The 132,862-nt window shown below is 42.7% G+C and overlaps 1 long non-coding RNA gene, 30 other non-coding genes and 4 pseudogenes across 31 annotated transcripts; 23 read left to right on the top strand and 12 right to left on the bottom strand.

Annotated features, from left to right (window-relative positions):
* The first annotated feature begins 12,711 nt into the window (after positions 1-12,711).
* On the top strand, positions 12,712-12,785 carry trnat-ugu (transfer RNA threonine (anticodon UGU)). Its single transcript has one exon. It is a non-coding gene; the product is annotated as a tRNA-Thr (tRNA).
* Positions 12,786-13,402: 617 nt separating this feature from the next.
* Positions 13,403-13,476, top strand: trnat-ugu (transfer RNA threonine (anticodon UGU)). The gene has a single exon. It is a non-coding gene; the product is annotated as a tRNA-Thr (tRNA).
* Positions 13,477-13,780: 304 nt separating this feature from the next.
* On the top strand, positions 13,781-13,854 carry trnat-ugu (transfer RNA threonine (anticodon UGU)). The gene has a single exon. It is a non-coding gene; the product is annotated as a tRNA-Thr (tRNA).
* A 262-nt stretch (positions 13,855-14,116) lies between these two features.
* On the top strand, positions 14,117-14,190 carry trnat-ugu (transfer RNA threonine (anticodon UGU)). Its single transcript has one exon. It is a non-coding gene; the product is annotated as a tRNA-Thr (tRNA).
* Positions 14,191-24,005: 9,815 nt separating this feature from the next.
* LOC142391915 (uncharacterized) lies at positions 24,006-25,415 on the bottom strand. The gene is made up of 3 exons (XR_012770639.1): positions 25,255-25,415; positions 24,302-24,454; positions 24,006-24,134 (listed from the first exon to the last, which is right to left on the bottom strand). It is a non-coding gene; the product is annotated as an uncharacterized LOC142391915 (long non-coding RNA).
* Positions 25,416-50,092: 24,677 nt separating this feature from the next.
* Positions 50,093-50,165, top strand: trnav-aac (transfer RNA valine (anticodon AAC)). Its single transcript has one exon. It is a non-coding gene; the product is annotated as a tRNA-Val (tRNA).
* Positions 50,166-52,211: 2,046 nt separating this feature from the next.
* trnak-uuu (transfer RNA lysine (anticodon UUU)) lies at positions 52,212-52,284 on the top strand. Its single transcript has one exon. It is a non-coding gene; the product is annotated as a tRNA-Lys (tRNA).
* Positions 52,285-58,643: 6,359 nt separating this feature from the next.
* On the top strand, positions 58,644-58,758 carry LOC142393721 (5S ribosomal RNA; annotated as a pseudogene).
* Positions 58,759-59,060: 302 nt separating this feature from the next.
* LOC142393007 (5S ribosomal RNA) lies at positions 59,061-59,179 on the bottom strand. The gene has a single exon (XR_012771632.1). It is a non-coding gene; the product is annotated as a 5S ribosomal RNA (ribosomal RNA).
* A 349-nt stretch (positions 59,180-59,528) lies between these two features.
* LOC142393705 (5S ribosomal RNA) lies at positions 59,529-59,637 on the top strand (annotated as a pseudogene).
* Positions 59,638-59,932: 295 nt separating this feature from the next.
* On the bottom strand, positions 59,933-60,051 carry LOC142392452 (5S ribosomal RNA). Its single transcript, XR_012771103.1, has one exon. It is a non-coding gene; the product is annotated as a 5S ribosomal RNA (ribosomal RNA).
* A 358-nt stretch (positions 60,052-60,409) lies between these two features.
* Positions 60,410-60,528, top strand: LOC142392579 (5S ribosomal RNA). Its single transcript, XR_012771224.1, has one exon. It is a non-coding gene; the product is annotated as a 5S ribosomal RNA (ribosomal RNA).
* A 298-nt stretch (positions 60,529-60,826) lies between these two features.
* LOC142392036 (5S ribosomal RNA) lies at positions 60,827-60,945 on the bottom strand. The gene has a single exon (XR_012770708.1). It is a non-coding gene; the product is annotated as a 5S ribosomal RNA (ribosomal RNA).
* Positions 60,946-61,299: 354 nt separating this feature from the next.
* On the top strand, positions 61,300-61,418 carry LOC142393516 (5S ribosomal RNA). The gene has a single exon (XR_012772115.1). It is a non-coding gene; the product is annotated as a 5S ribosomal RNA (ribosomal RNA).
* A 298-nt stretch (positions 61,419-61,716) lies between these two features.
* LOC142392035 (5S ribosomal RNA) lies at positions 61,717-61,835 on the bottom strand. The gene has a single exon (XR_012770707.1). It is a non-coding gene; the product is annotated as a 5S ribosomal RNA (ribosomal RNA).
* Positions 61,836-62,582: 747 nt separating this feature from the next.
* On the bottom strand, positions 62,583-62,701 carry LOC142393149 (5S ribosomal RNA). Its single transcript, XR_012771768.1, has one exon. It is a non-coding gene; the product is annotated as a 5S ribosomal RNA (ribosomal RNA).
* A 354-nt stretch (positions 62,702-63,055) lies between these two features.
* On the top strand, positions 63,056-63,174 carry LOC142393065 (5S ribosomal RNA). Its single transcript, XR_012771687.1, has one exon. It is a non-coding gene; the product is annotated as a 5S ribosomal RNA (ribosomal RNA).
* Positions 63,175-63,472: 298 nt separating this feature from the next.
* Positions 63,473-63,591, bottom strand: LOC142393712 (5S ribosomal RNA). Its single transcript, XR_012772158.1, has one exon. It is a non-coding gene; the product is annotated as a 5S ribosomal RNA (ribosomal RNA).
* Positions 63,592-70,543: 6,952 nt separating this feature from the next.
* On the top strand, positions 70,544-70,662 carry LOC142393566 (5S ribosomal RNA; annotated as a pseudogene).
* Positions 70,663-70,963: 301 nt separating this feature from the next.
* Positions 70,964-71,082, bottom strand: LOC142393061 (5S ribosomal RNA). Its single transcript, XR_012771683.1, has one exon. It is a non-coding gene; the product is annotated as a 5S ribosomal RNA (ribosomal RNA).
* Positions 71,083-71,440: 358 nt separating this feature from the next.
* Positions 71,441-71,559, top strand: LOC142393715 (5S ribosomal RNA; annotated as a pseudogene).
* Positions 71,560-71,857: 298 nt separating this feature from the next.
* On the bottom strand, positions 71,858-71,976 carry LOC142392924 (5S ribosomal RNA). Its single transcript, XR_012771553.1, has one exon. It is a non-coding gene; the product is annotated as a 5S ribosomal RNA (ribosomal RNA).
* A 1,423-nt stretch (positions 71,977-73,399) lies between these two features.
* Positions 73,400-73,471, bottom strand: trnaq-uug (transfer RNA glutamine (anticodon UUG)). Its single transcript has one exon. It is a non-coding gene; the product is annotated as a tRNA-Gln (tRNA).
* A 1,367-nt stretch (positions 73,472-74,838) lies between these two features.
* trnav-cac (transfer RNA valine (anticodon CAC)) lies at positions 74,839-74,911 on the bottom strand. Its single transcript has one exon. It is a non-coding gene; the product is annotated as a tRNA-Val (tRNA).
* A 336-nt stretch (positions 74,912-75,247) lies between these two features.
* On the bottom strand, positions 75,248-75,319 carry trnaq-cug (transfer RNA glutamine (anticodon CUG)). The gene has a single exon. It is a non-coding gene; the product is annotated as a tRNA-Gln (tRNA).
* A 5,771-nt stretch (positions 75,320-81,090) lies between these two features.
* On the top strand, positions 81,091-81,164 carry trnat-ugu (transfer RNA threonine (anticodon UGU)). Its single transcript has one exon. It is a non-coding gene; the product is annotated as a tRNA-Thr (tRNA).
* A 600-nt stretch (positions 81,165-81,764) lies between these two features.
* On the top strand, positions 81,765-81,838 carry trnat-agu (transfer RNA threonine (anticodon AGU)). The gene has a single exon. It is a non-coding gene; the product is annotated as a tRNA-Thr (tRNA).
* A 729-nt stretch (positions 81,839-82,567) lies between these two features.
* On the top strand, positions 82,568-82,641 carry trnat-agu (transfer RNA threonine (anticodon AGU)). Its single transcript has one exon. It is a non-coding gene; the product is annotated as a tRNA-Thr (tRNA).
* Positions 82,642-82,862: 221 nt separating this feature from the next.
* On the top strand, positions 82,863-82,936 carry trnat-agu (transfer RNA threonine (anticodon AGU)). The gene has a single exon. It is a non-coding gene; the product is annotated as a tRNA-Thr (tRNA).
* Positions 82,937-83,555: 619 nt separating this feature from the next.
* On the top strand, positions 83,556-83,629 carry trnat-agu (transfer RNA threonine (anticodon AGU)). The gene has a single exon. It is a non-coding gene; the product is annotated as a tRNA-Thr (tRNA).
* A 194-nt stretch (positions 83,630-83,823) lies between these two features.
* On the top strand, positions 83,824-83,905 carry trnas-aga (transfer RNA serine (anticodon AGA)). Its single transcript has one exon. It is a non-coding gene; the product is annotated as a tRNA-Ser (tRNA).
* A 26,453-nt stretch (positions 83,906-110,358) lies between these two features.
* trnak-uuu (transfer RNA lysine (anticodon UUU)) lies at positions 110,359-110,431 on the top strand. The gene has a single exon. It is a non-coding gene; the product is annotated as a tRNA-Lys (tRNA).
* Positions 110,432-112,703: 2,272 nt separating this feature from the next.
* trnat-cgu (transfer RNA threonine (anticodon CGU)) lies at positions 112,704-112,777 on the top strand. The gene has a single exon. It is a non-coding gene; the product is annotated as a tRNA-Thr (tRNA).
* A 4,882-nt stretch (positions 112,778-117,659) lies between these two features.
* Positions 117,660-117,733, top strand: trnat-agu (transfer RNA threonine (anticodon AGU)). Its single transcript has one exon. It is a non-coding gene; the product is annotated as a tRNA-Thr (tRNA).
* A 5,071-nt stretch (positions 117,734-122,804) lies between these two features.
* Positions 122,805-122,885, top strand: trnas-aga (transfer RNA serine (anticodon AGA)). The gene has a single exon. It is a non-coding gene; the product is annotated as a tRNA-Ser (tRNA).
* The last annotated feature ends 9,977 nt before the right edge of the window (positions 122,886-132,862 follow it).

Here is a 132,862-nt window from a genome sequence, read left to right as displayed (position 1 = left end):
TCGGATTGGCCGCAGGGGTCTGAATAGGGCGGAAAGTAGCGAAGATGAAGCGTTGCTAAATGGGAGAGGGGGTGAGAGGAATGAACGTGGCCGGAGTGCCCGTGTGAGAGGCAGCAGGGGGAGGCTAAACAGGGCTGGTAATGGTGACTGGGTCTTTTTGAGAGATGAGGAAGTTTTACAGGAATGGCTAAAACCCTTTGAGGCAATTGGCTATCGTGGTGATAGAGAAATTCAGACTGAATCACAACCTCTCGATTTTCTGTCCCTCTTGGTGTTTACATGTGTTTGCTACTATATGGCACAGCAGTAGTCAAAATGTACAATTCTTAGTTTTATTATACTGTTTTCCTGTCCATTTGTTATGTGGTTAGCATAACAAAGGGACAGGGAATAATCTGTCTAAACATTTTCAACATCCATTCAAAATATCAATCTTGAAAGTTGGCCGCCACTATCTGGTGTCAAAGTATGCAAATTAGATTAGTAAATTATTCCCCACATACACTTAGGGTGATTCTCAATATTGTGCCAACTGTCTATGTGCTGTGCCTTGCCATGAGAGGTTCCACACTCTAAAGAACTACAAACTGTAATCTGGATAGATGGGCACAGATAAGGCCTCTGCTTCTGAAAAATGCCTCCTGTTTATATGAGTTTTGTGGTATAATAATGGTTATAATTTGCAACATTTGGCTTACAATTCACTGTTTGCTTGTCCATTTGATATGTGGATAACATAACAGATGGATGGAGGGGTGGATATGATGAAAAAAGTTCAACACTATCAACAATATCATTTATTTCCTGAGAATTATTGAATTCCAAAATGGCCGCCACCATATGACGTCATAATATGCAAATTAGATAGGAAAATTTACAACCTACATGAAATTCAGGTCATTCCCAATATGTTTCTCATTTACACTTTGTCTCTATCTCTAACCATTTAGAAGCCACAGCCTTTTGAAATTTAGATGTCAAAATCTAGTCTTTTTTAAAAAAAAAAAATGGCGCCTAAAGGGTTAAGGCCTCTCACCAGAAGAGCACCTAAAAAATTTCTGGGGAGTGCGGACATCAATCCCGCCACATTTTGCCTGGAAAGCAAGCCCTTTATAATTTGACAGTTTGTCTTCCATATTTGGGTATATACTGAAGAGATTGTAATAACCCCAACCTTAAATTTGACTTATACTAAGTGCAATTGCTTTTGTTTCGCCCAATTTTAAATCAAACAACCTCAAACATCCCTACATGGTACCAGATTTAGATAATAATGATTCTATTTTTGTGAAAGGAGGATAAATTCATATCCTCTGCAGGCAAGACCATTGTATCTGATGAGGCTCCAATTTTGAGACCAAAATTATACCAGCTGTAGTTTAAGACGGAATTTTTTATGGTCAAACTTACAAGAGAGAGGACGAGGTGGCCGTACCCTCTGCCAACTGGCCGTCAAACAAGTTCTTAACAAAGTCCTAACACATTCCTAACAGTCCTAACAAATTCTTAACAATCCTACTAAATTCCTAACAAATCCTAACAAGTCCTAACAAGTCCTAACATTTGACGTGTTTCGTCATCACGTAAGTCATGTGCAGTGGTGGTCGATGGGAAAAACAAAAACAAGTTTGCCGCCACCGTCTCCCAACTTTTGACTCCCGTTTAATATAGTTTAACCTGACTCTGTCCGTATCTGTGCGTCGTTCTGTTGGTTTAAAATATCCTTTCAAGCATTATTGTCTTATTTTAACGCTCCTTCCTGGCGTTTTTTTTTTTACTATCATTCGGCTAAAATTTTTGTTTTTTGGGATGATGAAGACAGGGAAGCCCGTTGCGTATTGGGCTGGTGTTATGCAGCTGTATGCTCAGGGAAAGTTCAAGTTTTCCACTGGGAAGAGACCTGGAACCAGAAGATGGAGGGCTGTCATTCAGCGGATAGGCGCTTGTCTACTGACGCCTGTCTTCAACCAGAAAGTCCGGACAACCGACATATTTGGAAAAGAAATCCCCTGCAATTGTATGGGGGAAATTTTGGGTAAAAAAAATTAATATAAATATGAACGAATTTATAAATGTATATATAATTAATATAAATATAAAAATGTGATCGAGATATATGTGAGTAAAAATGAACATAAATATGAACGAATTTATAAATGTATATATAATTAATATAAATATAAAAATGTGATCGAGATATATGTGAGTAAAAATGAATATAAATATGAACGAATTTATAAATGTATATATAATTAATATAAATATAAAAATGTGACACACAAATAAATGTATATATATATATATAAATATACATACATTTGTAAATATATTTTCGACATTTTAAAATAAATATGCTTGACTTTGTGTGTGCAGTCTGGCAGTCTGCATTTGTGGATCCATTTTTTGCATTTGTGGATCCATTTTTTGCTCTCGTGTCCATGGCGTAATTTTGACACACTCCTACTGTGCTGCACGATGCACAAACAAATGCATGCCGATTTGAATGTGAAAAGCGGCACAGCCCTCTATTCACGGAGCATCCACCAGATGGCAGTGTGCAAGGCACAGGGCAATGGCAGTGCCTAGCAGTCCAAGACAGAGGCTTTGGACGATCAATATGGAGTCGACAAGTGGAACAACTGGATGGGTATGACTAGTAGTTTAATCATTTAAAACTTTTCCTAAATCCCTTTGGCTAGGCAGAATGAAAGGTGGTTATCATAAGGTGAGTTCAACTTTTTTATTTATTTACAATAGATGGAAAAAAAAGCTATGTTTCACACTGCAATATGTGACTGTTAAAGTTGTGAGTGTTTCACAGATTTTTACCTTTCTGAATATATAAGACACAAAATCTAATTAGAAATTGTTCTAAAATTGATTGTTCTAAAACACTGGAAAGAATTTAATGTTTTATTACAAAAGTTTTTCAAGCTTTAGCAACAAATTCAATGTTGTTTTTCCACAGTCAGGTGAGCAGGCAGGTTCAACAAGGGTTCAATCCGAAATGTCAGGTGCAGGGACAGCGTCAGATTTCCAGGCCAACCAGAGCAGCCAAGGTGTACCTAGGGCCCCAGCAGATCCAGCCGCACAGAGCAGTTCAAATGTAAACCCGGCCATGCACAGGAGCTCAAGTGTAGCCGCAGCTGCAGCAGATCCAGCTGCACAGAGCAGTTCAAATGTAAACCCGGCCATGCACAGGAGCTCAAGTGTAGCCGCAGCTGCAGCAGATCCAGCTGCACAGAGCAGTTCAAATGTAAACCCGGCCATGCACAGGAGCTCAAGTGTAGCCGCAGCTGCAGCAGATCCAGCTGCACAGAGCAGTTCAAATGTAAACCCGACCATGCACAGGAGCTCAAGTGTAGCCGCAGCAGATCCAGCCGCACAGAGCAGTTCAAATGTAAACCCGGCCATGCACAGGAGCTCAAGTGTAGCCGCAGCTGCAGCAGAACCAGCTGCACAGAGCAGTTCAAATATAAACCCGACCATGCACAGGAGCTCAAGTGTAGCCGCAGCTGCAGCAGATCCAGCCGCACAGAGCAGTTCAAATGTAGGCAAAGTTCCAGCTGATCCCACAGCACAGAGGAGCTCAAGTTCAGGAAGCTGTCAACCTCAAAGCATCTCAGTCAGTCAAACCCCAGAGCAGATACAGTGTGCATTATGTAGTGCAAACATCAACATGGAACATTTTAATGAACACTTGTCTGACTTTCATGCAGAACAATGTTGTGAGCAATGTGGGAAAAAGGTCAAGGGTGCAGTTGGGCTGCTTCATCATATTGAAGAAGGTCATGAGCCACCACACCAAACATCAGCATCTCAACCACACCAACTACCAGCATTCAAACCACCACAACATGGGAAACCAGCAACACCACCCCAACAACCACCACTTCAGCCACAGCAGTGCCTTCCACCAGTGCAACGCCTGCCGCCAATTCCTCCAGCTGCTTCTTCTCCTGTTGTCCACCTTAGGCCTCCAGAGGTGAATTGGGTGAGTTTTCTTCTCAAGCAGTTTGTGCGGGTCATCAAGCCGGCAGACCAGGAGTGGATTGCACAGTTCCTTTACCACCCCACAGGCCAGTTTAGACAACGGTTCTCCCAAAACTGGTTTCATCCACCCAGTCCACCAAAGGTAATGACTGCACCTCCAGATCCCCTGGTCTACTTCAGGCAGCGGATGTTTCTGTGGGCACCTATGCGGATGTGGGGTATTTCACTGAAGTGTCAACAGTGCAACACCAAGATGCACCACTCTGGGATCTACACAAAGGTCAGAGAAGTCGTTTACCTGGATTCAAGGTACTATTTGATTGGAGGAGATTATCCACGATGCAGTAAATGCATGATTCCTGTCTGTCCGTGGAGCACCGAGGTTTTAAGCCAATTAGATCCAGCCAACAGAAACAAGTTTCCAGCTACTCTCACCACACAGCTGGCTCTGGACAAAAGGTGCGTAACTTTGCTGAAACCGCGGACTGTTGGAAATAGCTCCAGTTATGTGCAGCAAGCGTTGGAAGAGCTGCACAGTGAGGAGTGGGCAAAGCGCACCATTGAGTATATGTCTGACTGTGAGCGTCACATAAAGAAGAGTGTCTTAGCCAGGAGCCATGAAGTTGCCTACCAGAATCCGCCACGGTTTTGCCCTCTTCCTCTTGCACAGTGGTTTCAGACTGTGCATGCCAATGAAATACTGAGTCACTTGTCTGAGATGAAGGGTGTCATCACCTCAACATACGGCAGGATTTTAAAGCTTGACTCTACCAAAAAGGTAAAGTAAAACACCTAAAAAGCTTACTGGTGGCATTTCTGAGACGCCTACGTGGATGACGAACATCACCAACGAACATGGCCAAGCTCTGAACTTTGTGCTGACCACAGGTGAGGGAGCAGGTTTGGAGGAACTGTGCCAAGGGATTGTCCTGCGCTACCAGAATGCTGGAGAACCAGAGCCAAAGATCCTTTATGTTGACAGAGACTGCTGTAGTGCATCAGGTTTGTGATCTTCAGACTTTGTTGCACTTCATTGTAACATTAGTTTACAGTTCAAAGTTTAAAACATTTTAAACTTTAAATTGAAAACCCAATTTAAAAGAAATGTGTTTTTAACAAGGTATTATAATCTGGCAACAGTTATGTTTTATGTCACAACTTTAATACCACCAGCCCTGAGTCATCATGAAAAAGGAATAAAGAAATACAGTAGAATATATTTTTTATTTTGCTTATTTTTTGTCTAAGCAGGTGCACCTCCAGTGCTTGAGTGGTTTCGGCCGTGGAAGACTACAGTGAGACTGGACATCTTTCACTACATGAGACGATTCACAACCGGTCTCACCACAGAGCATCATCCTCTTTATGGCACATTCTGCTGCAAGTTGTCCTCCTGCATTTTCGAATGGGATCAAGATGATGTCAGCCGCCTTAAAGAAGCCAAGAGCTCAGAGCTGAGGAAAAAGTATCCTGGTCAACCTCCCACAGAAGCACAAGTTTTGGCCAACATTAGCTCCAGTGAGCTTGCTAAACATTGCAGAAGAAGAACCAGAGGAGTAGAAGAAACCCGGAAACTCATTCAGGGATTATTAAAGTCCATGTGGGAACTGACTGACACCACAGGTTTACGCCTAATCAACCCTGAGAGCATGACTCGTGTGTGGCAAGTGCAGCAGAAGCACCTACCATGCATCCAAGACCCACCTGGTGTTGAACTATATACTAAGCTTGGCTCAACACAAAAGGGAGACAAAGAAGTTCAAACCTTCAGATGTGGCAGGGGGTCGTCTTCAGTTGAAAGCTTTCATCGACATCAGTGCTCCTTCATCCCAGGTAAACAGTAAATTGCTATATTTGATGTCATTCATTGCTGTCACACCTTCCAGATTTTTATCTGTACATCTAAAAATGTTAAATCAGCATAATTTCTGAAAAGAAAATGCAAAGAATATTTGTCATTTCATAAATGCAGCTAATCTTTGCCACATTGTTTTTTTTTAAGGATGGAGAAGCAATGCCATGCACACTCAGATGTATATGCTTGAGGGTGGATCCAGATGGAACATGAAAAGAGCCCAAGAAGCTTTAGATGCGAGTCGCAGATCTCACACTAAACTCTACGATGTTCGTCTGATGTCCAACATCAACACCCTGAGCATCAGAGTGCTGGGTCATGCCCTCTCGCCAGAGTTCATTCCCCCAGGCTGTCCAACTGGTATTGGACCTTTATCTCACAAATTCCACAAAAATACTAATTTTCGTACAGCAAATTTGTAAACTTAAAATATGGTTGTTTGTGTACTTTATGATTGACTTTGTAGGTGAGCGGATTGCTGTGGAGTATCTTCTTGCTCAGTCAGACAGGGGAGACCTGTTAGGTCCCCAGCAGGACAGCGAACTGGGAGTTGTTTTGCCAGAGATGCAAGCCGATGTTCAGGAGGAGGACAGTGCTGATGGTACCATCAGTGACGTCACTGACATCGTCTTGGAGAGCCCCTCCAGGGTGCTGCAGTATGAGCAGTTGGAGATATCAGCCCCTAATATTCCTTTTCTCCAGGAAGGGTCATCTCCCATGTCATCTCAGGTAATGTGATCATTTAATTAGAATGATTTGATTTATTTTTAATTACAAATATTCACTTGCATGTATTGTGAATAATTTGTCTCATTAACAGAACCAATAAGCATCACGTGTTGCATGCTTATATATGGGCCTTTCCCCTTGTTCTAATTGACCAGATTTTGATGGTTGGCTGTCATCATGACTGTTAGTGAACAGTTTATGATGATCATTTGAATGATGAAAAAAAAATATTTCAATCTTTTATGTTAGAAAGACCTTGACATCAGGTACCAACATCTGAAATGGATATCATGAATACAGAGAAAAGGGTTTGTTTTTTTTGCAGTCCAAGGATATAAGGAATCTTTGCTGTCTTTTCTGTATGTTTTCAGGAAACTAGTCTCGATGCAAGCCCTGCTTCTCCCACTCGCACTGTTGATCCAGTCAGAGATCTGCTTACTGATGACAACTCCTTTAGTGGACCAAGCAGCAGTTCATCCCAGGTATAGTGAGACCCCTATGGGTCCATTGTGTTTGGTTAGAGTATGAACCACTTTGTTTCGTAGCTGGTTTATGTTATATGGACAATTTGGGGACGTAGTTAGTCTTGTTTTGAAATCAGGCTTTGGCTCAGCTTGATCTACAGGTTCTTTTCCACTTTTATTATTTGGGTTAGTGTTGGTCGGCTTGCTTGCTATTCTCAGCACCTACACCTGCATACTTCATTCATGCACACCACGGACAGCACTTGATGTTACGCTTTGATTTACTTTATTTTTATTGAACAAGATATTTCTCGCTTTTTTCTTTGCTACAAATATGGATTATCCAGTCCGATACCAGTGGTGCATTCACAGAAGATGACTCGTTCAGCAGTCCCAGGAAATTGTTTCAGGTAACATTAAAAATCAGTATTTTTATACATTTAGTGTGTGCATGTGTATCTGTATATAAATTTTCCTTTAAGGAGACCCGGTGGGACTCCAGAGGTTTTCCTGGATGGGAGGCTGTTGACAACTTGGCAGAGTATCTTTTGAACCTCAATCGCACAATAACTGCGCTGTCAACCACAGAGGTAGAAGAAATTATGCAGCTGTATTCTGCTTTACACAACATGGACAAGCAACCCTCCAAATACACCCTAAAAAGTAAGAAGAGCACGTTGCCAGGACCATGGAGAGCTTCTCGGAAACGCAGTGGGTCTGCACCTGGTCAGCAAGCAGCTGGAAGGTAACCCGTCTGATATTTGACACAATGCATAATTTGTTTGCCTACTGACTAGTAAAAGCCAAGTCAAGTTTTGCAATTCCTATTTTTATGTCTTAGCATTTTAAAGTTTTAAGATTAGGAGATTAATACAGTAATAATAATTAATACTATTGCATTTCATGGCTGCTCCATTCAAATTAGTTTAAAGGAACTTGCATTTTTCTGCACTTTTAATGACCTGTTTTTCACACAGACTGTTCATGACCCATGGCCAGGCTGCCCAGAGACCTGACACCAACAGAATCTCTGAGTGCATCCTCAAGCTGTTAAAAGAATACCAACAAGCGAGAAACCGACCAAAAGACTGCAAGGGAAAAGTTCTGCCCATTCCACAGTCAATTGTGCAAACTCACTGTCATGTCAAACAGCTGCTTGAAGACTCCCAGCCCATACAAGACCAGACCAACTTGTTGTTAGTCACCATCAACTACACCACTGTGTGTGCTTGGTAAGATTCCTTTTTTATTTTGACTAGATTTTGCACTTTACACTTCACTTCACTTTGAAAAGTAAACCGTTTCTATTGTACTATTTTTCAGGTTACATGAGCGACAGAAAAGAACAGACCGGGACACTCTACTCCAAGGTGTGCAGCTTCCTCAGAAGGTCTCCGTGGCTGAATCTTTCCTGCCAGAAGCAAGACAGCTTCCCTCCATTCCTGTGGAACATGGACATAAACGCATGGAGTTTCAGGAACCTGAAAACAGAGAAGGCGAGGCACTGATCCGTTCACACGTTGGCGGTAGAACTGGCTCTGCACAGCATTATCCTCCTTATTCTAACACTGTTTCATCATCCACACACTAGTCAGGTCACTTTTTTCAAGCCCCAGCTCCTGACTGCTGTTTGTATGCACAGAGTCAGCAGCCACCATCACCTGCTTGGTCCTACTATGAGCAGAATCAGATGACAAACTCTGCCCACTTCTTCGGGTTTCTGCTACAGTCCATCAGCCCCAGTCTTGCCCCCATTTAGACAAGGACAGTTCCCACCCCTGCCATCTCCTCTGGCTCCATGGTATCAGCCCCATACACCACCACTTCATGGATCAGCTCCAGCAGCTCCAGCAGCTGCAGCTGCAGCAGCATCACCATCAGATCTGCTTTCAGCAAACATGAATCGCTACAGGAGGTGGAGACAGAATAGGGCAGAACAAGAAGAGCAGGATCGCCTGGCAAGAGGGGAACCTCCCAAAAAGCGGCAGTGGAAACCGGACTACCACTATCAATGTTCAGTTTGTGGTCAGGCCAAAAATAAAAGCACTGGCCATACACAGACTAAAGGGAAATGGTATTGTCCAGCCTCTGGACAGACCATTTTGGAATGGAGAGAATCTCTTGCAAAGAAATGATTTTCTTTGTTACAGTTTGTTTGTTTGTTACTCTGTTGTTTTAATGTAAAACTTTTTTGAAGATTATGATTGACACTGTGTTTTGATTTAACACTGGTTTGTACTTGATGTGATCAGTCTGAAGAAAAACGTTTGATCTGGAATATTCTCCCAGTTGTTTTGTTTTAGTCAGCCTTTACACATGTCCAGAAGAAACGACAGATCAGTGTATGCAGCTGTGTAAGACTAAATAAATTTCACTGATCATAATTTGTTTGTGTTGTATCATATAAATTCTGTTGGACCTCAATAGTAATAGTATAAACAGAAAACAACCAAAATAGTCATAATTCTGATTCTCTGCTAAATTTAACATAAATTTAAAATGTAAAAAGTATTAAGTAGAGGATAAATCAGTTTAATTAAAAATTGAAAGATATTACCACAAAGACACTAATGTGGTTGAAACATGTTTAATTGGTGTAGAAGTGTGATAATTATCTATTTTACCTTTCCTCATTTCTCCTTCCTCTTTTGCCCCCTCTGTAAAAGTTCCTTTTTGCCCCATCTTTGGCCGAGAGGTTAAGGCAATGGATTAGAAATCCATTGGGGTCTCCCCACGCAGGTTCGAGTCCTGCCGACAACGATAACATTATTGACCCAGGGTTGCGAAAAGTCAACCAGGAAAGAAGCACAAGTTCCTTAGACCATTTGATGAAATAAAACAAAGGCCAGATGTGTTGTTGATCACATGAACTTCTGCACAGATTGATCTCTGAAGACACGACTCCTTCCTCTGACCCATTTCGAAGACTGACCATTTCTAACAAACAAAAGATAAGCTTTTTCTTGATCGCCATAACTTAGGTCTGTCTCAGGAGTTGAAGTCCTAAATTATTCTAATAATTCTACATTCTAAGTCAAAGGGAACATATTGAATAAATGAAAATGAATATATATATGTACCCAAATCACATTAAATCATTAAATGATGAAATTAAACGATACTGATTTCAACAACAATACAAATTTTAACATTGCCATCACACTTGTCCACTCTTCTCAGTGCATAGGAGCGAAAAACCCACTGGCCGCTACTTTCGTAACTCATGTTCTTATTTTGGGAAAACTCACCTACGGCCCCCCCCCCACTTGGCAACCGACCACTTTACCAAGGTCGCACTCCGAACAGTTGACTAACACAATTGGCAATGGACATATCAGTGATCAGTTCTGATTGATAATACACATAGAATGAATACACCGCCATCAAATGAATTGATCACAGTTTTGTACCAAATACAATACAAAAAAATATGGATTATCATCCAGACCAAAACAAAATTTTGAATAATGCACATTGACCAAATTTCTACCCCTAATCTGGCACCGTATCTCAGGGGATACATACATTTCAAAAGCTGCTAAGTAGCACCACAAACACAGTTGAAACATTTTTTCTTCATCAGAATGTTTAGATAAATGTCCTAATTAATATTAGGAATTTAAATTGTTGTTTGATTGAAAATAAGTATGACTAATATATGATTACTTACCCCCAAGGAAGAAGGTTCTCCACCACTGGCGGCAATTTTGTTTTCTGATCAGGCTGACGAAACGATGAAAGATAGCCTGAACCAAATCATGTGATCTACATGCTAATACCAGACAAGACTTTTGATAAATGTCAACTTAATTAGCAAAAACCTCCCAGCACACCCCTTACAGGATGTTAAAGAGTGTGTATCTCCTGGTGCACGTTGCCTGTTTAAGGGTTTTTAAGGGTGGACGCTTCATGACACTTTCTCCAGTCTGACCCTCACTTGGAACACAATCAGACATACTGGGACATGTGGGAAAGGATCAGAGTGTTCATACAGTACATATCTGAGAACATCCACAGGAAGACACTTTATCATTTACATGTTGATTCTGTCTTTCAAAGGCAGATTCTTACTGGAATCCATGTTATACACTGTATGCTGACACGTAGAAATAATCCCATTCTGCTTGTAAGCAGCTCTTAACAGAAACCAGCATGACTGCACTGTTATTACTGTATTATGTTGATGCATGAAAGCAGCTGAATGATTGTGCTGTAAACACTGAGAACAAGCTGCAGATGTGGCTGTTGTGTTACTTTTGCTTCACGGTCAGTGTAGACAACATACAAAACAGCTTCAAAGATACTTCCAGGTGAGGCTGAAGAAAGCAGCTGTGAGCACCGTAACATACAATAAATACATTATTACTGACCTGGACAATGATGCATTCAGGTTCAGTTACTGCTGTCCCATTTTTAATCACATATATATAAAGGATCTCTGCTTCTGTTTTCATTTACATCTCATACAGCATTCATATAACCCATGTGTGCCACCATTGCCTGGGCTCTATGAACATGTGCTGCATATTATTTACAGTTCAGATCAGAAAGCTGAAACAGAGAGCAAAACAGCACACGTGATGACTGCTGACTGACAACAGAGCACCGCTGCTTCTGACATCACAAGAAGTGATGTCATCACTGATGATGACTTCACAGTTTTGCATGACATCACAGTGGAAACATGACATCAGAGGACATGACATCACTGTAGTTTCTAAAAGCCTGAAAGACAAAGCGCCTGAAAAACAACACGTACTTAAAAAGTCATTTAGACAAACGCTAAAAAACAACAAGCAAAACGAGTCAAAGCAGAATATCCTCTCCTGCACTTCTGTGGGGTGACCATAGTAACAGAGCTACAGGCTAAGCAAATAAAAACACCTGAGTTCAGCCATTTAGCTTTTCAATTCCTCCTTCTGTAGCTCATCAAACATAATCAAGTCAGCCTTTTACAAGAGGCAATATTACTAAAAAACACAGTGTGCACAGTGTTACAACTTTCAACAGATCAACAGATACAAAATAATGAACAATATTTCAGTCCAGGAACTGAACATGTTTTAATCTCACTGTGGCACAGTCAATAAATACTTCTACAAGAGGGAATATTGCTAAATAAAAAATCAAAATCTTAAATTAAGAGTTCCTTATATGGTCTGAGAAGTTATATCATCTTAACTTCCAAATTGCGCGCTATGTGTCACACACGGTCCATTCGCTGATCAGGCGACGCACCCAATGCCTGCGAATAAAACCTCCTCACTTCACTCTTTGGTGGACCTATGCGGCATTGGCTAAAGTAGGTTACGTGGTTGAAAATAGGGAAAATCGTGCCTATGTTATTCTTCCTTGGCACATATCAGTGGTAGCGTAGTCTGAAGGATGTATTTGGGAATTTTTACAATGGCACAACGCATGTTTACAGAGGCACGTGCCCCGGTAAAAAGTGTCTGGTGACGTGCCTCCATTAGATTACCAAAATTATGACTATGCTACATACACCTTACTTCAAAAGTGCACTCCTTCGGGTGAGTAAAATTCAAGCACCTTGTGCAAACCTCTGTGCCAGTGAGGATGCAGAGATATTGGAAATAAATCACAAAAACCACTTCCTGAGGTGGATCCAGTTCCTGCTCTTTATTCTTTCATCAGTTGTATGAACCATGTGGCGCTGTGGCTTAGTTGGCCAAAGTGCCTGTCTTGTAAACAGGAGATCCTGGGTTCAAGTCCCAGCAGTGCCTGTAAGCCTTCAGAGCTAATTATGACTTAGCATATAAAACAGCTTATTATCAGCTTTCTACTAAATCCTTTTCACTGGTCCACTTAATGAAAGTGCGTATAAATAGCACACAGCTTTTAAAGTCTCATTTATGCCTATTTTATACTTTCAGAGTGTAATTTTCCTCGGTTCACATAACACGTCAAATGGTTAGGGTACAGTACGGTGGAGCTTCTCCTCCTGTCACACTACATAACATCAAAATGAACGTACAAACCGTGAAATATTCAGAGTTAGAGTAAAAGCTGAGGGCAGGACGCCATTTCCTTGAAATATGTAGCAGAAAATAAAACGCAAAAGCATAAAAAAGCCTTGTAAAAACACAGTAAATGACTTGGCGTGTAATAAGTACACCGCTTCATGAGATCTGGCTGTAACTGGTGAAAGTGACTTCCTCATGAACAGCAGGATCTGAGTTGAAAACCCAACAATATCTGCAAAATATGATGAAGTTTTGAACCAATTGGAGGCACTTCTACTCATGGCTTAACTATTCTTGAGGTACAGAATCACAAAAAAAAATTCTGAGGTGGATCCAGTTCCTGCTCTTTATTCTTTCATCAGTTTTATGAACCATGTGGCGCTGTGGCTTAGTTGGTCAAAGTGCCTGTCTTGTAAACAGGAGATTCTGGGTTCAAATCCCAGCAGTGCCTTAAGGTGTTATTATGTACGTCAACATGGGGCCATAACTGTTTACAGCAGTGCTTCAGGAGTGCTGGACTTCCAAAACAGTCTGTACTTGGAGGCACTTCATCTCATGGCTTTAACTATTCTTGAGTTACAGAAGATTAAACTGGGACTATATCCAATGTTTTCACATATGGAGATAATGTGAATAACATCAAGCTCTGATTTATGCAGAGATCACATGGATATCAGATATAAATCACAAAAACCACTTCCTGAGGTGGTTCCAGTTCCTGCTCTTTATTCCTTCATCAGTTTTATGAACTATGTGGTGCTGTGGCTTAGTCGGTCAAAGTGCCTGTCTTGTAAACAGGAGATCCTGGGTTCAAATCCCAGCAGTGCCTGTGATCCATCAGAGCAAACTATGACTAATTATGAGAAACCGGTAATTATCAGTGTTCTACTGAATGCTTTGCGTTGTTGGTCTTCATCAAATGATGGACCTTTCAATGAGCATCATGGTTATCATGAGTCTGTTCTTTGGTCAGACTTGATAAAAATGTTTTTTAGAAGTCACAGTTAGTTTTGGGAGAGTCTCTGGAGCTCATTTTCTGAAATTGATCAAGTTCCTGCTCTTTATTCTTTCATCAGTTTTATGAACCATGTGGTGCTGTGGCTTAGTTGGTCAAAGTGCCTGTCTTGTAAACAGGAGATCCTGGGTTCAAATCCCAGCAGTGCTTGTGGGCCTTCAGAGCAAGCTATGACTTAGCATATAAAACAGCTTATTATCAGCTTTCTACTAGATCCTTTTCACTCGTCCACTTAATGAAAGTGCATATAAATAGCACACAACTTTTAAAGTGTCATTTATGCCTATTTTATGCTTTCAGAGTGTCTCTGCCAGCAGCAGCACAGTCCATCACCCAGCAACGGTAAGTGATGATGTAACGTGACGTGATATTAAAAGGTGTAGGCTTTTTTTGTTCATATATTTTTTATTGCTTTCACATAAAAACAAATTACACACCAAACAGAAATGCATAATGTAAAACGTTACTGAAAACGAACAAAACAAAAACAAAACAAAACAAAACAAAAGTTTTCTGATTTATGCTTTGTAATAATAATGTCAATGTCAAGGTAACTAAACAGAGGCCTTTTGTTTTTATATCTCAACAGAAACTGAGACCCATTGACGAGTTTCTTCTTTTCCTGATGTACCTGTCAGTGGGTTTTCCTCCCAGGGATCTTGCAGAGAGGTTCAGCATTCACCGCACTACTGCAAGTGGAATCATCTCCACATGGACTCATTTCCTGTACTGCCTGTTAGGAAGCCAGCGCCTTTGGATTCCTCCAGCGACAGTGAGAGCTCACCTGCCAGTTGAGTTTGCAGCTTTTTCTGACACACAGGCGGTCCTTTATTGTACGGAGATATTTTGTCAGGCGCCATCCTCCCTGCTCCTTCAGAGTGAGGTTTTTTCCACATACAAGTCTCACACTACATTCATGGCCTTGGTTGGCATGGCACCCCACGGTGCTGTCACCTTTGTGCCTGGACTGTATGCAGGCTCTATGAGTGATCCCAGATCTTTAAGCAGTCCGGGATTGTAAAGCTGCTGAAGCCAGGTATGGCCATCATGGTGGACAAAGGGTTTGTTGTGGACAACCTTGCTCCTTGTAAGGTGTACCGGCCGGCCTTTCTCAGCAACAAACAACAAATGAGTCGAGAGGATGTCAGACAGACGCAGTCAATTGCATGGCTGAGAGTGCACGTGGAGAGGTGCATAAGGAGAGTGAAAGAGAACAAACTCTTCGACAAGGAGATACCACTGTCTATATGTGGGAACAATGACCAATTGTTCAGTGTGGCCTGCTTCCTGGTCAATTATCAGAATGGGCCGTTAGTGAAGGCATGGGCAACTCAGCAATGAATTGGGAGCACTTTCAATCAGTTCAATCAGCAGTTCTTTCAGTCAGTTCAAATGACCAGTTCTTTCAGTCAGTTCAAATGATCAGTTCTTTCAGTCAGTTCAAATGATCAGTTCTTTCAGTCAGTTCAAACCATCAGTTCTTCCAATCAGTTATTGTTCATTTTTAGAAATCTATACAAAACCTGAACTGATCTTTATTGTGTGTAAGTGCAAATCTCTACCAGTGTAGAGGTTGTATTGTTCATTGTTGTAATGAGATGTGTGCATCTTTTGAATATGGAATAATAAATTATTAAAGCTGCAGTCGGCAGGTTTTCAAAATTTCGAGTCTAAAGTCGGAAAATTCAAACTGATACAACTTTCAGGTCCCTCCCCCAACCTCTAACAAGCTCCGAATCGCCCCCCAAACCCCTCCCCCTCTGTGGACGAGGTTGTGCACGTGAGTCCACACCAGTGTGAGCGCACACAAGCTGGGGCAGACTCACGCTCAGCAGCATGTGCACAAGCTGTGATTGACAGGTAGGATTCCTCCACCCTAACTTGATTGGTTAAAAACAGCCGGGAGCGCTCGGTTTTTGCAAGCATGATTACAGGCTTCAGAGGGAGCTACAGATTTTGTTATTTTTTCTAAACAGCCTATTTAATATTCTACTTCCAGAATCCCATGACAGTTCAAGCTAATATGACTAAAAAAAGTTGCCGACCGCAGCTTTAATTCAAAAACAGTCTTGGTGTCATTGTCATCGTTACATTAGCTTTGGGTTTTTCCTGACTTGAAATTAAAATGAAAACGCACAGAGATGACATTACTACATGTAGAATTTACTAAGTAAATATTGAACAACACTTATTCAATAATCCAATATCAACAATCCACATAGATTTTTACACTCGGGCACTCATTTCAATCAGTACAAAAGGTATGGTCTCAGGTCAGTTGTAAGCCTTCATTAGTGACCATTATCACTTCAGGTTTTGTATAGATTTGTAAAGATGAACACCACCACAACCAAACAAGACTGTGCTTGTATAGCTGTGTAAACCCGATTGAATCGTTACCTCTAGTTCTGAAAAGTTTGTACTTTTCAGGGTGCTGAAAATCTACAAATCTAAAGTATCTACAGGACAACTGTCCTAAATGTTATCTACACACAGTACATAGTTACTACTATAAATATCAGAGAGAGAGAGAGACAGAGAGAGAGAGAGAGAGATCTATCTATCTAGCTATTACTTCTGGCTACTGCTAGCTAGTTAGCGATAGCACCGGAAGGAGTGGATCACACACTCCAGAGAGAGAGCGGAAGTAGAACGGGAGTAGAGTCTTGCACAGAGCGAATTATTCACAGAGTGAATTGGCTAACAGACGAGCCTGGGACGCAGTGCATGTGAGCAACATGTTTAGTGACAGCAAGTGGACAGTGACAACGGTGAGTTCATACACTAAGAGTGACTTTAGTTTTCTCTTCTGACCATCATGCAGCTATTCATTTAGTCATAGAGAGAAATTAGTTGCATAGTTGAGCATCTAGTGCTAACTAATAGGCTACTAGACGAGCCTGGTGCTCGCGGCGGCTGCGTGGGCCGGAGGACAGAGGGCAGCCGCGGCTGTCCTCCTCTGTTCTCCTGGCCTCCGGCTAACGGAGACTCCGCGGAGCACCAGGCTCGGCCCCGTGGCTCACGCTCCTCGGCGGCTCCGTCTCGAGCCGTCGATGGGCTACCGACGGAGAGGCTCCATTATTGATTCAGGGTTGCTCAAAGTTAACCTGGAAAGAAGCACAAGTTCCTTAGACCATTTGATTAAACAAAACAAAGGCCAGACGTGTCGTTGATCACATGAACTTCTGCACAGACTGATCTCTGAAGACACAGCTCCTTCCTCTGACCCATTTCGAAGACTGACCATTTCTAACAAACAAAAAATAAGCTTTTTCTTGATCGCCATAACTTAGGTCTGTCTCAGGAGTTGAAGTCCTTCATGAAGATGATGAGTTGTAAACGTTGAATGTCAAAGGTGAACACACCTGTAAGTGGATGTTGTGGCCGAGAGGTTAAGGCGATGGATTAGAAATCCATTGGGGTCTCCCCGCGCAGACTCGAGTCCTGCCGACAACGATAAAATTATTGACCCAGGGTTGCTAAAAGTTAACTTAGAAAGAAGCATGCATGGGTTTGAATCCCATTCTCGGATTGTTTGTTAATTCTTATTCCACTTCTTACAAGCAGGCTTTTCAAACAATGACTTTGTTGCAATATTTTTATTTGCCTACACAAAGTATATTTGGGCGATTGAATCTATCATGAAGAATTTTGAGTGTGACCTCAGGCTAATGTGAAAGAGCTGTCTATCTTTCAGTTTGCACCCACCTTTGCTACGTGCAGCTGTTAATCATTTCCTCCATAGAGCACAAGAACAAAGGAAAGACGACTGGGGAATGCAGGCGTCGATCCCGCTTCCTCTCACATGCGAAGCGAGCGCTCTACCATTTGAGCTAATTCCCCTTCGGTTGATGTATTCTTAGAGCTTCCAAATTAATGAACCATTTCTGACCAAACGATCATTTCCTTGATACATCAAAAGGAATAGATCTCACAACTGAAGCTTGTTGGTTTTTCTCAGAGTTTTTCAGAGTGGTTGAATGTATCAAGTGGAGTCTTGCATTCGATCAGTGAGACATGGAAAATCCATAGTGTTTCATGGTTTGGCAGATTCTTTTTTCTTTCCGTTTTAAAACATTAGTTGGTTTGTCTTTATAAGATGATCATTAAGGCCTCTCACCAGAAGAGCACCTAAAAAATTTCTGAGGAGTGTGGACATAAATCCCGCCACATTTTGCCTGGAAAGCAAGCCCTTTATAATTTGACCTAATTTGCCTTCCACATTTGGGTATATACTGAAGAGATTGTAATAATCCCAACCTTAAATTTGACTTATCCTAAGTGCAATTGCTTTTGTTTCGCCCAATTTTAAATCAAATAACCTCAAACATTCCTACATGAAACCACATTTAGATAATAATTATTCTATTTTTGTGACAGGAGGATGTTTTCATACCCTCTGGATACAAGGCCATTGTATCTAATGAGGCTCCAATTTTGAGATCAAAATTATACTTATAATTATATATAATTATATATATATAAATTATGATAGGCTACAAAAAAGTGATCACAGCCAAATATGACAAAAGATTAGGCTAGCCTTTCATTTCTGACAGCTGAACATTGCACATCTACTAACCTTAAAACTAAATAAACGAGAGCAACAACCGTCTTGTTTTTTCTTCTTAAAAGATGTTTTATATTATTTTCATATAATTTGCTGATGGCAATTATAGAATGTGAGTGCTTGTGTTATATTGAAAGCGAGGCTGGGTGTGTCTATGAATATAGACAACAGTGAGATTTTTTTTTAGGTGCTGTACAAGCAAATCATAGCATCTCTGTACAATGACAGAGGACTTTAGGTAACACTTCACAATACTGACTGTGTATTAGAGTGTACATTCCGTTCACTTATTTCCTACTTTGCTCGGACTTCCAGTGTAGCCTAACTCCTGGCCAATTCCCACCTTCTCCAGTCTTACAGCATAACTCGCCGCGACACTTACCATGTAATACGCGAAACTACCCCAACTTTTGCTCTTTGCTCATGGCGGATGTGTATGTATACATGTCAGCGGACAAGCCTCATACTTATTCCAGGGATTTATTATGTTTGTCTTACAGCCTTGTATGATTGGGAATAAGAATATGTTGAGAAATGGACAAAACAATGTGTCCCTGACATAAAATAACAGAGTTCCACTGATTTTTTTTATTCATGTTGTTCCTTCATTTAGCTAATACTACTACTGCTTTGATTACCCACTGAAGCCTCTTCCTGTCTGCCTCAGTGAAAGTCCCAGCGGGCTCTAAATACAAGGTCTTCAGCAGTTTGGTGTCTAGATTGTTCAATCTGGACAATGTGGTGGTCCTCCTCACTGTTGGGCCCATGTCAGGATTGCTGGAGATTACAGTAAAATACACCCTGACATAGCCTACAGTTAAGAGTGAACATGTCAGACCCTATAATGTGACCTTGCATTTTTCTATTTTGGAGCCAAAAATGTTGCAGGTGTGCGAACAGAGTGGAGTACCATTTTAATGGTTTGAATGTGTTAAAACAAATCAACTCATGTCTGTGTGGCATGTGTTTAACTAATAGAACTAGCACTTGAACCCAAACGCAAAACTCAGGAACCAAAGGAGTACCCAGTAAACAAAATAGTACAAACAACTACAAACACTTGATTCAAAACACAATCTCAACAGAACTATAAAACACGCACACACACTGGTAGCAATTCAAACATTCCCTTTCATAACTATAACTAACTTAACTAACTAACTAACAGAATAACCACAAAAAGAAACCATTAACAATTATGAACCAAAAAAGAAAATATTTTCAGTTAACTAATCACGTCATCATGTGATTGACTGTTGCAGAATCAAACGTCTTCAGGCTGCTCTGATTGGCTGTCGCAGGATCGAACGTCTTCAGGCTGCTCTGATTGGCTGTTGCAGAATCAAACGTCTTCAAGCTGCTCTGATTGGCTGTCGCAGGATCAAAGGTCTTCAGGCTGCTATGATTGGCTGTCGCAGGATCAAAGGTCTTCAGGCTGCTCTGATTGGCTGTTGCAGGATCAAACATCTTCAGGCTGCTCTGATTGGCTGTTGCAGGATTAAAGGTCTTGAAGCTGCTCTGATTGGCTGTCGCAGGATCAAAGGTCTTCAGGCTGCTCTTATTGGCTGTCGCAGAATCAAATGTCTTCAGGCTGCTCTGATTGGCTGTCGCAGGATCAAAGGTCTTCAGGCTGCTCTGATTGGCTGTTGCAGGATCAAACATCTTCAGGCTGCTCTGTTTGGCTGTCGCAGGATTAAAGGTCTTCAGGCTGCTCTGATTGGCTGTCGCAGAATCAAAGGTCTTCAGGCTGCCCTTATTGGCTGTTGCAGGATCAAAGGTCTTCAGGCTGCTCTGATTGGCTGTCGCAGGATCAAACATCTTCAGGCTGCTCTGATTGGCTGTTGCAGGATCATTGTTTTCAGGCTGCTCTGATTGGCTGTCGCAGGATCAAACATCTTCAGGCTGCTCTGATTGGCTGTCGCAGGATCAAAAGTCTTCAGGTTGCTCTGATTGGCTGTCGCAGGAGCAAACATCTTCAGGCTGCTCTGATTGGCTGTCGCAGGATCAAACATCTTCAGGCTGCTCTGATTGGCTGTCGCAGGAACAAAGGTCTTCAGGCTGATATGATTGGCTGTCGCAGGATCAAACATCTTCAGGCTGCTCTGATTGGCTGTCGCAGGAACAAAGGTCTTCAGGCTGATATGATTGGCTATCGCAAAAAAAAAAGGTCTTCAGGTTGCTCTGATTGGCTGTCGCAGGAGCAAACATCTTCAGGCTGCTCTGATTGGCTGTCGCAGGATCAAAGGTCTTCGGGCTAATCTGATTGGCTGTCGCAGGATCTAACGTCTTCAGGCTGCTCTGATTGGCTGTTGCAGGATCAAAGGTCTTGAGGCTGATCTGATTGGCTGTTGCAGGATCAAAGATCTTCAGGCTACTCTGATTGGCTGTCGCAGGATCAAAGGTCTTCAGGCTGCTCTGATTGGCTGTCGCAGGATCAAACATCCTCAGACTGCTCTGATTGGCTGTCGCAGGATTAAAGGTCTTCAGGCTGCTCTGATTGGCTGTCACAGAATTAAAGGTCTTCAGGCTGCTCTGATTGGCTGTCGCAGGATCAAAAATCTTCAGGCTGCTCTGATTGGCTGTCGCAGGATCAAAGGTCTTCAGGCTGCTCTGATTGGCTGTCGCAGGATCAAAGGTCTTCAGGCTGCTCTGATTGGCTTTCGCAGGATCAAAAATCTTGAGGCTGCTCTGATTGGCTGTCGCAGGAGCAAAGGTCTTCAGGCTGTTCTGATTGGCTGTCGCAGGATCAAACATCTTCAGGCTGCTCTGATTGGCTGTCGCAGGATCAAAGGTCTTCAGGCTGCTCTGATTGGCTGTCGCAGGATCTAACGTCTTCAGGCTGCTCTGATTGGCTGTCGCAGGATCAAAGGTCTTCAAGCTGATCTGATTGGCTGTCGCAGGATCAAAGGTCTTCAGGCTACTCTGATTGGCTGTCGGGTCCGGGTACCAAAGTATAATCCGTTTTTCTGTCAAAACGAAAAAAGGAAAAAACGGAAATAGCTGTCCTTTTTCCATTTTTCGTTTTAAACCAAAAACGGATTTTTCTGTCTTCCAAAAAAAACGAAAAACCAAAATAAATTAACGGACAAAATTTGGTTTTTGGAAATTACTTTTTTCATTTTTCGTTTCTTACATTCGAACATGACGGCCGGCAGACCGGAAGCGGAAGTAACGCCAAAATAAAAGTAGCGTGCTAATTTAATATCAAACATATTTTGGTAACGCTTTCTTTTACAGTCCCCTAATTACCTAGTATTTACCCAGTAAATACATGGTAACACAAAAGTGTTACTAGGTAATTACCTATGGTAATAAGAAGGTAAGTACAATGAAACTATGGTGTATTTACCTGGTAAGTATATGATAAATTATAGTGTATTATTGGGTTATAAGATGGTAATAAGCAGGTAGCTATGGTCCCCTAATTACTAGCTATTTACCCAGTAAATATATGGTACCAAAAATGTGTTACTAGGTATTAACTACTGTAATAAGAAGGTAAGTGCAATGAAACCATGGCCAAAATACTGGGAATTTACCCAGTAAATTATAAAGCGTTATTGGTAATAACTACTGGTAATAAGTGGGTAAATACAGTGAATCTACGGCTGAAATACTAGGTATTTATCTGTAAATTATATTGTATTTTTGGGAAATTACCACTGTAATGAGAAGTAAGTACAGAGAAAGCATGGCTGAAATGCCAGGTATTTATTAAGTAAATATATAGTTAATTGTTTTGTGTTATTGTGTAATTACCACTGAAATTGTAAGGTAAATAAAAATAAATTATGGATGTATTTCCCTGTTATATGTATGGTAAATTAAAATCCTTCCCTTTGCCAATGAATAAACACAAACTTGTACCATGTAGGTTCAGATATATTACTATGTAATACATGATAATTTACTCGGTAAGTAAACTAAAACTGTACTGTAAAAGAAAGCCGTTTTTGTTTCCATGTAATAACCATGTTCTTACATATATAATTTGTAATAGATAACTCACCTCACTGGCAAATAAACACAAACTTGTACCATGTAGGTTCAGTTATATTACCATGTAATACATGATAATTTATTCGGTAAGTAAACTAAAACTGTACTGTAAAAGAAAGCCGTGTTTGTTTCCATGTAATAACCATGTTCTTACATGTATAATTTGTAATATATAATAGATAACTGACTAGTCAATAAACAGAAACTTGTACCATGTAGGCTCTGATACATTACTATGTCAATTATAATTTAGGTTAGTAAACTGAAACTGGATGCAAAGGTAAGGAAAGTTTAATTTTGGAACTTAAAAATAATAACAATAATAAAAACTCAAAGTGCATTAAGACTGACTGCCGTGGTAATTTTGACCCTACTAATCTGAGGTTAAACATTAACACCATAACATCACTTTAACAAATCAGTGCAAACAACAATATGGCACATATTGGAAGTGTAAACAACAGTATACAACATTGTGGCATACAAGAGATGTGTGGCCGCTCACTTCCTAAATTTATATTTTATGGGAAGCAGCTCAGATTCCTTTTTCATTCTCTTAATTTTTTCCTCAAGACGTTTGTTAGTGTCTATGAAGTTCATGCAGGTTTTTGCAAAGCTGGCAACAGTGTCTCCTTCTGTGAACACCGGCAGTGGTCCAAAGTCCTCACCCTCTGAGACAATCATGATATCTGCAATGACAGCAGACAATGCAATTGTATTTCTGTCCACATCCAGAGATTTGCAGCTGAGATTGAGGCTCCTGGTGCGCCTAAACACTTTCAGGACAGCCCGGTATCTGTGGACAACCTCCTCTGGACTCTGAACTATCAAGACAGATCATAAAATGAAAATACAGATGAACTTTATATCAGCATTACACAAATAAATTGATAAGCCTGATTGTACATAACAGGGCATTCTAGAGTTAGACACTTATAAACCAGAGCCAACTAGTGTCAGCACTACCCTTCACAATAGTGTATGAATCAATATGTACTGATGTACATATCATAACCGGCCCAGCCCTAAATATAGGTTTATGTATGGTAAATATATATGAAATACTAGATTATGTGTGTAGGTTATACATGCCTACTAAAATCAGTCAGCACATGAAGGTGCTACACTGAGACTAGAATGGAATTGTGAGAAACTGCTGTGATGTAAAGATGACAAAGTTCCACAGACTATGTAAGGTCTAGTACAGTTATACATATAGCTTAAATTCCATCTCTCCCTATATTAAATAAGGAGAGAAACAAACAGCACAATTTATTTGTTGATTATCATGGTGTGATCAAGGCGGTATATACATTATATATAAATGTAAACTATATGCACATAACTGTAGGCCATTTTTTTTCCAAATGATGGAAATTACCTCTTTTTCCAAATGTTTTAGACTTCTTCTTGGTCTTGTTCTTCTTCCCCTTCCGCTTCTCCTGTTCAGAAGAGGAGTCCGACTCAGATGATGTGTCAGAAGACGAAGAGTCTGAGAAATCCTTTGCCTTTCTTTTGCGTGGCCCTGACAATAAAAGAAATACAATTCCTAAAATTATTTTTTGATAGAGATTTTATTTATTTTGCACATGAAAAAACACTTATTGTAATATACTTCATGCATTTCCATGATGTGGGGATTTGAAATCAATATATGCAAAATAGAAGGCCACTTATTAAGCCTACAGACACCTTTTGGGGTTGGGTCAGTTTTCTCTCTAAGGAAATCCCGCTCCTCTTTTAGAAGCCGGATCTCTTCTTTTAGGAGCCGGTTCTCCTCCTTTACTAATTTGAATTCCTGCCGGAATTTATCCATGGTTGGAGCCGGGGTTTGAATCTCAACAACTAAAAAGATACAAACAGAAATATATTTCAAATGTAGTGGTCAGTTATAGCCTGTTCTATTTCAATTACTAATAACATACAACAACATATAACAACATAAAATCCTATGGGCTGGCAGAAAGAAGAGTGGGGTGTCATTTTCAGAACACTCAAATCCAAGACTGCCTTTCTGGTGGTATGGAATGTTGTAGAGCTGACCCATTTTGATTAAAAAAAAAACTTAACTGTGATTATGTTAAGTTATAATTATTGCAGCTCTATTACAGACACAGGGTAAGATTTAAATTTATTCACCACTCTTGAACAAACGAACGCCCAAAATGCCAAAATCATGCACTCTTTCATTTTTTTTTGTTGTCATTTTTGATACTTGATATGCTCTCGACCATTTTCCTGGATGTTGGGTTCATTATGATGTGTGAGGATGACGTCTAACCCTAACCCTAACGGCTACTAAGAAAAAGGGTATATGTGTTCATTGGGTGTGTGTGCGTGCGCCATACAGCCAAAATAGAGACAAAACAGAGACATTTACAATGAGATCAAACTGCTTTAGGGTGGACACACACTCCAAACTTCTCTAGCATGAGTATGTTTGTTGCAACTGGCATTTTAACGGTTTAAATCCTGAAAATTATGACAAGAATTTTAATGATGAACTTAATTTGGGAAGATTATTTGATTGATTGATTCATATATTTAAAATTTAATAAATATGGCATACACAGAAATTTGTAATAAGAGTTAACAACTATGAGGGAACTAATTTAAGGACCACCCAGTTGCTAACATTAACTTACCTTCATCAGTAGACTGTACCAACTCATCATCGACTGGATTTTTATTACTCCTTGTTCTTCTAACTCCACGTGGCATGACTCTGGACATTAGAAGTATAAAATATGATAATAAAATTAAACAATACATTAGGTCAAAGCCAAGTCACAGATCAATTGTTAAACTTCACCCGTAGCCTATTTGAGTACATGCAGCTAACCAAGCTGCAACAAAACTAACTTACCGTATTTAAGTTAAAACGTGTTAACAGCCTGCTTTGGCTGCTTTGTGTCGCTAAATTTAGCTAGCTAACGTTAGCTAGCTGTCACTGTGCAAATGTGTTTGCTTCTGGTTCCGAAAAAAACTGTTTGCCGGTGACCACATTGCAAAGCTCAAGGCTTCAAAACGGGAGTCTGCAAATCGATAATAACTTACCTGTTAACTGTAGCTAACTTCAGGTCTTCAGCTGTGTGTTGTTTTCCCTCTCAGAAGTCTCCGGTCTACTTTCGTATCAATTTTGCGCGAGCACCATAAGTCGGATCCAACTTCCGGTTGACACAGAGATCTCCAACCAAATGTAAGTAAAATACATTTCTGTATAACAATGTACGCGTTACAGTACCAATTACATGTGAATATATATAATATAAATGTTCAATAAACGTTACTTTATGAAAGTGACTGATGGAAGATTGGTGCTTAGTCTTAGTTTTTTTCACAAGCAATGCTCTTATTGTGAAGTATTTCCGTTGTTGCAGTCAGTGCGTTGACTTGATTCAGAGACCAAGTGAAAAGCCCGGTAAAATCACCACGAGGTGAAGGCACAAGAAGAGGAGAAGGTTGCGTCAATGTCCATCGCGAGTTTCGAATCTGGTAAAGATTAAGTTGATACATTTTTAAGTCATTATTGTAAAGGCAACGCAATCAGCGGAGTGGGCCCTATTTAATTATAAAAATTTATAATCATGTTTTTTCACAGTATTTTTTCAAGTATTATATTATAAATGCATTTAATGTTACACCCGTTATGTTTTAATTTTTTTTTCAGTAAAATGACGTTGATAATAAAATGTCTACAGAAGACAGCACATGGCGGCAAAAACTTGATAAGATGGCTCCAGAAGAAGAGGCTGTTGGCAAGAAAAAAACGATGTCCTGCCTGCAACAGCAGAATGAAATTTAAAAGAACTGACACAACAAAAGATGGATATAGGTGGTAAGCTCCATGTCTCATTGCAACAGACACTCAGTGTACCATTACATTCCTGTATCTTTAGAATGTCTTAAAATTGATCACTTTTTAAATTAAAATAAGCATTTTGTCATTCAAAATATTGAAATACCAACCAGCTCATAACTGGGATTATTGATATCTAGATCAGTCTGTGTTTTTGTTATATACTCAGTGTTAGTAGGCTATTGAGGGTAATTACTTACATGTAGAATGGTATTTGAGCATGTTTTGTCTGTACAACCTCTTGGCTAGGGTGGTGACTACCACTCACATACTTGAGATGTGCTGTAATCAATGGATATCCAACCAAGGACTCAATATGACAACTGTGCCCAATGTTAATGTGAGGAACAAGTTAAACATGCTTTGCAATGTTATTTGTTATTGATGTATGTACCTTAAAACCACACTAAATACACATTAAATTAATGCAAATATATCTCTGTGCCATTTGTTACAGGACCTGTAGAAAGACAACCCATAAGGGCAGGGGCATCACAAGGTCCATCAGAGAGGGCTCCATATTCTCTCGGTCACACATTCCATTACCAAGTTGGATGACAATCATGCACAGGTTGGGGTCCTTCACCTATATCTGTCTCTCAGTGTGTTTTGGTTACACTTTACACAAATGCTGCCTATTATTGCTGACTTATTAAAACCAGATTAGCTTGTAGCATGTAATTAGAGTCTTCATTATTGTTTTGTGATCACAATCAGGCTGATCAGTTGCTAATACACTTAGAGTTTTTGTCTTAGTTTTTCACAGGGTTTGCGGAAGAGACAAATTGATATGATAGAGGATGGAGTATGTGGGAGCAGCAAGTCACTGACCGGTGTGACAACACTCTTACGAGAAATCTGCACTAAAGCTGTCAGGCGACTGGAGAGAAGACGGGGAATGCGCATTGGAGGAAGGAGAGCTTTTGTTGCAATTGATGAGAGCAAATTCAGACACAAAAGAAAGGCACTGATCATTTTAACAAAATTGTAATTTATGCTTTGAATAGCAGATTACACCTGAATTACCATGGTATAATAAATATCTATTATCAGTCACTGGTATCTACCTTTGGAAGCAGGAAGTTATTGGGTACCGGTTTAAAAAAAGTTATAGTGCATATCTAGAGTTAAGTCACTAACTTTACATATGACATGCTTATTTTTCAGTACGGACGTGGACGACGTGGACACACCTGGCAAAGACGCTCATGGGTCTTTGGCATGCTGGAGGTGAAGGGGTCCGGCCGACGTCCCATCCTGAAATTGGTCAAAAATCGGTCAAGGAGGCGATTACTGCCAATAATACAAAGATATATTAGACCGGGTAGTGAAGTGATAAGTGATTGTTGGTCGGCCTACAATAGATTGTCAAATCAAGGTTACGTTCACTATCAGGTGAATCACAGAAGATATTTTGTCCACCCTGGGACAGGTGCTCATACACAGCACATTGAACGGGCATGGCGGAGTTGCAAAGAGGACATCTACCGATACCGGGGCAACTTGTCAGAGGCAGGCCTAAAGATGAATTTAAGGTTCATCGAGTGGAATCACTGGCTTGGAAAAGAGCACAAGGAGGGCATTCTTGGACGCTTATTTAAAGACATCAGAGCATGTTACAAAGTGTAACAACGCTTTATCAAATGTACATAATATTTCAACGTTTTTTTTCTTTTCCTGTTAAATATGGATTTTAGAAGTGAGCGAGCAGCCGCACCACTGCAATTATATAGTTGTTCTGTGCCAAACGTTTGTTGAGTAGCTCTGTTGTTTGAAATATGGTGGGAGTTTTCTTATTCTGGTTCTACCCTACAATTAAACTTTCCTTACCTTTGCATCCAGTTTCAGTTTACTAACCTAAATTATAATTGACATAGTAATGTATCAGAGCCTACATGGTACAAGTTTCTGTTTATTGACTAGTCAGTTATCTATTATCTATTACAAATTATACATGTAAGAACATGGTTATTACATGGAAACAAACACAGCTTTCTTTTACGGTACAGTTTTAGTTTACTTACTGAGTAAATTATCATGTATTACAGAGTAATATATCTGAACCTACATGGTACAAGTTTGTGTTTATTTGCCAGTGAGGTGAGTTATCTATTACAAATTATACATGTAAGAACATGGTTATTACATGGAAACAAACACGGCTTTCTTTTACAGTACAGTTTTAGTTTACTTACCGAGTAAATTATCATGTATTACAGAGTAATATAACTGAACCTACATGGTACAAGTTTGTGTTTATTTGCCAGTGAGATGAGTTATCTATTACAAATTATATATGTAAGAACATGGTTATTACATGGAAACAAACACGGCTTTCTTTTACAGTACAGTTTTAGTTTACTTACCGAGTAAATTATCATGTATTACAGAGTAATATATCTGAACCTACATGGTACAAGTTTGTGTTTATTCATTGGCAAAGGGAAGGATTTTAATTTACCATACATATAACAGGGAAATACATCCATAATTTATTTTTATTTACCTTACAATTTCAGTGGTAATTACACAATAATACAATTAACTATATATTTACTTAATAAATACCTGGCATTTCAGCCATGCTTTCTCTGTACTTACCTTCTCATTACAGTGGTAATTTCCCAATAATACAATATAATTTACAGATAAATACCTAGTATTTCAGCCATAGATTCACTGTATTTACCAGTAGTTATTACCAATAACGCTTTATAATTTACTGGGTAAATTCCCAGTATTTTGGCCATGGTTTCATTGCACTTACCTTCTTATTAAAGTGGTTAATACCTAGTAACACATTTTTGGTGCCATATATTTACTGGGTAAATAGCTAGTAATTAGGGGACCATAGCTACCTGCTTATTACCATCTTATAACCCAATAATACACTATAATTTATCATATACTTACCAGGTAAATATACCATAGTTTCATTGTACTTACCTTCTTATTACTATAGGTAATTACCTAGTAACACTTTTGTGTTACCATGTATTTACTGGGTAAATACTGGATAATTAGGGGACTGTAAAAGAAAGCGTTACCCCTTTCGGTAACACTTCACAATACTGACTGTGTATTAGAGTGTACATTCCGTTCACTTATTTCCTACTTTGCTCGGACTTCCAGTGTAGCCTAACTCCTGGCCAATTCCCACCTTCTCCAGTCTTACAGCATAACTCGCCGCGACACTTACCATGTAATACGCGAAACTACCCCAACTTTTGCTCTTTGCTCATGGCGGATGTGTATGTATACATGTCAGCGGACAAGCTTCACCCTTATTCCAGGGATATATTATGTTTGTCTTACAGCCTTGTATGATTGGGAATAAGAATATGTTGAGAAATGGACAAAACAAAGTGTCCCTGACATAAAATAACAGAGTTGCACTGATTTTTCTTATTCAGGTTGTTCCTTCATTTAGCTAATACTACTACTGCTTTGATTACCCACTGAAGCCTCTTCCTGTCTGCCTCAGTGCAGGTCCCAGCGGGCTCTCAATACAAGGTCTTCAGCAGTTTGGTGTGTAGATTGTTCAATCTGGACAATGTGGTGGTCCTCCTCACTGTTGGGCCCATGTCAGGATTGCTGGAGATTACAGTAAAATACACCCTGACATAGCCTACAGTTAAGAGTGAACATGTCAGACCCTCTAATGTGACCTTGCATTTTGCTCCTTTGAAACCAAAATGTTGCAGGTGTGCGGACAAAGTGGAGTACCATTTTAAAGGTTTGAATGTGTTACAACAAAACAACTCATGTCTGTGTGGCATGTGTTTAACTAATAGAACTAGCACTTGAACCCAAACGCACAACTCAGGAACCAAAGGAGTACCCAGTAAAAAAAATAGTACAAACAACAAAAAACACTTTTTTCAAAACACATTCTCAACAGAACTATATAACACGCACACACACTGGTAGCAATTCAAACATTCCCTTTCATAACTATAACTAACTTAACTAACTAACTAACAGAATAACCACAAAAAGAAACCATTAACAATTATGAACCAAACAAGAAAATATTTTCAGTTAACTAATCACGTCATCATGTGATTGGCTGTTGCAGAATCAAACGTCTTCAGGCTGCTCTGATTGGCTGTCGCAGGATCAAAGGTCTTCAGGCTACTCTGATTGGCTGTCGGGTCCGGGTACCAAAGTATAATCCGTTTTTCTGTCAAAACGAAAAAATGAAAAAACGGAAATAGCTGTCCTTTTTCCTTTTTTCGTTTTAAACCATAAACAGATTTTTCTGTCTTCCTAAAAAAAACGAAAAACCCAAATCAAATAACAGACAAAATTTGTTTTTTGGAAATTACTTTTTTCATTTTTCGTTTCTTACATTCGAACATAACGGCGGGCAGACCGGAAGCGGAAGTAACGCCAAAATAAAAGTAGCGTGCTAATTTAATATTAAACACATTTTCCGCTTTTTATACACCCATTGTAGGTAGTAGACTGCATTTATTTTAGTTAAGTGAAACTACAACAGCTCGTTGTTTGGAAAAACGTCATAGGCTATATAAATTATGATAGGGTACAAAAAAGTGATCACAGCCAAATATGACAAAAGATTAGGCTAGCCTTTCATTTCTAACAGCTGAACATTGCACATCTACTAACCTTATAACAAAATAAATGAGAGCAACAAATTTGTCCCCTAATTTTTCCAGTCTGGGACATTGGACAAAGAGGTGGTAGACTGTCTCTGACCGAGGGCAGAACGGACAGGAGACATCCAATGGAGGATCGTACATGGGGCCATAGCTACAAACAGGTATCTGGTGCACCTCGATCCTGGCACAGGGGATGGCTGTCCGTTCTGCCCTCGGTCAGAGACAGTCTACCACCTCTTTGTCCAATGTCCCAGACTGGAGGCGCTGTTCAGACAGCTGCAGAGGTGGTTTCAGGGGTTAAGTGAGGGTTTCTCCTCCAGCCTGTTCATCTTTGGGCCACATTATTGTGCAAGGAGGAAGGCTGTACTTCAGTTGATTAAAGGGATAATCCGGAGTAAAATGCACTTTAGATCCATTTACGGGATGTTGGGAGTACATATGTTGAGTTGACATCAAAATCATGTCATTCGGATGTGTTCTGAGAATTTCGATTTGACCGTTTTTAGCCAAAAGGCGTTAGCCTGGAAGTGAGAGAGGCATATCATGTCACCGCTACAAAACACTATTTTTATACCTCTTCTACAGCTCCAAACAACATAACACTTACGTGGTAGTGAGTAGAGGGTCCCTAAAGCCAAACCGAAGTGTCCCGAGGTCTTCATGTGGTCGGATATAGAGTCCCCATGAATTTAATCAAGCCAGTACCTTTCCGGAAATGTTGCTGCTGCAGCTGCTGCTGAAGACCGTGGTGAAGTTGGTTTGATATTGGATATTGGACAGATATTCAAAATAAGGAAATAAGGTGTCTTTTTTTTCAAACCTGCTTTTAAACATGTATAGCACTTTGTGCTACATATTAATGTATGAAAAGTGCTTTATAAATAAAGTTTGATTTGATTTTGACCAGAGGCCCTACAGGTGGGGCGAGAAGCCTGTCTGCGTCTGCGTCTTCTAGAATAGAAAAATACTTTATCCATCCCCCAATGGGGGAAATTTAAATGAGTCAAGTAGCTCAAAAAGAAATGATTAATATTTACAATGATTGTATATCAAAATATTATATATAATACTAGATTCTCCGAAATGTTGGGTATGCATCATGAGGTTACTACTCATATTCAAACTACCCAAGACGCAACGTAACGTGACGTCGCTGATCGGTCTCACTTAGCATGTAGCAGTAGCATCAACAGATCCCTGATCAGGGTTTTGTGAGTCCGGGACTGCAGAGCTGTAGCTTCAGCTTCAGACATTCAGGCAGGTTTTCTCTGCAAAGATTCCCTTTCTTTCCTTCAGCTGCTTTGATGTTTTAAATCATCAGGCTTTTTCTCTTAACGATTCCCTGTTATATTTTGGTGGGATAGCAGCACACCCACTATGCGCTTGGTCATCACAAAGAGTGACGCGACACTTGTGCTGACATAGGAAGTGTGCTTATGGAAGATGAGCCAGATGCAGACAGATGTTTTCTACCTGTGGACACGTAATCAGAACCAGAATTTATTGCCAAGTAGGTTTGCACTTACAAGGAATCTGACTTGGTGTCGTTGGTGCAGACGATATAGATATATATACAGAATCTATCTATCCATCTATCTATCTATCTATCTATCTATCTATCTATCTATCTATCTATCTATCTATCTATCTATCTATCTATCTATCTATCTATCTATCTATCTATCTATCTATCTATCTATCTAGATCTATATAAAAGGTTGGACCTCCCAAAACCTGCTCTCCAGTCATCGACCCACACAAACCCCTGATCAAGGATCTGTTGATGCTACTGCTACATGCTAAGTCATGGACAGAAACTGCGACATTTTTCATTAAAACTGACCAACATGAATAACGGATTCATTCTCTGGAAAATCAATAACGGAGTGAAATAATGTTTTCAGTTCCACAATTGTGTGATGACAACAGCACAGAAATCTTATGACATCACAAAAGCAATATTCACAAGATGGAATGTCATAGATGACATCACAGCGATGTCATCAGTGACATCAATGTGATGTTATCATAGATGACATCACCGTGATGTTATCATAGATGACATCACCGTGATGTTATCAAAGATGACATCACAGCGATGTTATCATAGATGACATCACCGCGATGTTATCATAGTTGACATCACAAAATGATATCTCCAGAGTTTATAAATAGAACCCCCTCCTCAAGATGTATACTAGCTTGCCTGCTTGCTTGCCTGCTTGTTCGCCCGCTTAGTTGTAGCTTGCTCGCACGCTTGAGCTCGCCCGCTTGCTCGCCCGCTTGTTCGCCCACTTGCTCGCCCGCATGGTCGCCCGCTTGAGCTCGCCCGCTTGGTTGCCCGCTTGTTCGCCAGCTTAGTTGTAGCTTGCTCGCACGCTTGAGCTCGCCCGCTTGCTCGCCCGCTTGCTCGCCCGCTTGCTCGCCCGCTTGCTCGCCCGCTTGCTCGCCCGCATGGTCGCCCGCTTGAGCTCGCCCGCTTGGTTGCCCGCTTGCTCGCCCGCTTGTTCGCCTGCTTGAGCTCGCACGCTTTGCCGCTTGTTCGCCCGCTTGCTCGCTCGCTCGCTCACTACTTGTTAGTAATTTGTCCTAACAAGTAGACGTTACGTGATCGAGATTCATGCTGCACAATCTTTCCAACAGTCATGGTATCTCTTTTGTTAGTAACAGTTAGTAAGATGGCGCCAGTGTGTGAGGCGCTCTGTCAGCCGTTCCGACTTTTGTGTGTTTTTATACTGTTTGTACTATGTGTTGCACATCATGTTGACTGCCTGACGGTGTATAGTCGCCAAACGTTGCTTGAACTGAGAATTTCTGCCAAAGATGGGCGCAATTCAGATCGCGATGGCCATCAAAATCTGCCTCCTTTCCATTCCATTAAAAAGCAGGCAGCATAAAGTTAAACCAGAGCCCTGGTTGAATGAAACAACTCGCACTGCGAGACAGGTGTGTCGCAGAGCTGAGCGCAAGTGGAATAAGGATAAACTGGAAGTGTCTCTGCAAATATTGGGTGACTGTTAGCGTCGATATCAGTCCTCTGTGAAAGAGGCCAAAAGAAAATATTTCTCTGATCTTATTGCTTCAAATTCCCACAAACCTCTTGTGTTTTTTAAAGTTTTAAATTCTGAGTTTTCTGAGTGTTTTATTTGACATTTTGTACTGGATGTTCGTTGATACTACTCCGCCACCGCTAAGAAAATAGTGCGAGCGTGAACGAGCTGCCAAATAAAACACGACAGAAGCAACTTTTCGCAACGAAATTTGATTTGGATTACCAGTGCACACCAGTAACCACTCCGGTGAGTTGATTATTTTGAAAACGGACGTTTATGGCAAACAGTCAAGACAGCCCCTCAGGCATCGCCAACATTACAGGCACGACTACAGGAGAAGACAAACTCAGAAATGGACATGAAGAAACCATTGAAGGACCGAAAGGATCCTTCTGCTGAAGGACTTGCAGATACTTCTGACCAAAAGGATCCTTTTCTCTCTATCTCCTCAGCATTAAAGTTGGGAACCTGCGCACCCTGCTAGGTTTAAAGGCATCAAAGTGGACAGAGTTTTTTGGCATGGGACCTTCCCCTGAAGGCTGTTGGCGGTCCCTGTACAAACCTCCTGTTGACAAACGGACAGGAGACATCCAGTGGAGGATCGTACATGGGGCCATAGCTACAAACAGGTATCTGGTGCACCTCGATCCTGGCACAGGGGATGGCTGTCCGTTCTGCCCTCGGTCAGAGACAGTCTACCACCTCTTTGTCCAATGTCCCAGACTGGAGGCGCTGTTCAGACAGCTGCAGAGGTGGTTTCAGGGGTTAAGTGAGGGTTTCTCCTCCAGCCTGTTCATCTTTGGGCCACATTATTGTGCAAGGAGGAAGGCTGTACTTCAGTTGATTAAAGGGATAATCCGGAGTAAAATGCACTTTAGATCCATTTACGGGATGTTGGGAGTACATATGTTGAGTTGACATCAAAATCATGTCATTCGGATGTGTTCTGAGAATTTCGATTTGACCGTTTTTAGCCAAAAGTCGTTAGCCTGGAAGTGAGAGAGGCATATCATAGCCGCTTTCGGACTGTAGAAACCTTTGGCAGTTCTAATAACCTTTTAATCCGCGGGGCCGTTTTCTCCCGTGTTCGGACATACAGGAACTCGGGGCTTTCTCCCTTAGTTCCTATAACTATTTAGCTCCTTCTCCGAGGTCGGGTCTTTTCATAGTTCTATAGAACTAATATAAGGGAGGTGTTTGGTGGTTGGTAGCTACGCCCCATGTAATTCTATCACGGCTGAAATGTTTCCTCATAGACACAGACACAACCAGCAGGTGTTTAATGAGTTAAACTTACACTGGTCTCATTTGTCTGCAGCGCTCTGCTCTCCTTTCTTCCTTCATGAAATAAAAAAGTATCTCCTGAGTCCTGACTCTCTCTGTGAGCTCTTCAAGCCTCGATATTAGACGCCTGATGTGATTGTCCATGATTAATATCACCATCATGCAGACCATAAACACGGTGGCCTCCCCGCTCTCCATATTAGCTTCTTGGTGGTGTTTTTTCTACTCTCCTTACTTTTACCGTTTTGTTTTGTGTTTGAATGTAGCGCTAACGGCTAACGGCTAACACGTCACTGAAGCAGACGGCTGCGTGCGGCGCATCAGTCCCTATCAGGTCCCGACCCATGTGCGAATGCAGACTGAAACAGTTCCGCCGGGGAAGGATAGTTATCAGAACGAAATTCGAGGAGGGTAGTTCTGATAACTACTTTCTTAGAACTGTCTGTCCGAAAGCGGCTCATGTCACCGCTACAAAACGCTATTTTTATACCTCTTCTACAGCTCCAAACAACATTACAGGCTGCTCTGATTGGCTGTCGCAGGATCAAACATCTTCAGGCTGCTCTGATTGGCTGTCGCAGGATTAAAGGTCTTCAGGCTGCTCTGATTGGCTGTCGCAGGATCAAAGGTCTTCAGGCTGCTCTGATTGGCTGTCGCAGGATCTAACATCTTCAGGCTGCTCTGATTGGCTGTCGCAGGATTAAAGGTCTTCAGGCTGCTCTGATTGGCTGTCGCAGGATCAAAGGTCTTCAGGCTGCTCTGATTGGCTGTCGCAGGATCAAAGGTCTTCAGGCTGCTCTGATTGGCTGTCGCAGGATCAAAGGTCTTCAGGCTACTCTGATTGGCTGTCGCAGGATCAAAGTTCTTCAGGCTACTCTGATTGGCTGTCGGGTAGTGATGCTCCGATCGATCGGCTGCCGATCATGATCGGCCGATAATGCCCAAAAATAGCCTGATCGGCGATCGGAAAAATATGCCGATCAAAAAGCCGATCACGTGACGTAATTACAAGCTTTTTTTTTTTTTTTTTTTTTTGACGTAAATTACTAGCAACCACTTTCTAATGTGGTACGGGACGTGTGTACAGAACCGAACAGGCAAAACCTCTACAGTGCTTCTCGACAACATGACCTCTCCTGTCTGGAATTTCTTCAAAGTGTGTCAGAAAGATGTGAAACTTACTGCGGTCACGCCATCTGCGCTTCGGAGAGGAACGGTCGCGCTAGCTACACTTGAAAGTGCCCGTTTACATCGCTTCATACGGTAAAGCGTGTGAGCGGATTTATGGTGCATTCAAGTGCACCCCGTAAACTCAGTAATCTATATCGAAGTTGATTTTCATTTGTTGGAATACATACACCTGTCATTACTTGGTTGTTTTTTTACTACATTCTTTTTAATGATTAAAACAAAATGATAGAACAAAATTATTGAAGCATATTCAGAATCAAACTCATTTCTGCATAGTCAGATTTGAAAACTTCCTTAAAACCAAATCAAAATGTTCTCTGCCGACTCCACCAGATTCTTGTTCTACATGTCCCCAGCTACCTCTGTGGTGATTTTCAAGTTATTTCACTGCATCATTGTTTAATAATCTGATGCTGAAATCATACCCAGTGGATGATGTATATGGGCAGATTAAAATAATAATAGAAAGTAAAAAAAACAATTGTTTTCTGCAAACTCCACCAGATTCATGTTCTACATGTCCCCAGCTACCTCTGGCAGTTTAATTTCTATAAATGGTGCACTCTCTGCTAGATGAAAGGCATGGAAATGTCCGATTCCTTCCATGATCGGCAGTGATCGGCAATCGGCAGATCATGATTTTGGTGATCGGTGATCGGTGATCGGTCCAAAAAATGCTGATCGGAGCATCACTACTGTCGGGTCCGGGTACCAAAGTATAATCCGTTTTTCTGTCAAAACGAAAAAATGAAAAAACGGAAATAGCTGTCCTTTTTCCTTTTTTCGTTTTAAACCAAAAACGGATTTTTCTGTCTTCCTAAAAAAACGAAAAACCAAAATCAAATAACGGACAAAATTTGTTTTTTGGAAATAACTTTTTTCATTTTTCGTTTCTTACATTCGAACATGACGGCGGGCAGACCGGAAGCGGAAGTAACGCCAAAATAAAAGTAACGTGCTTATTTAATATCAAACGTATTTCCGCTTTTTATACACCCATTGTAGGTAGTAGACTGCATTTATTTTAGTTAACCCTCTGGGCGCCACAGGCGACTTTCGTCGACAAGATGCCGCACTGGATAAAACGGTGTTTTTTTTTCAAATAGGGTGTCAAACTCCGTTTCTATTCCCATCCACTAGAGGGAGAACATGTTGTAGTTCGGTTTACACCCATAATTACGTCATGCTTCTATACAAAACTGAGGAGATACGGTGGGTTGAATCAGAGCGACGAGTTTCACTGTTCAGGAGCCAGTTAGCATCTTTTCACATAGCCAGTTTCGTATCATTAGCGCCTGTACATTTGGATTTGCGTCTGATGTCGGGCAAAAAACTCACCTGTAATGATGTTTTGGGACTTCTTTTCGCCGATCCCGATTCGGAAGGCGAATATAATCCTTTTGATGACGGTGATTCATTTAGTGATGATGATGACGACGCCCGGCCTTGCGGCAGTGCAGCCGGAGAAAGTGCGGCGAAAGTACACCAAGCACAACAAACCACTTTTTGCCATGTTTCCCATACAGTAGATAGTGGTGTATCCGATGTCAGTGGGGGTGGCGATGTTTCACGGGGTCGGGGCATTAGTGTGGAAGGTGTAGTTGAAGGTAATGAGCCTGGGGCAGCTGTTGAAGTCCAGTCATTTTACCGCGCTAGCCACCTAGCTCCCCGGTCTTCTGACTATGATAGCCATGTTGCTATCTTTACTTCAGGTCGCGTTCCTCTCCGTAATGTTGGAGACACACATGTTGTGGAGTCTTTGCCTGTGACTGATGGTGTTATTAGACGGGGGAGAAGTGTGCAGAGGAGAGGAAATGGGCAGCGTAGTAGACACAGGGTGGGGATGGAAAATGACGGCAGCCCGAGCCCCTCAGCCCGGCGTGCTGGAGGCAGAGGTGGGCGCGGTGCTGCCCGCAGCAGGAGCCGTGTGTCACGGGGGAGAGGAGCCGCGCGTAATGCGCTGCCAGTACCTGTACAAGACATGAATGCTGGCTTTGCGTACGTGACGAATAACAATGATGCGTATCAAAATTGGATCTCCCCATTCGAGCAGCAAATTGGCTATACAGGAGATAAAGACCTTACAAATTCAGATTCGGCCCTAGATTTTCTTTCTCTATTCCTCAATGATGAGTTTTGGAATCTGCTAGTGACCGAAACAAACAGGTATGCCCAGCAGTTTCTCGCCTCCCACCAACTCAAGCCTCACTCCCGATTCCACAAATGGAGTGACGTCACCGTCAGTGAAATGAAGGCCTTCATTTCCCTGCACTTGAGTATGGGTTTAGTGGAAAAGTCTGAAGTGGAGGACTATTGGGCAGAATTTTGGCCAACTGCAACACCAGGCTTTGGCAAGGTTATGTCTCGAAACAGATTTGAGATAATTATGTCCTTCCTCCACTTTGTGAACAATGAACACTACATTGGCAGGGGGCAGCCAGGGCATGACAGATTATTCAAAATTCGGCCAGTGATAAATTTGATTGTCCCCCAGTATTCAAAAGTTTATGGTCCATCAAAACATCTGTCCCTTGACGAAATGACCATCGCGTTCAAGGGCAGATCCATTCTAAAAATGTACAATCCGAACAAGCCTGACAAATATGGCTATAAGGTCTTTGTTGTCAGCGAGGCCAAGTCTGCTTACGTCCTTGAGTGGTCCATGTACACTGGACAAAGCAGGCCAGATGAAAGTGTACATGGTGCCACTCACCTAATAGTCTGTGACCTCATGACCCCCTACACAGGGAAAGGGCATGAGGTTTACATGGACAGCTATTATTCGTTGCCAGCTATAGCTGAGGAGCTGGCAAGTAAGGACATCGGAGTCTGCGGCACTGTCAGCAGCAAAAGAAAGGGCATGCCCAAGGGCCTTACGAAGGAGCATTTACCCTTGAAGAAGGGAGATGAGCCTGTCTTCATGCGGAAGGGGAACCTTTTGGCCTGTGCTTGGCATGACACCAAGCGGCTAACAATGTTGTCAACACTCCACAGCGTTGGCGGCATTAGGAAGCGTATAAGGACTAAGGACAGTGCCACTGGGTTTAGGGACATCTTTAGGCCTGTGTGTGTCGATGAGTACAATTCTTACATGGGGGGTGTCGACACCGCAGACCAAAGAATGAAAACTTACCTCTTTCCACATAGGTCAACAAAGTGGTACATGAGGATCTTCAATGCCCTCCTCAGTAGCTCCATGGTAAATGCGCACATCGTTTACACCCGCACCACTGCTGCTCCCCACAAGCCCCTGAAAGTGTTCATTCAGGATGTCATCACTGGCCTAATGGATGGCTACAGCAAGAAAGAGACCAACAAAGGTCGAAAGTCATCCTCACTGGGAGACTTGCCAGGCAGACTCACAGAGCGCCACTTCATCCACAGGGCAGATGATAAACCTGACTGTGTTGTGTGTTCTGATCGGACCCGCCCTAAAGGCCGCCGTCAGACACATTTCATGTGTAGGCAGTGTGGAGTGGGTCTGTGTGGAGTGCCTTGCTTTGAAAGGTACCACACCATCAAGGCTTACAAAAAGTGTCATCTCGATGAGTAGGAAGTCATTACAAATAGGCCTACATGACTTGTTGTTCCCAGTCACTCATAAGTAATTACTTGTTGTTTTGCCATTTCCCCTGGGCATTTTTCTTACTGTACAATAGGCTATAAAACAAAAAAACAAAAAACAAAAAACAAAAAAACCTTAGAAAAAAATACTAACTTTGTCTGTCATCTTGTCTCGTCTACTCGCTCATGATCTGTGCCTTGCCGTGGCGAGTGAGCTTTCAAACTAAACAGGTTATTTTTGTTTGTGTGTCATACAAGTAATATAGGGCTATATTTGCTCCACATGGAATCTGAGTGCCTACATAATAAATTGAAAATCTCTTTAGCAAAAGAACAGCCAAAGCTACCTACATACATTCATGCACATAGCATAAATATATTCGGTTTGTTTCTGCCATTTATTGCTAATAATTATGAAATAATGATTATTATTTAGATAAATTTACACAATATGTTTGCTTTTTACTATTTACCTGACTATTCAGTATTGTGCTTTATAACATGCACAAAGTGAGGGCCATTTTGGAAGTGGAAACTAATACATTTTACCATTCAAATATGTGTAATTTTGTGAAAATGCTATAATCCAAAATGGCTGCCACGCTATGATGTCATAATATGCAAATTAGATGGGTAAATCTTATCTCCACATGAACTTGAGATCATACTAAACATTTCTCTAATTTACAGAAAGTCTCTATCTATTATCATTTTTAAGTTATGGCCTTTTGAAATTAAGATGTCAAATCGGAACATTTCAGAGGAAAACCTATGGCGCCCAGAGAGATAAGTGGAACTACAACAGCTGGTTGGTTGGGAGAACATAATAGGCTATATAAATTATGATAGGCTACAAAAAAGTGATCACAGCCAAATATGACAAAAGATTAGGCTAGCCTTTCATTTCTGACAGCTGAATATTGCACATCTTCTAACCTTAAAGCTAAATAAACGAGAGCAACAACCGTCTTTTTATTTCTTCTTAAAAGATGTTTTATATTATTTTCATATAATTTGCTGATGGCAATTATAGAATGTGAGTGCTTGTGTTATATTGAAAGCGAGGCTGGGTGTGTCTATGAATATAGACAACAGTGAGGTTTTTTTTTTAGGTGCTGTACAAGCAAATCATAGAGTTTCTGTACAATGACAGAGGACTTTAGGTAACACTTCACAATACTGACTGTGTATTAGAGTGTACATTCCGTTCACTTATTTCCTACTTTGCTCGGACTTCCAGTGTAGCCTAACTCCTGGCCAATTCCCACCTTCTCCAGTCTTACAGCATAACTCGCCGCGACACTTACCATGTAATACGCGAAACTCCCCCCAACTTTTGCTCTTTGCTCATGGCAGTTGTGTATGTATACATGTCAGCGGACAAGCTTCACCCTTATTCCAGGCATTTATTATGTTTGTCTTACAGCCTTGTATGATTGGGAATAAGAATATGTTGAGAAATGGACAAAACAAAGTGTCCCTGACATAAAATAACAGAGTTCCACTGATTTTTCTTATTCATGTTGTTCCTTTATTTAGCTAATACTACTACTGCTTTGATTACCCACTGAAGCCTCTTCCTGTCTGCCTCAGTGCAGGTCCCAGCGGGCTCTCAATACAAGGTCTTCAGCAGTTTGGTGTCTAGATTGTTCAATCTGGACAATGTGTTGGTCATCCTCACTGTTGGGCCCATGTCAGGATTGCTGGAGATTACAGTAAAATACACCCTGACGAGTGAACATGTCAGACCCTGTTATGTGACCTTGCATTTTGCTCCTTTGGAGCCAAAATGTTGCAGGTGTGCGGACAAAGTGGAGTACCATTTTAATGGTTTGAATGTGTTAAAACAAAACAACTCATGTCTGTGTGGCATGTGTTTAACTAATAGAACTAGCACTTGAACCCAAACGCACAACTCAGGAACCAAAGGAGTACCCAGTAAACAAAATAGTACAAACAACAACAAACACTTTATACAAAATACATTCTAAACAGAACTATATAACACGCACACACACTGGTAGCAATTCAAACATTCCCTTTCATAACTATAACTAACTTAACTAACTAACTAACAGAATAACCACAAAAAGAAACCATTAACAATTATGAACCAAAAAAGAAAATATTTTCAGTTTACTAATCACGTCATCATGTGATTGGCTGTTTCAGAATCAAACGTCTTCAGGGTGCTCTGATTGGCTGTCGCAGGATCAGACATCTTCCGACTGCTGTTATTGGCTGTCGCAGAATCAAACGTCTTCAGGCTGCTCTGATTGGCTGTCGCAGGATCAAACATCTTCCGACTGCTCTGATTGGCTGTCGCAGAATCAAACGTCTTCAGGCTGCTCTGATTGGCTGTCGCAGGATCAAACATCTTCCGACTGCTCTGATTGGCTGTCGCAGGATCAAAGGTCTTCAGGCTGCTCTGATTTAGCCTGGCGACGCCATCCTATGTACTTCCGCCCAAATATTTTGGCTCCGCACATAGTCTGGCCAAATCCCCCTACCTCGGTTCTCTCAGTGTTTTGCCAATCAGCAAACAGTTGCGAGTGGTGACGCAGAACTCACGCGCGGAGTCCATTGTAGTCCATATAATTGTAGTTCAACCGCAGCGGAAATAAACATGGCGACGGAAGAACGCTATAAGCTATCCATGAAGTTGTCTCAACTCTGGAGAGCATTACACAATTAAAACGAGAGCAAGAGGAATGCCTCTTCAATATTGTTAGTGGCAAGGATGTCGTAGCTCTCCTTCCAACTGGCTTTGGGAAAAGTTTGATTTCTCAAATGGTACCGGTATAATGAAAGCGGATGTGGGAAGCGTGATTCGCGAGCTAGAGACTCGTGAGAGTAAGCATGAACCTCGGCGCATAACCAACGTCATTTCTAAACATTATGATTGGTTAAGGGAACTCTGTTACTCCAATGAATTTAAGTTGCTGGGTAAGGTCCCGCCCTCCATGGAAACGGATTCCTCTTGGGTTTTCCCAGACTGTTTGACAAAGTCAACAGTCGGCTTTCGCCCAGGCTAGCTCTGATTGGCTGTCGCAGGATCAAAGGTCTTCAGGCTGCTCGGTCCGTGTATCATCCGATCATTCAACTATTCCATTGAATCTGGCAAACGAAAAACTAAATAACGACTCCATATTTTGTTTTCCCGTTTTTCTGTATGACCAAAAAAAGGGAATTGGTGTTTGTTCTCCCTTTTCCCAACACAAAACAGAACATTTAATAAACAGGGAAACTAAAACGAAATAATAAATCTAATTTACGTTCTTGGGTTATTGGTTTCCCGGTCATCCGCTCCACTCAGTGCAATCTGGCTGGCTGGTGCAATGAAGTGTCAGCTCATCAATCATAACTCGCTTGAATACAAAACTGATTTTCACGGGGGTTTTGTTTCTGCAAAATTCATATATGTAGGCATGATACGAGACACATGATTCAGCGTATTTTAATATTCATAGTAGGCTTAACATTAATATAATATCCTGGTAACATATGTGATGTAAAATAGGTTATTTTGCTAAAGACATACGATATATAAAATATAATACATACGATAACGTGGAGGTGCGTCGCTTACTTAAAAAAATCCGGGTTAGTCATTTTGAATTTTAGCCGAATGAATAAATAGGCAGCAGGTCTGTGGGCTGTCTGTGGTAGTAGCACGAGGATGACGTCAGTAACACCCACTTTACGACATAAAATCTAAATTACAACTTCCTACTTCTTCCTCATATCTTTGTCTTTGGGAAACCTTCAAAATATAAACGTGAGATTCGACAAAGTCAACACAAAAACATTTTAAAAAGGAGGTCAAGCTTATGTTCTTCCTTCTTCTGCCTTCACATTTCTTAAGAGGGTTAGGGTCAACAAACTGTTGATAATAAACCAAAGCTGCTGAAAGTGTTAGTAAGCTTGTTTGCAAACTATTCTACAGTCAGATGTTGTGTTGTCTGTATTTTTAAGTAAGTGGGGTGGGTGTGAGACATGAGAGGTATCTTACTCTTGTTAGGATAAAAGAATTACATGTGAACAATTCAGCCTGTGTCAGCTGTAAAATTTGCTGGTCAATGTTATACCACCAATATTTGCATTATTTCTACAATAGCATTCTTGTGTCAGTTGTAATCTAAGCCTGTGTTATGGAATTTATGATATATAAAGTCTCCGTTGGCCTAATAGCCGGGTGAACACCGGCTATAACCATAGCTTAGCTTAATGTTTGCTGGCTACGATTTCGCTGGCGGACATAAGTACAGTACAATAATATTTTATTCACAAAATACAACCAATAATAATGTTGAATCTTACTTGTGAAATGTAATCCCCCGACCCTGTTCGCAATCGTCTGCCGATTTGCACAGGAATACGCCGCACAGTGCTCTGGCATGTTGAATACTTTATGGGTGTCTATGGGTAGGATGGCCGCTCCAAGAATGCTGTTTTTTGCAAGCAGTCTCCGGACACTGCTCTTAGAGCATCCCCGCTGGACACCCATTTCTTGCCATTTCTGTGAGATATCATGATGTGTCTCTCCATTCATGAACATATCATTGATTATATGGATGTATGGCTGGAGTGAGGCCATTATAACGTGCTCTGGACCATACCGTGGAACTTTCTGTAGCTTCCACTTTTGGTGCGAGGACCGGTCTGTTTCATCTTTCCCCATGGTAACTGTCGCTGAGGATCATGGGAACGCTAATACAGCCTTCATGCACGTATGCGCAGAATGTGCGCACGCAACCAGAGAATGTCTAAGACACCGCGGGAAATGGGGAAACCAATAACCCAACAAGGCAGGAGCGCCTGGTCTTGTTGGCCAAGTTTTTCCCCCAAAAGTGTATTTTATTTCCTACATGATGTTTTTCTAACTTTAACCCAGTACTTTTAATGTTTTACACCTTTCGACCAAGTAGTTCTGGAAAAAAGATCAAAATAAGGAGGAAATGAATGAAGGAAACAACAGGTAAACTTGAACAGCAGTTCAAAGACTGGTCTTAACATTTACCACATTTCACTGACAGGCTGGTTCTGACCTGGTTATAGCTCCCCATCTTCCGTGGGTGTTCTGATGTGGAGTGAAGTCCTGGAATGTGCAACACTTTAGTGGATTCTCTGCTCATCTCTTTGTAATTCTGGCCCACTGAGTTGGAGCTCATATATATTGCATTCTGATGGACACTTGTTGCTTGCTTATATGACCCTGAATGGTTCTTTGGTGTTTGTGTGATTTGTAAATATTAAAGTGTGTATAAAAACTGGTTTGCAGGACTTGCAGTATTTAGTGTGTAATAGGCCCTGATCTACATTTCATGGGTTCCTCCAACTCCAGTTTCTGACTGATTGTTTTGCATTAAAGGGGAAGTTTTTTTTTCTTTAAACCTGGACCTTATTTCTGGCATAGAATACGTTCATCTACTCACCGATAACAGTTTGGTGAAAGTCGGCATCCTTCGGAAGAGTATTAGATATCCATATAACGGGAGAGAACGGGGCATAGACAATACAATACAATCAATCAATCAAACTTTATTTATATAGCCCTTTACAATAGCCAACTGGTACTCAAAGTACTTTACAACAGGATAAAAACAACAATACATAAAACAAAACATGAAACACCATTCAGAAATGGTAAAAGTGCTAAAAGTGCTGCAGGGCATTAAAAGCCTTCCACAAGTGCAATAAAATGAATTGAATAATCTTTGTGTAAAATTACTATAATTAAAAAAGAGCGGATAGAATGGATGCATTGTGGCCCTAATCAGAGTTCGAACGCCAGTCTAAAAAGGTGGGTCTTAAGCTTCGATTTAAAAAAGGCCGAGATCAGTGATGGTGCGGATGCCAGGGGGCAGTTTGTTCCACAGTCTATGGCAAAGGAACGATCACCCCACTGTTTAGATCTCGACCTTGGGATCTCTAAAAGAAGCCTCTTTATTTCACTATGGTCACGCCATCTGCGCTTCGGAGAGGCACAGTCTCGCTATCTACACTTTAAAATCGAATCAGAGACGGACAAAGTTCCTACTGGCTCCTGAAGCCGGTGTAGCGGAAGTGGTTCTGGAGGCAGCAGCGACACTTGTAATGTTCACAGCTTCTGTTTGACACCTCAGAGTTTATAAAACTCATACAACACTATCAGAACACATGGTCACCATAGGAACCTTTATAAGTTCAGGCTTTCTAAAGTAACGGGACACACACACATCAGTCCAATCCAGATGTTTTTCTCATCTTTTCATAGTTTCCTGTTTTGCCTTCATAACTCAGATGGAATCAGTCAGTGAAAAACACAGCAGGCTGTGAGAGAAAGTAAAGGTGTTCACCAGACCAACCAAGGCTTAACCTGAGGGATGTATCACTGAAATTACTGAGCACATCATCAGACAGGAGAAGAAGAAGCCCATTTTCACTGATATCAGCATCAGACAGCAGATCTGGAGGTGCTTTTCTCTCTACAGCTGGCCTTCACTCCTCTGTGTCTTCTCTCCAACCATCTTTGTCCCAACCATTGCATCTGTGGTGTTCAGCACATCTGCAGCATCAGGCCCGCTGGCTCCGTTCTGCTCGTCTTCTGCAGACGAAGCTTTTTCATGGCAGGAAACCATCCAGTGAGTCAGGATTCTGCAGGAACCACTGGAAGACTTTCACTTCCTCCTTTAGTTGAACGCTTCATCAAACTGACACCATGCAGTTCCTCTATTCGCCATCAGAGGGAGACACATCTCCATAAATGCAGAGTCCCGCTCAGTATTACTGACAGTACTTCACAGCCACTGAGAGGACACATTTAAATCAGTAACATACAAAGAAATGATTTCTATATTTGAGCCAGGCTTCCACCTCCATATAAGACACACACTGTGTCCTCATACAACAAGCAGCTCTCCTGTCTGAGCTTCACATCTTTACAGTTAGCATCAGCACACACAGCATGTTGATGAAGATTCTCACTCATCCAGGTCATGGTAATCCTAAGAGCTCACATCCTCTGGCCTAAAAGGCCTCTAGCAAAGAGCCAGATAAGACCAGAGCCACCCACTCTCCAGATTAAGTGCCTTATGAGCTGCTGAAGTTCTTCAGGTAAATAAGTTTATATTAGTTTCTCTTTTGGTCAGAGGCTCTGGTGCTCTGGAGTTACACCAAGTGTTTCTGAATGTTAGCTGCAACACCTTTAAAACCTGTTTTATCTCCATGCAAACAACAGATAATCCTAACTGTCCTGTAGTTCGTAATGTGTCAGATCTCCATTTATTCCATCTCTTTCGCTGCAGTTTTAAAACTTCATTACATTTGTTTTGTTGTTGAACCACCAAACCAGCTCAGAAGACACAGTATTTAATGGCTATCAGGTTGAGTGGAGGATGTAAATGAACAAGTGGTTCACTTCAAGGCAAGTAAGGACATTCATCTTGAAAATCAACAGATATCAGCTTGCTGCACTTTTGCATGAAAGGATAACAAATCCAAGCCTGCAATTGTTATTAAGTTTTAAACAAGAGGCACAAGACTGAAGCGTTGGAACAGACAATTATAGCAGATAATAAAACACGTGTGATCTGTGGTGATTTCAACATGGACCTCTTAAAGGTACATACTCCTAAACAAACTTGTGATTTCTTGGCTGCGTTATACGGTAGAGGCTTGTATCCACTGATCACAAAGCCGAGCAGAGCAGCCACAGATAGTGCAACATTAACTGACAACATTTTTACACATTCCTTGGACACTGGTATAAATAGTGGTTTGGTAATAAGTGATGTAAGTGATCATTCAGCTGTATTTGCAACATTTAATGATCAGCTACAGAGGAAGAAAACAGAAAAGCATAGATATGAAAGGGTAAGGACTGTTAAAGCAATTAATGCTTCAGAAATGAGCTTTAAAACAAGAGTGGAATGAGTTTCACACAGATGAAGTAAACACTGCAGACAATTCATTCTTCAACTGTTATTTATCTCTCTATGATAAACACTGTCCAACAGGTTTATGTTCACATAAGCATAGTTATGCTGAGAAACCTCGGATAACAAAGGCATTAAAAAATGCATGTAAGAAGAAAAATAAACTTTATGGAGACTTCATCAAAACTAGAACAGAGGTTGCTGAAAAACGCTGAGATGTACAAAAACAGGCTGACCAACATGTTGAGGCAAGCAAAGAAGCAACATTATGATAAAATGTTACAAATAAATCAAAATAATATGAAGCGCACATGGAACATCCTAAATAATGTAATGGTGAACAAGCCTTATCACCAGATCAACCTAAGTGTTTCATAAAGGACAATAAGGTGTTTGGCAATCTGACTGAAGCGGCTGATGAATGTAACTCAGTACAGCGGCTCGTGAATCCTCTGGTGCACGTTGAGCATCGTCATGCTCTTGAATTCCTTCCCGCAGTCGTCACATTTCATGAGGTCCCTCATTTCCACGAGGTTCTCCTGGTGCTCCTTCAGGGCGGACGCGTACTGGAAGTGTTTGCCGCAGTTTGAGCACCACACGGGTATCTTCAGCGACGACCCCTGTTGGTGGTCGGTGCCGCTCACTTCTGCTCTTGACTCTTTTCTCCAAAAGAAACGGGAGCTCTTCTTCTGGCAAATGGCGTAAATCTGGTGTCTTTTCAGCCGTGCATGTGTTTAAAATGCTTGTTGCAGTGGATGCAGTGATAGGGCCGATCGTCCGTGTGGCACTGTGTGTGTCTGTTCAGTGTTCTGACACAATCAAATGCTTTAGAGCAAACGGGGCACACTTTGAGGGCTTTCTTTGCCACGTTTTGAACAGGTGCAGATGGGCTCTCCTCAGACGTCCCAGGAGGTGTTTCTAAATGAGCTTCCTTTGTGTCGCTGTCACAGTTCTGAGCGTCAGCGCCTGCCAGAATCTGCTCCAGTCTTGCTCTGCAGTGTGTCCTTAAAACATTTGAGGAAGCTGGACAAGTGGAGGACAAAAGAAGAAGTGTCAGACCTAAAAAACTATCTGCAGAAGATGAACAATATCTGAAAGTGATGTCCTTAAGAAAGAGGAAAAAATCCAGCAAAGACCTGACACAGGAGCTGAGAGATGCATCTGGACCTTCAGCTGATCCATCGGCTGTTGGCCCGAGCCTCATCAGAGATGGGCTCCATGGAAGGGTGGCTGTCAGGAAGCCGTTCTTAAGGAAAGGAAACAGTAAGCGTTGTTTCTAAGTGCTTGTTAAAATGATTATTTAAGATAGTAATTAAGTGTTTTTTAGGCGATGTGAAAACCGTTTGCTGTGACTTTCAAATCTGCTTCAAAAACTGGACGTGTTTCTTCAGATAAACTCCTGACCAGCTGTGAAAAAGCAGTGAAAATGTCTGGCCTATAGAAACTTTGTGATGTCATACAAGATCAGAGATGACATGGATTGTGATGTCACTACAGTGATGACATCACAGCTTTGTGAAGGCTTCTGTTCTGTCTCTTCTGGTCTGTGGTTCCAACCACAGATTCTGGATGGAAGTGAAGTCCGGATTCCAGAATGTTGATTTGTGTTCTCTGTTAATCTCTGGACGACTTCAGCTGATTACTTCCTGTCACTGTCACGTTGGAAGGTCCACTTCTGCCAGTTTTTCAGCAGCCAGTATCATGTTTTCCACCAGCAGTGTTTTCCATGACAGAATAATGTCAGTTTGTTTAAAATGTTGCCAAAATAAACTATTACAATTACAACAAATGTCATCTCAGGGCACTTCAGTAATAAAGTCCAATTCAGGCCAATTGGAGTTCAAATCCAATTCATTCAATTCAGAATGAATCCAATTCATTCATACAGAGCAAATCTGAGAATACAAGCTGGAAGAGTATCTCTTTCCGCTTGCAACAAAATTTACCTCATTGTTTGTCTTTCGGAACACTAGTGAATAGGCATGGCTTCAGTTTCCGTAGTGTAGTGGTTATCACGTTCGCCTAACACGCGAAAGGTCCTCAGTTCGACACTGGGCGGGAACATTACTTGCTGTTCCTTTATTTATTTCATCCTTGTGTGAAGATGTATGACTGCACGTTAATGATAGCAACATCAACATATTCATAATTATGGATAGGAGGGGAGCCTCATCTGCTATTCTTGACATGTAAAGTCAATTTTTTCAGGTTTTAAAAAGATTTTCTGATGCTATGGTGTGAAACGGACTTTGGCTAATACCTAGCTGCTGAGCGAAGATGGCAACCTTCCGTCAAGGAATCGAACCCTGTTCCTCCGCTTGACAGGCGGATTCTAACCTTTGACCATTGAAGAAGATACAGAATGTGTTGCTTGACTCTCGTGCCAATTCTGAGAATACAAGCTGTAAGAGTATCACTGAAAAATTGACAAAAAATCACGTTGCTAAAATCCTTCCATTGTCAAGCATTTGCATGACTGAGAGCGTAAATTAACTGTGGAAGGGGTTCCATGGTGTAAAGGTCAGCACTCTGGACTCTGAATCCAGTGATCCAAGTTCAAATCTCGGTGGAACCTTCAGGTGTGTGCTGTCATGGTTGTGTTCTGGAAAGAAGATGAGTTGAGTAAAAAGCTCTGTAAAACAGAGCACATGGTCAATTAGCTTTTTAAAAATCTTTATTTTAAAGAAAACGATCAAAACAAGAGTTTTTCTGGAAGAGATTTAAATAAGTTCTGAATATGCATAGAAGAGAGGTTACATTTGAGTCTATTTTCTTTGTACAAAACTTAAAACAAAAACCTGAAGTCTGCACACTGAGGAAAACTGGTTTTGAGGATATTTATGAAATTTCCTCCTAATAACCAACTTGGGTCGGTGTCCCCAGTGGAACATTTTATGTGTAGTCTGCAGGTTTCATGTTTTCAGCTAGAGATGTGTGCTTTTTGTTCTGTATGTTACATATTTTTATCTTGATCAGGACATTCAGAACACTTGCATGCACAGGTAAGTCCAGCTTCAGTTCCAGGTGTACTCGTCCATTTAACTGGACCACCATGTTGTCCCAGCGTACATGCACGAGATAGACTGTGTAGGAAACCTTCATGCCATTCTGCTGCCTCTAACTTTCTCTGTGGGACATCACGCTGCATGTAAGTGCAGCTGAAATCGCTGCCAACATGTTGTCTTTAAGTCACCTGAAGGGGGATTTTCTCACATGAGGCTGCGGTTACAAAATCAGGATTTTATTAGAGCAGAGCGACAGTCTGGACATGCTTTAAGTGACCACGAGTTGACCCGTAGTCTTAATGGGCTGATTTTCAGTTTAGCCGTCTGACCAAAGAAACAGAAAAATATGTGGATGAGAGCAGCTTTATTGGGAATTTGGCTGGAAATATACACTCATTCTTTCCTGTTTTTACTAAAAGATGCAGAAATATTAAACTCTGTAACATGTGTTTAGTGCACCAACCCATGCCCACTCAGTTAGCATACATACAGTTATAGGAATAGTTTACTGAATGTCCCATCTTGTATACAGCCTCAGTGTTGCATTTCCAGTCCAGTCTGCTGTCCAGGTGAACCCTCAGGTATCTCAACCACCTCTTCACCGAGGATGGAGACGCTGTTCAGCTGACTGCTGCTCCTCCTAACATCCACAATCATCTCTTTTGTTTGTATCCAGATGAGGCGATAGTTTATTTTCCTATAGATGTGATAGTTTCATGTAGATGTGCTGAGGTGTGACAGGGAAGCTGTTGGTACATGGAGGATGTGAGGTCTGTAGCAGGAGGCAGCAGCATGCTGAGTTTGTCTGAACTCTTCCATCTGTCTGATCCCACATTATCCCAAAGCCTGTGAGCTTTTCCATTCCTGACCACACATCCCTCACACTGTTCTGCTGCAGATAGTTTCCCACCGACTTGCTCTCTTCCTTTTTTCTTCACACTCCTCCTTAACTCCCTGTTTCCCTCCATGAAGGCCTTCTTCTTTATGCTCAGTGGCTGCAACACAAGTTCACATCAACCAGGCGTTTGTTCAGAAAACAGCGTCACAGCTTTGGACTCAGGAAGTGTTTCAGATGTCAGCTGTCACTCAGACACACTCTCGTAGGGCCTGGATAGCTCAGTTGGTAGAGCATCAGACTTTTAATCTGAGGGTCCAGGGTTCAAGTCCCTGTTCAGGTGTAGAAATGTAATTTACCACTTAACCTGTACTTCCCTCTATGCCTGCACTCTGTTTCTACACTGTCACTGACAGAGCCTGGCTGATGCTTTGCTGTTAGCTGCATCGTTATATCTTCATTTGTAAGTTATATAAACTATACAATGGGCCTCATGCAAGAACTTTTTCGTATTTTTATTCTAAATTTCTCTCACTTTTTTCGTAAGAAGGTCTCGTACGAACACGCCACGTCAGATTCAACAAACGCTCTTAACTTCGGAAAAAGTGTGGAAACGACCTGCGTAAATGATGAATCACACCTGTGCGTATCTTAAGTTCACGTGCACGAGGATAGTAGATTTGCATACTGCACGCCCTAAATGAAACCATATAAGGCTGTGCTTCCTCGCTGCTGTGCCAGGAAGTGTTGAGTCATGAGAATACGGGCTCTGAGATTAAAGTTCTGCTTTCAGAGATCCGAAAAGGAAAATCTGTAATTTTTAGCAGTGTCAGCAGTGGAATTACGGGACCTGCTAAAGTGAAGAAATGGGAAGCAATTACGAGTGCTGTTAATACCATGTCACCGAAATAAAAAAATAAATGGTTTGATATGAAAATGGCTTAATAAAAACGTCTCACCATAGCCAGGCGATCGATGACTGCATAAAGCCGTGAAATCAGTTGTTGCCTCATCATGATGGCTCTTTGATGGGGTGGTCCATGAGGGTCTTCTGGCACAACACCTTCTGGTCTGTTCAGGTAGTGGGAGACCCTCGTTCATGGCAATATTGCGCAAATCTGGCATGCCTTATCTGGGCTATTTTGCCCCCCACTGTATCGAGTCACACCCACCTGGCCTTCAGCAGTGCGCACGGGTGTTTTGATGCCTATTTGTGTCTCGTGCTCCAATTATGATTGGCAGTCCAGCCACGGCATGAAAGTCCCTCTTAATTTGTACTTGTTGGACAGCGGTGTATGGGAATGTGATGTAGGCCTACCATGGGTGATAAACTGATGAGAGCTTTGATGACCAAGGGGAGCGCACGCCTCACAGAGGACTGGGACACACCCCATCTGTCTCCAATCTCCTTCTGAAAGGTTCCAGTGGCCAAAAATCCAAGGGTGGTGAGGACCTGTACGTGTGGTGGAATTGGGTTTGATCGGCGTGTTTCTCTCTGGAGTCGTGGAATTAAGCTGAATATTTGCAGCAGCACAGTCCTTGGCAATCTAAATCGCGATCTCAGCCATTCGTCTGTCTCCACACGCTCAAGTCAGCCGCTGGTTAGCTTCCCGTTATATACAGATTCAAATTAACCTTCGATTAGTGCATATTTTAAGTAAAACAGAATAATGTCAGCATCATTGTTGGGTATAATGTATATATTTATTTATGTTTTCTTCAAAGTAATTAAATATACAATCCATTAGTCAAGCAAAAGTGATTTGAATAACAGCGGACTATTTTACGAAACTCTTACGACAGCTCTGGATCACTCGTAAATTCTGTTCGTACCTGAAAGAAAACGTAAAATACGAAAAGATTGGTGAATGCGCAAATTCTCTTAAATCACTCGTACGGACGATTTAAGAACAAATCTGTGCGTACGAACGCTTCTTGCATGAGGCCCAATGTTTCTATAGAAACTATAGAAATCAACTTAAATACACCAGCTGCAGAGTGTTGATCACATTCACTGAAACTACAACAGGTTAAGAGCATTTATCATGAATAGTTCTGCTTTATATCAGGGCTTCTTTTCACTTAGATTTCACTATTTGGACAATCTGTAATGAATGAACACCCAGAACAGAACACAAGACATTACAGAGATAAATCAACGCTGGTGCAGTTTAACCCTCTGGAGTCTAAGGCCTTTTCAGAGACTTTGAGGCAGTTGTCACCACCTTGACATTTTCAAGTATTTCAACTAACTGTAAACATCTATGCAAAAGTGACACATATGGTTATTTTGCGATTGAATATGCGGGTTTTTTAATGATTTTATGCCGTGAAATTGCGAGAAGTTGCGGAAACTTGTGAATTATGCAAAAAGTTGTGAATTATGCAAAGTTGCAAAATATGCTGCTACTGAATGAAAAAGAGCTCCTATGATAAAAAAAAGCATACTGGAACCAAGTTACTTCACAGAAGGTTTTTTTATTTTAACAACTTGAGCAGTTTCACAATACATACACACGCGCGCGCACACACACACACACACACACACACACACACACACACACACACACACACACTTCTCGGTCTCATTCTGTTTAATTTATTCTTTATTTGGCCAATTTCAAGCTTGTACGCTACTCACCTCGTTTCTGGTAGCCCTCGCAAGGGTTTTGGAGGTTGATGCCTAGGTGAACGTCAGCTGTCTGGCTTTATTTTTCCACAGCTGCAGAAAGCATTTTCAAATATTTCGCGCTGGTAAAGTGGCACGTCACTGACGATTTTCTTTTATGCTCCAACACAGTTGCACGGGGTGCAGAATAGTTTCCCCCCGCTTTCGTGCAAGACATCGGGGTTCTGGTTTGCCCGGTCTTTGACAGTAATGTGCGTCGGTAGGTGAGATGGATTAGCTTTTTTAATTTTTCTCTGGTTAATTTTCTCTTCACGCTACGGTGCTGTTTTTTTTTTTTTTTAATTAAATATAAAACAGACAAGTACAGAAACAAAGACAGATACAATATGCTACGGTGCTGTTTTCCTTGTGTGTGTCGGTGGCAATGACGTCGCAAGCCGCGAGTCGGATATAAATTACATCACCAGTTAATTTGGTTCATTTAGACATTTTTTTTCTCTTCCCAACTTTATGCAGAAAAGTGCGGAGATTGTGAAATCAAGCGAGTCCTGCATATTTCGCATATTTTGCACGGAAAATGTGATTGTTGTGGTGAATATGCGGCTTTTTTGAAAAATATTGACCCCCGCATAATCAGCGGTATTTTGCTGATTTTGCAATAAAATCAGCAATCGCAAAATCGCGTTTTTCTGGAGGGCCTAGTGAATGTAATACAAACAAGTTTTATTTAAATTGAGGGGAAACACAACTGTACAAAAAAAACAAGTTTTAGAGGTCTTCAAACAGTGCAAGAAAACACACTATAAATATTTCTAGCCAAGACTTTTGAAGGTTGAACCTTGTAAACAAAAGTGTTGGCTGCATAAAAGTAAAAAGTGCAGTCAGAAATGTTTTTTTGTTTTCACACAAACTGTAAAAAAGTAATTGTAACTCCAGGCATTGTCCCTGTTAGTTGAATACTAATTAGATGGGTGTGTAACACCCCTGATTCCCCCCACCCCCCTGTCACTCTCCATGTGATAATTGTCTGTCACTGGCAGGACATTGCTAGCCTGGGCGAAAGCCGACTGTTGACTTTGTCAAACAGTCTGGGAAAACCCAAGAGGAATCCGTTTCCATGGAGGGCGGGACCTTACCCAGCAACTTAAATTCATTGGAGTAACGGAGTTCCCTTAACCAATCATAATGTTTAGAAATGACGTTGGTTATGCGCCGAGGTTCACGTCACTGACGATTTTCTTTTGTTTGTTCCACATAAGGAGCAGTATTCTTTAGTATTTCAGCTTTAGACTGACAACATTTGCTGCTCAGTTTTCCTCTGAGCCACAGAGATGCTCAGCTTTCATTGTGTCCAATAACTGCAGCTTCTAAAGTGGATTTCATAGCACTGCTGCATCTCTGACAGTTATCAGATCATTTGGATGGAAACACATACATCACAACCCTCTGAATCTGCTTTCAGTCCCACCTGAACAGTCTCTCATAGTTTCAGACACAAAATGTGTCTTTTAGTTTGAATCTCAGCTGATATCTCCAACAACTGTAGAGGGACTCATATCATTTCACCAGCTGGTGTGATAAACTTACAGAAACACCTCAGAAGCAGCACCGGGGATCTTTTGGGAGAAAAGGGGATTCTCTGCATGCTGATAGAGCTGGTAATAAATGAGTTTCTAACTCTCGTTTCAGGTCACTTGCCCTTCCTCGTGTGTCTCGGTCTGATTGTCGGATGAATGTTTCCACCTGTCCCCTGTTAACCCAGTGTATAAGAGTCTGCGCCCCCCCTTGTCTTGTGCCAGTGGGTCGTATTCGTCAGTATCTACGTGCGTTCACTCCGGCCTTCCCAAGTCTGGTCACAGCCTTGTTCCAAGCAACCTTCGTGGTTTGTTCTGTTTCTCTGAGAGAGTTTTTGGTTTTGGTCATTTTTATATCACAGATTGGTTAAACCATAGTTTATGTTTCATGGCTCTTTTGTTTCATCCGAGTGGAGTGATTCTTTGTTTTCTTAAATATTTTTCATAGCCTAGTGCCTCTGCTTTGCAGGACTGTTTTTTCAGTTGATTACTAACCATAGTCTTCTCAGTCTTTCCTCTGTAGTGGGAGGGATTTTGCGTTACTTATAACTTTTGATAGTCTTTTTGTTTTTCCTCCTTATAGTGGAGCGAGTATTATTTTGATCATTTTTATAGCTATACTTCTTCCATTTTTGGAAGAAGTATATTTAGATAATTCCATAGCCTGTATTTTCTTCTCTCTCAGAGAATTGATCCTCTGCTTTTCAATAAAGCTTGTTATTGGAAAACCTTCTCCCTGCATCTGCGTCCTGAGTTCCTGGGCCTGACAACACTTTCCATAAAGCTTATTGCGGACAGACGCTTTTAAAGTATCTATCTGTTGAGTTGTAAATACATTTGATGATAGTTATCCCATATATACTCTGTTTTCTTATAAGAGTTTTGAGCAAAGTTATGCCTTGCTTATTTGTGTGAAGGTGGTAAATTCCACTGTTAGGAATGTGGTCTGGTCCGGCCTGAAACTGAATCCCCCTTCCCTTCTTTTGAGAGCTTTTTGTACACACCCATTTCTGAATAAAATGGAGGAGGCGTGATGGAGAAGCTTCAGAGTGGTTAGGAGATTGTAAGAAGCTGTCTCCTCACTAGCTCTCCTCAGGAGTAAAAATCCTTGACGTCTCTCTCTCTATCTTTATGAATTTCTAGGTATTTGAACCTGACACTATCCATAGATTATGACATTAAAAACCGAACAAGTTTAACAATACTGTACATCCATGTAGGCCTATTTATTAAACATTAATGTAGCTGTAACCTGTAATGAATCATTCATAATACACAAACAACGGTATGCACTAGCCTATCAACTGACTAAGAACGTACACTCATGCCACTTTCATGAGACAACTAAAGGAAAAAAAAGAATAATGACAGAAATAACAAACCATATTCATAATAGGATTTTGAACTTAAATGGGAAAATATAAGTTTGATCCAGCTTAAATAGGTAGCCCATATGGGCAGTATTGGTCGGTTAGAGAAGTTGTTTATTTGATTTTATATCTAATATTGCAGAATATCAAAGCCTGTGGAAGAGAGAAGTGTTTGAGGCCCTGGACCTGGTGCGCTCAGAGGTGGAGCGGCGTTTTGATCAGGAGGGACTCCGCGGAGCTGCAGGGCGAGAGCAGGCAGTTCAGGGGAAACGAGTGGATGTTGGTTCCCGGAACTGACCCCCTTTCCACGAGAGCGGCTAAGCCTTGAGCTGGACATACTGAGGGATGTGTGTAGGGGTCCATCCTGCAAACCTTGCAGCACCAACCCCGCTCCATGCTGTCAGAGGTGGAGAAGCTCATTAGGCTTTCTCTGGCCCCGCCCATATCTGTGGCGGCATCCGAGCGCTCTTTCTCAGCCTGAAAACCTGGCTGCGCAACACCGTGACGCAGGAGAGACTTAAGCCTGGTTTATAGTCGGTAACGCAAGACGCAACGCAAGACGCAAGACGCAACGCAAGCCCTTGCGCGGTTGCGTGTGTCACCTCAATTTTCTAAACTTTACGCAAGACGCAAGCGCAAGCCACTGGCTGTGTTCGAAACAGCCTACTACTTGAAAACGGCATACTCATCGATCTGACAGTATGCAGAGCGTTTACACACAGTGCACTTCACTCCTGCCCGAGCCGAAATCAGCCGGCCTGAAAAGCTGATTTCCCTTAAGCTATAAACTCTGTAAATATATAACTTTAGCAACATTTGAAACATTTTCAGGCGAGAAAGTAGTCGTTTAGACCCCCAAAGTGTTGAAAATCTGACAAAATACCGGCTATTTACAAGAAGAAGAAGCATGAATCCACTCGAAGAGGTCCTGGCGGTGAATTTCCTTTCATCATAGTAGGCTTGTCATTGAAAAAACCCGCTACTCCACCTACTGTCCTGGCGGTGAATCGCCACGCAGCACACACAACCGCCGACAAAGCAAAATGAAGTATAAACGTCTCGAGCCATTAACATACGCGCAAGATGCAAGCGCAAGGGCAGTTAAAAGAAGTATAACTCAGCCTTTAAGACTGCCCTGAACACTGCCCTGAACACGCCCGATCTCGTCCGATCTCGGAAGCCAAGCAGGGTCGGGCCTGGTTAGTACTTGGATGGGAGACCGCTTGGGAATACCAGGTGCTGTAAGCTTTTTTCTCTTCTCTCTGAGGCCTGCATGTAACATCTGACCATCACCGTGTGCCACACAGACACCAGGAAGTTAACCAGCTTGGGCTGCTGCTGATTGGTTGGCAGACACCTCTGTTTCTGTTTGGCTCTCAGTCTCCATGTTGCTGATCCTGGATCTGCTGAGATGTCCCAGGCCATTGTTGGCTTTGATCCTCATACATTTAACTTTGTCCTGAGAAAGGACAAGTTCCAAAAAGTCAAACAGGGACTAGTTTTGCATTTGACGTAGCCAAACTGCATGCGCCTGGAGAAGCCAAAAGGCTTACAGCACCTGGTATTCCCAGGCGGTCTCCCATCCAAGTACTAACCAGGCCCAACTCTGCTTGCCTTCTGAGATCGGACGAGATCAGGCGTGTTCAGGGTGGTGTGGCCGTAAGCCAGCAAAGGAATCCCAAACCAGCTTTTTATAGATTCTGAAACTATTGTATTCCGACTTCTAAAATAGAACTATACTGTTTCGAGAAGACGCAGTTTATGAGCATGTCGTGGGATTGAGCTTCCCTGGTTTCTCTATATGACAACGGACACAAAACTACACACAGGGAACAGAGTAGCTTGACAGACACTAAGTTATCTGAGAGTCCCATTTTCAGCTGCAGAGAACAATCACATCAGGGAAGTCAATGTGCAGGCTCAACAGCAGCCTCACAAGCCAACTCTCTGGTAAAAATAGGGGAAACGTATGGTTCCAGCACCTATATAACATATATTTGTCACAGGGACTGTGGCTTACGGCCACACCGCCCTGAACACGCCCGATCTCGGAAGCCAAGAAGAGTCGGGCCTGGTTAGTACTTGGATGGGAGACCGCCTGGGAATACCAGGTGCTGTAAGCCTTTTGGCTTCTCCAGGCGCATGCAGTTTGGCTACGTCAAATGCAAAAGTCCCTGTTTGACTTTTTGGAACTTGTCCTTTCTCAGGACAAAGTTAAATGTATGAGGATCAAAGCCAACAATGGCCTGGGACATCTCAGCAGATCCAGGATCAGCAACATGGAGACTGAGAGCCAAACAGAAACAGAGGTGTCTGCCAACCAATCAGCAGCAGCCCAAGCTGGTTAACTTCCTGGTGTCTGTGTGGCACAGGGTGATGGTCAGATGTTACATGCAGGCCGCAGAGAGAAGAGAAAAAAGCTTACAGCACCTGGTATTCCCAAGCGGTCTCCCATCCAAGTACTAACCAGGCCCGACCCTGCTTGGCTTCCGAGATCTGACGAGATCGGGCATGTTCAGGGCGGTGTGGCCGTAAGCCACAATCCCTGTGACAAATATATGTTATATAGGTGCTGGAACCATACGTTTCCCCTATTTTTACCAGAGAGCTGGCTTGAGAGGCTGCTGTTGAGCCTGCACGTTGACTTCCCTGATGTGATTGTTCTCTGCAGCTGAAAATGGGACTCTCAGATAACTTAGTGTCTGTCAAGCTCCTCTGTTCCCTGTGTGTAGTTTTGTGTCCGTTGTCATATAGAGAAACCAGGGAAGCTCAATCCCACGACATGCTCATAAACTGCGTCTTCTCTAAACAGTATAGTTCTATTTTAGAAGTTGGAATACAATAACAGATTCTGTTTCAGAATCTATAAAAAGCTGGTTTGGGATTCCATTGCTGGCTTACAGCCACACCACTCTGAACACGCCTGATCTCGTCAGATCTCAGAAGCCAAGCAGAGTCGGACCTGGTTAGTACTTGGATGGGAGACCGCCTGGGAATACCAGGTGCTGTAAGCCTTTTGGCTTCTCCAGGCGCATGCAGTTTGGCTACGTCAAATGCAAAAGTAGTCCCTGTTTGACTTTTTGGAACTTGTCCTTTCTCAGGACAAAGTTAAATGTATGAGGATCAAAGCCAACAATGGCCTGGGACATCTCAGCAGATCCAGGATCAGCAACATGGAGACTGAGAGCCAAACAGAAACAGAGGTGTCTGCCAACCAATCAGCAGCAGCCCAAGCTGGTTAACTTCCTGGTGTCTGTGTGGCACACGGTGATGGTCAGATGTTACATGCAGGCCGCAGAGAGAAGAGAAAAAAGCTTACAGCACCTGGTATTCCCAAGCGGTCTCCCATCCAAGTACTAACCAGGCCCGACCCTGCTTGGCTTCCGAGATCGGACGAGATCGGGCGTGTTCAGGGCGGTGTGGCCGTAAGCCACAATCCCTGTGACAAATATATGTTATATAGGTGCTGGAACCATACGTTTCCCCTATTTTTACCAGAGAGCTGGCTTGAGAGGCTGCTGTTGAGCCTGCACGTTGACTTCCCTGATGTGATTGTTCTCTGCAGCTGAAAATGGGACTCTCAGATAACTGTCTGTCAAGCTCCTCTGTTCCCTGTGTGTAGTTTTGTGTCCGTTGTCATATAGAGAAACCAGGGAAGCTCAATCCCACGACATGCTCATAAACTGCGTCTTCTCTAAACAGTATAGTTCTATTTTAGAAGTCGGAATACAATAACAGATTCTGTTTCAGAATCTATAAAAAGCTGGTTTGGGATTCCATTGCTGTCTTACGGCCACACCACCCTGAACACGCCTGATCTCGTCAGATCTCAGAAGCCAAGCAGAGTCGGGCCTGGTTAGTACTTGGATGGGAGACGGCCTGGGAATACCAGGTGCTGTAAGCCTTTTGGCTTCTCCAGGCGCATGCAGTTTGGCTACGTCAAATGCAAAAGTAGTCCCTGTTTGACTTTTTGGAACTTGTCCTTTCTCAGGACAAAGTTAAATGTATGAGGATCAAAGCCAACAATGGCCTGGGACATCTCAGCAGATCCAGGATCAGCAACATGGAGACTGAGAGCCAAACAGAAACAGAGGTGTCTGCCAACCAATCAGCAGCAGCCCAAGCTGGTTAACTTCCTGGTGTCTGTGTGGCACAGGGTGATGGTCAGATGTTACATGCAGGCCGCAGAGAGAAGAGAAAAAAGCTTACAGCACCTGGTATTCCCAAGCGGTCTCCCATCCAAGTACTAACCAGGCCCGACCCTGCTTGGCTTCCGAGATCGGACGAGATCGGGCGTGTTCAGGGCGGTGTGGCCGTAAGCCACAATCCCTGTGACAAATATATGTTATATAGGTGCTGGAACCATACGTTTCCCCTATTTTTACCAGAGAGCTGGCTTGAGAGGCTGCTGTTGAGCCTGCACGTTGACTTCCCTGATGTGAGTGTTCTCTGCAGCTGAAAATGGGACTCTCAGATAACTGTCTATCAAGCTCCTCTGTTCCCTGTGTGTAGTTTTGTGTCCGTTGTCATATAGAGAAACCAGGGAAGCTCAATCCCACGACATGCTCATAAACTGCGTCTTCTCTAAACGGTATAGTTCTATTTTAGAAGTCGGAATACAATAACAGATTCTGTTTCAGAATCTATAAAAAGCTGGTTTGGGATTCCATTGCTGGCTTACTGCCACACCACCCTGAACACGCCTAGCAGAGTCGGGCCTGGTAGGTACTTGGATGGGAGACCGCCTGGGAATACCAGGTGCTGTAAGCCTTTTGGCTTCTCCAGGCGCATGCAGTTTGGCTACGTCAAATGCAAAAGTAGTCCCTGTTTGACTTTTTGGAACTTGTCCTTTCTCAGGACAAAGTTAAATGTATGAGGATCAAAGCCAACAATGGCCTGGGACATCTCAGCAGATCCAGGATCAGCAACATGGAGACTGAGAGCCAAACAGAAACAGAGGTGTCTGCCAACCAATCAGCAGCAGCCCAAGCTGGTTAACTTCCTGGTGTCTGTGTGGCACACGGTGATGGTCAGATGTTACATGCAGGCCGCAGAGAGAAGAGAAAAAAGCTTACAGCACCTGGTATTCCCAAGCGGTCTCCCATCCAAGTACTAACCAGGCCCGACCCTGCTTGGCTTCCGAGATCGGACGAGATCGGGCGTGTTCAGGGCGTTGTGGCCGTAAGCCACAGTCCCTGTGACAAATATATGTTATATAGGTGCTGGAACCATACGTTTCCCCTATTTTTACCAGAGAGCTGGCTTGAGAGGCTGCTGTTGAGCCTGCACGTTGACTTCCCTGATGTGATTGTTCTCTGCAGCTGAAAATGGGACTCTCAGATAACTGTCTGTCAAGCTCCTCTGTTCCCTGTGTGTAGTTTTGTGTCCGTTGTCATATAGAGAAACCAGGGAAGCTCAATCCCACGACATGCTCATAAACTGCGTCTTCTCTAAACAGTATAGTTCTATTTTAGAAGTCGGAATACAATAACAGATTCTGTTTCAGAATCTATAAAAAGCTGGTTTGGGATTCCATTGCTGGCTTATGGCCACACCACCCTGAACACGCCTGATCTCGTCAGATCTCAGAAGCCAAGCAGAGTCGGGCCTGGTTAGTACTTGGATGGGAGACCGCCTGGGAATACCAGGTGCTGTAAGCCTTTTGGCTTCTCCAGGCGCATGCAGTTTGGCTACGTCAAATGCAAAAGTAGTCCCTGTTTGACTTTTTGGAACTTGTCCTTTCTCAGGACAAAGTTAAATGTATGAGGATCAAAGCCAACAATGGCCGGGGACATCTCAGCAGATCCAGGATCAGCAACATGGAGACTGAGAGCCAAACAGAAACAGAGGTGTCTGCCAACCAATCAGCAGCAGCCCAAGCTGGTTAACTTCCTGGTGTCTGTGTGGCACACGGTGATGGTCAGATGTTACATGCAGGCCGCAGAGAGAAGAGAAAAAGGCTTACAGCACCTGGTATTCCCAAGCGGTCTCCCATCCAAGTACTAACCAGGCCCGACCCTGCTTGGCTTCCGAGATCGGACGAGATCGGGCGTGTTCAGGGCGGTGTGGCCGTAAGCCACAGTCCCTGTGACAAATATATGTTATATAGGTGCTGGAACCATACGTTTCCCCTATTTTTACCAGAGAGCTGGCTTGAGAGGCTGCTGTTGATCCTGCACGTTGACTTCCCTGATGTGATTGTTCTCTGCAGCTGAAAATGGGACTCTCAGATAACTGTCTGTCAAGCTCCTCTGTTCCCTGTGTGTAGTTTTGTGTCCGTTGTCATATAGAGAAACCAGGGAAGCTCAATCCCACGACATGCTCATAAACTGCATCTTCTCTAAACGGTATAGTTCTATTTTAGAAGTCGGAATACAATAACAGATTCTGTTTCAGAATCTATAAAAAGCTGGTTTGGGATTCCATTGCTGGCTTACTGCCACACCACCCTGAACACGCCTAGCAGAGTCGGGCCTGGTTAGTACTTGGATGGGAGACCGCCTGGGAATACCAGGTGCTGTAAGCCTTTTGGCTTCTCCAGGCGCATGCAGTTTGGCTACGTCAAATGCAAAAGTAGTCCCTGTTTGACTTTTTGGAACTTGTCCTTTCTCAGGACAAAGTTAAATGTATGAGGATCAAAGCCAACAATGGCCTGGGACATCTCAGCAGATCCAGGATCAGCAACATGGAGACTGAGAGCCAAACAGAAACAGAGGTGTCTGCCAACCAATCAGCAGCAGCCCAAGCTGGTTAACTTCCTGGTGTCTGTGTGGCACACGGTGATGGTCAGATGTTACATGCAGGCCGCAGAGAGAAGAGAAAAAAGCTTACAGCACCTGGTATTCCCAAGCGGTCTCCCATCCAAGTACTAACCAGGCCCGACCCTGCTTGGCTTCCGAGATCGGACGAGATCGGGCGTGTTTTTTTTTTTTTTCTCTTTTATTATCAAAAAGTACAAATTTCACCATACATCAAATCACATATTTACATGTATACTCATTTGAACCTTATATACACATATATTATTTACAATACAGTCAAAGCAAAAACACAAATTTGTGAGGCTATCATTGGGTCTTCTCCCTCTCTTCCATCCCACAGACCTTCTCACCAAACCATATAAATGGAACCAAAAGACAGAAATCCATTATGACAAAACAAAAAATTAGTGAGACAGCCCGTGGTTCTTCACTTCCCTCTCGCCCACAGGCCCCCTCACCAAACCATAGAAATAAAATAAAAAATAAAAATATAACTTTTAACAGAAACACCGACTTGACAAAACTAGACAAGTGAGACAGCCTGTACGGTCACCTCCTTCTCCTCTCGCCCACAGGCCCCCTCACCAAACCATTGAAATAAATAAAAACATTAAAAGCCACCCTTGCTCTACCCAAAGTCCAACTTCACACCCCCATCCCCAATCTGTATGAAAGTGCTCCCCTCCACAAAACCCTCGGTGAACTCTTCCACCCCTAAGTGTGTTAAAACCCTGTGCACGTCCCTTTTCGTGATGCTTTTAAAAATACTCCACACCTCCACTTTCTTTCTTTCATAATGTGCTATGTCCCTCCTCATTTTAACCGCGTACCTGGCGTGACTTAAAACATAATTTATCAAATTTACATTCTTCCCTTCCATCCTTCCCTCACTCCAAACAACCACACCTCTCTCCAGCCCGTTTCCCCCCACACTTCTTTATCCCAACATCTATTTATGAATTTTCTCATTTTCTTAAAATACTCTACCAGTTCCCCACATTCAACAAACTCATGCATACACGTTTCCACCCCCACACTGCACACATCACATTCTTTCTTTACATTCACATCAAATCTACTTATTAATAAATTATTAAAAATCCTGTTGTGCCTCAACATAAAATCAAAGTTCTCGCATTCAGGGGTGTTAAATTTAACCCTTAGGTTTTTCCATATTCCTTTTTCATCCATGTCCTCCATCACCCTCTCCCACACTTTCTCCGCTGCCGGTCTCTTTATTTCTTTCCTTCTCAGACTCCTGTATATCACCCTTGCTTTCATACTCATTACATTCATCCTCCCCTCCCCTTCCCCCACATACATTCCCATTTCTCCAGCTTCATTTTCATTTTCCCCCACCTCACCCTCAATCATTCTCACCCATTCACTCGGCATTCCCTCCCTTATTTTCCCCATTACCCCTTCTGCCGTTCTCAGCGCCATCTCATCCCCCCTTTCTCTCACCTCGTCCACCATCACCTGTGCCCTCATAAATCCTGGTACATATTCATACACTATATCCCTCACTTTCCTGATCCCTGCCCTCCACATCAGCCTATTATATATTGTGCTCCCCCCACACGTGATTTTTGGGTTTAAAAACACTGGCTGCTCCCATACCTGCCTCACATTCTTACATTCATACTCCACATTTTTCACAAACTTCCCCCACGCTTCCAGCACCTCCTTATGAAACTCAGACACTCCGCTTAACATACCTTCCTTCAAATCCATGTACACCGCACTCCCACCACATCCACCACATTCATCTATTGCCCTCCCTAGAAACACCTTCCACACTTGATCTTTTTTATTTTTTAAATATCTTACCATCATTTTCACTCTCATAGCTTTCTTTTTCCTTTCTAAATTTATTAGTTTTAACCCACCATCCTCATACTCATTCTCCAACACCTCCCTAGCTATCCTAACTCCTTTCCCATCCCATAAAAACTCATTCACCATTCTCTCCATCTCCTTCAACACTCTCTCAGGCACATCCAACACATTCATCACATAACCAATCTTACTCACTATTAACGCATTCACCACCACCACCTTCCCCCTCAGTGTAAGCCCTCTCTTCTTCCAAAACTCCAGTGTTTTTTTGATGCTATTCATTAGCCCTTCATACTGCATATCTCTCCCTTCTCTGGCCTCTATCCCTAAGTTTACACCTAACACTTTAAAATAATCCTTCTTCTCCTTCAACCCTAGTTCTGTTTGCCCTGCTCTAACTGCCCCTATATACATGACCTCTGACTTTTCCTTGTTCAATTTCGCCCCTGATGCCCTATCATACAGCTCTACACTCTCTAAGACCTCAGCTACGCTCTCCCTGTCCCTAACCGTAACTGTCGTGTCATCTGCATACTGATAAACTAAACTTCTGTGCCCCCCTGGCAACTCTATGCTTCTGATCCTGTCGTTTTTCTCCAGCATCGCCGCTAAAGGCTCTGCAGATAACGAATACAGCAGAGCCGATAGCGGACACCCTTGCCTTACTGACCTCTCTAATCTAAACGTGTCTGTGATTATCCCATTTATTTTAACACAACTAACTGCCCTATCATATAACCTCTTAATCCATCCCACTAACCTCTCCCCAAACCCTACCTTTTCTAACACCCTGTACAAGTATGTGTGGTCTACTCTGTCAAATGCTTTGTTCAGATCTAAGCTAACCACTAACCCTCCTGTTCCTCCCTTCATGTAATCTATCGTGTCCCTGATGCTACTTATTGTGTCTGCTATGTCCATACCTGGTATGCTGTAAGCCTGTGTGCTTCCCACCACCGTCCCTATTACTCTTTTGATCCTGTTTGCTAGCACCCGTGCTAATATTTTATAATCTCCATTTAACATGCTCAGTGGTCTGTAGTTTTCTAATCTGTCCCTATCCCCTTTCTTGTGTATTATACTAACTAATCCTGTCATCATACTAACTGGCATCTCTCCCTTTTCTTCTATCCATTTAAATAGTTTATCTAACACAGGCACTAATTCCTCTCTGAACTCTCTGTAGAATTCCCCTGTCAACCCATCTAACCCTGGACTCTTATTCCTCCCTAACCCCCCTATTGCTTTCTCTATTTCTCCCGTCCCTATCTCACCCTCACACATGTCCCTGCCCTCCTCTGTTAGCCTAGCCCTCACCTTATCTATTACCTGCCCTATACTCTCCTCATCTACCTCTTCTTTCCTAAATAAATCCCTATAAAACTCTTCTACTCTATCCGCTATCCCTACAAAATCTTTTATCTTCTCTCCCTTCTTCCCTTCTACCTGTTCTAAGAAATTCCTCTTCTGCTTTGTCTTCTCTAACCCTAAAAAAACCCCTGTGCACTTCTCTCCCTCAATGGCGTATCTGGCCCTGCTTCTAACTATCGCTCCCATACACTTCTTCTGCTCTATCCCTTTCAGCTCCTCCTTAATTCCTATATACCTCCCTAAATCATATCCTGCTTCCCTATCTGCTCTCTCTGCTTCTCTGTCTAATTCTCGCTTTAACCTCTGTTCTCTTTCCTTCTCTTTCCTGCTCCTGTTTCTACTATAAGCTATGCTCAGATCCTTTATCTCCTCTTTAAAGCTTTCCCACCACCTCCCAATGTCATCCTCATACATGTTTTCATTTATTCTCCTTGCAATACATTCTCTCACTTTCTCCTTATACTTTCTTTCTTTCAGCAACTCACCATTCAAACACCACACTCCCCCCCCCTCCTCTCTATGCCTTGTCCTAAACTAAACCCTACCATCATGTGGTCGCTCAGTGCAGTTACCCTATATTCTATCTTACCTATCTTATTCTCTATGTCCCTCGTACTGAGCACTAAATCTATCCGGCTCTGCTTTAACACCCCTCTCACCACTTGCCTCCTTGTGAACTCCCTCTTCTCTGGATTCCTCTCCCTCCATACATCTATCAATCCGTTCACTCTCATTACCTCTTTCAGCACACCTCTTGTAGAGTCGCTCTTAAAGCACACACTCGCAGATGCATCCAGTCTCCCACACCATACGTTAAAGTCTCCCACCACCATGCAGTTCTCCCCACACATTCCTCCTATTCCCTCAAAAAAGACCTTTCTCTCCTTCTCCTCATTTGGTGCATACACATTTATTAGTCTGTATTCTTTCCCCACATAATCAAACGTGATCCCTATCACTCGCCCCTCCCCATCATCCACACACTTCTTTATACTGCCGACTACTCCCCTCTTCACTAGAATAGCCACCCCTCTGGACTTTGCCCCCCTATTGTTCACATACATTTCTCCCATCCATTCCTTCTTAACTTCTCTCATGCACTCCTCATCCCAATGTGTCTCTTGCACACACATAATATCCCCGTCACACACCTGCCAAGCGTGTTGCCTTCTGTTGTTGTCACGCAGCCCATTTACATTGAAAGATGTAATTTTTAACATAAATAGTAGTATATACAAAATTATCTTTCTCTTCATTTTACACTCTTTTTCACCTTCCCAATCCTTTTCACTTCCCGTTTCCCCAGAGGCCTTTTTCTGGTTGCAATCACCTCCTCCATGTTATCCCCACTGCTGTCTGTATCTTCTCCCATTGCCCATTCACATTCCTGCCCTGCCCGCAAGTCCTCCCTTGACCCCCCTACCCCCCCTCCCCGCTGCCTCCTCAGTCCTCTGCTTGCTCCACTCGTCTGCCGTCTTCTTGTCTCCACCATGGCTCTCCTCTGCTCTCCTCTGTCCTCTCCTTGCTCGCTGCCGTTGTGGCCATCTCTCTCCTTCTCCCCTCTCATCTGCGTTGGTGTCTCCTCCACCACCGTCAGGTCCTCCTCCTCTCCGTCTCGCTCGCCTCCCTCCTCCATCTGCTCCACCTCTCCGTCAACGAGCTCCAGTTTCTCTCCTTCACATCCGCTCTGCTCCTCCTCTCCACCAGCGAGCTCCAAGCTCATTGCTCCACCTCCGTTCTGCTCCTCCTCTCCACCAACAATCTCCTGGCTCGCTCCTCCACCTCCGCTCTGCTCCTCCTGTTCTCCGTTTTGCTGCTCTTTTCCTCTCCCATCATTGCACTCTCGTGCGTAATGCCCCTGTTTTGCGCACTTATGGCACTTAAATTCAGGACATTCTCTTAGAATGTGTCCCGGCTGAATGCAAAGCCGGCACACTTTTACTTGTCTGTCATGAATTACACGAAAGTATTCTCCCCCCTCCAGGGTTTCAAACTTGGTCGAATACGGCAGCGATTGCACTTTGTCTTTTAATTGAACTTTGCAAAATCGCGTGCCGTCAGAAGTTGCCTTCACCCCCCAAGTTGCTATTTTTTGGCATATTTCCACGTCAGTAATGTACGGGGGCAAGTTAAGGAAGGATACAACCAGTTCATTGCTTCGAACTTCCTTTGCCATTACCCGCACTCCCTTTAATAGAAAGCCGTCCATGAGGCGCGCCTTGCCTTTCCCGTCCTGCATGGTGATCTCAAACGTACTCTTTGCCTTCATTCTGCAGGCAAGAACTATTCCACAGCTTTCTTTTATGCCTCTAAGCAACTCCATTAGTGTCACTTTGTCTGGCCCTGCCAGCTCCACAATCACGGTCAGCTCCTTTCTGAAGCCACCATCTTTCACATTTTCCCTTTCATTCTTCATATTCTCTTCATTCAAACTCGTACTTCTACTTTCTCCATTCCAAATTTCTGCGTTCACTTCTCCATTCTTTCTCACTTTCTCTACTCCAGTTTCATTTTCTCCTTTATTCATACTTTCATTTACTCTCCTTATCTCGCTTTCTTTCCCACCATCATTCACTCGCCTGTCATCCATCAGCCGTTCTCCATTGTTCAGTATCGTTGTCATTTTCCGTTCCATTGTTTCGTTTGCCATGTTATCCGTCCGGTTACAAAAACACACGAAACGAGGACGTTCCCCCGAACAGGGAAGCTGCTGGGGGAATAAAACAAAACACACAACTATACAAACAAATCTAACTCACACACGATCAGTCAAAACACTCACCAAACACTGAGAAGATGCAGTTTATGAGCATGTTGTGGGATTGAGCTTCTCTGGTTTCTCTATATGACAACGGACACAAAACTACACGCAGGGAACAGAGGCTTTTGACAGACACTAAGTTATCTGAGAGTCCCATTTTCAGCTGCAGAGAACAATCACATCAGGGAAGTCAACGTGCAGGCTCAACAGCAGCCTCTCAAGCCAACTCTCTGGTAAAAATAGGGGAAACGTATGGTTCCAGCACCTATATAACATATATTTGTCACAGGGACTGTGGCTTACGGCCACACTGCCCTGAACACGCCCGATCTCGTCCGATCTCGGAAGCCAAGCATGGCCGGGCCTGGTTAATACTTGGATGGGAGACCGCTTGGGGATACCAGGTGCTGTAAGCTTTTTTCTCTTCTCTCTGCGGCCTGCATGTAACATCTGACCATCACCGTGTGCCACACAGACACCAGGAAGTTAACCAGCTTGGGCTGCTGCTGATTGGTTGGCAGACACCTCTGTTTCTGTTTGGCTCTCAGTCTCCATGTTGCTGATCCTGGATCTGCTGAGATGTCCCAGCAGGCCATTGTTGGCTTTGATCCTCATACATTTAACTTTGTCCTGAGAAAGGACAAGTTTCAAAAAGTCAAACAGGGACTGCTTTTGTATTTGACGTAGCCAAACTGCATGCGCCTGGAGAAGCCAAAAGGCTTACAGCACCTGGTATTCCCAGGCAGTCTCCTATCCAAGTACTAACCAGGCCCGACTCTGCTTGGCTTCTGAGATCGGACGAGATCAGGCGTGTTCAGGGTGGTGTGGCCGTAAGCCAGCAAAGGAATCACAAACCAGCTTTTTATAGATTCTGAAACAGACTCTGTTATTGTATTCTGACTTCTAAAATAGAACTATACTGTTGAGAGAAGACGCAGTTTATGAGCATGTTGTGGGATTGAGCTTCTCTGGTTTCTCTAAATGACAACGGACACAAAACTACACGCAGGGAACAGAGGCTTTTGACAGACACTAAGTTATCTGAGAGTCCCATTTTCAGCTGCAGAGAACAATCACATCAGGGAAGTCAATGTGCAGGCTCAACAGCAGCCTCTCAAGCCAGCTCTCTGGTAAAAATAGGGGAAACGTATGGTTCCAGCACCTATATAACATATATTTTTGACAGGGACTGTGGCTTACGGCCACACTGCCCTAAACACGCCCGAGCTCGTCCGATATTGGAAGCCAAGCAGTGTCGGGCCTGGTTAGTACTTGGATGGGAGACTGCTTGGGAATACCAGGTGCTGTAAGCATTTTTCTCTTCTCTCTGCGGCCTGCATGTAACATCTGACCATCACCGTGTGCCACACAGACACCAGGAAGTTAACCAGCTTGGGCTGCTGCTGATTGGTTGGCAGACACCTCTGTTTCTGTTTGGCTCTCAGTCTCCATGTTGCTGATCCTGGATCTGCTGAGATGTCCCAGGCCATTGTTGGCTTTGATCCTCATACATTTAACTTTGTCCTGAGAAAGGACAAGTTCCAAAAAGTCAAACAGGGACTGCTTTTGCATTTGACGTAGCCAAACTGCATGCGCCTGGAGAAGCCAAAAGGCTTACAGCACCTGGTATTCCCAGGCGGTCTCCCATCCAAGTACTAACCAGGCCCGACTCTGCTTGGCTTCTGAGATCTGACGAGATCAGGCGTGTTCAGGGTGGTGTGGCCGTAAGCCAGCAATGGAATCACAAACCAGCTTTTTATAGATTCTGAAACAGAATCTGTTATTGTATTCCGACTTGTAAAATAGAACTATACTGTTTAGAGAAGACGCAGTTTATGAGCATGTCGTGGGATTGAGCTTCCCTGGTTTCTCTATATGACAACGGACACAAAACTACACACAGGGAACAGAGGCTTTTGACAGACACTAAGTTATCTGAGAGTCCCATTTTCAGCTGCAGAGAACAATCACATCAGGGAAGTCAACGTGCAGGCTCAACAGCAGCCTCTCAAGCCAGCTCTCTGGTAAAAATAGGGGAAACGTATGGTTCCAGCACCTATATAACATATATTTGTCACAGGGACTGTGGCTTACTGCCACACCGCCCTGAACACCCCCGATCTCGTCCGATCTCGGAAGCCAAGCAGGGTCGGGCCTGGTTAGTACTTGTATCTCTGTAATGTCTTGTGTTCTGTTCTGGGTGTTCATTCATTACAGATTGTCCAAATAGTGAAATCTAAGTGAAAAGAAGCCCTGATATAAAGCAGAACTATTCATGATAAATGCTCTTAAACTGTTGTAGTTTCAGTGAATGTGATCAACACTCTGCAGCTGGTGTATTTAAGGTGATTTCTATAGTATCTATAGAATTATTCTATAGTTTATATAACTTACAAATGAGGATATAACAATGCAGCTAACAGCAAAGCGACATAGAATCGAAAGCATCAGCCAGGCTCTGTCAGAAGTGACAGTGTAGAAACAGAGTGCAGGCATAGAGGGAAGTACAGGTTAAGTGGTACATTACATTTCCACACCTGAACAGGGACTTGAACCCTGGACCCTCAGATTAAAAGTCCCACAGAGAAAGTTAGAGGCAGCAGAATGTCATGAAGGTTTCCTACACAGTCTATCCCGTGCATGTACGCTGGGACAACATGGTGGTCCAGTTAAATGGACGAGTACACCTGGAACTGAAGCTGGACTTACCTGTGCATGCAAGCGTTCTGAATGTCCTGATCAAGATAAAAATATGTAACATACAGAACAAAAAGCATCCATCTCCAGCTGAAAACATGAAACCTGCAGACTACACATAAAATGTTCCACTGGGGACACCGACCCAAGTTGGTTATTAGGAGGAAATTTCATAAATATCCTCAAAACCAGTTTTCCTCAGTGTGCAGACTTCAGGTTTTTGTTTTAAGTTTTAAACAAAGAAAATAGACTCAAATGTAACCTCTCTTCAATGCATGTTCAGAACTTATTTAAATCTCTTCCAGAAAAACTCTTGTTTTGATCGTTTTCTTTAAAATAAAGATTTTTAAAAAGCAAATTGACCATGTGCTCTGTTTTACATAAAACATCAGTTATAGAGGTACTTTACTCAACTCATCTTCTTTTCAGAATGCAACCATGGCAACACACACCTGAAGGTTCCACTGAGATTTGAACTCGGATCACTGGATTCAAAGTCCAGAGTGCTGACCTTTACACCATGGAACCCCTTCCACAGTCAATTTACGCTCTCAGTCATGCAAATGCTTGACAATGAAAAAGTTTTAGCAAAGTGTTTTTTTGTCAATTTTTCAGTGATACTCTTACAGCTTGTATTCCCAGAATTGGCACGACAGTCAAGCAACACATTCTGTATCTTCTTCAATGGTCAAAGGTTAGAATCCGCCTGTCAAGTGGAGGAACAGGGTTCGATTCCTTGATGGAAGGTTGCCATTTTTGCTCAGCAGCTAGGGATTCGCCAAAGTCCGTTTCAAACCATAGCATGAGAAAATCTTTTGAAAACCTGCAAAAATTGACTTTACATGTCAAGAATAGCGTATGAGGCTCCCCTCCTATCCATAATTATGAATATGTTGATGTTGCTATCATTAACGTTTAGTCATACATCTTCACACAAGGATGAAATAAATAATGGAGGAGCAAGTAATGTTTCCGCCCAGTTTCGAACTGAGGACCTTTCCCGTGTTAGGCGAATGTGATAACCACTACACTACGGAAACTGAAGCCATGCCTATTCACTAGTGTTCCGGAAGCCAAAGAACGAGGTAAGTTTTCCCAAATTTTGTTGCTCGCGGAAAGAGTTTGTGGAGTCGCAACAAATTGAGTCAGAAGTGGGATTGTAATACACTCCTCTGGGAGAGCATGGATAAATAGAAGCATCGTAAATGAATATGCAAGAAGAAACCAAAAAAGATTCAACTAGCAACACAGAGGTGTGACGTCACATACCACAGATCCTCTCAGCTGGAATTGATCAATTGTGCAATCTGGTGTCATTTCACAACTGACTAGCCTACTCAACTCATCTTCTTTCCAGAACACAACCATGACAGCACACACCTGAAGGTTCCACCGAGATCTGAACTCGGATTAATGGATTCAAAGTCCAGAGTGCTGCCCTTTACACCATGGAACCCCTTCCACAGTCAGTTTACGCTCTCAGTCATGCAAATGCTTGACCATGGAAGGGTTTTAGCAAAGTGTTATTTTTTTGTCAATTTTTCAGTGATACTCTTACAGCTTGTATTCTCAGAATTGGCACGACAGTCAAGCAACACATTCTGTTTCTTTGCTGGTCAAAGGTTAGAATCCGCCTGTCAAGTGGAGGAACAGGGTTCGATTCCTTGACCGAAGGTTGCCATTTTCGCTCAGCAGCGAGGGATTCTCCAAAGTCCGTTTCACACCATAGCATCAGAAAATCTTTTGAAAACTTGCAAAAATTGACTTTACATGTCAAGAATAGCAGATGAGGCTCCCCTCCTATCCATAATTATGAATATGTTGATGTTGCTATCATTAACGTGCAGTCATACATCTTCACACAAGGATGAAATAAATAATGGAGGAGCAAGTAATGTTTCCGCCCAGTTTCGAACTGAGGACCTTTCACGCGTGAGGCGAACGTGATAACCACTACACTACGGAAACTGAAGCCATACCTGTTCACTAGTGTTCCGGAAGCCAAAGAATGAGGTAAGTTTTCCCAAATTTTGTTGCTAGCGGAAAGAGATTGTGGAGTTGCAACAAATTGAGTCAGAAGTGGGATTGTAACACACTCCTCTGGGAGAGCATGGATAAATAGAAGCATCGTAAATGAATATGCAAGAAGAAACCAAAAAAGATCCAACTATCAACACAGAGGTGTGACGTCACATACCACAGACCCTCTCAGCTGGAATCGTGCACTCTGGTGTCCTTTCACAACTGACTAGCCTACTCAACTCATCTACTTTCCAGAACACAACCATGACAGCACACACCTGGAGGTTCCACCGAGATTTGAACTCGGATCACTGGATTCAGAGTCCAGAGTGCTGACCTTTACACCATGGAACCCCTTCCACAGTCAATTTACGCTCTCAATGCAAATGCTTGACAATTCGCTGGTCAAAGGTTAGAATCCGCCTGTCAAGCGGAGGAACAGGATTCGATTCCTTGATGGAAGGTTGCCATGTGATTGCTGCTGCTTGTGCTTTTTTGTTTGTGTGTTTGTTCTCTGCTTGTCTGCTTACAGGTGCTCCTGGTGCCTCTAAGGCTGGATTCCTCACAAAAGCCTTGGATTGTCTTCAGTTTTGTTTTTAAAGGTGTAGCAGCTGGTTGTCTGATTTTTCATTGTTTTCTATGTTTGTCTCTTCATATTTCTGTTCCTTTTTTTCCCTTCTTCACTCTCCCTCTCTCTCTGTCCCCCGGTCCGGTTCGGCACTATCACACTATCACATCATGTTAAGTATTGTAACAAAAATAAATAAATAAATAAGGAGTTGATGGACATCAAGGGGAGCTTTACATTCATAAAGCTTCCCTTGGTATAGCAAATGTGTTTAGCATAAACGGTATTCAGATTACAATTCTGCTGCCATAATGCTGGACAGGACAAGGAAAAAAAAAAAAAAAAAAGAAGTGAGTGTTCATCAAACACAGCTCCAAAGCAGTCCCCAGGTCAGAGCCAGCCTTCTTTAGCAGTTTGCTCAGTTTCTTTGAGCCGCTGGCTCTGATGCTGCTGCCACAGCAGATGGTGCTGAAGAAAGATGGCACTCTGCACCACAGACTTATAAGAGATATGCAACAGGTAACCTCCCAGGTGTTCCTCAGCCACCTCTTCTCCTGGGATGGAGACGCTGTTTGGCTTATTGGTGCTCCTCCTAAAATCAGCAGCTGAGGTGATTATTCCCACACCAGGCCACACAGTGGCTGCCCACCTCCCTGCCTCTTGTCCTTCCTTCCCTGGTTACCTGTCAGATTTTATTACTCATTTTAAAAGCTTTGAATAGTTGGATGGTTGCCTCTGTCTATGATCTGTGAACTCCTTACTCCCCTGATTGCTGCTCACACGGCCCACTGTTTAATATAACTGAGCTGTTCATTAGATGGAAATGAATCCCTGCATACTCCTAAAAATCACTTTATTTTGAGGCTTTTTCTTCTAATTAAAACCCCACTTTCATAATTACTCGGGACTCTTTGTAAAATGCAAATAAAACCAGAAAGATATGATCTTAGAACTATTAAAAAGTTCTATCTAATTAGAAATAGTGCAAGTTCGGTGCCATCTGTTGGTTTCCTTAGCGACGAAATAGTTTTTGAATTGCTCTGTATGAATGAATTGGATTCATTCTGAATTGAATGAATTGAATTATAATTACAATGAATTTAACTGCAATTGGCCTGAATTGGACTTTATTACTGAAGTGCCCTGAGATGACATTTGTTGTAATTGTAATAGTTTATTTTGGCAACATTTTAAACAAACTGACATTATTCTGTCTTGGAAAACACTGCTGGTGGAAAACATGATACTGGCTGCTGAAAAACTGGCAGAAGTGGACCTTCCAACGTGACCGTGACAGGAAGTAATCAGCTGAAGTCGTCCAGAGATTAACAGAGAACACAAATCAACATTCTGGAATCCGGACTTCACTTCCATCCAGAATCTGTGGTTGGAACCACAGACCAGAAGAGACAGAACAGAAGCCTTCACAAAGCTGTGATGTCATCACTGTAGTGACATCACAATCGATGTCATCTCTGATCTTGTTTGACATCACAAAGTTTATACAGGCCAGACATTTTCACTGCTTTTTCACAGCTGGTCAGGAGTTTATCTGAAGAAACACGTCCAGTTTTTGAAGCAGATTTGAAAGTCACAGCAAACGGTTTTCACATCGCCTAAAAAACACTTAATTACTATCTTAAATAGTCATTTTAACAAGCACTTAGAAACAACGCTTACTTACTATATTAAAAAGTCATTTTGATTTTAAGTACTCATAAACAACAAGCAAAATGAGTCAAACCAAGAAACCATCTCCTCCACTTCAGTGTGTGACATGGCAGACGACGATTTGCCCGAGGGTTTCTACACGTGTCCCATTACTTTTGGCAGTAAGGAAAGTTATGAGGAACCCAGCAACTGTTGGAAAAAGAACAATCCCAGGTCTCTGCTGCAGCTGGGACTCCTCACTCAGAGGATGTCCAGCTCCTGCAGGATCATCTCCAGGCCTCCGTAGTTCCTCCAGTCAAGTGGAAGTTTCCAGTTTCACAAACCGAGGGGATTCCCTCTAACGCCTCTGCTGCCGACCGAGATCATGGATCAGAGAAATGACAGAACTCTTACCGACAGAAGAATGACAAGATCAGCTATTTATAGCATGGGATGGATATTCTGAGGACAAAGCTGCTGAAGAAACATTTCTTTCTGACAGGAGAAAAAGACAGAAGAGTGGCAGCAGAGAGCGGCTGCTCCATGACTGAGGAAAAACTAAAGAAGGTGCAAAACTGTTTGACGTGTGAGCGTCATCTCCGTCAAAAGTGTGAGCAGGAGCTCAAGCAGTGCAACCGAGTCACTGCAGGATTGTGTGAAACTCTGAAAGCAGCAGAAAGTGAATATCAGTCAGTTCTGAAAGAGGCAGAGAGCTGGAAAGAGCAACTGAAAGAAAAGACTGCCGCCGATATTAATCTGGCCTCCAAACTAACAGCACAGGAGGAGGCAACAAAGACACAAGAAAAGAAGGTGGCAGATCTCATGAAGGCTTTATTTCTATCCGTCATCACGGAGCCAGAAGAGAACAAAGTGCTGTCAGTGTTCAGCTCTCAGACAGTTCACCTTCAGCTCCACTGACACACTGATGCTGGGAATTCATTTTTATCAGTGCTGCAGTCTGTCCTTCACTCACATGGTGGGAACCTGAGATTTCCTCTGACTCCCAAACACAACTACATTGCTGTCACTGTGCTGCTTATTGGGCTGTGAATGTTGTCAGAGCAGCTTTTCAGCAACAAGCTGCAGATGTGGCTGTTGTGCTGCTTCTGATTCACAGTCAGTGTGGACAATATGGAAAGTAGAGCTGAGGAGGAGCAGCTGAAGCTTCTGCTTCTTCCATCATTACTTAGAGAGATGACACTGGAATGGCACTGAGATGCTTTGGTATTCAGAGCTTTTATTGATTCTAAACAGGCAGGATTATTTAATGTTATCACTCATCTCTTAAGGCCCTAAGAAAAATATTTTCACATTCAAAATATATATATATTCAATATTTGGGATTTTATGAGTTGTTTTTCCCAGGTTACTTTTCCCTATTAAGGTATAAATGGAGCCAAAATGAAGATAAATGATACATTGTTATATTTCTTGGTCATTTACATTACACAGAGCACTTTTAAGTTGATTTTATTATTTGTTATGAGATTACTAATCCAGTTTAGTAATCTCGGAAACAGAACATCTCAAGATTAACATATTGAACTTTTTGTGCACTGAAGATTACATAAAAACAAAACAACACAGCAATTTCATTGACTCAGAGTCAGAAGAACTTTCAGGGATCTCCTCTATCACTCTCATTCCTGTGCTTCTCTTTCTTTCCCATAAAAGGAGCCAGCCGAGATGCCCTGCTTGAAAATAAATAGATTTTTTAAAGTAACATATAGTTACACTGTTGTAATGGGCACAGCTGTGCATGATAATATCTGGTACTGCAGTAATCATTAACATGCCTTCCAGTTTGAAACAAAATTTTGAATAATGCACATTGACCAAATTTCTACGCCTAATCTGGCAACGTATCTCAGGGGATACATACATTTCAAAAGCTGCTCAGTAGCACCACAAACACAGTGGAAACATTTTTTCTTCATCAGAATGTTTAGACAAATGTCCTAATTAATATTAGGAATTTAAATTGTTGTTTGATTGAAAATAAGTATGACTAATATATGATTACTTACCCCCAAGGAAGCAGGTTCTCCACCACTGGCGGCAATTTTGTTTTCTGATCAGGCTGACGAAACGATGAAAGATAGCCTGAACCAAATCATGTGATCTAGATGCTAATACCAGACAAGACTTTTGATAAGTGCCAACTTGATAAGCGAAAACCTCCCAGCACACCCCTTACAGGATGTTAAAGAGTGTGTATCTCCTGGTGCACGTTGCCTGTTTCAGGGTTTTTAAGGGTGGCAGCTTCATGACACTTTCTCCAGTCTGACCCTCACTTGGAACACAATCAGACATACTGGGACATGTGGGGAAGGATCACAGTGTTCATACTGTACATATCTGAGAACATCCACAGGAAGACACTTTATCATTTACATGCTGATTCTCTCTTTCAAAGTCAGATTCTTACTGGAATCCATGTTATACACTGTATGCTGACACGTAGAAATAATCCCATTCTGCTTGTAAGCAGCTCTTAACAGAAACCAGCATGACTACACTGTTATTACTGTATTATGTTGATGCATGAAAGCAGCTGAATGATTGTGCTGTAAACACTGAGAACAAGCTGCAGATGTGGCTGTTGTGTTACTTTTGCTTCACAGTCAGTGTAGACAACATACAAAACAGCTTCAAAGATACTTCCAGGACTCCTGCTTCTGTTTTCATTTACATCTCATACAGCATTCATATAACCCATGTGTGCCACCATTGCCTGGGCTCTATGAACATGTGTTGCATATTATTTACAGTTCAGATCAGAAAGCTGAAAAAGAGAGCAAAACAGCACACGTGATGACTGCTGACTGAGAACAGAGCACCACTGCTTCTGAAATCACAAGAAGTGATGTCATCACTGATTATGACTTCACAGTTTTGCATGACATCACAGTGGAAACATGACATCAGAGGACATGACATCACTGTAGTTTCTAAAAGCCTGAAAGACAAAGCGCCTGAAAAACAACACGTACTTAAAAAGTCATTTAGACAAACGCTAAAAAACAACAAGCAAAACGAGTCAAAGCAGAATATCCTCTCCTGCACTTCTGTGGGGTGACATAGTAACAGAGCTACAGGCTACCTAAGCAAATAAAAACACCTGAGTTCAGCCATTTAGCTTCAATTCCTCCTTCTGTAGCTCATCAAACATAATCAAGTCAGCCAAGAGGCAATATTACTAAAAAACACAGTATGCACAGTGTTGCAACTTTCAACAGATCACCAGATACAAAATAATGAACAATATTTCAGTCCAGGAACTGAACATGTTTTAATCTCACTGTGGCACAGTCAATAAAAACTTCTACAAGAGGGAATATTGCTAAATAAAAAATAAAAAACTTAAATTAAGAGTTCCTTATATGGTCTGAGAAGTTATATTATCTTAACTTCCAAATTGCGCGCTATGTGTCACACACGGTCCATTCACTGAACAGGCGACGCACCCAATGCCTGCGAATACAACCTCCTCACTTCACTCTTTGGTAGACCTATGCAGCATTGGCTAAAGTAGGTTACGTGGTTGAAATGGGGAAAATCGTGCCTATGTTATTCTTCCTTGGCACATATCAGTCATGGCGTAGTCTGAAGGATGTATTTGGGAATTTTTACAGGGGCACAACGCATGTTTACAGAGGCACGTGCCCCGGTAAAAAGTGTCTGGTGACGTGCCTGCATTAGATTACCAAAATTATGACTATGCTACATACAGCTTACTTCAAAAGTACACTCCTTCAGGTCAGTAAAATTCTTGCACCTTGTGCAAACCTCTGTGCCAGTGAGGATGCAGAGATCACATGAATTTCGGAATAAAACCGCATAAACCACTTCCTGAGGTGAATCCAGTTCCTGCTCTTTATTCTTTCATCAGTTTTATGAACCATGTGGTGCTGTGGCTTAGTTGGTCAAAGTGCCTGTCTTGTAAACAGGAGATCCTGGGTTCAAATCCCAGCAGTGCCTGTGGGCCATCAGAGCTAGCTATGACTTAGCATATAAAACAGCTTAGTATCAGCTTTCTACTAAATCCTTTTCACTGGTCCACTTAATGAAAGTGCGTATAAATAGCACACAGCTTCTAAAGTCTCATTTATGCCTTTATTTTCCTCCGTTCACATAACATGTCAAATGGTTAGGGTACAGTTCGGTGGAGGTTTTCCTCCTGTCACACTACATAACATCAAAATGAACGTACAAACCGTGAAATAGTCAGAGTTAGAGTAAAAGCTGAGGGCAGGATGTTATTTCCTTGAAATATATAGCAGAAAATAATACGCAAAAGCATAAAAAAGCCTTGTAAAAACACAGTAAATGACTTGGCGTGTAATAAGTACACCGCTTCATGAGATCTGGCTGTAACTGGTGAAAGTGACTTCCTCATGAACAGCAGGGTCTGAGTTGAAAACCCAACAGTATCTGCAAAATATGATGAAGTTTTGAAACAATTGGAGGCACTTCTACTCATGGCTTTAACTATTCTTGAGGTACAGAATCACAAAAACCACTTCCTGAGGTGGATCCAGTTCCTGCTCTTTATTCTTTCATCAGTTGTATGAACCATGTGGCGCTGTGGCTTAGTTGGTCAAAGTGCCTGTCTAGTAAACAGGAGATCCTGGGTTCAAATCCCAGCAGTGCCTTAAGGTGTTATTATGTACATCAACATGGTGCCATAACTGTTTACAGCAGTGCTTCAGGAGTGCTGGACTTCCAAAGCAGTCTGTACTTGGAGGCACTTCATCTCATCGCTTTAACTATTCTTGAGTTACAGAAGATTGAACTGAGACTTAAAGCGATACAATGTAACTTCTCAAAAAGCCCATTATGGAGCTCCCCCTACAGGCTTGGAGGTAATGTACGGTTACACTGTCGTAAATACAACACCCTTTCACTTTCACGTTTCACGTTTGTTGACGAACCGGCGAGGAGTCAGAAGGTGCAAGCTATGTCGACCGAGAAGGTAAGAGTAATCAAATGTACCTGGGAGCGTGAGAGGGGTCTATTTGTTTTTGCGGTATGTGTGCCAGAAAGCAAGTGGAAGTACTTCCGCTCAGCTCCCGGGCCGGTCCAGCAAAGTTACATAGCGCAGTTTTTCCAACTCAGACCCCCGAAGGGCATAGGAGACAGGCCAATCGTAATATTAAAACTCATTCTAGCCGCACAATTTTTTTTAAGCTGTTATTTTAAGGCAGAAATGTTACATAGTATTGCTTTAATCCAATGTTTTCACATATAGAGATAATTTGAATAACATCAAGCCCTGACTTATGCAGAGATCACATGAATATTGGAAATAAATCACAAAGAACACTTCCTGAGGTGGATCCAGTTCCTGCTCTTTATTCTTTCATCAGTTTTATGAATCATGTGGTGCTGTGGCTTAGTTGGCCAAAGTGCCTGTCTAGTAAACAGGAGATCCTGGGTTCAAATCCCAGCAGTGCCTGAATCTGTTGTTATCAGTGTTCTACTGAATGCTTTGCATTTTTGGTCTTCATCAAATGATGGACCTTTAAATGAGCATCATGGTTATTATGAGTTCTTTGGTCAGAATGATAAAAATGTTTTTAGAAGTCACAGTTAGTTTTGGGAGAGTCTCTGGAGCTCATTTCCTGAAATTTATCCAGTTCCTGCTCTTTATTCTTTCATCAGTTTTATGTACCATGTGGCGCTGTGGCTTAGTTGGTCAAAGTGCCTGTCTAGTAAAAAGGAGATCCTGGGTTCAAATCCCAGCAGTGCCTTTAGGCCTTCAGAGCAAGCTATGACTTAGCATATAAAACAGCTTAGTATCAGCTTTCAACAAAATTGTTTTCACTGGTCCACTTATTGAAAGTGCGTATAAATAGCACACAGCTTTTAAAGTCTCATTTATGCCTATTTTATACTTTCAGAGTGTAATTTTCCTCCGTTCACATAACACGTCAATTGGTTAGGGTACAGTACGGTGGAGCTTCTCCTCCTGTCACACTACATAACATCAAAATGAATGTACAAACCGTGAAATAGTCAGAGTTAGAGTAAAAGCTGAGGGCAGGACGTCATTTCCTTGAAATATGTAGCGGAAAATAATATGCAAAAGCATAAAAAAGCCTTGTAAAAACACAGTAAATGACTTGGCGTGTAATAAGTACACCGCTTCATGAGATCTGGCTGTAACTGGTGAAAGTGACTTCCTCATGAACAGCAGGATCTGAGTTGAAAACCCAACAATATCTGCAAAATATGATGAAGTTTTGAACCAATTGGAGGCACTTCTACTCATGGCTTTAACTATTCTTGAGGTACAGAATCACAAAAAACATTTTCTGAGGTGGATTGAGTTCCTGCTCTTTATTCTTTCATCAGTTTTATGAATCATGTGGCGCTGTGGCTTAGTTGGTCAAAGTGCCTGTCTAGTAAACAGGAGATCCTGGGTTCAAATCCTAGCAGTGCCTTAAGGTGTTATTATGTACGCCAACATGGTGCCATAACTGTGTACAGCAGTGCTTCGTGCTGGACTTCCAAAGCAGTCTGTACTTGGTGGCACTTCATATCATGGCTTTAGTTATTCTTGAGGTACAGAAGATTGAACTGGGACTTAATCCAATGTTTTCACATATAGAGATAATTTGAATAACATCAAGCTCTCGTTGTCGTGGCCGAGCGGTTAAGGCGATGGATTAGAAATCCATTGGGGTTTCCCCGCGTAGGTTCAAATCCTGCCGACAACGATAACATTATTGACTCAGGGTTGCTAAAAGTTAACCTGGAAAGAAGCACAAGTTCCTTGGACCATTTGATTAAACAAAGGGCAGACGTGTCGTTGATCACATGAACTTCTGCACAGATTGATCTCTGAAGACACAACTCCTTCCTCTGACCCATTTTGAAGACTGACCATTTCCAACAAACAAACAAAAAAGCTTTTTCTTGATCGCCATAACTTAGGTCTGTCTCAGGAGTTAAAGTCCTTCATGAAGATGATGAGTTGTAACCATTGAATGTTAAGGGTGAACACACGTGTATGTGGTTGTCGTGGCCGAGAGGTTAAGGCGATGGATTTGAAATCCATTTGGGTCTCCTCTTCAGGCCCCTTCCACTCGCCCAGTGGTTTGAGACTGTCCACTCCAACGACATCCTCAGCCATGTGGATGAGATGAAGGGGGTCATCACATCCACCTATGGGAGAATTCTCAAAATGGATTTGACCAAGAAGGTATGGGTTTCAACAGTAAAAAAGTATATAAAATAGAACATGTATAATTACAGGAAATTGGTTTACTTCTTAGTGCTTGTATTGTGTTTTACAGATCACCAAGAAGCTGGCTGGCGAGATCGGGGACAGTGCTGCTTGGATGACCAACATTGGAAATGAGTTTGGCCAGGTGTTAAACTCTCTGTTGACAACGGGTAAAGGTGCAGGGTTGGAGGATCTGTGCCAGGGCATCGTCACTCGGTACCAGAACGCTGGCCAAGCTGAGCCTGAAGTTATTTACGTTGACCGGGACTGTTGCAACCAGTCAGGTGGGTGAAAATTGCTTGTTCTCTCTCTCTCTCTCTCTCTCTCTCTCTCTCTCTCTCTCTCACACACACACACACACACACACACACTGTTACAACCATTTGCAGTAAATGTATTTAAATAATACAAATGTCACTTTGGGGAGAAGTGGTACAGGCAAATGGGAGTTTACTTGGTGTAACCACACACAGATGTTGTGGTCTATGTTATTATGAATGGTTGTTTTTCACAGGTGTGTCTTCTGTGACAAAGCTGTTTCACCCGTGGAAGTCTGCAGTGCGGCTGGACAGCTTCCACTTCATGAGGCACTTTAGCTGCAGCCTCACTACAGAGCACCACCCTCTCTATGGCCGGCCTCACTACAGAGCACCACCCTCTCTATGGCCGGCCTCACTACAGAGCACCACCCTCTCTATGGCACCTTTTGTGCCAAGATTTCCTCCTGTGTCTTTGAATGGGACCAAGAGGATGTGCAACGCCTGAAGCAGGCCAAGAGAGGGGAGTGGAGGAACAGCCACAGCGGACACCCACCAACTGAAGAACAGCTCCTTGCATCCATCAGCCCAGAGGAACTGAAGAGGCACTGCAGGAGGAGGACACGTGGAGTGGAGGAGATGCGGCGTATGATTTTCGGGCTCCTGGAATCAGTGTGGGACCTGACCGACACCACAGGGCTGCGTCTGGTGAACCATGACAGCATGCCCCACGTCTGGGAGAAGCAGCACCCTGCAGGTGTATCACTGTACACAAAGGTGGGGACACTCAAGAAGGGCGGCAAGGAGTTGGACGTCCTGAGGTGTGGTAGGGGGTCCTCCTCCCTGGAGAGTTTCCACCGGCACCAGTGTGCATTCGTCCCAGGTACAATCACATCTAGGCATACTTACTGTATTGTATGTCTTTTTTAAATATGACAGAGAATGTGTTGTTCAATTATCCAAAATAACACAATTAACACTGTTGGGTATTCATATGTATTCACTTAGTATTTTGTTTCTTAGGCTGCAATGCTGTGCATATGCAGATGTATATGCTGGAGGGGGCATCGAGGTGGAACATGGGCCGGGCCAAGGGAGCAGTAGACGTGGAGGGGGCTTCAACCCTCAGAAGCTTTGACGTTCGCTTGATGTCCCACCTGAACAACCTCAGCCAGCGCGTCCATGGTTGTGCTCTGGTGCCAGAGTTCACTCCACCCGGGAAACCTAAGAGTAAGAGATCACAACAAACTAAGCAACACTGATTGACCAGAGCATTCCATCCCCTCCTCCTCTCTTCCTTAGGCTACCCCCTACTCAGAGGACATGCATTTCTGCTGTGTGATGATTGTGCTACTCATGTTGGAGATGGATGTGTATGCATGTCCTTTCTTCAAATTTGTGTTTATACTGGTTACAGGCGAGCGCATAGGAGTGGAATATTTATTGGCCCAGACCAACAGAGGTGACCTCCTGGCTCCATCGCAGGTCCCTGAAGTCCCCTCGCAGATGCCTGAGGAGGAGGATGAGCCGGATGACACCATCAGCACGCCTGACATTGTCGGCCAGTCAGCTGGGATAGGGGCTGGTGATCCTCCGAGTGCTGTGATGGGTGACGCTGAACCCGGACCCCTCGTCACAGAGGTCAATAACACTTTCTGCAACACCTTACTCTAAAACACAATATTTAACTGAAGTAAATGTGGTTACATTTTAATAAGATAAATGAATGTAAAATCAGCATGGCTCACATATTAGAAACAAGAGTGTACATTTATTTGCTTGGTTATTCTTTTTCTCACTTATCACTTTTCAGACCAGTCAATGTGACTCGAGGTGTTGCAGGATGGGAGGCAGTTGATGCCCTAGCATCCTACCTACTAGGCTTGAATCGCACCATCACAGCCTTGTCAGCCAAGGAGGAGGAGGAAATAGTCCACCGCTACACAGCTCTCCATCCCATGGACAAGGTACAAAATAGTAATTATTTTGTACACCAGAATTAAACATACATTCCATGGGCTGGATGAAGAATATGGATGTCTCTTTCACCATTTAGCTACACCCAGAAGGGAAGAAAGCACGGGCATCAGGAGGACCGTGGAGAGCACCGAGGAAGCCGAGTGGCTCTGCTCCTGGACAGCAGGCTGCAGAGAGGTGCTTTCTATCATTTTGGTTCAATGCAAATCATTGATTAAGAGACAGCACATGTTATTAAGTGTAAATTACTTTATTGCAATCTCTACTGACATTGTCACTTGGTTCTTTGCTGCTTTACAACCTTGTTCACAGTCCAGATCATATCATACTTCTCTCCAACAAAATATACATGACTCACGGCCAAGCAGCCCAGGACCTCGAAGTCCACAGGGTCAGTGAGTGTGTCTGCCTCAGACTGGCCAAGGAGTTCGAGCAGTCACGCAACAGGCCCAAGGACATGAACGGAAAACCCTGCCCATGCCTCAGTGGACTGTGAGTGTGTACAGCCACATTAGACAGCTGCTGGAGGACAGCAGGGTTGTCCTGGTCCAGACGACGCTGGCTCTGGTGCCGGTGAACAACACCACGGTCTCTGCATGGTATATGTTATTTCATTTACCTTCCCCATACAGCTAAGGCATATATACTGTATATAAATGTATATCAATATTTAACCTCAAGAAAAACCAAGAAAACCCTCCACCTGCATGCTTGTTGGAAAATATGTAATACGCTGTATGTAATAACCTGGGGGATGATAGGCTTACACATATAAAATAATGAATGTTTGTCTTGTAGGCTGCTTAGGAGGGACAAGAGGAAGGACAGGAACATGCTGCTGAAAGGTACTGTTCTCCCTCAACAGCTGCACCTGGCCAAGGAGCCTCTCCCTCCAATCAGCACTCTCCCGGCTGCCCCTGTGCAACATGCACATGAACAGATGACCTTTGAGGAGCCAGAAAACCGCGAGGGCGAAGCTTTCCCCCGCCAGCGCATTCAAACAAGCCTGCAGTCATCTCTCCGCCACCTCCACCTCCTCAGTCCCCTCCACAATTTGGGCCAGCTCCGTTCCAGCGAGCTCCCTTTTCATATGCTCCCCCATTTCCCCACTTTCCATCTACACATGCTCCTCCTTTTTCTCAGGCTCCTCAACCACAAGCTCCTCCAGAGCGCCTTCCAGGTGCCCAGCCAAGGCAACCTGCCTGGAGGCTGACAAAGCTAACCAGGAGGATGAGGAGCGAATGGCAAGGGGGGAACAGCCACGGAAGAGGCTGAAAAAGGAGACATACCACTACACCTGCAAAGTGTGTGGCCAGGACAAAAACAAACAGACTGGACACACCCAGCTAAAGGGGCGGTGGTACAGTCCAGAGTCAGGACAGACCCTGGATGGCTGGAGGAAGAGTGGAGGCCTATAAGCCGCTTTCGGACAGAGTAGTTATAGGAACGCAGTTATCAGAACTGCCCTACTCGAATTTCGTTCTGATAACTGTCCCTCTGTTTCAGTCTGCATTCGCACATGAGTCGGGACCTGATAGGGACTGATGCGCCGCGCGCAGCCCTCTGCTTCAGTGACGTGTTAGCCGTTAGCCGTTTACCGCTACATTCAAACACAAAACAAAACGGTAAAAGTAAGGAGAGTAGAAAAAACACCACCAAGAAGCTAATATGGAGAGCGGGGAGGCCACCGTGTTTATGGTCTGCATGATGGTGATATTAATCATGGACAATCACATCAGGCGTCTAATATCGAGGCTGGAAGAGCTCACAGAGAGAGGCAGGAGACGATACTTTTTCATTTCATGAAGGAAGAAAGGAGAGCAGAGCACTGCAGACAAATGAGACCAGTGTAAGTTTAACTTATTAAACACCCGCTGGTTGTGTCTGTGTCTATGAGGAAACATTTCAGCCGTGATAGAATTACATGGGGCGTAGCTACCGACCACCACACACCTCCGTTAGATTCGTTCTATAGAACCATGAAAAGACCCGACCTCGGAGAAGGAACTAAATAGTTATAGGAACTGAGGGAGATAGCCCCGAGTTCCTGTATGTCCGAACACGGGAGAAAACGGCCCCGCGGATTAAAAGGTTATTAGAACTGCCAAAGGTTCCTACAGTCCGAAAGCGGCTAATGTCTCCATTACTTGGCTCTCTCTGGTGTTTGTCTGTCTGTCTCTGGGTTGTTCCGGTCCGTCTCTCTGTCTGTTGGCGTGGATATATGACAGGGCCAGAGCTGAGGTGCACAGTGTGGGAGCTGCTGCGTGTGTGTGTGTGTGTGAGTGTGTGAGTGTGTGAGTGAGTGAGTGAGTGAGTGTGTGTGTGTGTGTGTGTGTGCGTGAGGGTGCCAAAAGTTCTGTTCTGTTCGGTTATGTTTCAGTGAGACAGGAGGGACGGGCATGTACATACTTAATGCACTCCTGACCTCCTGAACGATATGTATATAGTGTATGTTAAATTAAAGTTAATAATTTTTGCCAAGAACAGCCTTCATGTTTTTATTTAATTTCCTCTTGAAGCGAGTGTCGTCCACTGAATGTGATTGTGAAAACCAAAGCCAGAATCATTTACATTTATTCACAAAACACAACACTCTTTGCTGCTCAATTTGGAATTAGTTTTATTTATTTGTGCTGCACAGATGTAGTCTATCAAATAATTGAGATTACAATAAAGAAGGAGGGGAAACATGATGTGGGAGTGATTTACATTTACAGTTATAGATTGTTAATACTGTTTTAACTTTAAATGTAGCATATGGCAATTTGAGTTAATTATTTGAATATTGTATCATATTCATTTCATCATATTAAATGCATTTCATGTGCGTAATTGCATAATAACAGGGTTATTACTTTGGTGATTTGTATGGAAAAAGAGTTCCTGTGTTAAAAATGACTACGTTACCCAAAATACATTGCGAGACGAGAGAGCAAGCTGAAGCCCCTTTCACACTGCGAACCGCTACCTTGGCGGGTCCAAATTGCACCTTCGACCCGCGTCGAGCAATGTGAACGCTTGGCGTGTCAGGGTGACCCGTGTCGCCTGAAGCCGAGTTCAGGGGGCGTTGCCTAGTGGCAGAGCGTCACACGAAACACATAAAATGCTGGGCGTGTACAATGACGTAGGCACAAGCCATGCGCCGGAGGTAGGGTTCAATACACCTTGAGGACTCGTTTTTGCAATTGTATATGCAGTTCATGGAGATGTTATTTTACGGGGTGTGGATGGTTACAACGTGGGATGCCGCCGAAGAACATATGCGGAGAATACAAGAGCACTATAGTCCCCGAAATGTGGCGGTAAATAACGTCCTCTGCTCGGGGGCTGAGGAGCTCGCGGACCTCCTTGTCTCCCCAGTTGGCCATATCAAAAAATGTCTCGAACTTGATGTAGGCTAAAACAGAGTAAAACTTGTCCTCACCTGTCGCTGTTGTTCTGAATCAGCTGTCCATTCTGCCTTTTAAACTCCTCACGCCATGCCCACGTCCGACCCGCGTCGATTGTGTTCACACCAAACTCGGCTCGGCAAAAAGACTAGGGTCCGACGCGGGTCGAAAGGCGAGTCGAGTTGACGCGGCAGCCCGGGTCGGCAGTGTGAACGCAACAGCGAACACGCTAAATTCGCGGATTAAACGCGGGTTATTCCTCAGTGTGAAAGGGGCTTGCAAGTGAAATTGCCACAGCACTGGTTCGTATCCCACAAGAGACATGACAATTAAAGTGATGATAAACCTTGCAAACAAGTGCAGAACTGTGTGTAAACAATGTTGAGAAGATAGAAGAGTAGATAAAAAATATATAGTTTTTTTTCTTTCTCTCTCTTTCCCCCCTTTTTTCTTTCCCCTCGCCATGTAGTCCCTTTTGCCCCATTTTTGGCCAAGAGGTTAAGGCGATGGACTGCTAATCCATTGTGCTTTGCACGCATGGGTTCCAATCCCATTCTCGTCGGCTTTGCATGTCAAGTTGTGTGCTGTGTTAGATTCGGTTCTTTTGATTGGAAGCTCAAGAACGGACCGGAGTAATTCAAGTGAAAATGAAGTCTTTATTGATGGCAACAAGTTAAGTATTTCAGCGCTGGTCTCGGTACGACAGAACTCTCGCAGGAATCCGTCAGACAGAGCCTCGATTTCCAGTTTATCATTTGCATTTATAGCCTCATAGGTTGGACTCAGGTGCGTCACTAGGTTTTAAGGACAGGGGGGGCTAAGCCCCCAGGAGATGCACAGGATGTGAGCGAACGTTTAATTTCACAAACAGCTAACAACATCTTTAGTACAGTACAACAACAAACACAGGAAGTACTGTATGTTTACAGCATTAACAACAACAAAAAGAAAAAACCCGCATAGTTACAGTGCCGTATTTAACCAATGCTTCTTATTCATGTATTATACAAAACTATGCAAAAAAAGCACTGTGTTCTCACTAAGTACACCATTTTAAAATAACATGGCTACAATTGGCAGTTACTTGGTGGGTGGAAGCATCAAAGAATGTCGTCTGTTTTTAAGGGTGGCAAAGGCGTCTATCACTCTATTGTGATTTAGGTGCTGAAGTGCCTCTTTTTCAATCGACATGACTGCAAGACTGTGAAGTATTTTCTGACCCATTGTTTGGCGTAGCCAGGAGTGCAGCCGGCGCAGTACACTAAAGGACCTTTCACACGAGCAGCTGCTTACAGGCACTGTTAAAGCAACTTGGATGGTTGCCTTCAGAGAGGGAAACATGTCTGAATAAAGGAGGTTGTGCACAGTCAACATATCTTTGGATGAACATCCAGCTTCTGTTTTCCGGGCAAGAAAGTTTCTGGCCACCAGAACCTCCTCTGTTTTCAGGTCAATGCTGAAGTGTTTTGCAAGCTCATTCAAGTGTGATTCACTCAAGAAGTTCTCAGATTTCGGACTGCATGCCTGGATGCCTTTTAGTGGCCCTGCATCTACACTGCAAAATCTTTGCTCAAGCTCGCCAACCATCCTTTCCACACACGGGAAAAGTAACTCTCTTTTCAATGTGTCTGAGCTGTTCAATTCATTGCGTGCACCTGCAGTTGTCTCCAGCATAAAATCACCCATTTTCCTCTGTTTATGCCTTGTCCTGGCACCTTCTTCAGGGATACTGAGTGTGTGGCATAGGGCTTTGGTTCTGTCATAAAGCTCTGTGGCAAATGCATCTGTGCGTTTTCCCTTAAGTGTGTCACACACTGCTTGTTTGCAGATCAAAGCTTCTGCCAGGTCTAAAGTCTCTTTCTGAAGGAGCTTGTGGAGTCCTTCGGTTACAGACAGAAGGGCCTGAAACATCAGTATTCCATAGACTGCTGAGAACTTATAGAGCTTTGCTCTGAGACCAACAGCCATGGGGGATCTAATAGCAGAAAGGCACTCCAAAATGGCAGACATTGTGTCAAGAACTGCACTGATTGACGGCAACTGACAAGCCCAGCGAGCGTTTGAAAGTTGGACAAGCTCAACTGTTCTCAATCCAAGCCTTGTCTGAGCCTCCATGAACTTATGATGAATCACTAGGGAGGTGCTGAAAAAGAGTAAACACACTCCAACAAGCTGAAAAGCTCCACAGTCTCTGGGATGACCTTGCAAGTATGGCACAACATCAGGTTGAGTTCGTGAGCGTAACAATGCACATAGATAGCTTCAGGGGGGAGCCTTCTAAAATGTGCTTGTACACCTCCAGTGGTCCCACTCATGACAGCTGCACCATCATAAGTTTGTGCTACACACTTAAGCTCTGCAAGACCACTTTTTTGAATCTGCTGCTGCAGCTCCTTTGCAATGGACTGGGCATCAAATTACTTCATCTCCGCGAGCGCTACGAAACGTTCCTTCACTGCCCCATCTGACACATACCTGACGCAAACAGCTAACTGCTCTGATTTGACATCTCTTGCTTCATCTGCCATGATGGCATAGATTTTGGACCTTGTCATTTCAGATACAATGACACTCGTGACTTCCTGGGCACAACAGTCAATCATCTCATTCTGGGAGGTTGCTGAGGTATACTGAGCATTTGATGGGGGGTTATGTTTTTGCAGAAAAGGATCAAATTCCTTCAAAAGCTCCATGCACGCAAGAAAATTCCCTCTGTTTGTGCTGTCTTTTCCTTCATCATGGCCACGAAAAGGGAGTCCCTGTCTCCCTAACATAGAAGTGACTGCAACAATTCGCCTGAGATATTCTCTTCTCTCTTCTATCTCACTCACATTTGCTGATGCTATCATCTGTGCAACATTTCCCTATTTTCTAGTTGCCTGATAGCTCTTCCATGCAACAACACTGTCTTTATGTGTTTGTGCAACCTCATGTTTGCCAAAGATGACTAAAGCTTTCTTCCAGTTCTTGCAACCACTACTGACCAAACTATCATGTTTGATGTTTTTGCCAAACACTTTACATGGGAAGCAGAAAGCTGTACAGTGGAAACCGCTTATAGTGATCACGTTGGTCCAGAGCCAATTTGAACACTATAAGCGGTTGATTACTAAAACCGAATTTGTATTACAGTACAGGTATTTCACTTATTTTTTTAAGCAGAATATCATCTAAATGCCATTTGTATCGTTTTTCAATGAGAAAAATGAAATGAAACGGATACCTTCAGCATTTACTGAATTTTATTACTGTATCATGCAAGTTTAATTACAGTACTGCGCAGTGCGCAGACATACTGTAGGCTAACTCAAATACAGTACGTAACTTATTCTCTGCTGTGCCGCCGGTGCTTTTTTTTTCTTACAAGTCAGAAAATAAAGTTTGAATTCAATCCGCCTTTCAGCACCCCTGATCCTCGGATCTATGCTCCTCCGTGCCGGTGCTCTGTCGATTTGTGCTACAGTAGCTACTTGGCGTGAAAACGAAACTTAGAAAATCGGCTTGGCGCATGCGCAAAACCACAAAGTAGCAATTCTCGACAAGTAGGAGAAATCGTATGAACACCGGCCTCCCATCTTACAAGAACCAGCCTGGAGCTTCCAGTGGTCACACGCGCATTCAATCCGCTCTCCAGCACCCATCCTCGGACACATGCTCCTCCATGACTTCCTTTTTCCAGCCATGATTCGCGCGCTTGCTGCCCGGTGTCAACTCGTTACGTTAGCTAGCGAGGCAGAAGCAGACGTCCAGAAAGGAATCAAGGGAGTAAAAAAAAAATAGCTACACGTAGTTTTAAAATTATTTTTGCACATGTTTACATTCATAAAATGGCCAAAAATGAACATTATAAGCGGATTTCTTGATCACTATAAACGAATTATTTAAACAGCATTTGTATAGAAATGATTCTGTCCCAAGCCTTTTGATCCATATAAGCGGTTGATCACTATATCCGTGACCACTATAAGCGGTTTCCACTGTATTGTGATTGACTGAATATTCTAACCAGTTGTGCTTTTCAAACCATGCTGCTAGGTGTATTATCCTGGTTTGCATTTCCGGTGCGAGAGAACTACAAACATCTTCTCTTTCCGGGTTCGGTGGCGGAGTAATATCAACGAACATCCAGTCTTCAATACAACATTTACATTTACAAAATGTCAAATAAAACACGACAGAAGCAACATTTCGCAACAAAATTTGATATGGATTACCAGTGCACACCAGTAACCACTCCGGTGAGTTTTGAAAACGGACGTTTATGGTGCTTTTACGGACCTTTTAGGACATGCACCATGCTTGCCATTCTGAAGCAGGTTGAGATGAATCAAAATTAGGCAAATACTGGAGACAGCAGTAAAATTAAAAAAAAAGGTGAGGGGGGTTCTAAAACATTGCAGACGACTCATAAATGAGGCTTAATGTTGAAAATACCGCAGTTCTCCTTCAATTACATGGGACTTTCTGTTGTTAGCTGGGGGGCTGGATACGGTGGCCGACACGTGCAAACGCGCTGCAAACGGCGAAACAAATCCAACAGTAAAACGCTGCAAGAGAAAAATGCGGCAATCACAAAAACGACCGGAGCACACGCACTGCAAACATCAAAACACATGCAAGAGAGAAACGCGGTGCAAACATCAAAACACATGCAAGAAAGAAACGCGGTGCAAACATCAAAACACATGCAAGAGAGAGACGCGCTGCAAACATCAAAACACATGCAAGAGAGAGACGCGCTGCAAACATCAAAACACATGCAAGAGAGAAACGCGCTGCAAACATCAAAACACATGCAAGAGAGAAACGCTGCAAACATCAAAACACATACAAGAGAGAAACGCGGTGCAAACATCAAAACACATGCAAGAGAGAAACGCGGTGCAAACATCAAAACACATGCAAGAGAGAAACCCGGTGCAAACATCAAAACACATGCAAGAGAGAGACGCTGCAAACTTCAAAACACATGCAAGAGAGAAACGCGCTGCAAACATCAAAACACATGCAAGAGAGAGACGCTGCAAACTTCAAAACACAACGGAAGTTCGCCAGGCCACTAGGCGGTCTCGACCTGTGGGATAGGGGATCGACTATGGGAGCTCTACCATATTAATGAAAGAGAAGAAAGTCAAAAGGTACGTTGTCATTTATGTCTTTTTTAAACACTTGGCCGTAATCTTTTACATTATTATAGCGACATAACTCTGCTGCTCTTCTATGGCATAGAAGGGGCGCTGAAGCCCCCCTAAAATAGGCCTAATGACGCCACTGCTGCCACTCTTCTGTCTTTTTCTCCTGTCAGAAAGAAATGTTTCTTCAGCAGCTTTGTCCTCAGAATATCCATCCCATGGTATAAATAGCTGATCTTGTCATTCTTCTGTCGGTAAGAGTTCTGTCATTTCTCTGATCCATAATCTCGGTCGGCAGCAGAGGCGTTAGAGGGAATCCGCTCGGTTTGTGAAACTGGAAACTTCCACTTGACTGGAGGAACTACGGAGGCCTGGAGATGATCCTGCAGGAGCTGGACATCCTCTGAGTGAGGAGTCCCAGTTGCAGCAGAGACCTGGGATTGTTCTTTTTCCAACAGTTGGTGGGTTCCTCATAACTTTCCTTACTGCCAAAAGTAATGGGACACGTGTAGAAACCCTCGGGCAAATCGTCGTCTGCCATGTCACACCACTGAAGTGGAGGAGATGATTTCTTGGTTTGACTCATTTTGCTTGTTGTTTATGAGTACTTCAAATCACATTTTTTTAAGATAGTAAGTAAGCATTGTTTCTAAGTGCTTGTTAAAATGACTATTTAAGATAGTAATTAAGTGTTTTTTAGGCGATGTGAAAACCGTTTGCTGTGACTTTCAAATATGCTTCAAAAACTGGACGTGTTTCTTCAGATAAACTCCTGACCAGCTGTGAAAAAGCAGTGAAAATGTCTGGCCTGTAGAAACTTTGTGATGTCAAACAAGATCAGAGATGACATCGATTGTGATGTCACCACAGTGATGACATCACAACTTTGTGAAGGCTTCTGTTCTGTCTCTTCTGGTCTGTGGTTCCAACCACAGATTCTGGATGGAAGTGAAGTCCGGATTCCAGAATGTTGATTTGTGTTCTCTGTTAATCTCTGGACGACTTCAGCTGATTACTTCCTGTCACTGTCACGTTGGAAGGTCCACTTCTGCCAGTTTTTCAGCAGCCAGTATCATGTTTTCCACCAGCAGTGTTTCCCAAGACAGAATAATGTCAGTTTGTTTAAAATGTTGCCAAAATAAACTATTACAATTACAACAAATGTCATCTCAGGGCACTTCAGTAATAAAGTCCAATTCAGGCCAATTGGAGTTCAATTCTTTTTAATTATAATCCAATTAATTCCATTCAGAATGAATCCAATTCATTCATACAGAGCAATTCAAAAACTATTTCCTCGCTAAGGAAACCAACAGATGGCACCGAACTTGCACTATTTCTAATTAGATAGAACTTTTTAATAGTTCCAAGATCATATCTTTCTGGTTTTATTTGCATTTTACAAAGAGTCCCGAGTAATTATGAAAGTGGGGTTTTAATTAGAAGAAAAAGCCTGAAAATAAAGTGATTTTTAGGAGTATGCAGGGATTCATTTCCATCTAATGAACAGGTCAGTTATATTAAACAGTGGGCCGTGTGAGCAGCAATCAGGGGAGTAAGGAGTTCACAGATCATAGACAGAGGCAACCGTCCAACTATTCAAAGCTTTTAAAATGAGTAATAAAATCTGACAGGTAACCAGGGAAGGAAGTCCTTTAATCCTGGAAATATTCTCCAGGTGATAGTCGGCTGACTTCCTAACTGAGCTGATCTGGCTGCTGAAGTTCAGCTCTGAGTCCATAATAACACCCAGATTCCTGCTTGGTTTGTGCTTTTTAACATCACAGCCTGAAGCTGGGCTCAGATTTTTAACAGCTGACAATGACCTCTGTTTTATCTTTGTTTAGCTGCAGGAAGTTCTGGATCATCCGGTTGGTTATTTGTTGGAGGCTCTTTGCTGGGCCAGTTATTCCTCTGTGCCAGCAGCTGAGCACCAGTTCTGCCAAAACTAACAGGAAACATCATCCTGCACCGCTGGATTATCAACAAGTAATACTGACCAAGTCAGGAGATTAAAAAGGATGCAGAGGACAGTCAACCATCTCCTAAACACGGGACTTGTGTTTGACACCAGTCTTTGAACTGCTGTGAGACCGTTGTTTCCTTCATTCGTTTTTCACCTTTTTTTCCAAAACTACTTGGTCGAAAGGTGTAAAACATTAAAAGTACTGGGTTAAAGTTAGAAAAGCATCATGTTTAGGAAATAAAATACACTTTTGGGGGAAAAACTTGGCCAATAAGACCAGGAGCTCCTGACCTGTCTCATACATTTCAGTAAGACCTCGGGAAATTGTACGAAAAAGGGCAAAACATGTCTCCTTTAAAGGACCAATAAGAGCTACATCTCAGACTCTACAGGCCTCAGTTAACTTGTTAAATGTGTCAGTGGGTCGGTGTGAAAACTCAACATCGAGGATGTTATTTCCAGCTTCTACGTTTAACTGAAATAGAAAATCTGAGAATTACGACAATTTGGGTAGAGCTATATTACGACAGTAAAATATTTGGCAGTGACTAAGTGCCTTTAGCACAGACAGGAGGGTGGAGGCGAGAGGAGACAATGAGGCTGATACCAGAGCAACCAGATGAGCCTCCAGCGTCCACCTGTCCTGATAGTCCCTCACAAGCAGCTGTCTGTTGTTAGCACGTTAAGCTTTGATTGGTCTGGGCTGGTCTGTGGCATTATTTATAAACCTTCACCCTTGCTGTTTCCTCTCATAGCTTGTTTTCACCATGACAGCTGCTGGGTTCCTCCTGAGGTATAAGCACAAGCTGCCTTTTACAGTTTTTGTTTGATTTGAAACATTAGTTAATATTGCATTCTTACTCTTTGTTGTACATGATTTCAGGGTTTCCCTCTTTGCCTTGTTGACTGCTGCTACATGGGGTTTTCCCACTAAAGGTGTGCTATCATCTGTTGTGGTAAAACATTACATGCTTGCTTGAATCAGCTTCTGCTAAACTTGTTCTCATGCACCCAGGTTCAAAATCAACAGGCCAGAGCAGCAGCGGCACAAGAGCTGCAGGTAATTTTGGCTCTTACCAGGGAGCAGCCGCTGGCCGCCCGGTGACCGTGCCCTACACTGCTTCCAGTGACGTTTATATGGCGACACCTGTGCAAGCCTCTGGTCTAAGTCAAGCTGTTCTTCAGGCAGACCCAAGATTCAGCGGCTATGGCTCACTTGTGCCAACGCAACTGGTTGTCCAAGCTCCCGGTTTTGTCCAAGCTCCTGGCCTTGTCCAAGGTGCTCTTCAGGCAGACCCAAGATTCAGCAGCTCTGGCTCCGTTGTGCCCGTGCAAATGGCTGTGCAAGCTTCTGGTGTCCCACAGGCTGTTCAGACGGGTCCAGCATTGAGCAGCTCTGGCCTGCCTGCAACAGGATACTCTACTGTCACTTATGTGCCTGTTGACGTAGGATCTGACGCTGGCGCTCTGCAACCTGGAGCTGCCCAATCTGGACCACAAGGTAAATCTTCTGCTTGGAGTGTAGATGGCCCAAAATATGTTTGGAAGCCTAAAGGTGTCCGTGTGTTTTCATGTAGCCACTAGCAAATCTTGCTGAGCTCTATTATGAAGCAGAAACCTGCTGTGTTTGGATTTTTTTTTTTTTTTTTTTTTTTTTTTTCCCCAGAACATGTGTATTAAAACACAAAATGATGCTCAGGTGTGTAATAATGGCTCCCTTCTGCTTGTAGGAAAGGCCCTTCACTTTAAGCAGCCTTACTGGGGCACCAAAGGGAACCCGAGCATTACACCTGTGCTTATTCAGGCCACATTTCTAAATAGCCGGGTATTTAGAGAAACAAATATGTTTTCAATAATAACATCGTTTTCAAAAAACTTGTCATTTACATCGACCTGCATAAATACGCCGTCAAGCGCCATAATAACTATGCCAAACCTATTGGCGGCAGTGTAGGGAAAGGAATAAAGCCATGCAAGCCAATCACAATTCTCAGAATCGAGGACTTTCTTCATGTGAAGGAGGAGATGACGCGAGCAAATATCACAACAAAACTGAAGGCAATAAGAGGGAAATATAGACAGTCAGTGCATACTGGACGCAGGAGCGTCCACGGATCCTGATCAGTAGCCAAACAAACTGTAAACATAAGGCGTTCGCATGACGTTAAGCAATTTCTGGCGCATAATGTGACGTTTAAGAACCTAAAACGCCGTTTCTCCCAGTTGACACGGCAACACATAACCGGCGTTATCAGAAATCTCCACTTTGGCCGGAGGTTTTAGAAATAATCGTTTTCTGTGATTTTAAAAAACGGGGTTTTGGTGTAAATGAGAGGCCAAACCGCAGGAAAATATCTGCGTCTTCCTATCGTGTAAACGGGGCCTCAGTCTGCTCAAAATCTTTGTAGAAGAGGGGGGTGGAGCTTTTAACTTTACATCCGAAGAAACTGCGATGTTGAGACTCTATGCTTTCAGAACTTCTGCTGTGAAAAGGACTAACTGTGAAATGTCTCCACACAGAAACCCAGTGGGCTATTGCTCCCTCAGTCTTTGAGGATGCGTCAGCCCAAGCCCTCAGCCTCACTGACGTTCTCCCTGCAGCCCCTCTGTCACCACCTGGCCCTGTCCTCCAGTCAGGGGAGACCTCCAGTGTCACCAAGGAAGCTGAACTCGGGAATTACCAGCAGCAGACCGAGGAGTTCGGCTACCCGGATGACCGCCAAGGGTCTGGACCGGGATCCGCAACCGTACTGGTGCCACGCTTTGGTGTGGGTGGATCTCCTAACTTTGACTACAGGCTTTTGTATGGCTTGTACCCCTCTGGAACCTACAGCACCTTCAGCCAGCAGCATGAGAAGGGCAAAGACTACTTTCAGGACGTCCACTACTTGAAGGAGCATATTACTGACAGCCATGGTTCTGGGCAGCAGAAAAAGTTCTTCCCAAGTGCCCGCTAGAGCTGAACATGATGTGCAGAGGGTATGTTGAGTGGTACCTGCAAATGTCTTTATCTCAATGCTTGAACTAATCTGGTTCTGTTTCAGATTGGAAAGCTGAATCCCAACGGCACAAGATTCTTTTTAGTCTTTGAATAAAATCTTGTCAAATGATCTCGCTTCAGAATGATTAAGGGAAACAATGGCCTGTGTACACCATCTGGGTTCAAGGCAAATGGCAGGCATCACCTGGCATATTTGACTCGGACGTTCTGCTTTTGGTTTCAAACATGGCTTCTCAAAGCTCTGCATCTTGAGAGGAATTGCTATGGAAGTGTTAAATAGTTGCGCAATTGACTAGCGATCAGCTACAGCATCCTTTACAGCCATTTCTCTACACCTGTACATGGCAGCCAGACACAACCCCTTCTAGAGATTGCTGAGTGCACGGTAGCAAACCTGAAGGCTTGCCAAACCAACGTTGTGCTTGAAATGCTTGGCTGGATACTCCTTAAATATTCTTCTACAGTTAAGCCACGGCCAGTGCTGTCTTCAGCAGTCTTGTCATATGGTGACCTTGTCTGGGTTTTTCCCCCAAACCCTGCAGACGGAATGCTAAAGTAATGGCTAGACAGTGGATAATGAACATTATTTCTATTTTTGTCTCTGGGTATACTAGGGCTGTCAAATGATTGAATATTCCTTCTAAAACGATGTATACAGACCTCTGTATTAGCACATGTCAATGACACGCATGTTGCCAGGCAACGGCAGCTTTACATCAATAACGGTGTGACAGTTTTCAAAAGTATTTCATAAACAAAACCACAACAAAATTCTGGGGTGCCAGTCAGGTATCCCTCCTGACAAATGGGATCATTTAATTGCAATACTTTTCCTTATTATACGGCCACATAATGAGCAAACACACAAAGGTGTCGACCTTTAATTGGTTAAATGACAAACAAAAAAAATAAAATGAACAATCAAGTCCTTAGAGAGGAAAAAAAAACTTTACGTGTCTCCTAAGGAGGTACAGGCTCTTGCACAACTCTCTTCCGCTCCACAGCAAGAGCTGCAGAACAACAACAAAAAAAACCATCAGGCTACATAAGCCACACACCTTCATATATATATAAATAAACATTACAGTGCAGAATTCAGATGATAGGTATGGAAATACGAGATGGTTCCTCCATTTCTGTGCTGGATGAACATCATTTTCAAAATAAATACAGAGCGTAATAAATATCACATATGAAAGTTGAAAGATGTCGCCATATTCAACGGACCTACCGGAGTTTCAGTGGTGAGGGATTGAACAGCCTCAGCGCTGTGCCAAAAATAAGAGTTTTTATCTGGAATGTCCGCTTGTATAAAATAAAAAAAAGAAAACAATGAGAGAAACGAAAACTGGGCAACATAGCTCCAGAACTGGGCGGGTTGTCACAACGGGACAAACCGACTTCACTACTTGTATAGGTAGTTTATTCAAGTTTAAACATTTAACAATTTGTTTCATGTTATGCCGAGTCTATTTGGGTGAACATTTTCAAGAATTAACCATGTTGCTGGTGGTCGAATGATAAGCTAACTGTAGCTTGTATGCAACTTTGTCTCAAGGCTCAAATTTTTCCATCAACTGACCAAAATCTGAAGTACTTCCAGGCGGGGCTTTATATATTTTTGGGGGTTAAAATCACTTTCTTTGCATCAATAACAAATAAATCTTCATGTGAATCAACTTTCAGCAGTGATGCTTTACCAGACAGTGCGACTCCTGTGACCTGTCCCTGACCCCGTCATGCAGTGTGCCGACTCAAGGCAGACGGCGGCTGCGCAGATGTTTTTCCACATTCGAATATTCATTTTCACCTTTGTCTTTTTTTTTTTTTAAAAACCTATTCAAATTTAGAATATTCTTTGACAACCCTACCCAGTACCACTCTACTATTGTGCTTTAATAGGCAACTTGTTGCCTTTCCACTCTGTAATGGCAGGTTCTGCAGTTGTGCCAGAACATGCCTATTGATGTTGCATCCTCTGAATTTACAACTTCTAAATGGGAAGTCAAATTTCCTAGTTGGTATCCTGGTTTATCAAGTGCTTGTACAGTTGGAAGTGTACATGGTTTACTGAGTAAACGTGAAATCTTTCATTTGCTATTCTGCTCTAACTCACTGAGCAAAGTATTGGTAGAACTAATGGTGCTCTCCCAGTACCCAGCTCCTCATCTAGCTTTCAAATTTCTAGCCAGCAGTTTGTGCTCATAAATGGTCCAGGAATGATGTTGGAGAAACTTTAAGCGAGAGGATGTGTTGCTGATGCATTTAAGAAAAATAAATTTGGTTTGAGGACTGGTTTGTCCATGAAAATATAAAAACTATCTTTTGAATTTTAAGCCTCCATAGATTCCTCAATTGGCCTGTTGGCCTTGTTTTAATGTGCTCTTTTCATGTCTTGTACACGGTTTGTTTTTATTGATGAGTAAATATTTTACTGTTTTCTGCAAGTGCTTTTATTAGTGTGGTCATTTTACAATCCTTGTATTTTGTTTCATTCCATGTTTGTTCTTTTTAATTGCTATATCAAACATTGAGTTACATTTTGCTTGAAAAATGCTCTAAAGTCATAAGCCCTGCAAATCCCTGAGATGCTCAGACAAAGTCTTAAAGGGGACATTATGTTAAAATAACTTGTTTTTCCCGCCTGTGCTTTTAGAGCATGATTTGGCTGTATGAAGTCTTCAGAGCTTTATGTGAGAAGAATCTTAAATTTTATTCTGAATTTAACAGGGAGCCAATCAAGCTAAGTGTCAAGTGTGACGGTGGTTTAAGCGGGCTGCGTTGCCAGGTTTAACAAAGCCCCCTTTAGGAAACACCATTAAGCCTTAATAAAAATGCTTAATACTGTGGAGTATTCCCTGTATGTTATTTGAAAAAAAAATTGTTACCATATTGTTATAAGCTACTATGCGAGTGTGAGCCACCAATTAAAGCTTGAGGAGCCGCATTATGAGTATCTCTGCTTTAGCCTATCCCTGCTGCCAATTGAAAGAGTCAGGGTACACCCTGGACAGCTCTCCAGTCCACTCTGCAAAAGGTCTAATAATTTCCACACTTCCATTCACTGAGACTCTGCTAGAACTGTTTGGAGACCTTTTCTAGAGGGCCGTATCGGAGAGCCTACTGTGGGCGAGTACTTTGTAAGTTTGATTGTGCCAACTATTGCTAGTTTAATAGCAAGTGAGCTGAATCGAAGGAGTTGAAAAATATTTTGCAAATTGATCATGTAGCTTTGCACTCGAGGGAATTTGAAAAGGCATCTTCCACATGTGGTAGAATCAGGAAAACAAAAGCAGAGGAGATATTTAAGTCTTGTGTAGGATGAAAACCAACATGGGAAGATGTGATGCCATGTTAAGGACCGAGTCTGTATGAAGCACAGTGGCCGCACACACAGAAGGCAAGTTGATTTAGACGGATATGGCTCTGATGAGGCACACAGAAGACACCAAGTGGTGCCAAGCAGAGGAGGGGCAAGGCTACGTAGCATAGGCTAATGAGTCACATGCAATTAAAGCTTGGAAAAGGCCATCGAGTGCAGATTTAACTGTAACACCTTCATGGTGCAAGGTCAAGCAGGGCCACTGTACTGAGCTTCAAGTTATTTTGGTCTGGGTTTGTGTAATGCAATTCAACCATGAGGGGAAGGAAACATTTAGTGGTGGAATTTAAAGCAGCAGTATTCAGTTTGCCCTTCAAAAGCAGAGTCAGCCTCAGTGGGTGTGGTGAAGACTCAAAGCTATGAAGTGAAAACAAACCTCGAGTTAAAGTATTCAGTACACAGACCTCATTTTATTGGTCAAGTTTATTTTGCCAGAGTTCAGCCACATGTTGGAATCTCCATGGAAGTATCCATGAGAGTCACCTGCAGAAAACAGAAGGGGTCAGTATTGATACAGGAGTCTCAATACTTCAGACACTAGTCCAGCTTTACCTTAGTACAACTTCTGCCCTTTAGACCCAGTCTTGGCATCAGCGTGGTCAAAAGCATCCTGGGAGTATTTGGCGTACGAACTGGAGTCGCGGGCTCGTTGGTAGCCATTGCTGGACTGGACGATGTGGGATGAAGGGTATACAGTGCGCATCTCAGATGTGTCCTTAGGGACCTGGTCGGAGGTCCAGGCAGACTGTGGGAAAGAACTGTCGATCTTCAAGTTCATTAGGGCAGCAAGGAAACGAGCAAAGTCTGCGTCCTGCGCAGTAAAGCCAGCATTAGACCCAGAGGAGCCGCTGCCGTAGCCAGAGCCAGAGGAGCCGCTGCCGTAGCCAGACCCAGAGGAGCCGCTGCCGTAGCCAGACCCAGAGGAGCCGCTGCCGTAGCCAGAGCCAGAGGAGCCGCTGCCGTAGCCAGACCCAGAGGAGACGCTGCCGTAGCCAGACCCAGAGGAGACGCTGCCGTAGCCAGACCCAGAGGAGACGCTGCCGTAGCCAGACCCAGAGGAGACGCTGCCGTAGCCAGACCCAGAGGAGACGCTGCCGTAGCCAGACCCAGAGGAGCCGCTGCCGTACCCAGAGGAGCCGCTGCCGGAGCCAGACGTGCTACTACCAGAGCCAGAGGATCCACTGTTTTGACCTGAGCCCAGAAATTAGTTGAAGCAAAGTATGACAGCATGGTTAGTCATGCTGTCAGTAGCCTCTGTATCACTGCCAATATGTTTAGTAACAATAAACAAAGCTAAAGGACTATTTGAATTTCAAGTGGGTCATTAAACCTGAAGTCTAATATATTGTAAGATTTGGTGCTGCATGATTAATATAGTTGCAGACCCTCTTCCCTCTCATTCCTACCAACATCATGGGTTGAGCATGTCCAGACTACACAACTTCCCATGTTGGCTGCCTTTATATAAACTGCACCTAAATGTTGATATACTTGCTTTTCTGGGGGGGATAACAAGTTCCAATGCTGAAGAGCAGGACACAAAGCCAGGAAATCCTGTTTGGATTTCAAAAGAAAAGAAAGAAACTTTAGTATATGGGAGAACAAAAACCTAAACCATTAAACATGAAGACTCACCTGAAGAAAACCTTAAACAACATGTTGAACAAGACAAAACAGAAGCAACACAACTCAGATAAAACTGGTCAAAAACATTCAATTCAGCTCTGAAAATGAACACTTCTGACATTTAAAAAGGTTTGTTGCAACATGTGAGGAATGAACATGGGATGTTTTACAGAAGGTGAATTACGCTTGGTCAGATACGGTTTTAAACATCTGGACCAAAGTCCTGCAGATCACTGTGGGCCCCTAATCTCTGGCTGGGGAGTGTGAGGGGAGTGAGAGAGATTTGGTCTGAAGGACTCCAGGTTATAACCTCGGTTCTAATACGTCACAAAGTCGTCACAGTCATGAAATTGGGGTCCAACACATCACTTGTCCACTTCACTAGTGGGAGCTGCTAGTTGGGTTTCAAAGGGGAAAAAAGTGAGCTCAGCGTGACATAAGACTGGAGTCTTAGTAAGTTAACCTGCTGAGTTCTGGAAATAACTCTAACATAATGTTGACTCCTTGGCAGGAATAAGGAGCTCTGCAGCTCTCTCATCCAGAGGATCTAGAAGCATGGATGTGTTTGGAACATAGCAGAGGGTGTATTCTTACTAAAGTCACGCTAACTGCCTTCTGCGCACTCTGAGATGTTTAAAACTCAGATTAATATCTGAGCTGAGATGTAGAAACGTGAGACAACATGATGCAGAGCTGCTCTTTTATTAAGTGATATGGAGGAGATCTTAGATTTATTTCAGATGAACTTGATTAAACAGGACATAGCGGAGGTTAAATGTTTAAAGCACCTTGTGCCTTCATTTTGTTCATATCTGTTTCTCAAATTTGTCTTGATGATTTCTGTGGATTTCCATCATCCCTCCTGAAAACTTGTTGCCTTGTGAGAACAACCAAAGACTCCCACAGACTCCCTGTGACACAGCAAACTTCCAACATGGGAAATGTGACATTTGAGCACTTTATAGTCTGTAGGCGACTGTTTTCTGTTCTTTGTACTGTGGAGGCTTTACCAGCCATCAGTGAGGTGGAACTGTACTGAAAATACTCTGAAGTTAAAGCTACATTTTTAACTCATTTAAAAGGGAAAATGTGTCTGTTTGAATAATGATCTTTTTTAATATGGGTCTAAGTTTCTGAGAAAGTCTTTTTTTACTGTAAAATGTTGACTGTCACACCTGAACTTCATATTTATTTATGAAAATGAGAATATTTATATCCCCAGGTTGTTTTAATTCTGAAAACTAACATTTGTTACAGTAGTTCACATCATCTGTCCTCATAATTACCTTGAGAAAATCCAACAAAGACCAGACTTTATCATGTTCATATTTAAACTGCAACCTGCAGGTTAACAATGTGAGTGACTTAAAGTGTGGAAACAAGTCCACAGAAGTTTCTTTTAATTATATGTCCACTATGTGCAAGTAGTCCCCACAGGCAGTGTCCTTGCTGTAGGGACGACCAGGTAAGACATCTGATTCTCACATATAGATGGAACATTTGATGTTGCATTATGCCCAGTATTAATCACACATGTTTGTTCATGTTCCAGACAGGATAGTGAATGCTTTTGTGCACAGTCCACTGTGTGGTTGTACAGCTCACGACTTAACTGAATATATTCCAACACCTGGCTCGCCTTCTTGCATCCAAATGTAGAACAAAATAGATGCTTGCCCAAACTTACTTCCAGGTAGTGAGTAGTTGAGCCCATAAATTGTTCCCAAGCCCCCTCACTAAAAGTAGCTGCCACATCTTTTGATTTGTGTAGCACAAGCTTCATTACAAGTATTCAAAGGACAAGACCGTTGCAACCACAGAAGATAGTTATGAAGCCATCCTCAGCCATGGACTTGCAGAAACTACTGTCCAGGTTTCACATGGCCCCAGCATCTGATGGGTCTGCCCTTACCCAGAGCTGTAGGGTGAGGATTGCTACAGAGTGGAAAGGTTTCCCCCTCAGCACAATATGCAGCAGTGGAATCTTCTGATAGAGCTCAAGGCCACACATTTACCCACTGCTGTCAGAGCTGCAGTTGGCTTTTCAGCCATTTTTAGTTGGGAATGCATTCCAAGCTGAAGCCATCAAGACCTTCATAAGCTCACCTTTGATCAGATACTGTCCTTGAGTTAATGCCAACACCTTATTTATAGGATTAAGTCATGTCAACCTATCAGGCCCTCAACTATCCCCTCCAACCCACAACTGGATGACCCAGAGACGGCTAGGAGCCATTTGATGGAGCAACAAGGTATTCAAGTTAAAGCCATTTATCCAAGCGGCAGCAGCGATGCCTCTAGAATATGCAGATCTGCAAGACAAAGAAAGTCAGTCACCTAGCAGCAGCTACAGAGAGCACACATGCAGAGGAAAATGAGCCTCACCAGAAAGATCCTCAGAAGCCGCTCTGAACTGGAACCTTGTGCTGAGATGTTTTGCCGTGGTCTGGCTCAGATTCTGTTGGGCTGTAGCGGAACTGGCTGAACAGCACACGCTTCTTGTTGTAGCGGGACCGAGATTTGTAAGCGTAGACTTGATCCTCGTCGGTCACAGGAGTGAAGACTGGCTCGTCCTCGCCGCTGGTGTCAGATGAAAGGCTCCAGCTCCCATCTTCAAACTGGTAATTGCTGCCAGGAGCTCCAGACTGACCTCCCTGAGCACCATGCTGCTGTGCTGCAGAACCACTGGTTCCAGCTGCTTTCTGATACATTGGCTTAGATAGAGCTTGTCCATAAACTGAATACATGGGTGAGGAAACGGAGAATTAAGATCAGCCTTCCATTTACGCCCCGGGTCAATTTAAACTGCTTTTAGTTGCTGAGCTTTGATTGGGATCAGCTTACCGCTTTGTGCAGGAATGCAGGTGATGCTTCCAATCAGCACACAAGAAATCCACAAAACCCTGCAGAAAAAGGGACATCTCATATGAAGTTCTGAGTACATTTAGAGACCAGTGGGGTCCAACCACCACCTCCCCTTAACATGCCCAGTCCTGTTGAGCTTAACTGCATATTCATAGTGTAATGCTGCGACCAAATGAGGTTCTGCTTGCCTCAGACATTTAAGGCAGCAGAGGTTCAGTGCCACCACTTAGAAGCACTGGGATAGACTAGAAGTTACTCACCTCATTCTGCTGCAATATAATTAAAGCTTGCCTGGGACCTGCTCCTGCCAAACTGCACTAACACAAAGTTCAGAGCCCTGTGACACTAACCTGAAGCTGCAGGAGCTGCTTTCATATGATCCTCAGTGCAGAGGGAACTGATTGCTCAGCGGTAACAGCTGCTGCTGAAAGGTGCAAGGCTGCAGTTAACTGGCAACAATGCACTAACATATGGAGCATCTCAGTGTTATGGCAATAAATAGATAATAATCAGGAACTCTTGTGAGTATTATGTATTTTATTTACATGTATAAATATTAAATTATAAAAATAAATGATCAAATATTCTGATCTGCTGATATACGTGATAATAATAACAATAACAATGGAAGCTGCTCTCAATCCGCGAAATCTCTCTCATAGTTCATTATTAGTCGGCTAATTGATGAATAAACATCCTGCTGCTGAATAAGTGTTTAAAAGATAAATAAATCAGAAGGAAACCTGCAGAAGAAAGTCTTCTAGCAGCTGTCTCTCTGTGTTTATTGGCATACAGCACGGTTAGTGAGATCCAGATCCATGTGGGCACTCAGGACGGATTTAAATAGCGACTCTGAATGGACGGTAAACCCGCACTGAAGGCCCAGTGAGCCAAAGCACGGCCGCCACTGAAAAATATATTTGAAACCTGTCAATATGTTAACTTTGCGTGTTTACCTCTATAACTGATGTTATATGTAAACAGAGCACATGGTCAATTAGCTTTTTAAAAATCTTTATTTTAAAGAAAACGATAAAAACAAGAGTTTTTCTGGAAGAGATTTAAATAAGTTCTGAATATGCATTGAAGAGAGGTTACATTTGATTCACCCCAGTGGAACATTTTATGTGTAGTCTGCAGGTTTCATGTTTTCAGCTGGAGATGGATGCTTTTTGTTCTGTATGTTACATATTTTTATCTTGATCAGGACATTCAGAACACTTGCATGCACAGGTAAGTCCAGCTTCAGTTCCAGGTGTACTCGTCCATTTAACTGGACCACCATGTTGTCCCAGCGTACATGCACGGGATAGACTGTGTAGGAAACCTTCATGACATTCTGCTTTCTCTAACTTTCTCTGTGGGACATCACGCTGCATGTAAGTGCAGCTGAAATCGCTGCCAACATGTTGTCTTTAAGTCACCTGAAGGGTGATTTTCTCACATGAGGCTGCGGTTACAAAATCAGGATTTTATTAGAGCAGAGCGACAGTCTGGACATGCTTTAAGTGACCACGAGTTGACACGTAGTCTTAATGGGCTGATTTTCAGTTTAGCCGTCTGACAAAAGAAACAGAAAAATATGTGGATGAGAGCAGCTTTATTGGGAATTTGGCTGGAAATGTACACTCATTCTTTCCTGTTTTTACTAAAAGATGCAGAAATATTAAACTCTGTAACATGTGTTTAGTGCACCAACCCATGCCAACTCAGTTAGCATACATACAGTTATAGGAATAGTTTACTGAATGTCCCATCTTGTAGACAGCCTCAGTGTTGCATTTCCAGTCCAGTCTGCTGTCCAGGTGAACCCTCAGGTATCTGTAATCCTCAACCACCTCTTCACCGAGGATGGAGACGCTGTTCAGCTGCCTGCTGCTCCTCCTAAAATCCACAATCATCTCTTTTGTTTGTATTCAGATGAGGCGATAGTTTATTTTCCTATAGATGTGATAGTTTCATGTAGATGTGCTGAGGTGTGACAGGGAAGCTGTTGGTACATGGAGGATGTGAGGTCTGTAGCAGGAGGCAGCAGCATGCTGAGTTTGTCTGAACTCTTCCATCTGTCTGATCCCACATTATCCCAAAGCCTGTGAGCTTTTCCATTCCTGACCACACATCCCTCACACTGTTCTGCTGCAGATAGTTTCCCACCGACTTGCTCTCTTCCTTTTTTCTTCACACTCCTCCTTAACTCCCTGTTTCCCTCCATGAAGGCCTTCTTCTTTATGCTCAGTGGCTGCAACACAAGTTCACATCAACCAGGCGTTTGTTCAGAAAACAGCGTCACAGCTTTGGACTCAGGAAGTGTTTCAGATGTCAGCTGTCACTCAGACACACTTTCATAGGGCCTGGATAGCTCAGTTGGTAGAGCATCAGACTTTTAATCTGAGGGTCCAGGGTTCAAGTCCCTGTTCAGGTGTAGAAATGTAATTTACCACTTAACCTGTACTTCCCTCTATGCTGCACTCTGTTTCTACACTGTCACCTCTGACAGAGCCTGGCTGATGCTTTTCCTTCTATGTAGCTTATTGTTAGCTTTGCTGTGAGCTGCATCGTTATGTCCTCATTTGTAAGTTATATAAACTATAGAATATTTCTAAAGAAACTATAGAAATCACCTTAAATACACCAGCTGCAGAGTGTTGATCACATTCACTGAAACTACAACAGGTTAAGAGCATTTATCATGAATAGTTCTGCTTTATATCAGGGCTTCTTTTCACTTAGATTTCACTATTTGGACAATCGGTAATGAATGAACACCCAGAACAGAACACAAGACATTACAGAGATAAATCAACGTTGGTGCAGTTTAAACAACAAGGGCATTGTTTGCTTCATTTAAGTGGCAATAAAACAAAGCACTTCATCAGAAAAATCAGTGTCAGAAATATATTTTGTAAAGGCCTCAAGAGACATAGATGTTGGAGGAAGTTGCGTAAACTGTGATGATGTCACAAGTTCAGTCGCAGTGGTGCTTCCGTCCCACTCCCTCTGTGGGCAGCACTCAGAGGGAGTTTACAGATTCAGGAAGCCTTCCCGCTCCCTCTGTGGGCAGCACTCAGAGGGAGTTTACAGATTCAGGAAGCCGTCCCGCTCCCTCTGTGGGCAGCACTCAGAGGGAGTTTACAGATTCAGGAAGCTGTCCCGCTCCCTCTGTGGGCAGCACTCAGAGGGAGTTTACAGATTCAGGAAGCTGTCCCGCTCCCTCTGCGGGCAGCACTCAGAGGGAGTTTACAGATTCAGGAAGCTGTCCCGCTCCCTCTGCGGGCAGCACTCAGAGGGAGTTTACAGATTCAGGAAGCTGTCCCCTCCCTCTGTGGGCAGCACTCAGAGGGAGGGGACTCCCTCTGAGGCCTCTGCTGCTAACACCAGTTATGGCTCAGAGAACTTTAAGGGGAATTTCTGCTTCCAGAGCAAAAGTAAAGTTTCAAGTAAAGGTTTAATTCCAGCAATCTGAAAACTCTGTGGTGGCCTGATCAAATCTAATATGGAGCTGTGGATTCAGGGGAAAACCTGCTTGAACAATTTGGTGAGAATGGGTCTAAAATACAAGTTGATGGTTCAGAAGAGTTTATTTTTGTTGTCGGCTCAGAGAGCTGGACTGGACAGAAACAGTCTAAATACAGATCAGGTTTCTACACATACTTCTGCAGCTGTCACCGAGCACTGATGTTGAAGATGATGGTCCTGTGGTGACCAGTTGTGGGTCAGACTAAATACAGAGCACCTTGAACTAATACACATCATCCCTTTCTTCAGTAAAGCATAAAGAATGTGCTTTTATAAAGTCCTCTAAAAGTGGTCTAAAGATTTAAAACACACCTCATTCCTTTAGGTTTTGCCAGGAAAATGGGAAAAAAAGGGAGCAATTTATTGTAACACATGCAAGCATGAATGGAAATACAGCAGAGAAGACAATATATTTGTATAATTCCAACAAGGTTTAACAGAGCTACAGGCTATCTAAGCAAATAAAAACACCTGAGTTCAGCCATTTAGCTTTTCAATTCCTCCTTCTGTAGCTCATCAAACATAATCAAGTCAGCCTTTTACAAGAGGCAATATTACTAAAAAACACAGTATGCACAGTGTTACAACTTTCAACAGATCAACAGATACAAAATAATGAACAATATTTCAGTCCAGGAACTGAACATGTTTTAATCTCACTGTGGCACAGTCAATAAATACTTCTACAAGAGGGAATATTGCTAAATAAAAAGTCAAAATCTTAAATTAAGAGTTCCTTATATGGTCTGATAAGTTATTCCCCTGATTGAGAAGCCTTTTAAACTAGCCTACCCACATTTTACCCATTTATAATGCCTAATGTAGTTTAGTAAATAGGCTATAATAGGCAGAATAGGATATTGTCTCGCGTTTTTCATGTGCCATGGAACCAGACACTGTTTATTTGGTGTAAGAAATTAGAGTGGCCTACAGGTAGGGGTGGGCGTCGACACAACAGAAAACAAATCTCTCACCTCCCTCCACTTCATGCTCAGTTCTCCTTGCTGCTTCTGATTCTGTAAGAATCCAATGTTTTCACATATGGAGATAATTTGAATAACATCAAGCCCTGATTTATGCAGAGATCACATGAATATTGGAAATAAATCACAAAAACCACTTCCTGAGGTGGATCCAGTTCCTGCTCTTTATTCTTTCATCAGTTTTATGAACCATGAGGTGCTGTGGCTTAGTTGGTCAAAGTGCCTGCCTCGTAAACAGGAGATCCTGGTTTCAAATCCCAGCAGTGCCTGTGGGCCTTCAGAGCAAGCTATGACTTAGCATATAAAACAACTTATTATCAGCTTTCTACTAAAACCTTTTCACTGGTTTACTTAATAAAAGTGCGTATAAATAGCACACAGCTTTTAAAGTCTCATTTATGCCTTTTTTATACTTTCAGAGTGTAATTTTCCTCCGTTCAGATAACAAGTCAAATGGTTAGGGTACAGTACGGTGGAGGTTCTCCTCCTGTCACACTACATAACATCAAAATGAACGTACAAACCGTGAAATAGTCAGAGTTAGAGTAAAAGCTGAGGGCAGGACGTCATTTCCTTGAAATATGTAGCAGAAAATAAAACGCAAAAGCATAAAAAAGCCTTGTAAAAACACAGTAAATGACTTGGCGTGTAATAAGTACACCGCTTCATGAGATCTGGCTGTAACTGGTGAAAGTGACTTCCTCATGAACAGCAGGGTCTGAGTTGAAAACCCAAAAATATCTGCAAAATATGATGCAGTTTTGAATCAATTGGAGGCACTTCTACTCATGACTTTAACTATTCTTGAGGTACAGAATCACTAAAAACATTTTCTGAAATGGATCCACTTCCTGCTCTGTTGGTCAAAGTGCCTGTCTAATAAACAGGAGATCCTGGGTTCAAATCCCAGCAGTGCCTGTGGTCCTTAGCATACAAGGGACATATTATGCAAAACTGAGTTTTTGCAGGTCTTTGTGTTAATATTTGGGCCTCTACTGTTCCTTTAAACACTCCAAGCATGGAAAAACCCATCCATCCATTTTCTGTAGGTCATTAGAAAGACTTTGGTGTCAAGAAAAAAATGCTGCTGTGAGCCATTTGGATGGCTCCCTTATTGTGACGTCACAATAAGGGAATTTGCATATACCTGTCGAGTACCCACCCACTCCCCATCCTCTACATTAGTTGAAGATCTTGTATCGAGCATCGAGCATAGGAGCGCAATGGCTACGAAAGGAAAATTACACATGAAGTGTTGTGTTGTTGGCTGCACCTGTGGTGCGTTTCTGGAGACCCAGGTGTCCAGCAGCAGCAGCTGTCTCTGCCGGTGATACCTCCCGGTGGTTTTCACAGCCACGAACAGGTCAGCCTGTGTGAGCTGCTCCACCGGCCCGAGGGGGGAGCGCTCCTCCGCACCGGGCCGCTCACCGCTCTCCTCTCCCGGGCCAGCCGCCTGAAATAAGTTGAGAAAACATCCGTGCCCCCTGCAGCCGGCAGCTCCTTCTGGTGTCCGCCAGCGAGGACGTCTCCCGGCCACCAGCAGACAGGTGAATGCGGCGACAGCAGCGCGAGGTCCCGCTGTTGAGAAAATATGTGGAAGCCTGCCGGGGGACCGAGGCTCGCCTTCAGCTCAGCGGGACCTCGCGCTCAGTGTTCGAATTATCCACCGGGCTTCGGGGGGGTCGGACTATTTGCGGATAAATTGATGACGTCACCCCCCCCCCCCCCCCCCCCCCCCCCAAAAAAAAAAAAAAAAAACTGCGAGTGCTACCTTTTTTCTTTAAGTGGTAATATACTGCACAAAATAAGATGCAAAAACTTTGAACACAACAAACCCATAGGATATGTAACATGATATGCAAACACAACGTTATCATTTGCAAACTCTCTGCTAAAGTGCTAGAGCCTTAGGCTATAATATAGCCGCTATATCATATGAATCAAGTGACCACGTTCGCGGGATCAAAGCACTCGTCTCCGTAAAAATGTTGCCAGATTGGGCTGTTTTGGAATACCGTCTGTGGGTAAAAATGGGCATTGGGCGAGTTTTTCTGTAGCTTTATGGTCATAGAAATAAATAGAATTCAGTTTAGACTGGTTTAGTTCAGATTTAGTGGCTCCAGGCAGGTTTTGAGCATGTTTGGAAATCATCTGGCAACCCTGCAAAATCCGCTGCACAGTGGTGAATTTAGCTCAACTCTGCACACAGCACTGTCAAGTTCAACCACCTAGCCAAAGTTAAATGTCACACAGGTTGCTGCAACAGAAATGTTTCCACTTTCCAGTTAGCAACTGCACAACCAACACATGCAGAATAATACATAAATATTAAACCTAGCAACGACCCAACTTCAAACAGCTGTATGGCTTACCAGAAGCCCACTAGCAAACTAGCAACTAGCCTACATTATGTAGTGCCCATGAGACGCAATCAAGAAACGTCAAACAGCAAAGTGAACCCAATGACACATACAGAATCAAGCTGTAAATTATCAGACTACAACTGCCAAATTCAACATAGCTTGTAATGTCCGCTGGAAACAGTGTGCGCTTTTCTTGAGATTGAAAAGTGCTATCAGACAGCCCCATGGTGCTAGTCATGGTATACTGCTAGCTGCTATATGAAATGGCTTCAAACACAGTCAAAATTATAATTAATCCTATATTTGTCAAGGCGGACATAAGTAAAGGAATCCCATTTTCCCTACCTCTTTGTGGGCATGCTATCCTTTTTGCCTCCTTGCTAGACACAGCTATCCTTGCTTCTTGCTTGGTGGAGTCACTGTCACACACTGTCCATTTGCCTTCTTCTCACTTAGTTAAATGCTATTATTCCAATTGTGCTTTAAACACATGACAAGCCTTGTACTTTATTTTCTGACATCAAGTATGTTGGTTGGTGTATTCTGGATTAGAGCAGTCCGCCTCTGTCTTTGAACTGAGACTACTTGTGCATGTTGACTCGATGGAAATCTGATGTAGGCTATCTTTTTTTCTCATGAGAGAAAGGGAAGGGCGGTCACCTGTCTTGAGTGTTTGTAAGTTCAGTGCTTTAAAGTTGAAATAATATTAGTTTCATTTGTTAGTTTCATTTAACAAATCACGGGAAACCTCCACATTGACACCTTAAATCCACGCGCTCGCATCTCAAACATCTTTTTAACGGGCAACAACACCCTGCATCTCAGTGCTGCCGATGTTGGACTATGCGCGAGCTGCCTGCGAACATGCGAAACGTCCGCTGGTGGTACAGTCCATCGAAGGGGTGTTCCAAAACGCATTTTATTTGGTTATTCATAGTACACGTTGAAAAATACTAAGTAACAAGACATTTTCAACACCTTATTTTAATAATAGATAATTTTTTCAGTACCCCCCAAAAGTGTAATTTAGTCCCATTTGGGGGGTATCAAGTCTCAATCGGGGGGTTCAGACCCCCCCGGTACCCCCCGTAATTCGAACACTGCTCGCGCTGCTGCCGCCGCGGTCACCTGTCTGCTGGCGGCCGGGAGGCTGTCCTCACTGGCGGACACCAGAAGGAGCTGCCGGCTGCAGGGGGCGCGGATGTTTTCTCAACTTATTTCAGGCGGCTGGCCCGGCGCGGAGGAGCGCTCCCTGTTCGTGGCTGTGAAAAGCACCGGGAGATATCACCGGCAGAGACTGGAGCTGCTGCTGGACACCTGGGTCTCCAGAAACGCACCACAGGTGAGTCAGGCTGGAGACTGCAGAAGCTCTGCACTGAAAACAATTGAACCCTTAATTCATAGATAGATAGATAGATAGATAGATAGATAGATAGATACTTTATTGATCCCGAAGGAAATTAAAGCATCCAGTAGCAAGACATAATAAAGCAATACAAATGTTTATACAATTATAAACAATCTAAGAATTTAAAAAAACAGTTTAAAAATACACTCTCAGAAAATAAAGTACAGAATTGTACATTTAGGGGTATGATGGCTTGTCACTGGGGCAGTACCCTCTGAAGGATAGTTTTGTACCCTTATACTGAAGTAGCCTAACACAGACTGTCTTTTGTACCCCAGCATGTAGAAAAAAAGGTACATATATCTACCTTTTACCACTTGAGTACATATATGTACCTTTTGGACCCTCAAAAAAGGTACATATATGTACCTTTTACTACTTGAATACATATATGTACCTTTTGGACCCTCAAAACAAAAGGGTAAACAGTACACGCAGCCGGAGGCTACTCATGAGCGGGGCGGGGCGTGGCCAGCAACAGCTTATTAGCATAAAAGTGACAGAGCCCTGAGACTGAAAATGGCAAGAATAGAGCTGGTGAAATCTCTTTATGTGAGAGTGATTTTGTGCAAAGAACTTCATGAACATGTTTTGTATAGACCATAGACAAATTCTAATTTGTTTAAAGAGGTAAAATATGTCTCCTTTAATTCTTAATTCTTGAGGTACAGAAGATTGAATTGGGACTTAATCCAATATTTTCATATATGGAGATAATTTGAATAACATCATGCCCTGATTTATGCAGAGATCACATGAATATTGGAAATAAATCACAAAAACCACTTCCTGAGGTGGATCCAGTTTCTACTAAATTCTTTTCACTGGTTCACTTAATTTAAGTGCGTAGATAGAGACTTTAAAAGCACACAGCTTTTAAAGTCTCATTTATGCCTATTTTATGCTTTCAGAGTGTAATTTTCCTCCGTTCAGATAACAAGTCAAATGGTTAGGGTACAGTACGGTGGAGGTTCTCCTCCTGTCACACTGCATAACATCAAAATGAACTTACAAACCATGAAATAGTCAGAGTTAGAGTAAAAGCTGAGGGCAGGACGTCATATCCTTGAAATATGTAGCAGAAAATAATACGCAAAAGCATAAAAAAGCCTTGTAAAAACACAGTAAATGACTTGGCGCGTAATAAGTACACCGCTTCATGAGATCTGGCTGTAACTGGTGAAAGTGACTTCCTCATGAACACCAGGGTCTGAGTTGAAAACCCAACAATATCTGCAAAATATGATGAAGTTTTGAACCAATTAGAGGCACTTCTACTCATGGCTTTAACTATTCTTGAGGTACAGAATCACAAAAACCACTTCCTGAGGTGGATCCAGTTCCTGCTGTTTATTCTTTCATCAGTTTTATGAACCATGTGGCGCTGTGGCTTAGTTGGTCAAAGTGCCTGTCTAGTAAACAGGAGATCCTGGGTTCAAATCCCAGCAGTGCCTTAAGATGTTATTATGTACATCATCATGGTGCCATAACTGTTTCCAGCAGTGCTTCAGGAGTGCTGGACTTCCAAAACAGTCTGTACTTGGAGGCACTTCATATCATGGCTTTAATCAGTGCTTCACAAAGTGTGGGGCCTAGCTGTTCAGCTAGTCCTTCAATGGCATCATGAGTGTATTAATAAAACGCTGTTGGTTATAAAAAAGATAATTGATCCAGTCCACATTTTTGTTACTCTAATAATAATAGTAGGCCATAAGAAAATGGACTCAAAACCAGCAGCTATCTGATTTCTGGCTTTGTATTCGTCAGGGACACCTCTGGGGACTCCAATTGCACCTACATAGACACGATCATCAAAACTGCCAGGAATAGAGCGTTTGCGTACTGAGCGGGTGGCTTGAGGAGCAAAAGGGTCAACAGCAATACGGACATTATACACCAACATCACATGGACACACCTACCAGTCCAATTGGCAGGCAAACTGGAATGTAGCTTACTGTGACGGCCACACAGCCAAAACATGTCAGGGACAGGGCGAGTGGAATGCAAAGTGTCATTAAAAATCCAATGAGACATGGAGGGAGAATCAAATAGGCAATAAGTAAAAATACAATGAAAAGCTACTGAATTCTGAGTACTACTCCTTCCCCATGTGACAGGGACGGTAACATTACACATGTCAGGGGGGACACTGCCCAGGGCATGTCTGTTGAATTCATTTGCAGGTTCAGGTTGGGATTCATAGCAAACTATATAAGTATTTATATAGTTTGCTATAGTATTAAAATGTGGCGGTGGTGGAATAATGCGACTGGTGAGTGGCGGACATTCAGTACTCCAAGGATAATGGTCTCCCTTACTATGATATTTGCCATCCACGCCCTTAAAATAACTTCCTCTCATCAGCCAACAATGTGTCAAACACAGGTGATAAGTACAATTCATACCACGGAATGGAGACATCATCTCAGGGGCAACTTCAGGCAGGTACAGCGTCACATTACGACTGCCATTAGAGCAGATGGCATAGGCAGTACAAGTTAAAGGATCAACTTCCCCAGGCACTCCTGTAAAAGCAACAGGCTGTGCGTCTTTCATACAAACCACACAAGAAGCATCGGTGACAGATTTAACAGAATAATTCGCCAATTGATACCAAACGTTGCATGTCACCCATTGTTCTTGTAAAACATTTCTGGACTTGCCACCAGGAGAGGCATCTTTAAGCAGGCTGATTTCAACGTGTCTGCCGGGGGACTGAGGAGGTTGAAGAAGGGATCCGTACCGGTTTACTTTTCTTGGAATGGGTACGAACTACCTGCGCCCAGACCAAGTGTCTGGGAACGGCGTCCGCGGGCCGAGAGTCCTGCCCCAGAGTCAGACTCGGACTCGGAGATGGAGACCGAAATGGCTCCAGATCACGATTACTGTGTAGTCCCTCAAACCGGAGCGAGGGCGAGTAATTTAGCCGACGAGAACGAAGCTCTACGTCGTCAGGTTAGGGAGTTACAGCAGCAATTAAAAGTCCTCAAACATCGTCAGCATTTTGGCATCGAGCGTCTGTCTGCATCAGATGATGACGTGCGGTTTTATACCAGGTTTGCGTCCTACAGGAGTTTCATGGCATTCTGGACATTAATCGAACCTGCCGTGACCCACAAGATGGTGCGCATAACTAGCGCCAAGACAGCCTCTGCCAGCAGCAGCACAGTCCATCACCCAGCATCGGTAGGTGATGGCGTAACGTGACGTGATATTAAAAGGTGTGGGCCTTTTTTGTTAATATATTTTTTATTGCTTTCACATAAAAAAAAAACATACACACCAAACAGCAATGCATGATGTAAAACGTTACTGAAAACAAACAAACAAACAAAACAACAACACACAAAAACAAAACAAATCAAAAGTTTTCTGATTTATGCTTTGTAATAATAATGTCAATGTCAAGGTAACTAAACAGAGGCCTTTTGTTTTTATATCTCAACAGAAACTGAGACCCACTGACGAGTTTCTTCTTTTCCTGATGTACCTGTCAGTGGGTTTTCCTCCCAGGGATCTTGCAGAGGTTCAGCATTCACCGCACCGCTGCAAGTCGAATCATCTCCACATGGACTCATTTCCTGTACTGCCTGTTAGGAAGCCAGCGCCTTTGGATTCCTCCAGCGACAGTGAGAGCTCACCTGCCAGTTGAGTTTGCAGCTTTTTCTGACACACAGGCGGTCCTTTATTGTACGGAGATATTTTGTCAGGCGCCATCCTCTGCTCCTTCAGAGTGAGGTTTTTTCCACATACAAATCTCACACTACATTCAAGGCCTTGATTGGCATGGCACCCCACGGTGCTGTCACCTTTGTGTCCGGACTGTATGCAGGCTCTATGAGTGGCTGCCAGCCATTTTCAGTGCAGAGAGACCCATACTGCCAAGTGTTTTACAGTATTTTGACTGATTTTCCAAGACCCAAAGAAAAGTGTGTCTTATGACTATGTACACACCGAAATTACCAAACGAAAGAGTAGACTCTCTTCTTTCATCAGGAAAAAAAGTTTGTTTCTACCATTTTCAGTCCTTTAGTAATAAACAGTAGAACATAGGTTAGTTTCACGAAAAAAACAGCTGTTAGACGAAAAAAAACGGAAAAACAAGCTTTTTTTTATGCAAAGTGGCACTGCTGCCACCTTGCGGGTAATTTTGCCAGTATATTCTCTGTTTAGTGTTTACAAGCCTAAGATTTAGTGACAAACTCCGCCAGATTGTCCCTCAGCCCGCTCCGTTAAAAAACGCAATTGACGTCTATAGACGTCTTTGGCAGTCAACGTTTTTTTTTTTAAATTGACGTCTATAGACATCAATGGCAGCCAATGAGTTAAGCAGTCCGGGATTGTAAAGCTGCTGAAGCCAGGTATGGCCATCATGGTGGACAAAGGGTTTGTTGTGGACAACCTTGCTCCTTGTAAGGTGTACCGGCCGGCCTTTCTCAGCAACAAACAACAAATGAGTCGAGAGGATGTCAGACAGACGCAGTCAATTGCATGGCTGAGAGTGCACGTGGAGAGGTGCATAAGGAGAGTGAAAGAGAACAAACTCTTCGACAAGGAGATACCACTGTCTATATGTGGGAACAATGACCAATTGTTCAGTGTGGCCTGCTTCCTGGTCAATTATCAGAATGGGCCGTTAGTGAAGGCATGGGCAACTCAGCAATGAATTGGGAGCACTTTCAGTCAGTTCAATCAGCAGTTCTTTCAGTCAGTTCAAATGATCAGTTCTTTCAGTCAGTTCAAATGATCAGTTCTTTCAGTCAGTTCAAACTATCAGTTCTTTCGATCTTGTTCATTTTTAGAAATCTATACAAAACCTGAACTGATCTTTATTGTTTGTTTGTGCAAATCTCTACCAGTGTAGAGGTTGTATTGTTCATTGTTGTAATGAGATGTGTGCATCTTTTGAATATGGAATAATAAATTATTAAAGCTGCAGTCGGCAGGTTTTCAAAATTCCTAGTCTAAAGTCGGAAAACTGATAAAACTTTCAGGTCCCTCCCCCAACCTCTAACAAGCTCCGAATCGCCCCCCAATCATTTTGCAAGCATGATTACAGGCTTCAGAGGGAGCTACAGATTTCATTATTTTTTCTAAACAGCCTATTTAATATTCTACTTCCAGAATCCCATGACAGTTCAAGCTAATATGACTTAAATAAAAGTTGCCGACCGCAGCTTTAATTCAAAAACAGTCTTGGTGTCATAGTCCTCGTTACATTAGCTTTGGGTTTTTCCTGACTTGAAATTAAAATGAAAACGCACAGAGATGACACTACAACATGTAGAATTTACTAAGTAAATATTGAACAACACTTATTCAATAATCCAATATCAACAATCCACATAGATTTTTACACTCGGGCTCTCATTTCAATCAGTACAAAAGGTATGGTCTCAGGTCAGTTGTAAGCCTTCATTAGTGACCATTATCACTTCAGGTTTTGTATAGATTTGTAAAGATGAACACCACCACAACCAATCAAGACTGTGCTTGTATAGCTGTGTAAACCTGATTGAATCGTTACCTCTAGTTGTGAAAAGTTTGCACTTTTCAGGGTGCTGAAAATCTACAAATCTAAAGCATCTGCAGGACAACTGTCCTAAATGTTATCTACACACAGTACATAGTTACTACTATAAATATCAGAGAGAGAGAGAGAGACAGAGAGAGACAGAGAGAGAGAGAGAGAGAGAGAGAGAGAGAGAGAGAGAGATCTAGCTATACGTGTCTGGCTACTGCTAGCTAGTTAGCGATAGCACCGGAAGGAGTGGATCACACACTCGAGAGAGAGCGGAAGTAGAACGGGAGTAGAGTCTTGCACAGAGCGAATTATTCACAGAGCGAATTGGCTAACAGACGAGCCTGGGACGCAGTGCACGTGAGCAACATGTTTAGTGACAGCAAGTGGACAGTGACAACGGTGAGTTCATACACTAAGAGTGACTTTAGTTTTCTCTTCTGACCATCATGCAGCTATTCATTTAGTCATAGAGAGAAGTTAGTTGCATAGTTGAGCATCTAGTGCTAACTAATAGGCTACTAGACGAGCCTGGTGCTCGCGGCGGCTGCGTGGGCCGGAGGACAGAGGGCAGCCGCGGCTGTCCTCCTCTGTTCTCCTGGCCTCCGGCTCACAGAGACTCCGCGGAGCACCAGGCTCGGCCCCGTGGCTCACGCTCCTCGGCGACTCCGTCACGAGCCGTCGATGGGCTACCGACGGAGAGGCTCCATTATTGATTCAGGGTTGCTCAAAGTTAACCTGGAAAGAAGCACAAGTTCCTTTGAACATTTGAATAAACAAAACAAAGGCCAGACGTGTTGTTGATCACATTAATTATTGCACAGACTGATCTCTGAAGACACAACTCCTTCCTCTAACCCATTTTGAAAGATTGACCATTTCTAACAAACAAAAAAGCTTTTTCTTGATCGCCATAACTTAGGTCTGTCTCAGGAGTTGAAGTCCTTCATGAAGATGAGGAGTTGTAAACGTTGAATGTCAAAGGTGAACACACCTGTTTGTGGTTGTCGTGGCCGAGAGGTTAAGGCGATGGATTAGAAATCCATTGGGGTCTCCCGCGCAGGTTCGAGTCCTGCCGACGATGATAACATTATTGACTCAGGGTTGCTAAAAGTTAACTTAGAAAGAAGCATGCATGGGTTCGAATCCCATTCTCGTCAAGTTGTGTGGTGTGTTGTTTGTTAATTCTGATTCCACTTCTTACAAGCAGGCTTTTCAAACAATGCTTTTGTCGCAATATTTTTATTTGCTTGCACTAGGTTCATTTGGGCGATTGAATCTATCATGAAGAATTTTGAGTGTGACTTCAGGCTAATGTGAAAGAGCTGTCTTTCTTTCAGTTTGCACCCACCTTTGCCACATCCAGCTGTTAATCATTTCCTCCACAGAGGACAAAGGAAAGACAACTGGAGAATGCGGGCGTCAATCCCGCTACCTCTCACATGCTAAGCGAGCGCTCTACCATTTGAGCTAATTCCCCTTCGGTTGATGTATTCTTAGAGCTTCCAAATTAACGAACCATTTCTGACCAAACGATCCATTCTTGATATATCAAAAGGACTAGATCTCACAACTGAAGCTTGTTGGTTTTTCTCAGTGTTTTTCAGAGTGGTTGAATGTATCAAGTAGAGTCTTGCGTTCGATCAGTGAGACATGGAAAATCCGTAGTGTTTCATGGTTTGGCAGATTCTTTTTTCTTTCCGATTTTAAACAAATTTGAATTTGCACATAAGTTGGTTTGCCTTTATAAGATGACCATTAAGGCCTCTCACCAGAAGAGCACCTGAAAGATTTCTGAGGAGTGTGGACATCAATCCCGCCACATTTTGCCTGGAAAGCAAGCCCTTTATGATTTGACATAGTTTGTCTTCCACATTTGGGTATATTCTGAAGAGATTGTAATAACCCCAACCTTAAATTTGACTTATCTTAAGTGCAATTGCTTTTGTTACGCCCAATTTTAAATCAAGCAACCTCAAACATCCCTACATGAAACCACATTTAGATAAAAATGATTCTATTTTTGTGAAAGGAGGATGAATTCATATGCTCTGCAAGACCATTGTATCTAATGAGGCTTCAATTTTGAGATCAAAATTATACCAGCTGTAGTTTAAGATGGAAATTTTTATGGTCAAACTTATAAGAGAGAGGACGAGGTGGCCGAGCGGTTAAGGCGATGGCCTGCATAATTTATAAATATATAAATTATGATTGGCTACAAAAAAGTGATCCCAGCCAAATATGACAAAAGATTAGGCTAGCCTTTCATTTCTGACAGCTGAACATTGCACATCTACTAACCTTAAAACTAAATAAACGAGAGCAACAACCGTCTTTTTTTTTCTACTTAAAAGATGTTTTATATTATTTTCATATAATTTGCTGATGGCAATTATAGAATGTGAGTGCTTGTGTTATATTGAAAGCGAGGCTGGGTGTGTCTATGAATATAGACAACAGTGAGGGTTTTTTTTAGGTGCTGTACAAGCAAATCATAGCGTCTCTGTACAATGACCTTTAGGTAATACTTCACAATACTGACTGTGTATTAGAATGTACATTGCGTTCACTTATTTCCTACTTTGCCCGGACTTCCAATGTAGCCTAACTCCTGGCCAATTCCCACCTTCTCCAGTCTTACAGCATAACTCGCCGCGACACTTACCATGTAATACGCGAAACTACCCCAACTTTTTGCTCATGGCGGTTGTGTATGTATACATGTCAGCGGACAAGCTTCACCCTTATTCCAGGGATTTATTATGTTTGTCTTACAGCCTTGTATGATTGGGAATAAGAATATGTTGAGAAATGGACAAAACAAAGTGTCCCTGACATAAAATAACAGAGTTGCACTGATTTTTCTTATTCATGTTGTTCCTTCGTTTAGCTAATACTACTACTGCTTTGATTACCCACTGAAGCCTCTTCCTGTCTGCCTCAGTGCAGGTCCCAGCGGGCTCTCAATACAAGGTGCTCAGCAGTTTGGTGTCTAGATTGTTCAATCTGGACAATGTGGTGGTCCTCCTCACTGTTGGGCCCATGTCAGGATTGCTGGAGATTACAGTAAAATACACCCTGACATAGCCTACAGTTAGGAGTGAACATGTCAGACCCTGTAATGTGACCTTGCATTTTGCTCCTTTGGAGCCAAAATGTTGCAGGTGTGCGGACAAAGTGGAGTACCATTTTAATGGTTTGAATGTGTTAAAACAAAACAACTCATGCCTGTGTGGCATGTGTTTAACTAATAGAACTAGCACTTGAACCCAAACGCACAACTCAGGAACCAAAGGAGTACCCAGTAAACAACATAGTACAAACAACAACAAACACTTTATTCAAAACACAATCTCAACAGAACTATATAACACGCGCACACACTGGTAGCAATTCAAACATTCCCTTTCATAACTATAACTAACTTAATTAAATAACTAACTAAAAGGATAACCACAAAAAGAAACCATTAACAATTATGAACCAAAAAAGAAAATATTTTCAGTTAACTAATCACGTCATCATGTGATTGGCTGTTGCAGAATCAAAGGTCTTCAGGCTGCTCTGATTGACTGTCGCAGGATCGAACGTCTTCAGGCTTTTCTGATTGGCTGTCGCAGGATCAAAGGTCTTCAGGCTGCTCTGATTGGCTGTCGCAGGATCAAACATCTTCAGGCTGCTCTGATTGGCTGTCGCAGGATCAAACATCTTCAGGCTGCTCTGATTGGCTGTCGCAGGATCAAACATCTTCAGGTTGCTCTGACTGGCTGTCGCAGGATCAAAGGTCTTCAGGCTGCTCTGATTGGCTGTCGCAGGATCAAACATCTTCAGGCTGCTCTGATTGGCTGTCGCAGGATCAAAGGTCTTCAGGCTGCTCTGATTGGCTGTCGCAGGATCAAAGGTCTTCAGGCTGCTCTGATTGGCTGTCGCAGGATCTAACGTCTTCAGACTGCTCTGATTGGCTGTCTCAGGATCAAAGGTCTTCAGGCTACTCTGATTGGCTGTCGCAGGTTCAAAGGTCTGCAGGCTACTCTGATTGGCTGTCGGGTTCGGGTACCAAAGTATAATCCGTTTTTCTGTCAAAACGAAAAAATGAAAAAACGGAAATAGCTGTCCTTTTTCCTTTTTTCGTTTTAAACCACAAACGGATTTTTCTGTCTTCCTAAAAAAAACGAAAAACCAAAATCAAATAATGGACAAAATTTTTTTTTGGAAATGACTTTTTTCATTTTTCGTTTCACATTCGAACATGACGGCGGGCAGACCGGAAGTTGAAGTAACGCCAAAATAAAAGTAGCGTGCTAATTTAATATCAAACATATTTTCCGCTTTTTATACACCCATTGCAGGTGTAGCGTTACCGGGGCAATTATATATATCAAATATAAGGATTTATCTTAAACCTCGAAATTAGGGCACCACCTCGCTGATGTTTAAACTTGCTTTAAGTTACAGTCCAGGGAGGACGACTGTTAGAATCTTACGATCCTGGTATGTTAAATTAATCTTTCAATTAATATTCAGTCTCATATCTCGCTACTTTCGTGAAGTTCTCGTTTGGTTGGACAGACATTACGTAAAGAAAGCATACGACACAATCTGTGATTATAACATATATATAGATATATGAACTGTTTATTACAATGATATGATCTTAGACATGAACCTTTGAACAAACAGGAGATGCATGGAATATGGGTGATTATATAAAACACTTAGTGAATATAAAATAAAATATGGGAATGGAGAGATACTTGATTTATTCAAATAGTTTGGGTTGGCTGACTATTTGACGCTAAATACTGACATTTCGGATTAATTTATCATTCTGTGAAAGCCTCGAGACATCCATCAAACCCACTTTAAGGTGAAAACGGGTCGGTCTTACTGTGCTGAAGTTCTGCTTAGTCGGAACACGGCAGCGGCCACGCGGGGTCCGAGGGGACTTCTCTTCCGTTCTCTGGGCCTTCCTGGCTGTGGTGGCTGACTTTTTAGCTTCTCAGTTGCTCCTTTCCACCGGGAAACGGGAACGATGGTGCCGAGGACTGTGGTTAGATGATCGAATCTTCTGAGTGTCAGTGGGTCCGTTGCTTCTCTGATGAAGTGAACTTAAGTTCACAGAAGATTAAAAAAAGGTTGCTTGGAGTTGGCTTCTTGGTAGGAAAAGGTGATGATGGCGTGAAACAGCGGAGGTTAGGACGTGCGACGTAGAAGGACATGGATGGCGAGGGACAAACAAAAACACGTAAAACGTGCATCTTCAGAGTATTTCAATCTGTTTCTTTGTTCGGGTCTTTCTTTCTTGTCTCCGGGGTCTCACTGGGTTCTGGAGGGTCTCCTCCGGTCGTCCGCTGCATCGTTATCCACACGTCCTTCCGCTCTCTCCTGAGATTATGGGAAAACTCCCAAACTCTGGTGAGCTCTTCTCTTCTGCTTAAACCATCTCCAAAACTCTCTGTGCAGCTGTTCTCTGCTCAAATCTCCTTCTGAAACTCTGGGTTGGAACCCTTCTGGAACAAGAGGCAAGAAGCAAGAGAGCAGACGCCTGAAGCGAGCCAGCAAACGAGAGAACTATTCAATTCAATTCAATTCAATTCATTTTTATTTATATAGCGCCAAATACAACAAATGTCATCTCAAGGCACTTAGATAGTAAGTCCAATTCAAGCCAATTGGAATTCAATTAATTAATAATAATCATAATTCATAAAATAATCCAATTCGTTCATATAGAGCCAATTCAAAAACAATTTCCTAGCTAAGAAAACCAACAGATTGCACTGAAAACTTTTTGTTTTTTCGGTCCAATCTCCCGGCCTGAGCGTGCCTGAGGCGACTGTGGAGAGAAACGACTCCCTTTTAACAGGAAGAAACCTCTGGCAGAACCAGACTCAGGAAGGGTGGCCATCCGCCTCGACCAGCTGGGGTTTGAGAAGACAGAAAGGGGGGGGGGCCGCGGCGGCACTGTAACACCATTCAAAGGATATCTGTTGGAACAGGGAAACACGAGTTAATGACCACAATAATATCACATATACATAAAGAGAGTAAAGTGAGGAAAGGTGTGACAGATGAGGCCCCCCAGCAGTCTAGGCCTATAGCAGCTTAACTATGGGATGTTTCAGGATCACCTGAGCCATCCCTATTCAAGGTAAACACAAGAAACTTGTGCTAACGAAAATAAATAAATAAATAAAGGACCAGACTCAGTGAGTAATTCCCTATACTCCCTATATAGATCCATATATAGAACCATCTTTTACAGCCACAAGCTACCTCAGCCTCTCACCAACTGCACACCAGTCACAGCGGGGTGGGGATGCAAACCCTGGTTCGGGTATGGGGAGAAATAAAAAGAGGTAAGATAAGCGGGAATGGGATTCAAACCCTGGTTCGGGTAGGGGGTAATGAAAGTATAGAGGGTGCCAGAGGTGGAGGCAGGACAAGACACACTAGCAGACACACTATCAGATTCAACAGACCTAACTATAAGCTTTATAAAAAAGGAAAGTTTTAAGCCTGGTCTTAAAAGTGGAAAGGGTGTCTGCTTCCCGGACATTTACTGGCAGCTTATTCCACAAGAGAGGGGCCTGATAACTGAAGGCTCTGCCTCCCATTCTACTTTTAGAAACTCTGGGAACCTCAAGTAAACCTGCAGTTTGGGAACGAAGTGCTCTGTTAGGAAAATATCTTACAATGAGATCTTTAAGATATGATGGAGCTCGGTCATTAAGAGCTTTATATGTAAGGAGAAGAATCTTAAATTCTATTCTGAATTTAACAGGGAGCCAATGAAGAGAAGCTAAAACTGGAGAAATATGATCTCTCCTGTTAGTTCTCATCAAAACTCTGGCTGCAGCATTTTGGATCAACTGAAGGCTTTTCAGAGAATATGTGGGACAGCCCAATAATAAAGAATTACAGTAGTCCAATCTTGAAGTAACAAATGCATGGACTAGTTTTTCTGCATCACTCTGAGACAAGATGTTCCTGATTTTAACAATATTACGAAGATGAAAGAAGGCCGTCCTAGAAACCTGTTTTATATGCGAGTCAAATGATAAGTTCTGGTCAAAAATAACTCCAAGGTTCCTCACTGTAGAACTAGAAGCCAAGGAAATACCATCTAGAGTAACTATATAGCTAGACAATTTCTCCCTGAAACGCTCAGGTCCAAAGATAACGACTTCAGTTTTGTCTGAATTTAGAAGCAGACAGTTCTGAGTCATCCAGGTCTTTATGTCTTTAAGACATGCTTGTAGTCTGACAAACCTATTGGGTTCATCTGGTTTTATAGATAAGTACAGCTGAGTATCATCAGCATAGCAATGGAAATTTATGCCATGCTGTCTAATAATGTTACCTAATGGAAGCATGTATAAAGTGAAAAGAATCGGTCCAAGCACAGAACCCTGGGGAACTCCATGACTTACTCTGGTGTGTGAGGAAGATTCTTCATTTACAAGAACAAACTGAAATCTATCAGATAAATATGATTTAAACCAGCCTAATGCAGTTCCTTTAATCCCAATAACATGTTCAAGTCTGTGTAATAAGATACTGTGATCGACCGTATCAAATGCAGCACTGAGATCCAACAGGACAAGCACAGACACAAGTCCGCTATCAGAGGCTAAGAGGAGATCATTGGTAACTTTCAGCAGTGCAGTTTCTGTGCTATGATGCACTCTGAATCCTGACTGAAACTCTTCAAACAGATTATTTCTGTGTAAATGATCACAAAGCTGAGCTGCAACTATTTTTTCAAGAACTTTAGACATAAAAGGGAGATTGGATATAGGTCTATAATGAGCCAACACTTCTGAATCAAGAGTAGGTTTTTTAAGTAAAGGTTTAATTACAGCAACCTTAAAAGTCTGAGGCACATATCCTGTCAACAAAGACAGATTGATCAAATCCAATATGGAAGTGTCAATTAATGGGAAAACCTCCTTGAACAGTCTGGTTGGGATTGGGTCTAAAACACAAGTTGATGGTTTAGAAGAGACTATTGCTGTTGTTAGTTCAGAGAGATCAACTGGGCAGAAGCCGTCTAAATATAAATCAGGTTCTAAAGATACTTCTAAAGCTGCTGTACTTGATAATACATCAGTGATAATAGTGGGAAGGACTCCATCAATCTTCTCTCTGATAGAAACAATTTTATTAATAAAGAAGCTCATGAAATCATCACTGCTGAGAGTTAAAGGAATAACTGGCTCAGCAGAGCTCGGACTCTTAGTCAGACTGGCTACAGTGCTGAAAAGAAACCTGGGATTATTCTTATTCTCTTCTATCAATGATGAATAATAAGCAGTTCTAGCTTTACGAAGGGCTTTCTTATACATTGTTAAACTATCTTTCCAGACTAACTGAGACTCTTCTAAATTAGAGGAACGCCACTGTCTCTCCAGCTTCCTTGCAGTCTGCTTTAAAGCACGCAGCTGTGAATTATACCAAGGAGCCAACCTCTTCTGACTGATTACCTTATTTTTCAGAGGGGCAACATTGTCCAGTGCTGTACGCATTGAAACTATAGTGCTGTCAACAAGAGAGTCAAGTGCTGCTGGAGTAAAGTTTATGTAGTTGTCCTCTGTCATATCTGCACATGGCAGTGAAGAAAAGGATGATGGAATTAATTCTTTAAATCTGGTTACAGCATCCTCTGATAGACACCTTCTATATGTAAATTTCTTCTCAGAAACTGTATAGTCAAGTAATGTAAACTCAAAGGTTATCAGAAAATGGTCAGATAAGACAGGGTTATGAGGGAACACTGTTAACTGTTCACTCTCAATGCCATAAGTCAGAACAAGATCAAGGGTGTGATTAAGGCAGTGAGTCGGTCCGTGAACACTCTGAGAAAATCCAATAGAGTCTAATATAGAATTAAAGTTCATATTCAGGCAGTCATTTTCAACATCTACATGAATATTAAAGTCACCCACTACAATGACTTCATCTGTACTCAGCACTAACTGGGATAAAAACTCTGAGAATTCAGACAGAAACTCAGAATAAGGGCCAGGTGGACGATACACAACAACAAACACAAGAGGTTTCTGGGATTTCCACTTTGCGTGGGAAAAACTGAGAATCAGAGATTCAAAAGAGCTCAAACTAATCTTGGGTCTGGGACTGATGAGTAACCCTGATCTGAAGATAGCTGCCACTCCTCCTCCTCTGCCTGTGATTCGAGGAACGTGAACATTTAAACAGTCAGAGGGAGTTGCTTCATTAATGCTAACATGATCCTCCTGCTGCAGCCAGGTTTCTGTAAGACAAAATATATCAATATGATGATCACAAATCAACTCATTCACTAACAGAGACTTCGAAAGGAGAGATCTGATATTCAGCAAACCACATTTAATAGTTTGATGTTTTTGTTCAGTTAAAGTTTTTGTTTTAATAATTTCTTTTTGCACAAGAGGATTTGCTCCTTTTGTGTTAATTGATTGGGTGGGTAGCAGTAGGTGGGAAGCTGCAGAGAAGTGTGTAAGACTACAACTCTGCATCCTGGTCTGAGCCCTGGGTTGTCATGTTTTAGGGTGGCAAATAAATTCATCCATATTTCTAGAAATGAGAGCTGCTCCTTCCAAAGTGGGATGGATGCCGTCTCTCCTCATCAGACCAGGTTTTCTCCAGAAAGATTGCCAATTATCTATGTAGCCCACGTTGTTTGCTGGACACCATCTAGACAACCAGCGATTGTAGGACGACATGCGGCTAAACATGTCATCACTGGTCAGATTTGGCAGGGGTCCAGAGAAAACTACGGAGTCCGACATTGTTTTGGCAAAATCACACACCGATGCAACATTAATTTTAGTGACCTCCGATTGGCGTAACCGGGTGTCATTAACGCCGACGTGAATAACTATTTTACCATATTTACGTTTATCCTTAGCCAGCAGTTTTAAATAGGATTCTATGTCGCCCGCTCTGGCCCCTGGAATGCATTTGACTATGGTCGCTGGTGTCTCTACTGCCACGTTTCTGACTATAGAGCTGCCAATTACCAGGGTTTTGTCCTCAGCGGGTGTGTCGCTGAGTGGGGAAAATCTGTTAGAAGCATGGACAGGTCGATGGTGAACAACGGGCTTGACTTTAGAGCTATGCCTCTTCCTGACAGTCACCCAGCCACGATGTAATCCCGGCTGCTCGGGTTCTGCCTGGGGGCGGCTAATGGAGCTAGCTACGCTAGGTGGCTCCACACTGGCAAAAGGGGCCTGGCTCGCTATCGGTTGATTTTCAACAGTGCAGAGCCGAGCTTCCAATTCAGATAACCTCGCCTCCAAAACTACAAAAAGACTACATTTGTTACATGTACCATTATCGCTAAAGGAGGCAGAGGAGTAACTAAACATCTGACACACGGAGCAGGTGAAAGCAGGAGAAGGAGGAAGAGAACCGGTAGCCATGCTAAGCTAGAGAGCCAGACACACCGCTAAAAAGTGAGAATAAAGATTAAAGATCTGTAGGAGTGTGTTAGAACAGAACGGTAAGCTATAGAGTTTAACTATGCAAAATTGTGTAAGTTATAGATCGAAATAAAGTGATTATCAGTACTCCAAGCGGAGCAAGAAATTCCACAGTGCACAAGCAAGGTAACAGGAAGTGATGCAACACGTCTTACCGCCTGTGTTTCCAGGTTGAAATGTTTAAGGAAATCCAGACTGACCCAAAGCCGTTTGTCTTTCAGGAGTTGTTCGTGTCCGGAGAAATCATCGCGGCTCCGTCGGCCTCGGAGCACAAACTGCAGCCGGCTCGGTCCTGAAGGAGGAAACCAGTTTGTACAAACTTTATTGGAGCAAAGAGACGCTCGGAGTGACGCTGAGCCTCGTGTTTTCCTGTGCCGGCTGGTGGTTTCATGTTAGCTTTCCTGTTGCGTTCATGGGGAGGAGCGGCGTGTTTTCCCCTGAGCGAACGTCCTGCTGGAGGCCGGAGACGGCCGGAGCGGCGCCTGGTTCCAGTCGCATCGCGCTGCATTCGATTACGACTGGGAAAACTCAGAGAGCGCTGCACCACTGATCCGGTTTCCTGGTCGGGGACGTG

This window comes from Odontesthes bonariensis, chromosome 11 (assembly GCF_027942865.1).
Source record: "Odontesthes bonariensis isolate fOdoBon6 chromosome 11, fOdoBon6.hap1, whole genome shotgun sequence".
Taxonomy (NCBI): Eukaryota; Metazoa; Chordata; class Actinopteri; order Atheriniformes; family Atherinopsidae; genus Odontesthes; species Odontesthes bonariensis.
Note: the sequence above shows the minus strand (reverse complement) of the source record. Positions and strands in the feature narration are given on the sequence as shown.